Consider the following 128,834-nt stretch of genomic DNA (forward strand, 5'->3'; position numbering starts at 1 on the left):
TTTGCCCTTAGGAAAATCAGTTTGTTGTAGGTGGGAGGGAGATAAACAGGTAATTCCAATAAAATGTAGTCCATTTGTTGACTATAATTGTAGATGTGATTTGGATTGATCCAGGAAGGTTTCAGGAAGGAATTAGGACATGAGCTAGACCTTATGTTGGTAGCTAAGATTTGAACAGGAACATTCCATGTCAAAATAGGGTAAAGCCTTGAGCTGAGCTGACTTATCTCTGCAAAGCTGATGGTTCACATTTTCTCTGTGGTGAGAAAGTTAAATTATTCACTTAAATGAGCATCTTCACATACTGCTGGTCTTAAATAAAAATGCTAGGGGAAGTATCAGTAGAATTTTTTAAGCAAGTATTTACATGGTAAAGGAAGCAAGAAAACCCACAGCATGAACAATTCACCTGTAGATAATTGAGAACATGTTTTCTGTGCTCAGAGGAAATAAAAACATTCAAGAAAAGAAATGTACAGTCAGTCTAATGGTATAAGTTCAGAAAATTTATACCACAAGCCAACACTAGATAAGTTTCAAAACCACCTTTGCTAGATTTAACTGGAAAAAAAAATAAAGAAATGATTCTGGCATTTGACTATTTTTAAATTGCTGCTTCAAAATGCTAGTCAAAGCCTGCCAGAGCGATACACCATTTCAGGACAATTTGTTCACTTCACTCAGAAATTAGAAATGTGTTTGGCCAATAAATTTGAATTTATTTTGTAGTAGTCATTTTTCTTAATGGAAGTGTTTTCCAGCTGTTGCCTAAGTCTAGTCGTCTGGGCCCTCTTCCAATAAATGAGGAAAGTTTGATTTCATAGGTTGTCACTGTTGATTTTGTGTAACCTTTGGACTAACTGGTTCTTCCCAATATATTTGCACTGATATATAAGACTTCCAGGACATTGGAGAAACTCATCTATCCTTTTACTGGTAAGTGTCAAAGTTAACTTTTCTCAAGGAATTAAATGTGTTTCCAGTAAAGGTGTTGGAAAGGAGTTATAAGTATAGTAGTAGGAAAGTTTTGAGAAGGATCATATTTGTATAATACACCTGTTGAAAGCCTATAAATTTATATTGAGAGTTAAGGGAAAATTGGACAAATAACTCCACTATGTTTGTTAAATTTTACTGAAGCTGGGTTTTTTTTCCCCCCAAGATAGGATTTAAACTTTGCACTGTAACTACACGCTATACTTTGAAGAGAGTCTTAAGATGTCTATTTTCTATTTTGGAGATTTCTAAATTGTCAAAATGGTTGATAACATGACTGAGGGTGACTTGATTTGCTCTGCATAAGATTGAATCTAACGGTCAAATATTTTCTGTAGAATTAAAGCTGATTACTTAAAAAAGTCATGTTTCAAGAATGAGATGGTTTTGTCATTAAATTGCATTTTAAAGGTTATTGAAACATTGTGTGTAACACAAGCATAAATTAGGCATGAGATTAAAGAGCAGTTTTATGATATTTTAATTTTATTTTCAGCAAGGTGCATGCAGTACCTGAAAACAACCATGGAGTGGAAAATATTTTCCATGTACTTGTTGCTGCTGGTTTCTGTTTTCTTGATTCAGCAAGTTTCATCTCAAGGTAACTTAAACATAAAAAATACTTTTATTTAACAACTATCACTAATCAATCAATCTTGATTTTTATGACAGCAAAATAGATTTCTAAAAATTTATATTTGTTTCAGTTTAATGCATAGCACAACAATAAAATAATGAAAAACATCTGAAGTATATATGTAAGTGTTTTGGAATTCTCACCTTTTTCTCCTCTTTTATAAAATATTTTAAGAAGTTTTGAGCTTTCACATAGAATAATTTGGGTACTCATTATTCCTATGGTTCTCCCCAAAATTTAAAAAAAAAATGCAGACATGTGGTAAAACTATGCTGGAGCTATACAATATCATCAAAATAACTGAAAAGAACAGCATTTAAGTATAATTTTTGCCTATATATTGGCAAATAAACTTAACTAGTCTTTGACAGTAAATAAATTATTGATGCGATAACTCATTTTGGCATCATGTAGACATAGATATCATTATAATGAACATTTACAATGTTTCAAATGACATTTTATTAATCTTGAAAGTGTTCTCTCTTTCTTACAAGGACTATTCATCCACTTATAAAGATGTGAATGTCATTTTGTATTATAATGTTGAACTATTCACAGTCCTTCCAAAACCGAGTAAGTCCTGTAGGAACCGTTCTTGGTATTCACTTATAGAGAATGTTAAAGTGCATTAAATGTAATCACATTAGCCAAAGTCTCCAGCATGTACTCTAGGTACTAAGCTTAGGATTTTCCTTTTCTTTTCTTTTCCTTCTTTTTTCCTTTGATAAGCAGAATCTGAGAGAAGAAAAGTAAAGATTCACAATTGTTATGGTGAAATTACATTTCTAAAGTAGACATTTCTAGTAAAAGAACTAAAATTCTCATGAAGCCTGAACATGAGAGAAAACAGCCTGCACAGGCATAGTTGCAGAATTCCTTTGATAGGAAAAGATGGAAAAACACATGAAAGCAAAAATAAATATTTAATGAAGAATAATGACTCCTCTGGTGTCTCCAGCTTCTGAGGTTCACTCGTAATTGTATTTACAAGGTTCATAACACTGGGTGCATTTCCTAAACCACCTCTTCCTCTGTAACAAATCAGTTGTTCACTAAAACAGTTTTACTTTCCTTTAAATAAATGAAATTCAAACTAGTGGTTAAAATTAATAGCAATAAAAGTAGAAAAGACTTCTAATCTGTGAAGTTAAACTTTTCCTGAAAAGATCCTTGATTTCTGATTTCAGAAATCTGCCAGCTGTAAGAGAACAATCTCTTGATGTTGTCTTGTCTGCTTCTCTTGCCTTCTCAACCTGTTCTAGTTCTCTTTTTTCTTTATATATAATATATGTATTTATATACATACACTATATATGCAGTTTTGTATTGTGCACATATGTATGCAAAAAGTTCTGAAAGTCATCCTACTATTTACTGTTTCATTTGCATATCAAGACTTTAACTTTCCTAGACTCTTTTCTTTGGAGACTTTTTCAGGGTGTTTCAACATCTCTCTGGGTTTAGGACATTTCACCTACTAATTTCTCTTTCAGAGTTGGATTCCATTGTTACATTCCTATGGTTATCTCTCAGAGAGGATTGAAGGTGTTATTTTCCAAATGATTTTTTAAAAATATATTTAATGATAATTATGAATTTGTTATTGTTTGGTTTTTTTGCCCAAACTCTATTCATGACCTTTATATTTATGCCCAGATGCTATTTCAAGGGTTCTCTGTTTTGTACTCACTTTAGTGGTGGTTGTAAGCATATGACTACCCCAATATTTAAAGAATCCAGTTATCCCCACTAATAAAGGAAGAGAATGCTTTTTAAAGTTTGTTCTATAACAACTAGCTTGCTTTAAACTCATCATCAGGAATGAAAGGCAATATGATTGGGTGGAGAAAGCTTGGGCTTTAGAATCAGATGTCAGAGTTCAAATTCTGAACGGGCCGTTTATGTGAGATGACTGCATTATTTATTATCCAAATCAGGACACTGATAAGACGGAAAGAGGACAGTACAAATAATTAATAGGTGTCAATTGACCCATAATACATACATACTGGAACCATTAACTGGCTGTGTGCTGTTGAGCAAGTTATTAACATTTCTGTGTTTCAGTTTCCTTGTGTCTAAAAAGGGGCTACTAGTGCTGTCCTGGAAACACTTTCAGAAGCATTAGAGATAATGTGTGACTCAGGACCTGGCAAAGAGATGCTGAATAATGGCATCTAGTAATCATCACAGCAGCAGCAGCAGCAGAAGCTGTAGGTGCCACCTTCCTCCAGGAATATCACCATCTTTATGCAAAGCCATGACTTTGTCTGATTTTTTAAAGTGTATTTATCTTCACAGTCTAGTGAAGAATAAAGTGACATGATCAAGGTCACATAAGAGATCAGCCAAATATCATCTGGGCCAATTACTAACCATGGTTCCCAACATAGTCTGATCGATGAAATTCTCCCTCGCCAAGCAGCTGTGTTCTCCTCATTAGATCTCTCCCTTCCTACAAAGTGGTGTGGCCATGTTTACGCTAGTATTGTATAATTTTAGATTTATCAAGCTGTGCAGGGAGATGTGGGGAAGGGTATTCTAGAGATGCCCCCTGCAACTGTGATTATAACTGTCAACACTACATGGAGTGCTGCCCTGATTTCAAGAAAGTCTGCACTAAGGGTAAGTCCTGAGAACTGGCATCTCCTCTGTCAAGCACTGCTGTTCTCTGTCAAGCACCATGAGCCTCCCCTCGCACCCCCTTGCAGTGCTGTTTTCACTATTTCACTTCCTTTGCTTAAGTGCCTTTCCCTTCACTTGCATAAATGTCGCAGTGCGCTGTAGCTAAGAATGATGTCGAAGCTTGTGATCACTGGGGGAGGGAAAGGGGAGCCTGAACATCTATCTATCCCTTGCACAAGGTTATTGACCAGCTCCAAGCAAAATGTCTTGTTTTCAATACAGACAATACTGTGACTCAGGAGCCATTAAATAGATAGTAATGAGGAATTATTTACTAACAATCAAAGATGTAATTGTTTAATGATGGGGACTTTCAATAGTTTCAACAAAAAAAATCCATGGGCATAGAATAATCTTGTCTACTATGTGACTTTTTGATATTAACATGCTTCTAAATTACCTGAAAAAAGCACTTTAAAGATGAAGCACTAGTGTTTAGTGATGAGTTTCAGTTAAAACCCAAGGATTCTAAATTTTAAATTATGAGCAGTATTTCACTTCAACATATTTTGGGCCATTTTGTTATTAACACAGAAACACTTCATATTCAATTTACGAAAATTATAATTAAAATTTTAAAGCTATATTTGCTGTAAAATGTGTATGTGAAGCTGATAAATGCATTATATATGATGTTTAGAGCCTGACCAGTGACCCATTTATATTAAGCCAGCTCTTTGGAATGTACTGTTATAGGATTTGAACATTCAATTAATATAAATCTATTACAAAGCAGTGGTGTGAGGAGATGACAGAGGATTTCATATAAGGAATACTTTATTATTTAAACATTTCCCATTTTTCTATTGTTCATACATGTAAATGATTCAGGTAGCATTGGAGCGTCTCTAAGGACTTGAAGGACAGGGAAAGTTTCCCTAAGTCACCACATTTCTTTCTTAACTTGGACTGTCTCCATGTGAAACACTACCCATGGTTTACTGGATGATATATTCCAAATCCCAAATAAAAGACTTAGAAATGCACTTTCGGAACGCTAGTCAGCTGTAAGATGGGAAATGACTATCAAATACATGGGTATGGCTTCATATCAATAATCCATGTTTTCTTTTGCTCCGAGTAGAGCTTTCCTGTAAAGGCCGCTGCTTTGAGTCCTTTGCACGAGGAAGGGAGTGTGACTGTGACTCCCAATGTGACAAGTATGGCAAGTGTTGTTCGGATTATGGCAGATTCTGTGCAGAAGGTAAGCAACCCGCAGCCCAGCCGAGGTCTGGACTTTACTAATGTATAAGCTATTTCATAATACTTCTGTTTTACACAAATGAATTAAAGAAGAAAAGTGTCTTCCAACAGCAGCATCCCCCGGCTCAGCCAGTCTCCAGGATCGAAGGAGATTGCCGGTTGCGTAACAGAGAGCTGAGTGTACGTGCTTTTTTCTTCAGATATGATTTAATTTCAGGTTAAACCAAAAGTAATCAACACACTTGATTTCTCGTTTCAATCTAATGGTGCTGACTCCACAAAGACAACTGTCCTTTGAGCTATCTGTGGTTTTGTTTTAATGTTTGGGTGTATATTTAAGGATGAATCAATACTTTTAGCTTCTCTGAACAAGTAAATTTGTGAATTAGTTTAAGCCACTAAATTTACAGGCAAATCTACCAAGCAGTTGTTAACTGTCAGTTATATGTTTCTTCCCATCTCTATAGTCCCTTCAGTAGTCTCTGTACAAATGCCTGTGCAGATAGTCGATAAAAAGGGATAGTCGAGTTTAACAATCCTCTTCTCTCGTTATAGGTCCTGAAGGAGGACTCTGAGAGTATAACAAAATCCTCCGTACTGAAAAAAAAAAAAGAGAGATTAAAAAAATGTACTTAAATAATGGATTACTCTCTTTTACCAGATGTTTGCTCTTAAATCTTACTTTGTTAAAATGAGAATATTTATGGAGGTAAAAGTGAAAATAAGCATTGCCTGCATGATGTTATTTTATTTAAACAACCTTGCAACTCCTGCTTGTTTAGAACATTGGAGAAATAGAGTGGAAAACTGTTAATCAGCAGAGTTGAGGGATGTTTCTTAACTGTTCAATGTTATCTTTGGAAAGGACTCCAAAAATAATGGAGATAACACCCTTGTAACCAAAAACTTAGAGCTCAGCATTCCTGTAGCTTTCAGAAGGCCTGATGATTAGTGGTACACACTTACTGATTACCCTGATAATTGTTTTGGCTGTGAGACAAAAAAAAACTAAGGACTTATTTGGGGCAGAGGATGGGTAGGGAGGGAAGAGGATTGAGAGAAAAATTTAACAAGGGCATACTTTATGCTATGAAGTGTTGGGTCAGATTACCTGAGATTTAGTTAATCTAAAGACAATACTGGACAATTTCATTTACAGAATTAACAGAGGTAGTCAGGGTCCTATCTGAACATAAAGGAACCACTCAGAGTTTAAATACCTCATTTTACAAACAACCAACAAACTATCCTGAGCTCACCACTTAATTCGTTCAGGGTAGCTATAGACAGGCATCTATATCTAAAAATTATAACATTTAAAGAAGTGAAGGAATCACAGCAGTCCAAGTGCTTCCGAATATGGGTGAGAAAACTGAGCCCAAGAAGTTGACTGTCCTGCCCAAGATCACTAGCTGGCACGTGGCAGGACTGTTTCTCAAATTAAGTACTTGGCATTTTTGTTGTATGGGTGGAGAAAGAGGGAGAGGTTCAGTAGTCAGTTCACGGACACTCCAGTAGTAGAGTTGCGAGGAGATGTTTGGTGGGAGCAGCAGGATTTATCACAATTCTTCTCAGAGTCCTCATTGCTCTCTGTTTTCATATCTTTCAAAAGTCCCTCTTCTTTTCTTCTAATTCCTAATGATAAAAAAATGCACCCTGTCTTCTCTTCTAGACATGAAAAGGCAAGGGGGGAGGGAGATAAAAGTTTAAAAAGTTACACACCAAACCATTAACAGTTGTTTATCTTTGGGAAGGGCAACATGTTTGGAGCAAAAGCACAATGTGAAGGTGTGAAACTTTCACAAGAATAAATATTCAAAAAAAAAAAAAAAAGAATAAATATTCATGTAGAACTTTTGCAATTAAAGAAAATAAATAAAAGGTTAATTAGCATAATTTGATTTAAAGGATATGAATAGAAAAAAGGTAATTATTATATTCCTCTTCTCAAGAGCATGACTGACCTGTCGTCCACAAAAATAGTATTATTTTTATAATCAAGGAAGGGTGGCATGACAGATGAAGCTCATAGAATCAAGTGTTTTTTGGGTGGGCAGACATCTTCAGAAACCATCTTGATTAAACATCTTAGTTTGCAGATGACAAAACGAGGTTCAGGAGGAGTTAGATTATTTGTCCAGTGTCACAATGGAGATCTAGATTTGCAGGCCTAGGACTGGATTTCAGGTCTTTTGATTCCTGAGACTGCTCCCTGTCCTATTTACAACCATTTGAGAACTGATACTCATAGCACTGCATCCTCAGAATTAATGGGTTTAGTGTTGGGCTAGAGCCTGCCCGCACTGGCTTTAACCAGCACCTACTCTTGAAGCCAGATGCATCAGTGCTTTTCACAGAGTTGCTGATGAATATAAATAAGATGTTAACCAACATGTCTTGCTTGGCCTCAGTGCATAATCCCACAACTCCACCATCTTCAAAGACTGCACCTCTGCCTCCAAGAGCACCTCAAACCATCAAATCAACAACCAAACGTTCACCCAAATCACCAGATAAGAAGACGACTAAGAAAGTTATAGAATCAAAGGAAATAACAGAAGGTAGGAAGATGACAGATGGAACAGGAGGTTTCTTAGATGAAATTATCCTGTAGGTGGACTACTTACATGAGACTGTTCTCAGAGAACACGATGATCTCGTGAGTCATAAAAGGCTCGTTACACATTCTGTTTAAATCAGAGTTTAAGCCAAAGTATAAACTGTCAGGTATTCATAGTCTTTGCTTATTTACCAAACCCAGCATGTGTCTGGGTTAAAATAATCTGAAGAGAAAAAAATCTTACAATAAAAAATAAGAACAAAAACAAAACCCATTTTTTCTTTTCCTTTTTTTTTTTTTACAGAATAATTAGAATCTGTAAGCAATTTTGCAGATATGAACATTGAAAGTTATATTGCTAATATCTGTGATAAGTTCAGGTGCCTTGCTTTTAAGTGACAAATTAAAAGGGCAGTTTATCATATTACTGACAAAATAAAGGTACAACATAGATATTTGTAGATCAGTAAATAGCATTTCTTACTGTTATTTGGACTGGCAGTTCTTTTTTGCTTTAAATCACAGTTGGTGTGATCAACCTTTTTATTTGATTTATAGAACATTCTGTTTCTGAAAATCAAGAGTCCTCCTCCTCCTCTTCCTCTTCCTCTTCAACTATTCGGAAAATCAAGTCTTCCAAAAATTCAGCTGCTAATAGAGAATTACAGAAGAAACCCAAAGGTTTGAGCATTGATAAAGATCAAAGACTATATCAATGCCACGTTAACAATAATTATTTGAAAGTAATGCGTGTTGGTAGAATGATTTGAGGATATCTCAATATTTGGTGGGGGGGGGGGGGTGCATAACTTTACAATTAGTGCCAAGCAGCTAAGGAGCCACTCTTAAAAGGAAAGGATAAGAAGTTGTGGCAGCGACTGTGGAACCACAGGATGGCATCAGACATGATTACTTAGAGCTCTGTTATAATTCCTGTCTACCTGATATTGTTTTGCTTTTTTCCCTTTCCTCTATCTTCCTTGTGTCTTCATTTTACTTTCCCCAGCTTTCTTTTGTTAACCACCACTTATATAATGCTTTAAGTGTTTTACAAATACTAATCCATTAAATTCTCATAAACCTTTATGGAAAGGCAATATTATTATCCACAGATCCGCTTTTTTTCTTAATAACATGTATCATATCTGGCTGATTTTTCTCTAGTAGTGAATGTGCTAAAGGGTAGGCTATTACGTCCTCAAAAGAGAAGCCCTTTGTTCTACTCTGTTCTGTTTATTATTTCCTGAAATTCTAAAATATATTCTCTTTCTCCAGGGAACACTGAATTTTGGATAGTAGAGTTTTGAAGAACTCTGTCTCTTAGGTGGTTGTGATTTCCTCTGAAGCGTTCTCTCTAGCTGAATAGCCAGATATTTAATCTTAGAGTCTTCCACAGAATCTTGCACAAAATAGAAGTGCACTACATGTTTGCTAAACAAAATTCACCTCAGTGAAATGCCCTTGGGCTTCGTAGTTTACCTGTGGGGTAGCTGCTGTAAGAAATCCTGTTAAATAAAGTCTTTGCTGCCATGGCATCCTAATCTTCTCCCTCCATCCCCTAGGACTGTCAATTCTAGCTGGGCAGAGAAAAGACAGTGGCTAATAAACCTGTGTATAGAAAGAGGGCTTAGCAGGGATCTCGTGGGTGACTGCGGCAGATTCCTTAGAGGTAGCTGTAGAGGTCTCTGAGGTAACTGGTGCGGTGAAACCAGGAGGAAGAAAGGGGAACTGGGCAACGAGGAATAAGAAGACTGGACAAAGTGAAGAGTAAAGAAAATTCATATAAAGAGATAAACTAAGGGCCGGCCCGTGGCTCACTCAGGAGAGTGTGGTGCTGATAACACCAAGGCCGTGGGTTCAGATCCCTACATAGGGATGGCCGGTTTGCTCACTTGGTGAGCGTGGTGCTGACAACACCAAGTCAAGGGTTAAGATCCCCTTACCGGTCATCTTTAAAAAAAAAAAAGAGAGATAAACTAGTGTTATTTATCATATTGGTAATTTCAAAGTTGCCACTGGCTTCCATGTATTTGTATAAGGTTTCACTTGTCCTTTTCAATCCTTGTCTCATCCATTCCCTAAAACAGCCCAATAAGATAGGTTGAGTATTTACCATTTTACAATAAATTAATGGACATATTATTAGAAGTTGGTGATTTGCCTAGGGACACACAGCTAGTCAATGATAAGGATGGAATCTTTATGTCACTATTAAAAAGAAAAAACTAATCAAAAATAACAAGATGCATATTTTTTTCTCTAGTAAAAGATAACAAGAAGAAAAGAACTCCAAATAAGAAACCTGTCCCAGAACCACCAGATGTAGATGAAGCTGGAAGTGGACTGGACAAGGATGATTTCAGGCTCACCCCAACTCCTGACATTCCTACCACCCAACCCAATAAAGTTACCACAACTCTCAAGATTACAACAGCAAAACCAACAGATCCTAAACCCAGTCTTCTACCCAATTCTGATACATCCAAAGGGAAAAAGACAACAGTTGAAACAAAGGAGACAACTGTAACAAAACAAACTTCAACTAGTGTAAAAGAGAAAACTACTTCGGCTGAAGAGACACGAAATGCAGAGAAAACATCTACTCAAGATTTTGGAGCCACATCTGATGTTCCTGTTAAACCTACACTCAAAGCTGAAACTACAACCAAAGCCTCTGCTCTTACCACTTCCAAGAAGCCTGCACCCACCACCCCCAAAGAGCCTACACCCAGTACTACCAAGAAGCCTGCACCCACCACCCCCAAAGAGCCTACACCCACTACCACCGAGAAGCCTGCACCCACCACCCCCAAAGAGCCTACACCCACTACTACCGAGAAGCCTGCACCCACCACCCCCAAGGAACCTACACCCACTACCACCAAGGAACCTACACCCACTACCACCAAGGAACCTACACCCACTACCACCAAGGAACCTACACCCACTACCACCAAGAAGCCTGCTCCCATCATCCCCAAGGAGCCAGTACCTACTCCCACCAAGGAGCCCGCACCCACCACCCACAAGGAGCCCACTCCCACCACCCAACACCATGAAGTTACCACATCTCCCCAGATTATAACAGTAAAACCAACAGATCCTAAACCCAGTCTTCCACCTAATTCTGATACATCCAAGGAGACATCTTTGACAGCCAATAAAAAGACAACTGTTGAAACTAGAGAGACTACCATAACAAATATACAGACTTCAACTAGTGTAAAAGAGATAACTTCAGCTGAAGAGACACAAAATGCAGAGAAAACATCTACTCAAGATTTTGCGGCCACATCTGATGTTCCTGCTAAACCTATACCCAAAGTTGAAACTACAACCAAAACCCCTGCTTTCACCACCCCCAAGGAACCAGCTCCAACCACCCCCAAGGCACCAGCTCCAACCACTCCAACCACCCCCAAGGCACCAGCTCCCACCACCCCCAAGGCACCAGCTCCAACCACTCCAACCACCCCCAAGGCACCAGCTCCCACCACCCCCAAGGCACCGGCTCCAACCACTCCAACCACCCCAACCACCCCCACGGCACCAGCTCCCACCACCCCCAAGGCACCAGCTCCAACCACTCCAACCACCCCCAAGGAACCAGCTTCCACCACCAAGACACTGGCTCCCACTACCCCCAAGGATCTAGCACCCACCACCTCAAAGAAGCCCACTCCTACCACCCCCAAGGAGCCTACACCCACCACCCCCACAGAGCCTACTCCAACCACCTCCAAGCCCTCTGTTCCAACTACCACCATGGAGCCTCCCAATACCCCCGAGATGCCAGCAGAATTAACTCCTGAGTTTTCCGCAGGACCCACATCAAAGGCTCTTGAAAACAGTCCAAAGGAGCCTGTTGTACCTGCAACTAAGACTTCTGAAGTGACCAAGGTTGAAATGACTACAATAGTTAAAGACAAGACAACAGAAAAAGACATACGTACTACACTTGAAATTACAACTGCTGCACCTAAGATTACAACAAAAGAGACAGCAACTACAACAGAAGAAAAGACTACTGAATCCAAAATAACAAGTACAACCATGCAAGCAACATCTACCACAACTCAAGATACCACATCACTCAAAATTACTACTCTTAAAGCAACAACTCTTGCACCCACAGGAACGACTGCAACAAAAACGTCAACTACTACAACTAAAAAGATTATAAACAAACCCGAAGGAACAACAACTAGACCGAAAGATACAACTAATTCTAAAGCAACAACTCCTAAACTCCAAAAGCCAACCAAAGCACCCCAAAAGCCTACTTCTACAAAAAAGCCAAACATAACACGTAGAGTGAGAAAACCAAAGACTACACCACCTCCCCCAAAGATGACTTCAACAATGCCTGAATTAAACCCTACCACTTTAGCAGAAGCCACGCTCCAAACCACCACCAGCCCTAAACAAACTCCAAACTCAGAAATAGTTGAATTAAATCCAACGTACGAAGATGCAGATGGTGAAGGAGAAAAACTTCTTATGATTCCCATGCCACCTGTGTTAACTCCTATAGTTATTCCAGGCACTGATTACTTAGTGAGAGGACACATTCAAGGCCCTAGCACCAACCCCATGCTTTCAGGTAATAAGAATCAATTACTTTAATTTTTAAAACTACTAATGTTAACTTACACATCTATCTGAACCAGAATGTCTTGATTTAGGATCACTCTGCTAAGATGTATTACCTAGAACCCTGAACTGGTTAACTTGTGAAGTTTTATAGCTTACCTATAAAGGTAAGCAGAAGGGCAATCACAGTCCTTAGAAAATCAAGTAATAACCTAGGGTTAGGAATTTAGTGCATCTGTGTCTGTAAGAAGCAGAGACGGTATACACAATGTCAAAAAACCTTAGTTGAGTTCAAACATCCAATAAATGCCTAGTTTACACGAAGATCAAGGTAACCTTGATCAAGGCCCATTCCAATTCATAATGATTTATTTTATATAATACTTTCGAATAGTATCATCTTTAAGTAAAATGGAATTATAAAACATATCACTTCTCTTTCACCTTTGAAATGCAAGCACCTCAAACTGTGCCCTTCAAGAGCTTAGGAAAGGGTAAACAGGTCATGAAACTCCACGGGAAAATTTGAAAAAACAGATACTTCTCTCATTCTGCTCTGCATTGGCTTAATTTTTTGTTAATTTGTTTTAGGTGAGACCAATTTATGCAATGGTAAGCCGGTAGATGGACTGACTACTTTGCGCAACGGAACATTAGTTGCATTTCGAGGTGAGTGTACAAATTTCTGTTTCTTCCCATCATTTTGCTTTGGCATTTTTGAGAATCAAAGCCACGGGAGAGTGTTAGTTTGGGTTGAGCTTCCTAGAGAGGAAACTGATTTATGAACCTACCTCAAAAATGAGAACCTAAGAGGAATAACCAAAATATTGGATTAACAAAATCAACATGTTAAAGTAACAAACAAAAGACCTTGAACTGGTACTACTGAGATTTTTCTGACTGTTAGGATTTAAAACGTATTTCAATTTTTAATTTCATATCAAATGAAATAACGTCAGGATTTGTATTCTCCACTCTATTTTATTCGAAAATATCTCAATTGTGAAGTGTTACACTCTGTGGAAGAGAAACGGGAGGATAGCAGTTATTTCATGTTAAATCTCTGCTGTACTTGTCTTCTTAAAACGTATTTGGATTAAATCTGAAAAGAAACAAACCACACTTGCACAGTAGAGGCTACAGTGATTTTAGTAGTCATTAAGTTATAACTCCTTTATTCTAAAAGATGAAGAAATTGAGATCCAGAGAGTTAAGTGACTTTCTGTAAGTCACAAAGCCAAAAGCCTCTTTGTAGAGAAAATGGAAAACTAAAATTTTTCAAAGGTTATGCTAAATTTCAGACTTGAGAAATATCTACTCTCAGAAATGTTCAAATACTACCTTCTGTACCTCACTAAACTTATAGTCATAACACTTGTTAACACATTCTGTTTTTCTTTATAATAACCATTAATAAAATTTACATTTTGGTTTCTTTTGAGATAGGTTTTAGTATTCAGCCTGTAGGCTGAAGTGTCTCTTCAAATTTTAGGTCATTATTTCTGGATGCTAAATCCGTTCAGTCCACCATCTCCACCTCGCAGAATTACTGAAGTTTGGGGTATTCCTTCCCCCATTGACACTGTTTTTACTAGATGCAACTGTGATGGAAAAACTTTCTTCTTTAAGGTAACAAAAATATCTTTGTGAGAGAAATCAGCAAATAGTGATTCCACTGTTTATTACTGCAACATAAATCACCTAAACCTCCAATTCAGAAGTGTCCCCATATTTTAATGAACTATTCTACCATCAAAATTTAATCATAAATTAACACTTAACTTGATAACATTAATGGTCGACTTATTCAAATATTTAACTAAGTTAACACTTTTTCCCCATGCTTACCTCTGAGTTCCTAACTTTTTTTTTTTTTTTTTCCAAAGCTGTTAATATCATTTTCTCTTTATTAGGATTCTCAGTACTGGCGTTTCACCAATGATATAAAAGATGCCGGGTATCCCAAACAAATTGTAAAAGGATTTGGAGGACTAAATGGAAAAATAGTGGCAGCTCTTTCAATCGCTAAATACAAGGACAGGCCTGAATCTGTGTATTTTTTCAAGAGAGGTATGTATTACATAATTGACAAAATTATAAAACATGTTGAGAATTTTTATTCAGTATTTTCACTTATTACTGGGGTTACTGTCAAAAGATATCTTTAATGGCTAGAATCAAACACTTTCCACGACAAAATAAAAATTGTGGGCAATTAGTATTTAGATCTCTTCACACGTAAAGCACAGTTCACCTGAGTTTTCAGGTCACTGAAATAAAGAATGTCATATTTATTTTCAATTAAAGTTAAATATATGTAACTGTGCAATTTGTTGGATTTATTCATTCAACAAGTATTCAGGGTTTAGTAATTATTTTTATAATATCCTTGACTAATAGCCATGGTTAATATCTGGACATATTTTATGAAAAACAAGAAAAAAATTAATCATTTCCTCCATGCTCTTTTGCATTTTTTTCTGGGGGGATTAAAAATAACTTTCATATTCTGTGATTTTCTAATACATAATAGGTGGCAGTGTTCAGCAGTATACTTATAAACAGGAACCCATCAAAAAGTGCACTGGAAGAAGGCCTGCTATAAATTATTCAGTGTATGGCGAACCAACACAGGTTAGGAGACGTCGCTTTGAACGGGCTATAGTACCTTCTCACACCATCAGAATTCACTATTCACCAGTCAGAGTTGCTTATCAAGATAAAGGTAACATCTTTATTGTGCTAAAAATTCTTACACATGAAGTAGATGTAATACAGTTTCTTACAGAGCAAGGCTTATTAAATACTGACCAAATAGCCCTAATAATTTAAGCTTACATATCAAATATGTTTTAGTGAATATTCAAAGATCAGTACTTTCTTTGTGGGTAAGGAAAAGTTTATTCAGGCTTGTTAATTACAATAAATAGTATTAATCAAGTTCCTCTTAACCAACAACATTATATAGAAATCAGTAACCCTCAAAAAATTTTTTAATACTAAGTATTAGTGCCATGTCAGAGGGCAAAAACTGAGGGACTAAAATTAGATAACTCACCAAAGTAACAGAACTATTAAGTGAACAGAGTAAAACCCAGGTCTGTTTGGCTCTTTCCAAGATAGTATATTGCCTTTTAATCTGATACCTTTTATTAAAAATGTCATCTGCAGGTTTACTCCATAATGAAGTTAAAGTGAGTACACTGTGGAGAGGATTTCCAAGTGTGGTTACCTCTGCTATATCGCTGCCCAACATCAGAAAACCTGATGGCTATGATTACTACGCCTTTTCTAAGGGTAAGTTATTAAGTAAAAGGTTAATACTTCCCAAAGTGATCTCGCTTGCAAAAATTTGTGAAAATATAACGAAAGCAGAAACACCAAGTGTGCAATGGAGACTGAAGGTGAGAAGTTAAACTGTTAACAGTCATGTGCCACTTAATGACTGAGATAGGTTCTGAGAAATGGGTTGTTAGGCAATTCTGTTGTAGTGCAAACATGATAAGAATGCACTTAAACAAACCTAGATGGTATATAGCCTTCTGCTCCTACGTGAGTAATGCATTGCGCTACAACATTTCAATGGCTACCATGTTACTAGGGGATAGGAAGTTTTCAGCTCTGTTATAATCTCACGGGACCACTGTCATACATGTGGTCCATCATTGAAACGTCGTTATGCAGCACATGACTTTACTTAGTCTACTTGCTGTGAAAAAGATAGTTTAGATTTCTGATTTAATTTCAATTAAACTGAATGGGACTGCAATTCAATTTTGCTCTAACCTTCACGAGATGATAAAACATCCAACGACTTGAGTAAAACTACTACTGAAAATAGTATTTTATTTCTATCATCTGTATCATTAACAAGTGCCTTGTTTGCCACAAAGTTATTCTGATTTGCATCATTACAGAAAAAAGTTCCTGAGAAACTAATTTTATTGATTAAATTATATTACCCTAGGTACTTTTCTTTAAAAAGCCCAGAAATATAAGTTATTCTGCCTATGGATTCTATAACATGAATGACATCAGAATGTATTTTTAATAAAGGATAAAACCCAAGTGAATTATTTTTCATACTAACTTGGTTAATCTTAAATGCTTACTTCAAAAAGAAGAGTTGAAACTAATTTCACTGGAAGATGTTGAAAGGTCAATCTGTCAAGGCAATTGTTTTTCTTTTTGTCAGAAAGTTCAAATTAATTAATAAAAACATTTCTGATATTAAAGTAATAAATACTGTCTTTAAGTATAGTAATCAACACAAAATATTTTTATGTGTTTTATTTTTAATTAAAAAAATTATTTCTCTTCCATTTAGATCATTACTATAACATCGATGTGCCTAGAAGAACAGCAAGAGCAGTTACTACTCATTCTGGGCAGACCCTATCCAAAGTCTGGTACAACTGTCCTTAGAATGATGGGCAAAGGAGAGTCATCTAACTGAAATGAAGAAAAGAATGATAAATTCTGACACTGAAATACATTTTATTAATAAAGAATATTGAGATGAGCATACCAATTTAAATACAAAAATGTTTTTAAACTCGACAATCATTACACTAAAACAGATTTGACAATCTTATTCACAGTTTTTACAGTTTACGGACCTTTTAACTAATATTTCCTCTATTTATTCCTCCTCTCCCTCCCATTGCATGGCTCACACCTGTAAGAGAAAATAAAAAAAATCAAGTTGAATACATCTTTTAAAAAGACAGCTCAAAACTAGGGTATCCACTTACCCTAATTTATTTAAATATCTAGCATTGGGGATATAAAACTGTTACACATTCCACATCTTCAATGGAAATCATTACAACAACTAGATTAATATTTTTATGACACAAATGCAATCTAATAGTTACATTAGAAAACATGGAAATATTAAAATCTGACATTTTTTCACTAGCTAAAAACAAAGTCACGAGGCTTCATTCTATTGTGGAAGAAATACTTAATAATACAATGATAATAGGTAGATACGTAACAAATAAACATACAGCACTATAACCTAATATCTTCCAAATCTTACTTTAGATTTAAGGAAGAGACCAATAAATATAAACTATAAGCACATATTCATTATATACCTATGGTATACAAATATGTCTATAAGAACCTTACAAATTAGTCAATAGCACATGCTCATGCTCAAGGTGCAATTATTTAATCAATCCTTAGGACATTAAATAAAGGAAAGCTTAAGGATTAGAAAACTTGTTCTATTTATTACTATCCCACATTTTATCATGTAATCAGTATGTCAGAAATTTACCTCTCTGTCTGTTAAACTGACGACCACGGACACCTTGTCGCAATGTTGTCTGAAGTCTTACTCTTCTGAAAGGTTTTGGTTGACTACTGCTAGTATCTAAGAAAAATATTAAGATACAAGAAAAGCAATTTTAAAAAACAAGAAAGCAGTTATAATGGTAAAATCTAATTACTAAATGAAATGGATAAAATGCAGATGTGCCCATTTGTTTTCAATATTTAAATTCTTAACAATAAGATACATTTAACAAAAAAAGGGTAAACACAAAAATCCTTGTTTGGAAAAAAACAAAACAAAACTTTTTTCATTCATTCACTCAACTAACTGAATAAATATTTACTTGGTGACTACTCATGTATCAGACGCGGTGCTAGGTATTGGGGAATACAATGGAAACAAAATATCAGGTCCCTCAGCAAACAGCCCATTACGATACAACATGAATTGTATCGGACTCTTCTTTTTCAGACACCCCAAATCTAATCATTAGTGAATCCTGCCAGCTTGAATTTAAATATATATCTCAAACCCGACCACATCTTTTAACCTTAACTCTATCCTCTTGTCTAAGCCATCATTATCTTTATCTTGAACTATTCAATAATAGGCTCTGAACTTCCTCGTTTCTGTCCATTACTCATTTTTGATTGTTCAGCCTTTTAGTAATATCATGTTACTTCTCTGCTTGAAGCCCTCTGAGCGCTTCCTACGTCCATGAAAGCCAAGGCAACTACAATGATCTACTTGATGTGTTCCCCAGGCATATCTCCTGCTAGTCTCTGTCTTCACTTACTCTGCTCTAGCCACACTGGCCTCCTTGCTTACACTGAACACAAGAGACACACTGCTGCCTTATGAACTTCACATCTGATATTTCCTTCAACACGGAATACTCCTCCTCCAAATAACTGCACATCCTTGATCCCTTTCCTCTTTCAGGTCTTTACTTAAATGTTACCTTTTTAGTAACACTTTCTATGAAATTGCCTGGTATACAGTAGACACTCAAATATTTGTGGACCTAATGAGTAACTACTCAGATGGGGAGGTATAGTGCTTTATATTATCAAATAAATTTAAAGACATCCTAATTTCATATTATACTTTCAAAGGAAACAAACACCATATTTTCTTATACAAGCTTTTTTTTTTTTGGTGGCTGGCTGGTACGGGGATTAGAACCCTTGACCTTGGTGTGACAGGGTAGCACTCTAACCAGCTGAGCTAACTGGCCAGCCCTGACTGCAAAATTGTAATGAATATACATATTTCATAATGAAATGTGCAGAGATTTAAAGTTACTCACTGTTAAAAGGTGGATATGGGATCTGAACCTAGGGATGCTGGCAAGTAGGTTGATGTGTCACAGAAAAGAAGGTAAGAAGAATGGAAAGAGATCTTGGGATAACAAAGTTCTAGGACTGTCTATATTTAAACAATAATTCTTAAACAGAGTTTAAGAATTACTATTGTAAATAGTTAAAAAAGAAAATAATCAGAGTGGATGACAGAGTACTGTATTTCCTTAATAATAAAATTAATTTCCTACTTAAAAATTTTAAAATAGTGTATTGTTTAGGAGTGGAGTCTCTGGAGCCAAACTTCTCAAGTTTGCATCCTGGCTTGTCCATTTACTTATTAGCTATGTGAGCTTGGAGAAGTTATTTGACCTTTCTTTGCTTCAGTTTCTACATCTATAGGGATAAGTACCTACCATACTGGGTTAACATAAGAATCAAATGAGCAAATACATGTAAAGTGCTTAGAATACTGCCTGATACACAGTAAGTGCCTGATAAATGCTAATTATTATTATCTTAAAAAAATACTGCAGAAATAACTTTCATTATAACAAAGATACATAGTGTCTATTTTCTAAGTTAACTTAACTTGAACAGCCAAACTCTGAAACTATTTACATCAGAAATTTCAAACATTTTTTGAAGCAACAGAGTTTCCACCTCTCAACCCTCCTTATCAATAGCTTCGCTCCCAGGATACCCACCCCTACAACCCCTGTTGCGCCTCTGACAGACCTAAGAGCGCTATAGAACATAGGTTGACAACCATTTGTCTAGATGAAATGTGTGAACTATTCTTTTGGGATGGATCCACCATGTCCATATATCTGATTATCAATGCCAGAATATTCTTACAATAATTATTTTAATATAAACAAAGTGTTCTTTAAGAACAAAATAAAGTTTCCCTTTTAAAGAAAGCATTTTAAAATTCAGGAAAAAAAGATTTCTGATTTGTTGCTATTAAAACAGTATCTTCACAAACAAGGTTGATACATAAAAGTTGTATTACATACAGTCAAGAGCAACTTACCTACAGAAGAGCTGGAAGGGGGATCCTGGCTGGTGGAAGGGAGATCTGACTCATCAGATGCCTGAACAGGTTCTTCTTCCTGCTGGCTATCAATTTCTAGGCCTGCTTCTGAACTAATACTAAGGAAAGAAAACAAAAATTGGAAAATACAAAATCTATTCTAGAATGTATCCTAAATTTTGTATATTTTGTTACTTTTTTTTCCCTTTTGATGTTTATTCTCAACACTCACAAGAAATACATTACCCAGATTTTGATAAACCCAAAACAACCTTTTAGGCAAGCAGAGTACTAAAATAATTCACAATAGTCACAACTATTAAAATAGTACACCAGTAACTCACCATGGGCTCTAGTTCAGATGAGATAGGATGTGGGTATGTGAAATTCCTGGCCCAATGGCTATCCCTCCATCTTTCTCTCTCCCATTCAAGAAGTGTGTGAGGGAGATAGTACAAGAATAACTTGAATCTGTTCCAGGTTTTTAAATCATTTGCAAACTTAAGTATAGTTATTAGTAAGAATTTACCTGAGAGATATCTCTCAGGATTGTGTGAAGTTGAGAAGTGTTGATGAAGTATAAAGAGCGTGGGGCTAAGACAGGGTTTCAAAGACAGTGGGAGCTGGTTACTGATAGTATAACCTAAGCAAGTTATTTTAACATTCTCTGAGCCTGAGCTTTCTCATTTGTACAGTGGAGATTATACTTAGCAGGTGTATTATTTGGGTTAGAAATGACATATATAAAGTGATCTACAGACATGGTACAGAATTAATGGCAGCTAGTATTTTCAAGAGGGTCTGTAATCTCCCCCAAATTAAGTAGCACTGTGTTAGAGAATACCAACAGACGTGTTTTTTCCCTTGTATTAGAGTTGGTCTATAACATCTAAGAAAATGTTGCTAAATAAAACGAAGTCCTTGGGCTCTACCTAGGAAATTTGGGCTCTACTTCTAGCAATGCTTCTGACAATGAAGTATTCCAACTTTTTCATTTTATAAAGAATTAGATTCCACCTTGAAAGTTAAACAATTTCTAGGAGACCACTGTCCAATGGCTCTTGCAATCAAAATACTACCCTTCCTTTGGCTTAAAAAAAAAATTTCACAGGACTTGTCATGAAATACTTCTTTAACTGTTAAGCTTTCTTTATAACCGATGTGTTAAAAATGTAGTCATGTCTTGAAAACTACTAAGAAATCTCTAATTTTTATGAAGCCAGGAATTCAGGTACCAAAATCTAAATGAGCATACATAAAAAGTGAGGATCACTTGAAAGTCCACTACTAAATGGAAAGTGACTCATTTCCTAATATTCCTAATTTTCACAGAAAGACTTCTTTCTTGGGGAAAAGTTCAAGCAGCAATGTTAATGGAAGGGTACCAGCACTTTTAAAGAAATACTGTGTTCTAGAATAAATCATGCAATTTTCAGGGAGATAATGGTTTTTAAAATTATTCGTCTTCTATCTCTAAGTTCTAAGACATATTACTATTTGCAAAATAACCTTTCAAAATACAAGGTTTGGTATGTTCAGCTAAAGGAAAACAAATGTCTGGCGAGCAAAAACTACAAAATAAACTTTTACCCTTCAGATTCTGCTTCCACAAACACTTCATCTCCATCATCACCTGTTGCTGTTTCATTTGTTGTGGATAAAGTGCCAGTGGATGTTGTCACCATTGGAACAGACTGAGAGGCATGCTCTGAAGCATCAGAGGTGGTACTCTCAGTAAATACAGTCACTTTAAAAAGAAAAGACATGAAAAGAAATTAAAATTTAAACTTTGTGGTTCATTAATTTTTTAACCAGAAGATGTTTCCATTTTACCAATAAAACATAAAATCTACTAATCTGCCTCTGATACCGACCTGGGGCTGCTACTTGTAGAGGAGTAGTGGGAACACTTCGGCCACCCGACTCTTCTTCATGAGCTAGGAAGAGGGGTGTTTCATACATTCCTAAACCTAAAGACAATTCTGAATATTAATAAATGACTGAAAGAACATAAAATTGTCAAGATGCCAGGTATCCGAAAGAAAAAAATTAATTAGCAGAGACACACAAGTTTATTGAAGCCCACAATTTAATTATTCCATCAAGCAAAAATCAATCTCTCAAAATTTTAAATACAATTTAAACACACCTTTAAAATCCATACCCTAACATCCTAAACAACCAGGAAATAGGTTACATTATATGACTTTTACGAGGGCCGCAGATTAATCTTTTGTCTTGAGCTTATTATAATAGTATGCATTCCCTATTCACTTACAAAATGCTAGGCAGGTTCCCTGAAATATATTGGGTTGCACAAATTCCACTGAGGATTAGAAGGTAATCAATTATGCAAATACCATAATTACTATTACTTAATTCAGGGCTTGTTTTATTCCACATATTTTATTTACTTTTTAAAAAATAATGTTAACCGGAAAAAATCTAACAAGTCTTATACTTGTTAAACTAGGGAATTTTACAAGTGTCAAACTATAAAAAAAAAAAAGCATACTGCATTCCTCCTAACAACTTTAAAACACCTGGTAGTACCTATGTGTATTTATTGGTTCAATATGTGTTCCTGAATACTTGCTACATACATGATGCTATACTAGGAGCCAGAAGAGATACAAATGTAAAAGCCAGTCTTTATGCTCAAAGAAAATAGAACTTTGTGGGAAAGATAAGATTTATACATAAGGCAATGTTTAATAAGTAGTAAGTATATTACAGCTTTCTCCACAAATTAACAGGGATTATTTAAATATCAACTTTTAAAATATTTATATTTGCTCTATTTTTAAAAAAATCATATCACAATAGCTTATTACTGAATACACACAAATCCAGGAGATCTAAGGCTTTATTTAGCTATTTACCTCCTTGAGAAGCAAGCTGGCCAAGATCAGAGTGACTAGAACTTGTTTGTGGCATATCTTCAGGTGGCCCAAACCGGAATCTAGGAACACCTGCAACCTGTGGGGAACTAAATGAACAAAAATCTTAATTTAATATGAAATTTAAAATTACCTTGCTTAAATTACAATGGTGGAATGAATTGTAGGAAGAAGGAAGAATGAACATCAACAAACTAGAAAAATAGACTGAACATATAGTCAGGAAAGGGTTTCTTATAAAATACTCTTAAAATAACTTCAATGAATTTTAGTAATAATATGAATAACCTATGATTTATATATTAAATATATCCCCACATACATACATTGAAAGCAACACAAACTCAACATGAAACATAACATAAAGAGTTAGAATAAAGTCATGAGACAAAGTTTTATCTCAGTTTTCAGTGTTTAGTCAGAAAAGTCACATCACCTATCTGGACTATTAAGAATTCACTAGCTGGCTCCCAAGATTTAGAAAAATTCTAGTACTAGAGGGCTAGAAACGTGGTTTCCCCCTTATCCTAACAACACTATCATATATCCCCCTCCCATAATCCAGAATGTAACTTACAACATTGTTTCTTCCTTTGCTCACTCCTTACCTTATCTTTCTTAAGAAAGATAATGTACCTCTGTAATAATTCTTGAATCTATTTCCTTTTCCATCTCAAAACTACTGCTGTAATTGAGACCCTCTCCTTCAGGTGGATTTTTAAACTTATCTCCAGTTTTCCTCTTATGAAAGAACTTTGAGCTCTCCTGAGCTATGCCTCAAATTTCTTATCTGGCACAAATTCTCAAGTAGCTCCTTGCTATCTAAAAAATAAACTCCAACTGTCTTCACAAGACACTTATGGCTGTCTGTTGACAAGGTCTCATTTCACTTTTTCAGTCCTATCTTTGTCAGATAATCAGACTATAGCTCAGTGTCTGAAATAAAAAAGGCAAAGCTGAATTTATTACTCTCTGTAATAAGAGAAAGCTATGTTGGTCAAGTACATTCTTTCTAAGATGACTGCTATTCTTACATAGGGTTTTGGGGGAACAAGGAGTTCAGGGACTAGTGACTTGCAGAGGCTTAAGAGTTTGACATCTGTAGAAGGATGCTTATTGGAGTGAGTCTGTTCCTGATTGCTGACTTGCAGAAGGGAGAAGCTGACACTGATTGGCTGGCTTATGAAAGTGTCTTAGCTGAGATAAACTGTGGTTAATTGAGTTTAAAACTGGCTCTGATTGCCACGTGTTACCACATCTACAGAACAATCAACCTTTCCCCAAGTTTATAGAAACTTTTTAATTCTGATTTTCAAGTACATCCTGTTGTGTAACTAATACTTCAGCCACAATTGAACATGGCAGTTTCACATGGAAGGCCTTTTAATCCTTTAAGAGAGGTGGTATAGCACAACAGTTAACACAGGTTCTAGACCAGATTGGTTTGAAACAAAAAACTTCCTGGCTGTCTGACCTCTGGCAAATTAGCTAACATCTCTGTGCCTCAGTATCCTTACTGGTAAAATGGCAATAATAACAGTGTCTACCCTCACAGTTATGAGTATTAAATAAAATGAGGCATGGAAATGCCAATAAATGTTGGCTATTCTTTTGTACGACTCAATTCAATGTCTTCCCATTAAGTTTTCTCAGATTCTTTTCCCTTAACTGTTGGAATACATTACTTCTTCATTTGTATTAACAAAGTCTATAGTTTATGCCTCTATTCTCCTTCTGGATTATTTACTTAGCTCATATACTTTGCTTTTACAATACTACTATCCATTACGATCACTGTAATTACCAACACCTATCATTTATTATGTGTCAGGTAATATTCTAAACATGTTAACATAAATTGGTTCATTTAGTTCTCACTACTTATGAGGGAGGAACTATTATATTACACTCATTTTTAAAATGAGGGTACTCAGAAACAGAGATCCTAAGGAACTTGCTACTGCTAGTAAACAGTAGAGCTAAGTTTAAAACACAGGCATCTGACTTTAGAGATCATGTTTAAACCATTATACTATCTTTAAATTTAAATTTCTTTTTTTTTTCCCTTACAACTTTATGTCTTTTTCTTGTTTTGTTTTGGTGGCTGGTCAATACAGGGAGAACCCTTAACTTTGGTGTTATAACACCATGCTCTAACCAGCTGAGCTAACTGGCCAGCTGAAATTTAAAATTCTTGATAGAAGCAACTGTATATCATTCACAGTTATAATTTTCCCCAACACTACATCCTCAACTTTCTTACCACAAGTGCTTTTTAATTAACAGAGAAGGACTCAACAAATAATGAATCAATCAGATGATAAACAAATTAACAGGGAAACAGGAAAAATTTGATTGGTCACAAAATATGTTTCTCTTTCATTAACCTACTGAATTGCTTCAGCAAATCCATCAGTACGATGTGGCACTACAAGAGTTGGGGTACTTGGAACTGTTCTGTCTTCATCATCAAAAAAATGCTGCTGCTAAAACAAAAACAGAAAACAGGAGTTAACAGGCACAACAGCATGCATATGAACTATACAAATATTTGTTGAATGAATTAATCACTTATATGTGATGGATAGGTACTTACCATGCCACCTATTCCTGGAGTCAACTGAAGCCCACGTCCTACAGACTGCCTCCGGGTCATCTGAATTCTCTATGTGTCAAGAAAGGAATCACATTTGTTTTAAGAAATCAGGCAATGAAACAAACACCAAATATCAATAGATACAGCCTATTATGCAGGAAATAAAATAACTGAAATGCTAGCAGGTATGTAATCATCCCAAAATTTTCTCAGGAAAAAGATACTACTCTTATACTAAAGAAGTTAGTTTTAATCAGTGACATATTTTTAATTTACATAGACTGTAATATTAACCAATAGAAAAACATTTTACCAACCAAGAAAATATTAACCAATATTTAAGTTAAAACCAATAATATGATCCTATCTTATTTGTATGTAAACAAATTTAGTTCCTATCTCCTTAACTGAAAATGTTAGCAAGTTTGGACATTAAGGATTAATTTTTTTGGAGTACAAACTGACTTCTTATATATTGTTTCCCAGTTAAGACAATTCTAAATTGATAGGCTGGGAATATTTTGTAACATTCATAGATGATCCACTAAGACTTTACATTTTCACATAATGAAGTTATTTTCACCAGTGATATTTTAGTAGAATGTATTATTGACAGTGTTCAACACACTATGCTATAGGGTAAAACTCAAGCTATATTAAGAGAATCTTTGTACTTTTCCTATTTCTGCAAGAGATTCTGATTAAGAGATGCCTAACCGTACTACATGCTAAATATAAAAGGTCATGAACACCTTCGCTGATTTTAAAAGTGGAAATATGTGTGGTTACAAACGAAAAGAAAAAAGGTTTTGATAAGTAGAACAGAAATTCCCTTATTTTTTTTTTTTTAAATGTGCACCTTAGAGAAAGAAACCTTCAAAATAGATGGTGGTAAGCTGCTAAAATATTTTACTTTAATTAAAACCCAAGAAAAACTTTTCCCCCCTAACCCGCAGAAATAGCAATCAGAATTTTATTTGCTATAACTATAATCATTTTAATTTATACACAACTTTTAGTAAGCCTTGCCTTTCTAAAGTTCACTCTGTTTATGCAAGTAAGCTGCTGGCACATTTCAAGGAAAAGAAATCAAACATTAATTTCAGTTTAGAAATTTTAGGAAAATATGCCAAAACATTAAAAAGTTCATTTAATTTCTAAAAAAAAGAAAAAGAAATACCTAATGAAAAGAGGAAAAAGAGCCAAAATACTTTAAAGTTCATTTTTTAGAACGACCAGTACTTCTGCTACCTGAACTGGTGGTCCCAACTCTTGAGGTGGAGCATGAATGGTCAGTCGTGGGGGAAGTGGATGTGGTGGGCGTCTTGGTGACTGAGGTGCTCGAGGGGTCTGTCTTTCAGATGCTGATGATGGCTGTTGTTCTCTAGAAATCTCCTGGGAAAAAGAAGACTCTGCAGCTCCTGTATTTCCTTCACCTACAGGAAAATAGAAGCTTATTTTCGAACTATTAAATTTACCACTTGAAAAATCCCTAGAAGTATAAGTCTTGTCACTAGGAATGTTGTTCACCTCATTAATATATTCAGAAAAAAGTAGTGAGGTGCAGTGGAAATGGGCTTTTTGGACCCAGAGATAACGGGATCTGTACTTATCAGTTGTGTGGCCTTGGACAAGTCCATTAACCTCTTTGAGTCTATAGTTTTGGTTGGTTAATAGAGCAAATGTAAACTACAAGTAAGGTTTTTCGGAAGATTCAAATAATGGACATAAAGCACTTAGCCCAACACATGATAAAATAAACACTTAATAAATTTTTGCTAATATTATTAATAAGGTGGGTAAATAACCTAAAGGTCAGACCGCTAGAGAATCAGTAAAACAGTTAAACTGGGTGAAGGAGATTGGGGAAAGGCCTTACAACGGCACTTTTACATTTTGGTTTTCCAAAATTTTGAATTCAATGGTCCCTCAAATAACTGGATCTTCTACATATATTGTAGAAACAACAGAAGCTTTCTTCCACCAAGAAATGTTGAATAGGCTATCCCAGAATTAAGTAGTTTAAAAGTCTGAGGTCTAGAATCAGATCTTTGCTCTAGTACTTAGTATGTGATCCTAGTTAAGTCACTTTACTTCTCTGTGACTCAGTCTTCATTGATACCTAAATCTGGTAAGTTTATTCTAAGAATTAAATAATTCAATACAAGTAAAGCTGTTCAGAAAAGCATCCAGTAAAGTCTCCTACAAGTATTCAAAGAGCATTTATTATATGCCTTGTATCTGGGAAAAATGGCTGCCCTAAAAAGACTTTAACTTTTAGTGATAATACCTAAAGAGGCAAAAAAATTTCTCTCTATATCCTAGCTAAGTGATAGACAACAGAAATGCACACATGATATTTTCCTATAAGTCTAAATAGATAAGGTTTTACTATATCAGTACTGATTTTGGCTAAGTATTATTTGTAAAATCAGGAACATTGCACCAGATGATCACTAATTCTTTAAAACACATTTTAAAACAATATTACTAAAATAAAATTATTCTTCATAATTTCCATAATCCTGTAATGCCTACAACTTTTCACTGGACCTTGAGGGTTCATCCTTTCAAAGATTTAACAAAAGGCACGCTATACTGATCAAAAAATATTTTTTCCAGTGGAAAACCACACAACATTGCAAAGCTCTAATATCCACAAATCTTGAAACATGCAGCCTCATTAGAATGACCTCTTTTGGTTGTGAACTGCTATTACTGGTGTTAGAAGTCCCTGATTTAATTTTTCCATTTAATAAGAGCAGCAGCAGCATATGGCATTTATTATACTTTAGAGATTTCAAAATGTTTGAATCTTACGGTAGTCCAATGAGGTAGAAAAGACAATATAATGATAGCACCTACCAGTCATAAACATAGCAGATTTTATGAGCACATAATAGTGGTAAAGATAGAACAAGAGCCAATTCCCTGCTTGTCAATTTAATAAATAAGTTTTATTACTTACATGATAATTAAGTATAATCCTAGTCTAGAAAATATTACCAGAAGCATTTTTAAAAAGACTAATATTAAAAAGACTAATATTACTACATAAACATGTGCAATGAAAAAAATAAATCAAAATACAAAAAAAAAAAAGACTAATAAAAACTTCACCACTGTTTTGAGAATCAGCAGCTCTCTGATTGCTTTCACCTCCACCCATACTTTCTTCTGTTTCCGTACCAGGATCAGTCCCATCACCACCCTAAAACAAAATGCATCAAAATAAGTATCTTAAAAAATCAAACAATTAACCAAACCAAACCTCAGCAAAAATCAACCAACCAACCAAACCAAACCCGTTAGTGTCCTGATAAAACAGGCCTTTCTATGTCCTTAGAAAACTTAATGTTTTCTTAAAGGTCATTAAAGGTCTTAAAATGAATGGTCAAACTTCTAACCAGTTACCTCAGCATCATCAGCTTCATATCCATCATTACCATCTGCACTACCAGTTCCTTCATTACTATCTTCACCCTCATCTCCCATCCCTGTGTCATCTTCATCATCATCATCATCTTCCTCATCCTCTTCATAATCCTAGAAGAAAAATCCCCAAGTATAAATAAAGATGTAGAATAATGGCTCACATGTTCTGCACATCTGGATGCCACACTTAGAAATTTAAGCGACTCATCATTCATCACAACACAGGAGTTGTCCTGAGTTGCATGGGATTAGTTTAGCAGTACTAAATATCACAACTGCGACACTTACTGGAATCAGGACAATAACGATCAATTCCAAATTCTGTTTGCATGAGACTGTTCAAAGATGTCTGCAAAGTGTCAAATGCAGTTCACCTTAACTTTAAATCTAAATAGCTAGAGTTGAAAAAGAAAATGATGAATTACACTACACCAGGATCTTTTAAAAAAATGCTGCTTTTATTTACAAAATAATCTAAAATGAGAAACCGGTAATATAGGATTAAATCCCAATATAAAATCCAAAATTTCATTTAAAATATACTTCTATGATGGTGATAGCTCAATTACTTCTGAAATGAACTATGGGGCTCCAAGAAGAAAGAAAAAATCTTTTTTTTTTTTTTTTAAATCTCCAAAAACCATAGTGCTTTCAATTAAATTCATAGTCACTTATCAATAAGACTTAAGATTGAGAACAAATCCTAAATAGCTCAGCAATCATTATAACAAAACAAAACAGAATTTTAAAAAACTAGTACTTTCCATCACTGGCTTTACACCCCCATTCATTATTAAATGTTAATTTTTCAACTAATCAGGATAAAAGAAAAATAATATAATCTATTTAAACTGACTGGAAATCAGAATTTACTAGTCTATACATTATTAGTCCCAAGGATTTGAGTACTTTTATCCTATAGTTTAGAAACACTGGATAATTTCAAACTAAATCTACCTCATGTTCTCCATCATTTTCATCATCATCCTCTTCTTCATCATCACTGTCAATTACAATGACATCATCTCCTTTGCCTTGACCATCCTGGGATGAAGTTGTTGTTTGCTGATCTGATTGAAGTGGCCCAAGATCTATTTGTAGAGATTGAGAGGTTTCTTCACTGTCCTCCATAGGTGTATAATCTCCCTGAGTAACTCCCTTTAAAAATAAAAGTCAAAAATCTAAAAATTAAACTAAAAAATCAAATACACCTAAAACTATCAGTGAGGTATTTATAAGTCAAAGTAAAGACTAAAGAAAACTTATGAAATCTACTAGCATTTTTTAAAAAAATTACAGTTTCAAAAGCAGAATTAATTTTAAATACATGCTAGAGGAGATAAAAGTTTTTTTCTTTACTGTCTCCCTATAGAAAATTTATTATAAATCTTATTGGGAAATACTGCAATAAGAGAAAGAAAAAATACATGAGGGTACTTCAGTGCTGTCAGCTTACATATGTAATGTACAACTGTCTAGAAGCCACTTAAAAAACAGGTCAAATAAATTTTAATATACTTAACCAATATATCCAAAATATTACTTCAACATGTAATTAATGTAAAAATTTATCAGATCTTTTACATTGTAAAATTTTTAGCAAGTCTTCAAAATCTAATGCATACTTTGTGTCTCAATTTGGATTAGCCATATTTCAAGTGCTCAATAGCCAGTGTTGTTAGTTGACAGTGCAGTTGCAGACCAAATTCAGAAAAACAAACACTGATGGGCCTGCAACATTTTACTACAAAAAAATTTCCCCCCATACTAGAAATAATCCGGAAACACACTGAGTAAAATAAGCTTTTCTAATTGTCTTTTTTGTAAAGAAACCTCTTCCCTCCCCCAAACTCTGATTATCCTGACTTCAAACTACAATAAAGATAGAGGTTGACAATCCCTAACCTGAAAATCTGAAATCTGAAATGCTCCAAGATCCAAAGTTTTTTGAGCACTGACATGCCACAAGTGGAAAATTCCACACCTCACCTCATGTGATGGATTGCAGTTAGAATGCAGACACACATCACACGGTTTCTTCAGCCTGTCAGTGTTCATTGTTGCTGTTGTTTAAAGGCTAATACAGATGATAACTAATGTGCTAGGCTTAGTTAACCAAAACTTAATTATTGCTATGTACTTATGTGTGAATAAGTGAAAGAAAATGATTGCTTATTGGAAGCATATAAATTCAGAGTCAGAAATGATAGTGATGTCACATAACCACAAATTGTCCCCATGCGTTGCTGAGATGGTAACATCTTTGCTTTCTGATGGGTTAAATGTACATAAAAATATCGTATGAAATTATCTTCAGGATATGTGTATAGGTGTACATAAAATATAAATGAATTTTGTGTTTAGACTTGGGTCCTATCCCCAAGATATCTAATTAAGTATACGCAAATATCCCCCCCCCAAAAAAAATTGAAATCCAAAACAATTATGGGTCTAGGCAGTTTGGATAAGGAATACTCAACTTGTACCAGATATTAAAATAATTCTTGGCTAAATCTATTTCCACAATTCTATTTTGTTAGCTACTGAAATAAGCTATTATTTTAAGTTTATTTCTGATATTTACTATAAAAAGTTAAATGTCTAATTTTTGGCTTAAACACTCAGTAAAATCAGCAACAATGTCTTTTGAACTAAGACATTTATAAAAAGTTATGTATACCATAATGGAAAAAATGATTAAGTCGTGACATAATTAAAAATGTGCCTCAGAGTGACATACTTATTTCAGGAAAAGCAACACTTATAAAGAACATCTGCTTCATCATCAGAAAATCAGAAAAATAAACTGTTAAATATTCTGTAGGCAGTGCTAGAAGGGTGGAAGGGAAAGCCAAATGGTGCTTTTGAGTCACAGACAATTCTGCCAATCTTTTCACAGCAAATTTTACATAATTTAACCAATCTGCAATAAAACAGAAATTCATATCTTATTATTACAGATTGTTATGTTCTTCAGATACGACAGTTACTAAAAGATACATGAAACAAATGTCAGAATGTTTAGTTTTGTGTTTTTAGTCAAGAAAAACTGGTAAAATTAACTTACAAGATTAATGCATCCAAGAAACTAAAATTTACTTGAAATCTATGGTTACTTATGATAAGCTTGAGACAACTGCTTAATTTTACACAGATAAAAAAATTTCAGAATTAAATGATCCTGAAAGTTTATTCAGAGAGAAAGTGTTGTTTCAAGCATAAGAAGACAGTCAGAAACTACACAGCCTGGGTTCAAAGCCCAGCTCCAATGCTGTGTGAACTTAGGTACCTTAATTATCTGGGCACTGGTTTCTTCACCTTGTAAGTGGGGTTGTTATATGCGGAGCAGAGGAAAGGAAATTAATATTTTGAGAGTCTAATATATTTTAGGTACTTTACAACATTAAAAATTATATTTTTCTGATAAATGAGACAATTGAGAGAATTCATAACATGCTTACAGTCACACAGCTTCTAAGTGGTGGAGCTAGGAGCAGAACCCAATGCTTTGAAACTTTTGAGTCTGTGCTCTTTCCACTAATAAGGTTGCTCTTTAGAAGACTTAATGAGAGTTCAGAAAACGAAGAAGGGTACAAATGCATTTCCTTTCATGGATTATTTTAATTCTGTAAGGGAAACAACAGAGGAGGACCAATAGAGGACCACTAAATGGGGCACTATGGACTAACTCAAGACTCAACCAGCACTCTTGTCCTTCTAAATAGTCAAAACAGTAGACAATCTTTACTACAACAATGCTTCACTTTGAAAATCTGTGCTACATATGTATATGTAAAATATTTCTTTAATATAAGTTTAGAAGGCAGTATTCTCACAGGAGTAAAACAAAACAGAAATTATACTAATTCTAGTAATATTTCTTTAAATAGAGTCCAAATAATGTTTCAATTTGTCAAAGCTAATTTCACTCATTAAAAGCAACAACTTACTGCTTTAAGTACGTTTTTACTTACTTCTCCAATGGAATCTTGAGAATCCTGGTTGTATACCTGAGTCTCTACCTCTCCATCGGTACTTTCTTCTGCCATAACTTCATCCTGAATCATAATATACAAGAATATTAAACCGTATCAGTGCACTAGATAAAGTCACCTGTTCTGCCAGTTCTCCCAATACAACTCAAATCTGTAATTTTGAGGCTACATATCAGAAGTGCTCATTTATTTTTATTTATAAAATATTTTCAATCACATTCCTCTTCACTACATATGAAATAGGAGTATGAACATTAATTCACACATACTAATGAAATTAATTTAGTAGTCTTAAATGTTTGATATAAAACCTAATTCATTACAACTTAGCCTTAACAAAAAAATAAAAAATAAAGGAATATAATCTCGGTTAATCTTAGAAAAAGGTTTAAAATGTCCATGAGACTATAAACTTCCTTATTCTCTGAAATAAAAAAAACAAAACCATGAAATGAAATTCAACTTACATTTTTGTAACCGTGTTTCTAATTGAAATGGGCACAAATTTGATTAAAGATATACAAAGAATATAAGACATTACTGGCAACAGCAACAAAACTCTGGGATGTCAGTGGAAACTTTGTAGTCAAGTTCAACAAGAGAGTTTTCCAGATAATGCCTCTTTGCCTCAGAAGGTTAATTTGGATTAGGCTGTAACTGAAAAGACTATCCTAACTATCTTAAAAGTAAAAATAATCAGAAAGGACTTTACACACCTCAGTTCCTACTGGTGTAACACTCTTCAACTTCTTTGGAAGTGGCATTTCCACTGTATCATCAGAGACTTGGTCCGATGCTTCTATGGTGCTGTCCTCTTCCTCTTCACGTGTACGCTTCGGCAAAGAACTTGGGGTAGCTGAAACTTTGAAATTACCTAATTTAAATCTTGAATTAGAGCATGGTAATAACTTAATTTAGACAAAGATAATTTTAAAAACATTTTTAAAATTAGCCAATATGGTCTCTTACGGAAGGACGCAGTAAACATTTAATTGTACAGATGATTAGAATATGAGCGATCAAGTCCTAGATCAATGTTCATCAATATAATTTGGTCCTATGAATTTATGTGTAAACGAAGAGCTACTTATGCTCTGAATCAATGGTTTTACACTAACCTAAACTTTGCTTAATAAATCCAGCCAACATTTATAATACATCTGATTCACTGTTGATTGTACTGATGTATAACTGCTATTCACAAAGTTTACATAGGACCTTCTTTAAAACCCAGAACATCTTGGATAAAAAATTTACATCAAATTTACACCATATGTAAACTGGTAAATGGTCTTCTCTTAGGTGTCTTTTCGTTCTCTGTATTAAGTCAGAAATAATACGTTTTAGGTTATTTCACCTTTAAACTCAGTAAAAAATAACTGGAGGGAAAGAGAGATCTTTATTTAATGACAAAAACGACTGGCCTAAAATAGTCAAATTCAGTAGTAAATATGAAATAAAATGTTAGGAATACAGTCATTCATTCTACCGTTTGGTAGAAAGCAAGTATCTACAAAGGAAACTCAAGAAATTGTAAATGCACAGGTCTACTCTAAGTTCATTTTAAGATTAATCTCACCAGTGCCAAATACTGCTGTGGAAGTAGAAGGCCGCTCAACTGGAGAACTCTGAACAACCTCTATGATGTTTGGTGATAACTCTTGATTTGCAGGCTCAATCTGAGGATGACTCTGTTGAGTGGGCTGCACAAAAGCTGTTGCCTGTGTTTGCTGCTGAACAGTTAAAATGGGCTGAGAGAGGGAAGGCTGGACATTAGGACTAGTAGAACGAACAGATCCACTTGTGCTTCCAAAAACTGGAACATGTTCCACAGGTCCTTCTGACTGCATAGCTGAAAAATAATTATAATATTTAATATAGTAAGTCTTCAACTCTTACTAACACTGGAATTATCATTTCCTATTCTATGGTATGTATCACATTTTGCATAGGTATCTCTCAGCAATTACTGGACTAAAACATTGTGGGTACGGGTAATGTATTACGCATTTTTGCATTGACCATGTGACTAATACGATAGCGTGCAGTAAATTTTTCGCTGGATTAATTAAATAAATATCTGAAATGGTTTTTGAATCTATTATTCCATTTAAGTTATGGCCAAATAAAATTAATGAAATTAAGAAACTCTAAGTCAAATTAGAAGTTTTCAAGCACCATTTTGTTTTTAATTGACATCATAACACAAACATTAAGTTTAATAATCCGATAATTTATTGAATGTAGCTGAAATAAAGCATACACATACATCTTTCAGAGCATACACATACATCTTACTCGCATATTTCTAAATACTTGAATAATTTACTGAATTCTAACATTTGCCAAGAAACTAAGAAATATGTATGTAATAAAGTTTTACTGATATCTATTTTAAGTTGGGTAAAGGGATTAAACAATAATAAACAAGATTCTTGCCCCTGAGAAGCTCAATGTAGTGGAGCCAAAAGGGATGTATAAATTGCTGTAATTGCTGTAACTAGTAACAAAGTGCCATGGGAATAAACTGGAGAAAGCAATGAGAAGGTCAGAGAAGTTTCAGTGAAAAATGATGTTTGCACTGAATCAGTAATTAGCAGTGGATTTCATGTTGTCCTTCTTAGTCATTAAAAGCGAAAATTTTGGTCCTAGAGAAACATGCCATGTTCTTACAGAGATGTATTTTCCCTTTCTTTAGCTTAAAAAAAAAAAGCAAAGCAGAAAAAAAAATAAGGTAGGAAGGAGGAAATTTGCTGCATTAACAAATATCCTGAAAGGAATACACTTCAAATTATTAACCACTCGCTTTTACTGTGATGTCTGTTTTAAGCTTTAGAGGACAACTCATTTATTCTTGAAGTTATTGTCATCTTCCCATAATAAATCTATATAAGCAGTCACTCCAATCAGATCTGTACTCTTTTACTAACCTTCTTGTGACTCCACTTGTGTAGTGGGCATCACTGTAGCTGTTGGAGTAGTAGTAGGATTTGTAACAGTTGCAGGTGTAACCATTGGGCGGATACTAGCCCTGGGTGTTGACTTATTTCCAGCCATAGCTGCAGCTGTCACTTTACTTGGAGTAGACACAACAGGAGTTGGCTTAATATTGGCTGTTGGTGGGTCTGATGTGCTGGCACTTATAAAGGGGAAAATGGAACAACAATGATTCCAAAAATTATCACAAATATTCCTTATAAGATATATATACTATACCAAAAGCAAAACACAGATATTTCCTTAAGTGGGTGTTTGGCAAGTATGACTTGAATATGAATCAGACTTTATTAATTCTGTTTTTTTCTAATACGGCTATGGGTAGACTTTTGGCAGATTTAAAACAAGTATTTTTTTTTTAAGAAAACAGTGAGTACAGTTCTATATTTTTTGTTCACTAAACATTTCAAAGCTCTTTTGAAGAGCATTAAAAACTGTGCAGGAAGTGCTCCAGAGAGGTGTATCCTGACAACATAGAATGTATCCAACTGCTGAATCGCTAAACTCCAGTCTCAGCCCAGCCTTTTATATCTGTCATCATATAACATTACAGGGAAAATTAGTGGTAGCCTATCTTGGAAGTCAATTATAAACCAAGAGCTGAGATGTGTTTTCTGTCACAAAGCCCTACCAGATAGGACCGAATGTTTTGCACAGATAAACAGCTCCTTAAGATATACTTCTGTAAGAGTATGTAGATTTGTTTTCTCCCCAAAGATCACTAGATTATCTCTGAAACTTAAAAGAAAACACACTATAAAAAAACTAAAACTCACATTCCTCTTTCGCCAGAAGCTGGAGTTGTTTTCAACGTGATCTGTCTCTGCTGTTCTGGGACCTATAAGAAGAAAATAATTGATTTTTGTGCCTACCCCATAAAAGTCCATTATACAATGCCATCAAAATATTTTACTATTGTTAATTCTCTCTGTATACTTTGAATTTTAGCCAAAATTCACACTGACAAAGACTCCCAAATCACCAGACAACTAAGTAAAATGTACAAAGAAAAAATGATTTGTCATTTAAACTGAATTAGCTAATCACCTTATTAGTAGGTTCTTGAGGCTCATCTCTCTGCTCAAGGTGTCTCTCTTGATGCTCCCTGAGTTCTCTTTCCAAGCGACTAATTCGACCTTCATACTGGGACTTAAGAGCAGTCATACGAACATCCAATTCATCTTTCTGCTGATCTAAGGCTCCATTCCTTTGCTTAAGCTCCTCATTTTCTTTAGTTAACTGATCTTTTACACCTAAAGAAGTAACCATATAATTATATTAATTTTATATCAAACACTGAAAACATTTACACCCTTAATTGGCACACAAAGGTCACATCAAATTCTACTACTGTACTATAACATCTACATTAGTTCTGATATACTATTCATATCAATGAGCAAAGGTCTAAACACATCCATGTTTAATTTATTACTCCAATATAAAATATATTTACTCCAACATAAAAATATGTAACTTTTCCTAAAATCTCAAAAGCTGAAGAATACTAGTTAGACGAAGCTCTTTTATATGCCCTTTTACATTTCAACTTTTATATTATTTAATTCATTATTACTTATTACAAAATATTAATTTCAAATAATTTATAGCATACATTAAAAAATAATTCACTAAATTGCTGGGACACTGTCTTAGAGATCATCAAAAGTAATGCTTGCTCACAATAAAACCCAATTAATTTGACATTTTATTTAACTGTTCAGCGGACTGTCAGGCAAAGCTGACTAAAGCCCTTGGAGCACTGGGCTCCATATAAATCTGACATGGTACTCTCCCTAAAGGGCGAGAGGGCCCAATCAATGGAAAAACAGAAAAATCACTGAGCTATAAGATCTAGTGCTGTCTAGTTTACAGAAGGTATCTAGGTAGCACAGTCTGGGCTCAAAGAATCTCTATCACAAGATACAATTGTTACACGCTGAAGCAGAAGGATAGCACGATAGCACTATCCCCATATCTACTACGAGCCAACAATTAAGAAACACTTCATAAAATTATCAAGGACACCTTCATTACCTGAAAATTAAGATTGCCCTATGTTTGTGTCTAATTAAATAAACCTAATATTTAAAACACACACACAAAAATCACTTTATAGTATTTACATTTTTCTTTTCTCATTTAATTTTAAGTCTGAGTCACAAAAAAACCTTTCACTACCAAGTTCAAACCTTAAAGTATACAGAAAATTACCAGCTAAATGTGCAATTTTTGATTTTGCTGCTACAATAGCCTTTCTTGTTTTTTCTTCCTTTTCAGTTATCTGCTGTCGGAGCTGCTCCTCCTGTGTGGTTCTATCTTGAAGATCCTGACGAAGTCGTGAAAGTTCAGATTGAAGCTGCACAGTCTGTTCCTGGAGATTTCTTGCTTCTGTCTCTTTTTCAGATAATGCCTTTTAAAGGAAAACAAAGTATTCACCATGTAATTCAATTAAATCAATACAAACCATATGTCCTACAGACTTAAAATTTAACATTTATTAATTTGCTTTTTTAGATAAAATGAAAGTATATATAAATATAAAAATCAACCAACTAAGTGGATACTTGAAGACTATGAAACCAACTATGTAGACACTTGAAGATGATTAGATCCTATTTACACACGCAAGCCATTCAAAGTAAAAAGGATGAAATATATACATTTCCATATGACAAAAGGAAGTGTCAGTGTTTGACACATATACATGAATTAAGGACATACACTTTTCACTGCTTTCACACTCATACCTTCTGCAGGTTCTCTACTTGACTCTCAAGTGATTTTGACTTTGTTTCTGCTTGGTTGAGGGTTTCTTTGAGCTCCTGCATTTCCTGGATTGAGACATGATGTTCCTGATAGTCTCCAGAAGACTGAGCTGAAGATTCCATGACCTAAAGTGACAAACAGTAATATATTACACTTACATATTTATATTCCATAATGCCACTTCTGTAAGTTTATCTAAGGAAATAATCATAGCTATGCAAAGAATTTATCTTTGAGGATATTCAAAAACGAATTTTCTATGGAACAATTTTAATGTACAAAAATAGGGAATTAGTTATGGTTTTCCAAACAACTAGGTTTTAAACAGCTAGTCAAAATGATGATGTGTTGTAGATGAATTTTTTACACAGAAATATATTTTCATAATAATCAAGTGAAAAGGCAGACTACAAAAGAACATAAGCAAATAATATCATTTCTTTGGAAAAATGTATTACATGGAAAGAAAAGCATACTAAAATGCTAACACTGGTTAACACTGAGGGATAAGAATTTTGAATTTTTTCTTTATATATTTTCAAATTCAGCTTGTGATAAATACATAATTAAGTCGACATAATAGCTCCTTACCTCTGGGAATTAAAAATAAGATTTATATTCAAAATATAACAAAGATTTTAAAATTGTTTTTGCGGGATAGTTAATATAACCAACTTATTTAAAACTATCCAAAGCCTGATTAGTCATAAAGCACTATTATTTTTTGATATACACAATTTTAATTAGGAAGTAGTAATAAGAACATAGCTTTGCACAGGTACAGTATTTAAAATGTGAACAGTGAACTAAAATACCTAGCATTTACCAAAATTTCTTTGTGAGTTTATAATGCACTTCAAACATATTAAAGAACTAACCTGAAACCAAATAAGACATCATGTAAGCTTACGCATGTTTAGAATCTAAAAACAAATATTAAAAATTACAAAGAAATAAGATTTTTATAAGATTCATTCTTATTATTTTTTTTAAAAAGAAAAGCACCTCAAAAATACCTTATCCTGTTGTGCTTTAAGTTCTTCATATTGAGTCTTGTATCTACGTCCGATTTTCTTGACTTGAGTAATAGTTTTGACTTTTTCTTGGATATCAATTATTTTGGCATCCAAGTCCTTCTGAATAGTTTCCTTTTCAGTTCTTACTTTACTTAAATCATCTTTTAGACTCTGAATTAAATTCTGGTTGTTAGTCAAAGATGCATTTGATCTTTAAAAAATGGGGGAAAGGAGAAAGGCTAAATATATGAGATGTTTAAACATTTCAAAATATTTCGTTTTAAGATCATATTGTGTTGTTTTAATAACAGTTTTTAATTTAAAAACTCTAAAGCTTTTCTGTGCTAACAGTGCTCAATGTTCCTAAAACCCACCGGACTTTCGAAGTGTGGCAGGCATAAACCCCATTAAGGTGACACAGTACAAGAAGGGCAAGGATTCTCTGTATGTCCAAGGAAAGCAAAGTTATGATGGAGAGCAGAGTTGCTATGGCGGGCAGAGTAAGCTGATTTTTCCAGAAAAAGCTAAAACTACAAAGAAAACTGCTGAGGCTAGAGTGTGTTAAGCCCAACTGCAGATCTAAGAAAATGCTGGCTATTAAGAGATGCAAGCATTTTGAACTAAGAGGAGAGAAGAAGAGAAAGGGCCAACTGATCAAGCTCTAAGTTTCATCTTTTGTATTATGAAAACAATAAAATCTTCAGGTTATGTTCAAAAACACACACACACACACACAACACACACAATTTAAAAGATAATTACTTATGAGTTTACAGTCCTTTAGAAGTTAATACACAGGCTTACACACTCATTTTGGAGGCAAGAAAAACTGAGTTACAATGGTCACAGACATGCACAGTTTTACAAAGTAATCAAGTGATAGTACCCAGATTTTAATTCAGTTTTGCTTGATAACAAAACCTATTCTTTCTACTGTATCGGGTGTTGTCAAACTTTTTCTGTAAAGGGCCAGACAGAGTAAATATGCCAGGCTTTGCAGACCACATACAGTCTTCATCTCATGTTCTTATCATATTTTTTCAATGCCTTAAAAATGTAAACATCATTTTTAGCTTATACGCCACAGAAAAAAGACATGGGAAAGATATGGCCTATGGGCTATAGTTTGCCAACCTCTGTTCTCTGTCATGAACTAAACTTGAAATCAGATGACCTAAGAGTATGGGTTTAATAATTAGCTCTGTGCCCTTAGGTAGTCAAGTTTTTTGAATTGTAGCTTCCTCATCTTTAAGAAATCATCTCTCTCCTACTTAGTATGCCAGAATACTGCTATGAATAAAAAAAATATATATGACAAAATTTGTAAGTTGTAAGGCATTATATAAATAGGAGCTATGATACAGACAAATGACACTAAAGCTTAAAAAAGGTAAACTGGAAACTAAAACTTAATTTCTTATCTTTAAAGGAGCAATACTTCACTATAAGTCCATTTAAAAAAAATTTTAAGTTAGAAACTTCCCTTGTAAAGATTCACAAATGTAAGCTAACCTAAAGAAAAATAAAAGAAAAACCTAGCAAAAGTTATTTTGACTGTAGTTTATAAAATAAATTAATTTAGGTTTAGACTTATACCAAGTAGCTTTTTAAAAATAAAATATAGAGAAATAATTCATATATGAATGCACAATCTTAAATCACTGCTTGCTTGACTCCACAGAGAAAGAGGGAAAGAGGGAAAAACACATGTGAGAGCTCTAGCACTTTACATTCTTTCCAAAACCAGGAAGTAATTGGAGAGTCATATAAAGAGTTGAAATAAATATCTTTAAGATTTCATGTTATATGTGAATTAAGGCTTCTTTCCACATACCTTGCAATTTCGGCTTTAAGTCTCCCAATTTCTTCAGTCAACTGTTGAATACGTTTAGTATGAACTTCCTTTTCAGAAAGGAGCTTCCGATATTCTTCTGTATCTGGATCTTTCTGTTGGCTTACTAGATGCTAGAATATCAAAAATGCGTACTTTGGTTTTTTAAAGTTTCATGAAATGAATGTGCTATAATAAAATGGCAGAACATTTAGTTATGTTTACACTAGGTGTCCTGCATGAAGTGACCAAGGACCAAGCTATGAGATATTAAGACAGAAGATTTAGTTTGTTTGTTTAGCTAAGAAGTCTAGCCAAAATGAAAGCAGAAAAAGCCAAATGCCATTAACTTTTCATTATTTTTTCATAACTGTGAATGAATGTTTCAGGTTTGTTACAATGAGGCCAACTAAAGGGATCCAAAGAATCGTAAAACTTTTAACATTAAATACCTAATTTCATTAAATTGAAATTAATGAGGAAATAAAGATATACAGTGTGTTAGAATCTAAATAAACAGTTCTGTCTGTAGCTGTCTGAGGAACTTCCATACTGTATTCCACTATAGCTGCACTACTTACAGTCCCACCAACAGAGTAGGAGGGTTCCCTTTTCTCTGCATCCTTGCCAGCATTTGTTATTCTCTGTCCTTTGAAAATGACGAGTATAACTGGTTTGAAATGATATCTCAAAGTGGTTTTAATTTGCATTTTCCTGATGCTCAGTGATATTGAGCATTTCTTCGTCTGTTGGCCATCTGTGTATCCAGCAATCCCACTACTGGGTATATACCCAAAGGAATGGAAATCACCATGTCAAAGGGATACCTACACTCTCACGTTTATTGTAGCTCTATTTACAATAGCCACAAGCTGGAACCAACTGAAATGTCCATTGACAGACAACTGGATAAGGAAAATGTGGTACATATACATAATGGAATACTGTTCTTCCATAAAAAAGAATGAAACTCTGACATTCACAGCAACAGGGAGAAGCTTGGAGAACATTATGTTAAGTGAAATAAATTTGGAACAGAAAGAGAAATACTAAATGTTCTCACTCGTAAGTGGGAGCTAAAAAAATAAACAAAGCACTCAAGCAAGCAAGATAAAGCAATCACAATAATTCGTTGAACTTTCAAAAGGAGAGAGTGGAACTGAGGTTAACCGAGGTGGGAAGGAGATGGGGGTTAACAAAAAATTGGTAAAGGGCCACAGAATATGATTACATTGTGTAATATTAAATATACTAATTATCCTGAATTGAGTATCATATATTGCACACAGGTATTGATATTGTATTCTGTACCTCAAAGATATGTACAATCGTTTCAATACAAAAATAAATCTAAACATAAAAAAAATTTTAAATGCAAATGATTCCATTAATCAGAAAAGAAGGCAGCAAAATGTAAGAAAAATATATCTAGATTTCAGTAGATCACTCTTCTTGATTTTTTAGAATGCTTGTGTAATAAAAACAGGAATAAATGGGCTCAAAAATTATACAGTCCTATTCAGATAATAATGGTTACCATTCTAATACATTTTCTAGGTGCCAGGTGCTTGGTGAACAGCTTTACATATAATATTTAATTTCTGCCACATAACAAGTGGTACTATATCCTCATTTTACAAATGAGGAAAACTGTAGCTGGGAGGTTATGAAACTCTCAAAGGTCATATAACCAGTATGTGCAAGGCATATTTCCAACCTTCTATTTGAATACAGAGCTGGAGTTTCTAACCATGCTATGCTATGTGGTTTCATCCCCCCAAAAAGGCCCCAGTGAACAAGTCTTCTCAAAATGCTTCAATAAACTATATAAATTCCTATTTTCATACATAAAAGTATTTTGGAGATGAAATGAAAGCCTAAAACTTTGGGATTAGGGCAAATAAATGAACCCTTTGAAAAATATACAAAATGTATCCAAAATTTCAAAAAAAATTTAGTTACAAGTTTAACATCTGTCACATATAGACATTAGACTTTCACGATAAACACGCAATAGTTTTCACTAGTTCTTCGAATATTTTTATTACCTAAATATACCCTAAATATTACCCTATTATTTCAAATCAAGATGTTTCCATGTTTTGGAACGGAATTAACTGTGTTTACCTGGCTCCGTGTCTTCCAGCGTTTGACATCCTCTTCTAATAACTTCTTCTCTGCTTGTAACATACCACTTTTCTCACTCAGCTCAGCATTTGCTTCTTGTAAGGGTAAAATATCTAACTCCAGTTTTCTCACCTGAAAATAGTGCCAATATTTTTTTTTAACAAATGTAAAAATTCATTTATGACATCATTAAAAATAATAACATGCTTCTACTTTTGATTACTAAGCTATAAACCTTTGCTTGCATCTGCTGTAGATCCTGTTCAAGCCTCTCCTTTTCTTCTCTTAGCATCTTATTTGTCTCCATAACTACATTCATTGTTTCAGTTTTCTTCATCAGTTCTTCATGCTGAGCCATTGTTTTTGCAGTTACCTAAAGATTTCAAACATATATATACATCAACATCTAACAATAGTTGAAGAGCTACCTTTGTCTACCTATTCTAATCTTCCCTACAACAAAGTAGAGAGGATTTAAATTCCAACTTTTAAAACTTAAATATTTGTAAGTTTACATGTTTATTTTTTTGTGATGCATGCTAACTGCAGAGTTCAAAAAAATGCAAGAAATTACAAAGATGAAGGTAAAAAGACACTACAAATCCTACCAACGGATAAGGAGAATTAACATTAAAACATCAATCTACATCTCTATTTATCTTTCTGTATCTACTTTTTTCTTGCTGCGCTGAATTTATTAAGTTCTAAAATGATGTTATTTTGACTGTTTTTTCTCTCCAGTTCAGAAATGCCTCATTTTGTACTGTTGTTTCATCATGTTTTAAGCAATTTTACTGAATATTTGTTTAACTATGGAGAATTTTTTATCTTCTCATTGGGTCTAATTATCCTTCTTTTTGCACATGACATTACTTTCTTCCCCCACCATTTTGAAAGCTATAGCATATTTCATGGTTTTCATGCTATACTGTTCATGCTTGGGCAGATATTATTTTTGATATGTGTGTTACTTCTTCACTCTTTTCCTTCTGTAGCTAAGACTTGGTTTTCCTTTCCAAATTTGTTTGTGGGCTGGGCATTTTCTAGTACAGTATTTGCATTTCCATAGCCCAAAGAAATCTCAAAAGGAGAAAAGACTGTAACAATATGCAATCTTTGTTAGAAATGCTGATTTTGCCCTTTTTCCTCCAAGTGTTAACATCAATGAACTGGAAGATCTGTTTATTATTTCCATGGTAAGATACATTTGAATTTGGATTGTTTTCTCAACAGGACATAATTCTAGAAATGTCAATTTCTGTTGAAAACATAAATCCCATAAATTTAATTATTCACTTTGTCCAGGTTCAATGGTTTCTCACTACCAGTCATTTGACTTAGTTAAAATAAGGTAAATGTTTTAAGGTCTTAATTTCTTTCCTTCTAGATGTGTGTGTATATGACTGTATCTCTTCAGAATGAGATAACTCATAAATAAACTTTTTGGTGATAGTATGGGTTAAAGAGTCAAACTTGTATTATAACCACCCATTTTACTACAGCACCTTCTTTTCCTTTCTTTGGTTGTTAGTTTTGACTATTTTCTACTCCTTTACTGAGAAAGAAATTTTTGCAGCAGTTTCAATTTATTATTTTATCCTAGAATGACTATACAGATGTATATACAATGACAACTATAATAAATTAAGAAAGCTGAAATTTATTATATTAAGCATACACTACATACCACATATAGTTATAAATGCTTCATGTGCACTAACTCACTTAATCCTATAATCATCCAAATATTATAAATGAGGAAACTAAGAGCAAGGAAGTTAAAATACACCCAAGGGTACACAGCTAATCTATCAAGCTAAACTTGAAACCAGGCAGTCTGGTTACAGAGCCTTCACTCTTAACCACTATACTGTATCAGTGTTTAAGAAATATTTAATGAACTTACAAGTTTAGATAGAATGCTATTTCAAGTTAAATTTTATGTTATGTTAAACAGTAGAAATATAAATGAACTTCCCTCTTTTAACACGTACCTGGACTTTCTCTCTTTCAGCATTTAGACTATCCTGCAGTTCCTGCAGCTCTCTTTCTAAAAGTTCAACCCTTTGTCGATAACGCAGACTCTCAACCTGAGCCACCTCAAACCTAGTTTCAGCAATTTCTTTTTCTCGTCGTATGAATCTACAAGAATACATATGTTAAGGTTCTATTCTAATTTTTAAAAAGCCAATAGCATAACATCTCAAAATTTGTAATTTTTTTTTTTTTTTTTTGGTGGTTAGCCACTACAGGGATCTGAACTCTTGACTTTGGTATCATAACACTGTACTCTAACCAACTGAGCTAAACAGCCTGCCTTTCATAACTCTAATTTTACAGATGACAAAAATCACTCACTTTAATAACAATTTTCATGCTTTCATTAATAATACATAACAATAGGAGATAAATTTTATTTTTCATTACACTCAGCTTAAGAAATGTATTCCTTTAAAAATGACCTGAAGGGCATTTAGTTTTTTAAGTGGAACCTGCTCAAGTTCTCACTATCAGATTCAACTTTAAAGCCATTTATTTAATATGTCTAAAATGTTGAAAGTGACCACTAATTGAGTGGTAGGGGGTTTGTTGGCCAATAAAACAGAATGAGCTTTATATCTAAATTGTATATAACACCCTTCACTAATTTATGCATTTGCATTTTCATTTCATAGTTGTTACACCATGAAATAAAACATTAAGAATGTATTTGATTTACCTGAGAATTTCTAAAATCTGTTCTTGAGATTTTCCTTCTTCACTGAGAGATACATTCAATGGACCTTGTATACCTTCCTTCACTGAAGCAACTACCTTGTCACTTAATTTTTCAATCTGATCATGAAGTAATCTGTTTTGTTTCTCTAGATCTTCACAGCGAGACACACACTTGGAAACTTCATCCTGTAAGTCAAAAGTCTATCATAATAGCAGACTTTTCAATGTATATTAAAAAACCCCACTCTTTCAATTCTCCAGAACATTCTATTATGATCTACAATAATACCTTTAACATTCTCTCTCTTTCCTCCCAAGATGCTTTACACTCTAACAGCTGTGATTCTGCTTTCTGAGTTGTTTCTTCCAAATGCTGGCGGACTAATGCCATTTTTGAAACCTGTTCCTTGGCAGCTTGCAGAGCTTCAACATCAGCAGCATGTAGCATCAACTCTCTCTCATACTTATTCTGAGCTTCCACAGCTATTTTAGCCTGCAAGAAATTATTCCCCGATTGACACAAAAGATTAAAAATCCATAAATCTAGTCAGCACTTTTGAAAAAGATACACATTGAATTTTTAGAATAAAAAGTAAATGTACCACAATAGATGAATAATTAAAAGTTATGTTATATTTACTTTTTGAAATATTAAATAGCTGTTAAAAATGAAACTTAGAAGAAGGTGTATCAATTTGGAACCAACTTTATCAAATGAAAAGCTAAATGTAACTCAGCTATGTAAAACACACCCACACACATACAAAAACTTAAAAGAGAACAAAAAGAAATGAAAATCATTTATTTGGATACTGAATTGCAGATACAGTATTTGGCTTTAGTTTAGAATGTTATAATGTTTGGCAATAAGCCAAGGATAATTCATTTTTATCTGATTTACTTTTGAAGCCTTTCTTCCCTGCATTCCATTTTTTAAGTAACACTGACATATATAAATGATACATGTATGTAAGCAATAAAGAATACTAACCAAATATACACTCAACTTAAAAATGAGAACAATATCAATATCCTTACATGTATTCCTTTCCCATCCTACCATTTTAATAACTCCTACTCTCTTGTTTACTCATTTCTTATTCATAGAAAATTATAAAAAGCTTTATTATCACATGTGTGTGCATATATATATACATACTTAAAATAATAAAGTTTTATTTTTTAAAAGTTCTGTGAAAAGTGTTGTATAGAAATCTGTGCAAACTCAGCAATGCAATAAAAATGTTATCACGAGGACCTTGTTTTGTCAAGGGAAGGTATCTCTTAACTATTTTGTCTATTAATACAGTTAGTTTTCAACCGGATCTAGTTAAGGGCTGCAATAGTAAAAAAATGTTCACAGATGACAGCAAGTACACAATCATTCACCTACTCTTATTTTTATAATTTTTATATTTTTTCCTGTTTGTCAAGATGGCTTTGTTAACAAATATTGTACTATTTACTTTTAGCCTTGATCTATACCTTTCAGCTGAGTCCGAGGTTCCACAAAAGTAGAAATAATCTTGCATTTTTGTGAGATCCACCAGTCCCCAAATGCATGAATATACTCTAAGAGTCAATCTCTAGGATCAAAGCTCTTTTCTCAATATCCAGCTAGGAGAGCAATACTTACTTGTTCCTGACAGTCACGTCTGGCTTGTTGTTCATTACTTAAAGCTGTGCTTGCTCTCTGAAGAGCTTCCTGTACTTCACTCTGAACACTAGAAAGTGTTTTCTTCAACTCAGATAACTAAATAGAAAGAGTAAGATTAAAACCAGACTTAACTACAAACTTACTTGGAAATATTTAAAGTCAGATTTTTAAGGATCCAATCAGCCCAAAGGACTGTTGCTAAATTTAAAACAGCAATGACCTGATATAATCCACTGTATAAGTTTTATAACTAGATATCCACTCCCTACAAATGCTTGCAAAAGTCAAGTCTCAGACTTCGAAAAAATAGCACTAATACCTACTTCTCTATATAGTCTAAACTTTCAAAAGGAAATGTATACAGATATAAAAAAAACATAACACTAAAACTGTTGGCTTTGTGTTCAAGAAATTTCTGTCTAGATGATCTGAATGATGACTAATGAGCAAGATAAAAGAATTCAAATCCTTATACAAAAAAAGACTAATATAGTTAATAACCTAATTTACCTGTTGTTCCATGCTCTCTATGGCTTTTCTTTTGTCATCCTGAAGTTCTTGTTTTTCCTTCTCTACTTCCATCAACTTCTTTTCCAGCTGTGTCTGAAACTCAGCTGACTCTTTTAAACGAACTTCAATATTCTTACGTACTTCTTCTGTCACCTTCACCATATTAAAAACAGTAGGATATAAAAATTATATGCATTTAAAATTATGCAATTACTTTCTCCAAATCTAAAATAAATTTGAGAAATACTAAAATTAATGTTTGCCTTACTCTAAAAAAAGAATCCATCAAATGCTGATTAAAAGATTAAAAAATGGGCTGGCTAGTTAGCTAGGTTGGTTAGAGCATGGCCTTATAACACCAAAGCCATGGATTCAGACTATACCAGCTAGCCACCAACCCCGCCCCCCCCCAAAAAAAACCCAGATTAAAAAAACATCATGCAAATGTACCAGCATATAGAGGGTTAGAAATTATGATTCTCATTTGATTATTAGACAGGGTTCTTTAGCTAAAAATCCTTATGGGACAAAAGTCCTCAGCCAGGAAGCAAGATAGAGGGCAAGAGCCAATGGAATCAACTCTAATCACTGTTTAGGTAAGGGATTGTATACACTGATTGTTAACTAGTTGTTCATGTATTGATTTCATTAAGAGATTTGAAAAGAATTGCTGTAGGAAAATATGTGAGATATGTTTGCTGTAAGGAAAACTTTTTGTTAATGGAAACCTAAGGTACAATCACATATAGATCTAATCATAGGAATGCAATGATTGTTTTAGCTGTTATAAAAATAGTCATATCTTAAGTTAAAGATAATGATCACAGTGTAACTAGCTTAACATTTCACTAATTGTACTTTGTTATGTCATGCTGTTAGTTTTAATGATGTTACTATGTTCCATTGTTTAAGATATACTTAGCCATGGATAACAACTGTCACATAGCTGATGTCTGACAACTGATTTTTCTTGTGAAACTTCCCTGTCTTTACAATAAAAACAGAAGCTAACTTTGAGTTGGGTCTGTACCCAGTTTCTCCTTCTAACAGAGGAGTTGCTGAGGTGCAGTCCGTTCGAACTTCTCATTACATTCATGTTGCTTTGAGTAACCTCTGTTGTGTCTCCATTACACAGCAAGAAGTGTAACACCAGCATAATTTACCTCTGTTTGTCAACTTGGCTATTAGCCATTTTTCTCTTTTTGAAATAAAATTTCCAATCTCTCAATTCTCCTTCAATTCTCATATCCATTTCCCAAATCCATGTGTGCTACCACTGAAAGGCATTTTCCTCACACATTTTTGAGTTCCACAGATGCAAACCACAAAAGGATCTTTTAAAATTGTGGCCCTAGACTTCTATAACCTACAAAATGAACTTTATATTCTCCAATCTACCACATTAATCTTTCTGATTAAAAAAACCTTCTGGTTACAACATGTTAAAGAAATCAATGGCTCTTAATAAACCTACAGAATACAACATGACATTTAAAACATTCCATATTTGGTTCTCAACTAATTGTATCCCTCACTATTTCACTTCATAAATTCAGTATGCTAGCCAAACTGTCATCACCTGAAGCCTTTCTAGCCTGGCTGGGGGCTCCTATGACATGGAATACCTTTGACTATCCAGTTGATACCTTCATTCAAGGCTCTGCAAATGTCATCTCTCTTGTGAAGCCACGCATACCCAAGAGACAAATAACCTTCTTTACCTCTCATTCTCCTCAACATCTGATCTGTATCTTTCCTACAGCAATGATACCCTCCCCCTTGCTTTATGGATTTTGCATGATTTTGTTTTATCTGGCTTATTAGATTCGAGCACTTTCAAGAGGTAAGGGCAATGACGTCAGTCCAATTCACACCACTGTGCCTTACACATAGCAGACTCCTAATTAAAAAAGAAAAAGTTAATAAATATGTTCAAATAGAATTCAGAACCAGACATACCTGTTTTTCCTTGTTCAGTGATTCTTCTAAACTAGTAACCATTGCTCGATACTGTTCCACATTACTGGCACTTGTTTTGAGTCTCTCCTTCAAGTCATTTACCTGCTCTTCTGCCTGCCTTAGCTGACTCAGAAGATCATCCACAGCTTCTTTGTCACTAAGCTGACCTAAAAGATGGATCAGCTCTATTAAAACTAACACTTTAAATTAACATTTTAAATGGTTTTAGAGATAATCATTATCAAGGAGTTTGTAAAATTAGGATTAAGGGTCAAATATAGAAGTACTTAACTATCTAGAAAGTATATTTTAATCCATGCTGAATACCAAGATAAAAAGTAATAGCTGCTTTGTCATTATGCTACTTCTTCAAAAAAATTCAAATATTTGAAATCTAATGTTATAGAAATTAAAAAATATTTAAAAGAACATCAAATACAATCATGCACAGCATAATGTCGTTTCAGTCAATGACAGACCATAAACATGACAGTGGTCCCATAAGATTATAATGGATCTGAAAAATTTGTATTGCCTAGTGACATCACAGCCTTCTTAACTTCATAAGTGCAAGGAATTATCACATAGGAGCAACGGCTATACTGTATAGTCTAGGTGTTTAGTAGGTTATATGATATAGGTTTGTGTGAATACATTTCTTAGAACATGATCTCAGTGGTTAAATAACAGATGGCTATATTTCCACTAAACTGATGGTAGCTCCTTGAAGACATGGGCTGAATTCTTAATCTGTTATTTAAACATTACTTACTCTAAAACATTAAATCTTACATCATTTAGCCCAATTTTTGTTTTATCTAAAACGCATGGAAAAGAAATAAACTGCAGGTTGAAAAGAATTTTTCTTATCGTATGATATCAACAAGAAAAGACTATTACGTAACTATAATATATGCATCAGGTCTATATACATGCACGTATGCATACATATACTTCCTATGTTATTTATTTGTTTCCCTTCTACTAAGAACTAAAACAATTTGAAATGGTATATTCACCAAGGGAAACAAAACCTAATGAAACAAATCTTTTATCTGAGGTTACCAATAAGCAAAAATTAGAAAGAAGTCTTTAAAAATCAAATGAATTATTTCTTTAAGTAAACCTTATCAATAAAGGTTTAGTAAATAACTTCATCTCAAAAGGGAGGGAGTTAAAAATTCAAATATTAACTCTTTCCAAAAAGAACAATTTTTAAAGTACCAACAAATGGTTTCAAGAATTGGAAAACTCAGATCATACCTTGGGTCAGGTGCCACAAGGAACTACTTCACATATAGGACCGTCAATTTATTAATTTAAGCCACAAACTTAGCTTTATTATACAAAAAGTGGTTTTTTTTTACCCCCTTTATTGGCATCCACAAAAAACCCCCTATTTATTTACAGGAAATATTATGAACCTAAAAAAGTATTTGTTTTATTTAATATTTTATCAGTCTACTTTATTTATTTACCTTTACCCGTTCTCTGTGAGGACTGAGAAGTAAGTTGTACTTCCATATTACTGAGATGCTGTTTCAGTGTAATGATTTCCTTTTGAGCATTTTTTAATAGTTCCTTTGTGTTATGATGAAGATTTGTCTCGGTATCAAGCTGTCTCTTTGTATCTAAAAGTTGAACCTATAAGAAAAAATACATTAACCCCATAAACACTATTTTTAGGTTCCTAAGTAACTAGAGACCTAAGTTATCTTTTTACAGACCCTCAGAACTCTGGCCAGGATACAGTAACAGAAAACAGATTCACCTTCTCACCTGAAACAACTAAAGAAACCAGACAAAACAACCATGATCAATGAGATGGGAAACAAAAGAGGTGGACCCTGTGATTGCCCTGCTTTACTGACTTAAAAGTTCCTAGGCTATGACAGAGGGGAGGAGAAAAGAGGCAGAGGCTAGCAGACTCCCTGAATTGAGAACACAGATCTGAGAGTCCAGGGTAACTAAAGCAACTCGACTTCATAAGACAATATCAGAGAGAAGAAAGCTTCACAGAGTACCCTGGACATCTGCAGAGGGTCCTCCTTGAACAATTCAGCAGAGTAGCAATCAGTTCATGTATGTGAGGAGATTACACCAGACAGGAGAAAGAAGGATCCAAAGGGATTAGAGGGAAGAGTGCTTGGCACTCACAGGAAGTCAGGAATAATGCCTGTTCCCAGCAGCCAGACTGAAAAAAACTCATAATTTAATGGACACTGAAACTAATACTCAGGAAGGTCTTGCCTCAGTAATGGAGAATAATTAGTACTAGACTGAGCACTCCTCTGAGCCCACCTAATACATCATAAAAAGCAATACACAGAAGAATCAAACCATTTTTAATCAGCTTTACTACACCCTAGAACAAAGCTCAAGAACATTTAAAGGAATGCAAAGATATCTAGAGCACCCAAAAAGGTAAAACTCACATCGTATGGCACCCGACCAGAAATTACTAAGCATACAAAGAGGCAAAAAAAACCTTTAGAGTCCATAGTACGTTTTTTCAAAATCAAGCTTGAATTTGGATGGCAGTGTGTCCACACACCAGATTAATTACTAAACAGAACAGAAACTCAGAACACTGACAGACTCACATCTAGATTTCTAGTAAGCGTATGCCTTTGTTCCACCTCATTTTCCAACTTCTTCTTTAGATGAGAGATCTCATGTTCCAGTTTCTCTATCTGGTTACTAAGCCTTTGTTTGGTTTCTGTCTCAGATCGCTCCAGTATTCCCTAGGACAATGAAAAGTTTTTTGGTTATACTTAAGAAAAAAGTCAAAACAAAAAAGCAATACAAAGAAAATTAAAGGCTACAGAGAATTATGGAATTACAATCTATTTCTGCATGTAGAGGTTAAGATCTAGAATGTTTACCAAGAAAGTATTTTTCATATTAAACATCTACTTAATAGGAAAAAAAGTTACAATAGTCACTCAGATTTCCTAAAGTTTTAAGGAAAAATAAAAGCTAAAGAATTAATCTTGTAAAGAGCTAAGCTGTATAGGACCCAGTAAATGTACACCTGAGGATCAAACTTGCCAATTGCATGATTTCAATCAATTCTTTCAATGTTTTATTTAAAATATTTAAATGTCTTAATAAACTCCCAAATTCAATGATCATCATAATGGATGACAAGTGACAGATAAATTTTTTAATTAAGAAAAAAGAATACAAGAGTAAAACTAATTTAAACTTAACTTTTATAAATTTTTTTCTACACGTGCTTTTTGTTGGTTACCTGAATTGTTTGCAAATTAGTTAGCAGCAAGTTCTGCCCCCTTTGTTCAGCTAACAAGGACTCTCGTTGCTGAGAAAGGCGAACTTCTGATAATTTTAGCATTTCCTTTTCCTTCTTCAAATTTTCTGCTCTTACCTTGAGGCAAATACAAGTGAAAGAAAAAACATTGGAAAGCCATGTCAAATGTAATAAAACAATTATAAAGTTAAAATGATTCTTTCATCACTATTTCTTAATGCTATTTACAGACTATACCTTCTTATTATATAAGGATATATAACTCAATTTCATGTATAGAAATATAAAGCAAAAATTTATGGAAATACTAATAGATCAAAGGAAAAATCTTTCAATTACCACAAATACTCACGATTTCTTTGCTCTAACAAACCAGACTTTAAAAAAATAGCAACAAAAATCTAAAATGCCAGAGTAAAACACCAAAATGATATAACTATGCTATAGTCACACCTGCATACTACTGAATGATTCAAGTTTCAGAATCCAAATTGTTTTCTGAGTATCTACTTGAAAGTGATGACTGATCTATTTAAATTTTTTTGCCCCCATAAGAGTACACTCTGAATCTCAGGGAATTTGAGAGAGTGCTATAAAAATCAATATTCTCAAAGTATTCATATTTACACACAATGAGTCCTATAAATTATCAATCATAAAACTCACTCCACCAGTTTAAAAAAGGGAGTGGACGTACAATAAAAATAATAGACCAGAATTAGAAAACCTGGGATCAAGTCCCAACCAACCCATATCTCATGACAGTCCAAAAATAGGCAAACTACCTATTAGCTCTTAAGTCTGTTTCTCACAGGTAAGATGGGGGACAATTGTACCTAGCTTACAAGTAATGATCAAAAAAAGTTGAGAGAGATAATTTTATAATATAAAACACTATAGAAAAAATTTTATCATTCCAGAACTCAGTACATGGTTTAAGGCATTATTAATTTCAGACATTTATATTCCAGTTAAAACTCAGAAATATAATTCAATATGATGAAATTTTTAGTTCTTTATTAGAGATGAGCAAGAATGGATAAAATACATTAATTTAGACAAACAATTACCTACAAATTTATTTTGAAATGGAAGTCTAATAAGGAAATCTCAGTCCAGGACAAAAATGAAAAATGAACCTCTTTCCTTCTTCAATCTTAATAGAAACAATCACACTACTAATGCACAATTGGCTATCTGGAAGCTAGGTAATAAAGACTCATAATCCACAAACCTTTCAAATATCTAAATCATATCAATCAGTAAAATAAAAGTAATAACTAAAGAAATGTCAAAGGCATTTATAATGCAAGTAAGATGGGGGATACTGGTCTTACTTCCGCAACAGCTAGCTTTTCATTTGCTCCTCTCAAATCTTGAGTCATTGTATTGATGATCTGTTCCTGCTTTTGAGTAGTTGCAGTGAGTTTCTGATTTCTCTCGTGTAGGGATGTTATTTCTCGACGATATCCTTCAACATTATCTTGCAGCATTTCATAACTTATATGAAAGAAAAATAATTCTGTAAGCACCTGAAATACTACATCCTATTTTAGCTCCTTGAGGAATTTCACAACAGCTTAATTTTACATAATTAAGAATATGAAAAAGTGGCTTATTTAATAATGTAAAACCATTCTTTTTTCCAAACTCCAAATTTAGCGGTTGATTCAAGTTCTAAGCAAGCACAGTATTTTATGCTGAATAACTTTTTAATCTTACTCATTTTTAAAAAACAATTAGTATATTCAAAACAATGCTAATACAATGTATACTCCGGACACCCACCACATGCAATATGCGATTTAAGATATTTATGCATGGTTAGTGATGGATTTTTGACAGTCCTTTTTCCTTTATAATCCTTCATTGTATTTGGCTGTCTAGAGGTATCAACATAATAAAAAGGTGCTCCAATTGGAGATGGTGAACTATTAGATGTATAGGAGTAACTGCCTGCTATTTCCATACAAAACCAGTTTTTATCATGTATTATATAAAAACAAATTTTGTCCTAACGTGAATCATTCAATGAATCTAATAACACATAACCACATTAAGAAAATTTATTATTATTCATTTATAGGTGACCAAGGAAGTGAATTTCCCTAAAATTACCTAGCACTTGCTTCTCTTCTACTTAGAAAAGGCTGAATAAAATTTGTTCCCATTTCTCTCACGCTCTGGTGCATTTGTAAAAGAATTAAAATGCCTAAGAACAACAGGTCCTACATGAACAGGTCTTCAATTTCAAGAAGGGAAACAAAGCAACATTCCTTAATGGACTTCAACTTATTTAAACAAATTTAACCCCTTAGTGCTGCCCAGGAGAATTATTAACCACTATTAAAAAACAAACCACCACAGCTTCTCATCCTGGAACATGATCTACAAAAAAGCACACTATTACAAATTAACCCTTGAATTTGACTGATTTGAATACTTAAATATAACACTTAGACTATTAATTTTTGAACAAAAAAATATTTACCGTTTAGAAGCAAAATCTAATTGGGTAGACATTTTAGTGTTTTGTGATCGCAAATCTGTAACTTGCTCCTGAAGTTTCTCAAGCTGCTCATTCTGTATTTTTTCGTTATCCGCTTTTTCTTTTTTATAGTTCTCAAAAATTTCCTGCAACTAAATATTGGAGATTATTAGAAAACAACACTGTGTTCTCTAAAAACCGAACCCAAAGACAAAGGTGTGATCTGTACCTGTTTAAGGGCAGCTTTAGCTTCTATAGCCTCTGTTGATTCAATAACAGGTACTGGAGCAGGAGTGGAAACTGTTTGTGATGTACTTGAACGTTTTGGAGTTGACACAAGTGAAATATCATCTAAGCTTGAAGCTTCAGAAAAGTAAAAAGACTGATAAAACACTCTGTTGGTTTTTATAAATCTGCTTTAATCTAGAATTTCTTTGCAAATACATCATTACCAAACCAATAAGCTAGACTTCTTTAAATGAAATCGTAAGATTACAGGCGTTTTGAAACAAGGAATCTACTAAACAATGTATAAACATTGTTTTTGGTTTCTGATTACAAACAAATTAATATTTATAGAAATGCTAAAAACATAACCAAAATAAATATTCGAATTCACTGATTCTAAGATGCACACTTTTCAACGATAGTCAGCATTTCTTCTCTCTCATTAATATATAAAATAGTGGCATGTTTCAGAATTGATATGTTATAATCAATCATATACGGTATTTAAATTTGAAGCTACTATCATTATAGTGGCTACTGCTCATGCTGCAAAAGCCACTCCCTAATATACATTTCTAAAATATTTCCTTACGATAACCTACCTTGTAAGGGAATGACAACCCCTGTTGTTTGTGACAATAAAATACGGTACATATCACGCTGACGAACTATGGAATCAACAAGCTGCATCTGATGTTGTCGTGACTCACGGAGTTGTTCCAGTTCAGTGAGAGAGCTCTCGAGTTTGTGCTGAAGTTCAGTGATCCTACAGAGTGAGAAATTAGTCTATTTCACAGACAGAACAGAGTCAGGCAATTATATTTTCTACTGAAAAGTACCCAAGCATCTCAGTCTACCATTTAGGCACAGGGTAGATTTTTAATCACTCTTATCACTTCTTTTTTCTTCTGCTGATATATTAAGGGCCATTTAAAAAATCTCCCCTATACAGAACTCAGGTACTCAAACTGACCAATGCAATACAATTTGTTTGCAAAAATGAAATCCATTCCACTCAGTCCAAAAATCAGTCTCCTTGCTTTCACAGCCATTCCTCCTCCTTCCTCTAGCACCATACATTTTTTTTTTGGAATAAAAACTCTTTATCCTTCTTGAGTAATTCCTACATATATTCTCCATGAAGCCTGCTGGTCTGTTCCCTGAAACCTAGGCTAGGTCCTCCATCTCTTTGCTTCCACAGACAGGCTTTTATCTATTACAGCACTAATCTCATTGACCTGAAATTACCTACTTATTTATCTATTTTATTATCATTATTATCTATCCTTTCTGCCTCATGCATAAACTGAGGTCCCTGGTAGTAAGGTATTTGTGAGGGGGAGGGCTGGGAGTACTATTGCTGAAATTTTTTTTCCTAACTCACTATATCCCCAGTTTCAAACACCGTTAGGGGCACACGAGAGATTTCAATAAATGTCTGCTGAACAAACTGAGGTAAATTACATACTTGGATGAAGTTGTTTCTTGTTCTTCTCTTTCTCTGGTTTCCCCAAGTTCTCTAAGAGCCACTAAGAGACGCTGATTTTGCTGCTGAAGCTCCTCAATATTTCTGTAAGATACTAGATGCTGTGATATTACTTCAGATGAACTACTTATATCAGCAGAGCTTACTTCCTCATCTCGAATTACATGGTTACCCCTTGCTTCTTCAAGTTCCATCAAAAGCACTCTAATCTAAAAATGAAGTTTTAAAGTGTTATCAAATAGTATTAACTTTGATTCTAGAAATGTTTACAAGAATATGAAAATATTCTTTCTTTTTTTTTGATGGCTGGCCAGTACAGGGATTGAACCCTGGACCTTGTTATTAGAACCACATTCTAACCAACTGAGCTAACTAGTCAGTCCTAAAATTTTCAAATGAAAACATCACTAATGAAAACCCTCAACTTGTACTAACTTAAATTATCTTAAAAAACAAAGCATTCAGCCTTATCATTTTAGGTATTAAAATCTAAATTAAAAAATTTTAATGAAAAAAATTAAGTACATAATAAAAGAATTTATTTAAAAGTAGCCAAATCACAATTCTAGAAAAATGACCCCACTTTTGGAAAACAATGATCAAATAAAACTCACACAGATACATACATATCCATTTTGTGTGTGTGCTTACGTATGTAATGTATGGTAGGGCAGAGGGAGAGATGGAAATTAGGTTTTTAAACGAAAAGCCATATAATTTAATGCCATTCATGTGAAATTTTTGTGTGTCTTATGTGTGTGTACACACATAAAAATCAGGGAAAAATATATAAGAGATATACATTTACTGACTTGCTCATTAAAAAAGAAAAAAGTGGCAGAGTAATAAATACACTTTTATTTCAGTAAAAACAAACAACTCTTACATATGCTTATATATGCTCATGTGTTTGTACATTTAAGGAGAAGTAAGTGAAAGAAGAGACACCAATCTGTTAACTGGTTATACTCTAGGATTTGCAGAGTAATGGAATAAGAGTTGGAGAAAACTTTTACCTTTTAATTGTTCACTTATTATAACCAGTATCTACAATTTGAGAATTTATAAAAAAACAAAAAAGGGAGGGGAGTGTGAAAAAACAATGACTTAGTTAAAACTCTGCAGACTAGTATTCCTAACTGATCAGAATTTCATACGTGGTAGTTCTATCTTAGATACCTTCAAATTGATTTAAATATTACTGAGCAGCCAGTATAAAAAAAAAAAAAACAGGAAAACCCCCCCAAAATTCTAACCTGCTGTGAAAGATCTTTTATTTGTATTTCCATTCTTTGATTCTCTCTTTCAAGTACAGATGAATGTTTGTTAGCTTTATCAGTGTCCTCTTGTAATCGCTGAATCTCCTTTAAAATGTAAATTCAAGTGAAAATTCTGTAATTCCTTCTAGGACTTACTTTAGAAATGAAACAGGTATATGAATAATAAAAATATATACTCAAATACCATAATAATCTTTTAAACTAAAAATATTCTTTCAAATATAGCAGCCTCTAAAAAACAGAAATTCTGTATAAACATGAACACACTACTTCTTAGTGAATACCTCCCATCATTATAATGCTTGTCACTGTTTGAAAATGACTGGAAATCTGCCATCCCCTACCAAACTCGTTCTGAACTACAATCTTATAGCCATATCAAATTCACAGCATATTACCAAATGATGTCACAGAAATGCTCTCAAAGGCTTTGTTACTAAGACAAAACCACAGGACTACAGTACGGCGACAATCAATATTAAATTGGTCATATATTAATAAATGTTAAAAGTAAAATACATTGGGTAAGATGCAAAAAAAGACTTATTTTTTTAAAAAAAAACCTGCTATAGGCACAAAAACCTTACAGCTTTGAAATTTTGTTTTATCTCATACTCATACAAATTTTGTTTCTTAAATGTGTTGTTTTCACCTAGGTGTTTTAAATATTATTCATATTAAAGATGATTCATGTTTATCCCAGCCTTTCAAATACCTCTAAGCACACTTCCCTAAAGGTATGCATAAATCAATTTCAGAAGGAACAAATGTGACAAAATGAAATAGGCAAAGGTGCACAAACGATAGCAATGACACAAATCTGAGTTGGAAACAGGATTAATTAAGATGACAAAGAAGAAAGTAATCTGGTCATAAAATCATTAGAACCTTACAAATCAGCATTACAAAATCTAGACAGAAGTATATGTGGTATATGTTATAAACAGAAAATTCAGCTATAAAAAGACACAGAAATTATAAATTCTTCAGCAGTTATGAAAAAGCATTTAAAGGATTTTTATCACTGTTATTGTACATTAATGAAATAGATTATTTTCCGTAATAAACAGATGCTGTTATCTAATTCTTAAGCCCCTTACCTCACTACCCCTCCTCCTCCTTCAGAAAAAAAGAAGCTTCAGGCAGAACCCCCACCCTCAACAGAGAGAAACTCAAGAAGATCCAATTAAATTCAAGGGACTTCTGTGCAAACCAAGCTTCAAGGGTGATGAGTGGGGATGGGGGTGTGTATATCAAAAAGCCATATTCCCAATCAGAGCAAGACTGTTAGACTGCATTTGATTCAGAATAAAAACAGTATAAGATGTAGTATACCTGGATTTATGCTGACTTGTAAATTGCAATAGAAGCAAAGATTTCATTTTGAATTAAGGATATAATTTATTTATATTTTTCTCCAAAAAAAGAAAAACAAATTTATCAGTTTAGAATAGGAGATATAAATTCATTTAGCTAAATTTCCTCAATAAAACTTTCCCTCAGTAATATTAACAGTTGTACCCTAAACCCAAAATATTTTTAATCAACATCTATTAAAAAGTAATAGAGGTAAAGGTTATTTGAATTTCTTTGACACTTTTAAATGAAAAGGAACAATAACAAAATAATGTATACAAAGATACACCAAACAGTGAAATAGCATTAAAAAGGAGTTCTAACCTATGGTCAAACCTATGGTCAATTTTATAGTTTCTAGACAGAATATCATAACCATTTCACAAAGAATGATAATGCTAGATTTAGGAGAGTTCTATTAAAAAGAGAGATTATAACTTTAATTTGAAGAGTGGTCCAAGGAGATTTGGCTATTACCTTCCACTAGAGAATCCTAAAGAAAACACACCATATGCCTTAAAAAAACGTAAAAGGCTCTCTCGATTTTAGCTGAATACAGGTAGAATATTTTGCGTTTAGAGGTATTTAATAATGTAATGAGAAGCTTCAAAATGTATAATTACCATATCTCTGACAAGTGTATTTAGCTTTTTCTGACTGAAACACTTAAAGAAAGAACCACTTAGTAAATGACTTATCAAAAGAAAGAACCACTTAGTAAATGACTTCTCATTTGTATTTTTCTGCTTAAATTTAGAAATGGAACCAACCTTCATAGCTTGTTCAAGTTTAACAGATAAACTTGCCACAGCTTTCTGTGCACGTTCATACTCCTCACGCTGGCGTTTTAAAATCGGTGCTTTTGCTTCAACTTCTTTCACTATTTCATCTAGATATTTATTAATTCTTTTGTTCTCTAGTTTCTCCAAAAGCAACTGATCCTGAGTTTCCACATAAGCATTATACAGCTGAAAGTAGAAGAGGGATTGTTTCACATCTAAGCATAACAACAGAAGTATGTAGTCTATCTAGCTTCATTAACATTCTTTAGAACTTACACAAGATGAAAATATTTACTATATGTCACACAGAACTGAGAACTAAAGAAAGCCTTTCCTAGAATGACGCATTAATCATCAGACGATTTTAAAAATAATTTTTTGGTGGAATTAAGTTTCAAAGAGATCTGAACACCTTTGCTGAAGGAAAATAATTAACTTAACAAGATTTAATAGCATTCTTACCTCAGTTAATTTCATGCCAGGTTTCACTATCTTAGCTACGGCGGCTGCAGTAGGAGACATGGCTGCAAGCTCTTCTTCGGATAATATAGCTCCTGTGCCAACACATAAAAATCTAATATATTTTTGTAAAATCTCAAACTAAATTAAACCATTAATAATTTTTTCAAGACAGGTAAAAGTGACACATACTGTTTGTTACACAGTGACACATACTATATATTACATATTAATTCCTATAAAGATTTTAAAAATATGATGTCAAAAAGTAATGCAACACAGCCCGATTGTAAAACTCATGCAATAATTTTAACTAACACTATCCTCGGAACTGACATACAATTATGTGTGATCAAATGATACTTACATCTGACAATTTTGTAAAGGCACAGATAGAATAACTTTGAAATAAAAATAAATTCTAATGATATAACTTGATGGAGTTTCCTACATCACAGCATGACAGAGATACTATTAGTGAAATTAAATGACTATTATGTTGGTAAGTTCTAGCATTTCAAGTCATTAATGAGCATCTATTAGCCATACCTTTACGTTTTGTGGCAGAAAGCAGGTCATTTGCATTCTCTAATTCCTTCTCCAACTTCCCTATTTTCTCGAACATTTCTTTTTCCATCTGATCTTTGGACTCCTCTACCTCTAGAAGATGATCCTGTATTGCTTTGTTGGCTAAAAACATTTTTAAAGACATAATATTCAAACATACAATTAAAATCTTGCCGTTTATAAAAATCTTGCCATTTATAAAATGTCCCTTCAGCAGACATTAAATTGTAGATAGACTGGACCTGGCAATTATTATCTACTAAAAGCTCGTGCTCTACTCTACTTATAACTCCTGAAATGTGCTGGCCTGGTGATTCTGTTTCTCTTTTGATGTCTCTTATCCACAGGAAAATAAGGGAACTCAAATGGTAAAAAAGTGTTTCTAGGAATATCTTTGGTTTCTGTTTTGATCTTTAGTCTGGAAAATAAGAAACTGGAAAAGACCATAAAGGAAAACATTTAAGAAAGCATGAATTTAAGGAAATAAAATATGCTATTGATAACTTAAAAAGGAAGGCTTATTTATGGAGTAAAAGAGTACCCAAATTACAAATCCATATGTACTTATCAGAGTAAATATTTCGAAAATAGAAAAGTTTCTCATTAGAAATCAGAAAATTACATATGATTATTAGATGAAAGAAACTACCTATATTTTCAAATATACTACTTGCTTAAAATATAGCTGTTTTTCTTAAATCAAGGATCTTTCTCCTATACCAAATTTTGTCCCTAATAAAATTAAGTCTAAATTCTAAGCCCATCAATCTACGCAAAGATTAAGAAAAAACAAAATGATCTTCCCATAACTGAAAATGCTTACCTTCTCCAGCTTCTTTCAAAAGTTTGTGTAGTTCATCCACTGCCCGGGTTAGTTCATTGCTCTTTGCCTCTGAATCATCAGCAGCACTCTAAAAGTTAATCTTAAAAAGTTACCAAACAGCCAATAATGCAACATTGGGACACTAACATGTGTGGTGGAATATTTACCTTGTACAGGTTAGAGAGTTTTATGTGAGCATTTAATTCATTATGGAATTTCTCTTCCATACTGGCCTGTTGTTCCTTGGCCTGAAAAAAATAACGCAACTATAGAAGTCTAGTTTGAACTAAAAATAGAATGTTTATCAAATGCCAGGTTAAAAAAAAAATCCATTTTTGTAAAGTAATAAAGATAAAAACACTAAAATTAAAATCAGTTTTTGGGACAAAAATGAATTATTTTAAGGATAAAATATTATAGATATTTTTAAACTTAAAGTAGAATAGTGAAAAGATATTAAAATTAACTAATACTCATTTTTACACAGTATTTTGGATAAAAGACATAACTGCTATTTCTAATTCTATTTTATCCTAGCTACATTCTGGTTGTTTTACAGTGCCAGGGACAGATTAAAACATATCACTTTGTAAAATAACTGCTTCATAAGTGCTTCAACGTTTTTGTAAAAAAAGCTTATTTAAAGTGATCATCTATACCTCTTTTAACTTGTTCAACAGATCCTCTACATGCTTTTGAAGATGCTCATTTGATGTTTTTAAGCCATTCATCTGTTCTTCCAGTCTAGAAACCTAGAAACAAAAAAGTGGGATAGGAATGATGTCATATTAACTAAAATTAATTTGACATGAGGTTTACACTGCCAAGCCAAAGAAAAATAACCCCCACCCAAAAAAGCAATTCACAAAAAATTCACATATTTAAGAAAATGAAAAATAATAGCTCATGAAATAACATGTTTGTATTTTGCTCACAAAAACATACCACCACTACTTAAACATGCATCTGAAGAAAGGTACATTGTAAGACAATAGATATCGAGATTCATAGAAGAATACCTTAAATTTTTTATTTACATGCAACTGGGTTGATTCCCTAGGCCAAATGTTAATAAGTTATGTCCTCCACATTTGACTCCTAATTTTATAATACAACTAATTAGGCACATAACTGAATACATATCTAATAAACTGACACACAAAGTTATACCCAACATGAAGAAAGATATAATTTTACTAACTTACCTCCTCTTTTTTGTTTTCAAGACTACATTTAAGCTCTAGAATCTCATTTCCTTTTTCTCTGCCAAGAGCCAGAAGTTCATCAGTTTTGGTTTTCAACTCTGTATTCAGCCATGTATTCTGACTATGTAGCAATTCCTTTTCTTGCTCCAAGCGTTTTTCTCGAAACTAAAGAAATCCAAAAAAATTGTTTACAGTTAAAATATATGGTTATTCAAAAGATTTTGTTTGTAGCTAAGAAAGACAAGCAGAATTTTACTTTAAAACAGAAATAAGCATTTGCATGGTTTCTTAACAGAAAACATTTAGTAAAATCTACAACACACTTAAATTTCAAATAAGCAAAACAGTTCAATTAAAATTGTCCTAATGATTAATTCACTGACAATAAAAACAAAACACAGCCTTTATTACTGTATGAATACTTGCCTATATTTAAAATTTAGTTTTGATGAGTTTTAAGCAAAAATTGAACTTTGTGCATTAGGAATTATTTGTTACTTGCCTTAACAGAAACATCAGAAGCTTGAAGTTCATCCAGTTTTAACTGAAGTTCGCCCTTTGTTGCATTGCTTTCTTTAAGTTTTTCATTTAGACGTTTAACATCCTCTACAAAGGTCAAGAGAATTCAAAAATAGTGACTAATCAACACCCAGAAGAGCCAGACAACAAAAATATATCTCTAAGAACATAAACCTTTACTACAAATAAGTAGTACTCAACTCCCCTATTTCAAAAATAGTGACTAATCAACACCCAGAAGAGCCAGACAACAAAAATATATCTCTAAGAACATAAACCTTTACTACAAATAAGTAGTACTCAACTCCCCTATTTTAATTTGTTTCTGACATACATACTTACAAATGTAATTTTAACCAATATATAAAGAAATCAAAATTTGTGCATTCAATCAAATATGTGAATTATGAGTTACTTTAAATACAGTATCTTAAGCTAAATATTCAACATTAACCTTAACTTTCCTTATATTGAAAGATATATTAAAATTTTACAAATAACCATTCAAATTTAAAAAAATGATAAATATAAAAACCTTCTACTCAAAAGTCAAAATGTCTATTTATTTATATTCCTTAACATTCAAATTTCTATAAATATTATTCCTTTAAAAACCACCACTAGCTGATCAACATAATCAACAAACACTTTGAAGTAAAAACTCTTTTCTGAGACTGAAAAATTATAGTTACCTAACTGAATATTATTGTATAGTAACACAAATCTCTGAAAATTCTTCCCTTTATTTTATTGAGATAATTTTAAAAAACCTTAGAAACAGGAACCAAAGGGAACTTGATAACGATTAAGTGGTAAAGAGTCATGTTCACCTGAATACATCAGCTGTATTATATCCTTTATTTATATATTTTATATTCCTGCCTCCTAAACTCCCTTCAGCCTGTTTTTGAATACGGGCTCTCCTTTTAGGTTCTTACATTGAACACTTACAAATAGCAAGGATGTCCACATAACATGAAGAATAGCTCAGCCTTTACAACTGAACATTTGAACTTCTTTCAATTTCATATTATAAATAGCTTTGTAATAAAAATCTGCATAAACCTCGGTCAAATTACTACTTCTTTGAGATATTTTTCATTTGTGCACTTTCCAGATACTTCTTTAAACCCGATTAACATTTTAAATGAGTAGGAGAAACAATAGAATATTACACTAAACTGATCCATAACAAAGAAACATCAACAACAGAAATAGAATGAGGATTAACTTGTAGCACTATCAAAAGAAAAATGAAAGAATGAAGTTAAAGGCTAAAGCACTTCTTCATACCTGTTAAATATTCAAGTTCTTGAGATAGTCTCTCATTGGTTCTAATTAAGTCTCTTTTCTCAGCTTCTAATTCTTCCTTTGTTCTTGTAAATTGGCTCTGTAATTAAAGGAGTAAGTAATAAATTTAAATTAAAAATTAAGTTAAGCAATCAATATAGGAACTTGAACATAGAATTGTCACTTTAACACTAGCTACAGTTTTGTTTTTTTTTTTTAATTGAAACATAATTGATTATAAATTCTTGTAGGGTACAGAGTTGACTATCAGTATTTGTGCATAGTATGTGATGATTAAATCAGGATAGTTGGCATATTCGTCATTACAAAACATACTCATTCTTTGTGTTCATTAACCAATTTCTCCCTAACTTCCCTGCCCCACTTTCCCCTCCTCTAATAACCACAGTTCTAGCTGCAGTTTTAAAATGGCTGTTTTAGGGCCGGCCCGTGGCTCACTTGGGAGAGTGTGGTGCTGACAACACCAAGTCAAGGGTTAAGATCCCCTTACTGGTCATCTTTAAAAAATAAATAAATAAATAAAATGGTTGTATTTCTCTCACATTTATGTATCAAAAAGCTTAAAAATTACCGATAATTCAAACACTTCACATTTTGGATTTTTAAAACATTTTTCCTAGGCTCATTAAAATTTTTCCCATGTCTCTTTTTGTAACATGGAAATATCCTAATTACTTAAACACAACTTTGTAGGACCCTGCATGTGCTTCTAATTTTTTGCCTTCATAAAATAAAAGTTTCTAGGAATATCACTGTATTTATACCTTAGTTCAAATGACTTTTCAAGATTCCTAGAAATGAAATTACTTGAAACCCTTAATATATTTTGTCAAATTGCTCTGCAGCAAGACAATGGCAATTTAAATGCTTTTCTTTAAGTTATAAGTACCAATCTCAAGTCACACATGCCAGAACTGATTATGGTAAGAAAAACAAGAAAAAAAAAGAGAGACAGAAATCAATCCTATCATGGGGAGGTTAAAAATAATTACCTTACTGTTGTTTTATCTGCATTTTTCTGATTACAAGTAGAGAAACATTTCATATTGCCATTTGCCCATGGTATATATAGATTCCTCTTTGTTAAATTTTTTTTTTTTGCCAATATCTCCTTTGAATGATTTATAATTTGTAAGTGATCATGTATTAAGGATATAAACAGTCATATCTGTACTGAAAAAAGCATTTTAATAGTTTATTTATGTTTTAGATTTTTTATGTAGAGAATTTTAAATTCTACTGGATTGAGTTTATCACTCTTTTCCATTATAAGTTCTAACAGTTCTTATACCTACGAATTTTTTAAAATAAATCTTATTTTTTATATTTGAAGTTTACAACATGATGCTATAGGATACACATAGACAGTAAAATGATTTCTATAGTGAAGCAGATTAATCATCTCAGTTACTTTTTTATTACTAGAGCAGCTACAATCTACTTATTTAACAAATATCCCAAATACAATTTTACTACCTATAGTCCTCTGTTGTAATTTGATCTCTAGACTTAATCACCTCCAGATCTCCTATTTTGTATCCTCTGACCTATACCTCTCCTTTTCCCCCTCCCCCAAACCACTGTCTTATTGTCTTATCTTTGGTATCTGACCTTTTTATTTCAGATTTTTGTTTCACATATATGTGAGATCATGCAAAATTTTTCTTTATGTGTTTGGCTTATGTTACTTAGCTTAATGTCTTCCAGGTCATTCCATGTTGTGGCACACAGCAGGATCTCATTTTTTAAGGCTGAATAATACTCCACTGTATATATACAACATTTAAAAAAATCTATTTGTCTGTCCACAAACACTTAGGGTGTTTTCATATCTTGGCTATTGTGAATAATGATGCAATGAACATGACAGTGCAGATATCTTTATAAGGTGGTAATTTCATCTCCTTTGAGTAGATAACCAGAAGAGGGATTGCTGGACAGATAGTAGTTCTACTTTTAACTTCTTTAAGAACCTCTATACTGTTTTCCATAATGGCTGCACCAATCTACAATCCCTGTATTCCCTTTTCTCCACACCTTCCCCAAAGTTTATCTGCCTTTTGATTACAGCCATCCTAATGGGTGTAAAGAGACATCTCATAGTGGTTTTAATTTGAATTTCCTTGATAATTAGGAATGTTGAGAAAAGTTGTTCCCTTAGAAAATAATATAATTTATTCCACTGCCTCTGGCTGAAAAAATGATTTCTAAATGCTTCATAGTTTCTTTTTTTGGGGCAGGATTTTATGTGTGCATGCTGTTTTCTTGGGCTGCAGAACTCCACACTTTGTGACAGTTCCCCTCCCTAGAAGGTTAAGATCCTTTATACTGGGTTTTACTTCAGGATTATCTGTTTATTGTTCTCTATGTTGATTCTTATACCAGTATTATGTTTTAATAGCCACAGCTTTATATACCATTTTAATATATGGCTAAGCAAGCATTTTTAAATTGATACTTCTTTTTCAGGATTATCCTAGCTACTACCCCAATCATCTTTAGTTTCAATTATCAAGTTTCAATGTCTCATTTGGATTTCAGAGTCAAAATGCATTAAGTTAACACATATTAATTTGGAAAGTCTTTCTATCTAAGACCATGTTATATCTCCACTTATAAAGGTGTATCCTTAAAGTTTTCAGTAAAGTATTTCAGTTTTCATGTATTGAGTTTTTTTAATATAAGCACATTTCTTACAAAGTTATTTTTTAGGTATGTTATGTTCCTATATCAAAATATTCTTGCTCAGATCCTGGGAAAATCTTTTGTTCTTTTAGAAATTTGAAGAAATTATTATTTTTTAACCTTAAATCAAACGTAACTTTTAAAAAAGCAATGACATGAGCCTAAAATTTTATCTAGTTAGAAAATCACTGTGTATGACCACTCTATTAAACAAATTGGTTCAGTAATACTTGTTATCATATTTAATCTGTTATTCTTAACACTGCTCTAAAGAAACAGTTACCAATGTGGATTTACCAAATCCCCAACTGTATCACAACATTTGGAGTAATGCCTGGTCTATGGTAAGTATTCAATATATAATTTCTATTGAGTAAAAGGAATGTTCAATCTATCAATAAAACATATAAAAATCCAATTTAAGAATTTATATAAACACATTTTTGTTGGTAGCTTTTCCTTATAGGATATCTGTTTTATCTTCCCATTGACTAATAACTGATAAACACTATCAGAATAAAAAAATTCCTCAAGTATCATGTTTATACTAGCTACATTCATAAGAATAACTTTACCTGAATGGCACTATTGCGATCCTGAGTAATTTCAAGTTCTTTGTTTTTCTCAGTTATTGCCTTCAGTTGATTGTCTGGATAAAAAGAATTTTATGAATATATACACACTAGCTTAAAACCTGCAATGAGTGTTCTTATCCAAAAGCCACCCTTACACATTTCAAAAATGAGAAGACAAGCTCAGAAAGACTAAGTTGTACATCACATTCCAAATACATGAATATGTCACAAATTTACTGTATTCTAGATCAAAATTTTAAAAATGCTATCCTGTTTCCAAAATCAGATGTGTAATAATTCTAGCCAACATTTATTGGAGAAAGCATATGCAATTAAGCAGTTACCTTATTTTTCAATGACGTCTTCTAAATCAACATATATCATAAAAAACAATGAATTATGAGGGGAGTATCATGGGACTGAAATCACATCCCACTCCTTCCTCTTTCTCCCATCCTATTTGCTTACCTCTTCCCCTCTCCCCCTCCTCCCAACTGTTCCACAACATCTTAGACTGTAAAAAATAATAACATAAATAAAAAAACTTTTAAAAAAATGAATTGTATTTAGAAATAGGAATATTAAGAGACAAGATTGTGAAAGAGGAAATAACATTAAAGCTACATAAAATATATGCACAGCGAGTAACAACAATAGATATTTCCAATTCCACTCCTGTTTATCACTCCAAAGAAAGCCTTTCACCTGAAGAAAAAAAATTATGTTTGACACTCAATTATCAATCCCTCAGTCTCCACTCATAATGCGCTATCTTCCTTCACAGTTTCTCTTCTAAACCCATGCAGATATTTAGGAAGAATATACTTTTTTGAAAACTTTCTTCCACTAAAACACATCTATATGAAGGTACTTCAAAAAGCTTGTGGAAAAATAGAATTAAAAGATAATACGAATCCTTCCATGAACTTTTTGAAGTATCCTCATATTATGTGCTGATAATTTAATGAGCAAATACATTACTTATTCTAATCTTAACTTCTATTCAAACAATAGGATCATTAAAAGAAAGCCCCCCTGCTAAATTAGTCTAGACTTCCTATTTTGCTTTAATGTTATTAACTACTTTCCAAACTTACAGATCCAGAAAAATACACAAAAAAACTTACCAACATAATTCTACAACCCAGAAAGGCATCTGATATTTGTGTAGGTTTATCCCTATCATCTTCACCCTCTCCCACATCTCATTAAAAAAAGCTGTTATCATAGGCATTTTTCTGAAATTCTTCAGCACTACTGCTAAGTGGCCTTTTTTATTATGCACAGATGATGAATAAGATCCAGCTATTTATGCTCCATCACACATATACATATCATCATACATATATGTAATGTTTTATAATGGAGTGTGCCAAAAACAGCTGAAAAATGTTATAACCCAAACAAATAGCTGATGGGCATGGAACTGTTAACAAAAAGTTGAAATTTTAATCATTCCCTTGGTTATGAGATTCCTGTGTTCCTTCTCCATCAATCAAATATAAAGCTATATTGAATGGCAATTAATTATGCCCATACTCTATAAAGATCTTTCCTGACATATGCTTTCTTCAATCATGAGGAAAACATAAGACATATCATCCTCCTAAGAAATATAAGGATCTTTATAACTAAGATCTTGTGTACCGTCTGGGCCTTAATGATGTAAGAAAACTAAGAAAGAAATTAGCTACCCATCTTTCATGGGAATTAGGCCTTAAAGAGGAAATATGCTGAGGTTCATAGATATTTGTAAAAATGATAACAGAATAAAGAGGATTAAAACATAAATATACTGGAATCAGGAGGCTTTAATTTTTCAACATAAAAATAATGAAATCACTCTAATTACTTCTTCAGTTGCATAATGCTTTAGGCTTTTCAAAAAGTTTCCAAAAAATATCATTTCATTTGATATGCAAAGCTGTGTAAGTAGATGGACATATGCGTCTAGCCATCTTATAAACAAGAGACACTATGATTCACATACAGCAAAACTGCTTTTAATAGCAAAGTCAGAATTAGAACTCAGGCTTCTTAACCATTAAGCCCTGTATTCTTACAAAGTCTTCACCACTGTGTGAAAAATCAAAATATAAACATAAACAAAAACAATGATGCTTAGTAAGTATTTTCATATACAGTAACAAAATGTTTCCAAAGCATACATAGAAGTGTCTGAAGATCTTATTACTCTAAGAATATTTAAAAAGAAGCAATAAAATACTTACTGAGCTTCTCTAGCTCAAGCCGTAAGCTTTGGCACTCTCGAGTTTCATTCACAAGTCTCTCCTGACTGTGAGATAGCCTCTTCTCTATCTCGAAGTACTGCTGTTCTACAGAATACAAGAGAAAAAAAAAAAAAATCAAACACACATGCAAACACATTGTCAATACTGCTACTTATTTCTAACAGTGTTGATTTTAAAATTAAAGACACAGTATTGGAATTGCACTCCAAATAAGAGAATCTGAGTAAAGACAGATCAAGCTAAAGATAGATCGAGCACTGAAAAGGACTTATCTAACATTTCCAACCAATTTTATGCCAAAAGAAAATAAGTACTAGAAGAGGTTTTACAAATGAACTTCTTCAAGGCAGGCAACATGTCTCATTTATCTTAGTATTTTCCCCAGACGTCACTAGACTGCTTAGCATAAAGTATTTATTGAATGGAGAAAAAAAATATTTAAATTAAAAACTGCTTTGCAGGGCCGGCCCAGCTCACTCGGGAGAGTGCGGCCCTGGTAGCGCGCCGAGGCCGCGGGTTCAGATCCTATATAGGGATGACTGGTGCGCTCACTGGTTGAGTGTGGTGCGGACCACACTGTGCCGAGGGTTGAGATCCCCTTACCGGTCAAACAAAACAAAACAACCCCTCCCCCCCCCCAAAAAAAACTGCTTCGTACTAAAAGGCTTGTTTTAAAAGTCAAAATGGTACCTGGAAATATAAAATTACTAAATTTATGTAAAAATAAATGTGTAAACTTCCCAAAGGAGGGGACTGAGTCTATCTTGCTCAGCACTGACCAGGCACATAGAAGACAGTTAATATTTACTGTGCAAATTAATGAATAGAATGCAGTGCACTACATTCAGTTCTAGGATTCAGAGCACAGCCTAATTTTCAAGATCAATTCCACTTGACAATTATACTTTTTTTAAGTGAAAATTTATTCAGGATTTCTAGTGAACTTAGCAAAAAAAATTACCAATTCCCCCAAAACAAATGGTAAACCAAAACACACAACAAAAATTTGTGTTTTATTAACGGCAATTACTATATTCTTAATCTTTTTTCAAGGATGTTCAATCCACTATTGTCGATGACTTTCTTATTTAAGCCCTACTATAAGTAATTATAAGCAGGTGTTAATATATTTTCAATCAAGTTCCAACTCTTAGAGAGAAGTCCAACATACTAAACTCACTACACATTCACTGTCTTTCCAGCGCTCAAGTCATTTCTGTGAACATCTATTTCGCTAGTCATTGTGTGCACATGGAGACACATACACCTCGGAACAAGTGCACGAAGTGGTCAGTTAGGCAGACGTCCATGAATACACGTGAGAGAGGAAATTACTACCATTTAAAGTGCAAAAAAACTGATAAGGCACTCCAGGCTTAGAAAGACAGGGGGTGTAGACTCTCCGAAGTCTGGTATAAATAGAAACAAACTTCCCAATTTCCATTTGTTGGACCAAGTGAAGCGTCCCTATATAAGACCATCAAAGAATAAGAAACTAATGTGATGCAGATTTTAAAAAGATAAAAAGGCTTCTCCTTAACAAATTGTGAGAGGAACAGGAAAATGAAGGCCTAGGGTGCCCAAGAAGCCCGGGAAGTGATGCTACCAATCAGCGTCGTAGACAGAGTGCGAGCCTGCAAGGGTGGAGATCAGCTACAGCCAAGAAGTTGGGCCCAGACCCGAGGGCGGGAACAGCGTCTCCCTTACCGCTCTCCACCTTAAATTTCTCGTGCCGCCCCTTCAGGCCATCGATCTCGGATTGCTGATCAGCAAGAAACTTTTCAAGTTTGTTCTGGACGGACTTAGGCAGCTTGTTCAGCTCGGTGCGCTCCAGGACTTGCTGCAACACCGCCGCCATGTCGGTGGGGCAGGGGGCCGCGGCGGTAGCAGCCGACCGGGTAGAAGCGGAAAAGAAAGGCGAAGACCAGGAGAACGCTAACTCAGCAGCCTCGCTCGGTGGCTCGCGCGAGCCTGCCCGCCGGAGACTCCCGCGGCGGGACCCTGGGAAATCGAGTACAGTGTTAACCTCAGCACCAGACACAACCCAGCGCCCGTGCCCGAATGCGCGCGCAGCCGCCGGAAGCTGTGCACCCTGGGAATCCGAGTTCAGAGGAGGCCCTTGACCCTTAGTGCACGCCAACTTCCGGCTTCTGGCTCCACCCGCTTCAGGCCTCGCGGGCCTCTGGGAAACGTAGTGTTTTTCTCCTTCCTTCTGTGAGCTCAGTCCTGCACCACCCATTCCGCTTCTTCCTTTCTCCCCGCCCTCCAGCTCTCCTCAGTCCGCCGCGTGAACACTGTCCACGCGGTGGCGCTACATATGTACCCGTCAACCCACGTCCCTCCCAGAAGAGCAGGGCGACCTTACCGTCAAAGCCCCGCGATGCCATGGGTCGTCCTTTTTGGCGGCTTCTAGTCACTGAGCCACTAGAGGGCATTGGTCCTGGCAGTGCCGGACAGCAGGCTCCTAGCTACTGCCACACTCTCTACGGCGCCCGGAAGGGGGCGGGGTGGCGACCGCAGTGGCTTTGGCTGAGGCGCTACGGTTAAGGGAGGGGAGCAGCGTGCGTCATTAGTCTGCGCCACTGAGGTCTCGAGACCCTGGGTTTAGAGTGGGAAGCGAGGTGTGGGGATTTGGTCGCTTTCTGATGAATACATTGGCGTGGCATTGGGACCCGAGAAGAATCTGGCCCCTAGAGGCTGGTTCTTGCACCCTAAATCCCCTTCTCTGGTGGACTGACCGTTCGACGGATTTATCTGCTACGTGTGCACGTTCTGAGAATAGGTGAGTCAGCGTAAGGGTGTAAAATGTGTGTGCGTCTGGTTTTGTGTGTGCGCAGTCGGGCCCAGAGAGCTCCTTTTTCAAGGGTAGGAAACATGGACAGTCAGGTCGTTACACACTCCAGTTATGTGAAACGGTGCACCTAGATGCCTTTTGAGAAGGAGGTACTGAATGGTTCAACAGGAATTTAAGAAGCCCGGTTAATTTTTCAGGAAAGGATTAAAAGAAACCAGGAATTGTTTGAGAGTTAACCTATGGTTTTAGGAAACGTTGCAGAAATGTTACCTTGTGCTGATGTTTTTAAATCCGAAAACCGTTGTAACACAAGTTTTTAAACACATTTTTAAAAATCACTTCTCACTCTGCCTCCATAACAGAACTACTTGTTTGTTTCCGTAATCTCAATCTGTAGATTGTTTCATATTTGATTACTCTTCTGAAAAAAAATTATTTAATTATTTATTGAAAATAAGGCATCCCCAAAGTCCTCCCTGCAGTTCCCATAGTCTGTGAATTGGTGATTTAGTTCTCATGTGAAATTTATTCTTTTTCTTTAGTTCCTACTTGTGAAACTGTTGTTGTGAAGGTATCTAAGAGGCATAAACAGAAGCATTTCACTTATAGTTTCTGGTAACTAAGGGAAAATAAATCAGTAAGGAGTTTAAGGCTGATATTTTTCCCCCAAGATATTTTATATATAAGCCTTTAATTAAGGTTAAGGTTGCTGGTATGTGAAGTACTTTACCATGATCTAGGCCCACTGTATTATCATACTGTTGATTTACTATTTGGGGAATGTTGATATTATGTTCTTAAATTTACAGAATCCTAAAATTGAATAGGCCTTCAGAACTGCTAGGATCCAAACTCTTTATTTTGTAGATTAGGAAACCAGAGACCAGGGATGTTGAGTTGTCTCAAGTCACAGTGGTTGGACTATGAAAGCTTCAGGCGATACACCACATTTCAGAAAATTTATAACCGTAAAAGGCACCAAAGCGCTTTACAAAATATGGTTGGCTGCATTTAAAAGTTTTGAAAGAGCATTGAAGAAAAAAGTTATTGGACATTCAAGCAGATTTCATAATCCAATAGATTTTCATCTTCCTGTTACATTCAGTTTCTTATATATTAGTATGGCTATGTAGTGGATTGAATTACATCCCACCAAAACTCCCTGAAGCTTGAATTGTGTCCCTCAAGTTTTATGTATTAGAAACTTAGCCCCCACTGTGACTGTTAAGAGGGTGGGAAATCCTATTATGGTAATTGAAAGGTGGAGGCTTGAAGAGGTGATTGGATTGTAGGACCCGTGCAGTAATGAATGGATTAAAAATGGTGGTCAGGGGTGTGGTTCTGAGGGCTTTAAAAGAAGAGGAGAGTCTATCTTGCTCGCTCTCTCTGATCTCTGCTCCCACTATCTTGCAATGTGAGACCCCTGGGTCACTGTCACCACCACCAGATGGACTTTGGACTTCCCAGCCTCAGAAACTGTAAGCAGTAAATTTTGTTTTCTTATGAATTACCCAGTTCTGTGTATTTTGTTATAGTAACACAAAAAGGACAAATACAAACTAGTAGGTGACACCCTAGAAAAAGTGTTAGCCTAAATATCATAACTTTGGAGTCATTTGTTATTTCTTGCAAGCATTAGGAATTATGAGGGTACTTCAAAAACTTCATGGGAAAATAGAATTAAAAGATAATACAAATCTTTTCATGAACTTTTTGAAGACCCCTCATATTAGGGCAGAAGGAAAAGAAGTAGAATAACATGATGTAGAGGAAAGAGGTACAGAAATGCATACCTTAAGGCATTACTAAAAGCTGAAAACCCTTAGCTTTTTAGAAACATTAATAATTTAGACAGTAAATTCTAGACTTAGTCTTAAAAAAATGGTATGCAGACCTGATTCTCTTGTACTGTTGTCAGAAAAGAGCCAGGAAGAAATTCAGTGCATTTTGAAACAGTAGAGCAACAGCATCCAACAGGCCATTTCACACTTAAGCCTATTCTTTGGGACTGGCAGTTTACATGACTGGTATCAGATATACCACTCTGGCATATCCATAGTAGCCTTCACTTTGTGGTACTGAATAAGGTTCAAATTTTTTATAAAACCCAAATGATTATTACCTCTAAACTGCAGTATTCAGAATACTATATCTATGTTCCTGTAATCTCTCTATTTTATAGCTTTTAAAAAATATCATCTCTTTACGTTTTTATCTTTTACACTGAATTGAGTTCCTCATTATTATTCATTATTGCCTAGCTCTTTTTATTCAGTATCTTCGGTTTTAAGCTACAGAAACTCACATCAAAGGAGTAGAAGACAGTAGGGGGCATGTACTGGTTTCCATCCACAAACCAGAGAGATTGCAGAATAGGAGCTACCCTTAGTAATTATTTATTTGAGGTACTGGGTACAATTCCTCAATATGAGTGTAGTATTGAAGAGCATGGATTCTAGATTCAGATTGCCTGAGTTTAAATCCTACCTGTGCCACTTGGGTAAGTTATTTAATCAGCCTTTCTTTGTTTCAGTTTCCTCATCTATAAAATGAGGATTATAATAATAGTACCTACCTCATGGGGTTTTTGTGAACATTAAACATTACTACAGGTAAAGTATACTTAGAATAATGCCCTGTACAAGATAGAAGTTATATAAATGTTTCTAATAATTGCATTGCTATTTATCTACTTACATAACTCTTACTGAATTATGAGTTTCTCAAGGGCAGAGATTAAGTGTTACTCATCTTTGAGCCATTCCCACCTGGCACAGTTTTTAGCAAATAATAGTTCTTTAATATATATTTATTGAGTAAGTGAGTTTGATTCAGAAATTCATGTTTCCTGTTTTAGAAATGAGAATACTGAGGGTCAGCAATAGATTATTAAAGATAATACAACTAAAGAGTAAATCTAAAATGTGAAATTAAGTGTGTTGACTACTAGTTTAGTGTCCTCTCCCTTATCCCAGATATATGAGAAATAGGTTTGATCTCTCATGTCCACTCTGGTTGATTGGTAGTTGTTTCCTGAAGCAACTGTGTTGAGAAGATTTCTGAAGCTACACTTGAACTTTACAAGAAAAAATACCCTGTTTAATAAGCAATCACTGCAAGGCATGGGGTATGTCAGGATAATACCACTTCTCTCACTATACTACCCCTGTGATAAAAAACATTGCAAATTATATATATTCTTTTTTTTGGCAGCTGGCCAGTACAGGGATCCAAATTCTTGCCCTTGGTATTATGACACCGGCAAGTTATATATATATATATATATATATATATATATATATATATATATATTTTTTTTTTTTAAGAAAGATGACCGGTAAGGGGATCTCAACCCTTGGCTTGGTGTTGTCAGCACCACACTCAGCCAGTGAGCAAACCGGCCATCCCTATATAGGATCCGAACCTGTGGCCTTGGTGTTATCAGCACCGCACTCTACCGAGTGAGCCACGGGCCGGCCTGGCAAATTATATTTTTACGTAAAAAATGCTACATATGTTTTTTTTTTCCTTGTAATTTAGGAGATTGAATTAGCTCTCAATAATGGGAAGAACCTACATTGTAGAGGAGACTGTTGGCCAGTATCTTTCAAACATCAATCTCCAAGGAAAGGCTTTTATCTGTGGCCTTTTAATAGGGCAGGTATGTATCTTTTACTCAATGTTTATTGATAAAACAAATGACCTGTTTAATTAAAGTTTAAAGCTGCTATTTAACAATAAACTCAAGGTTGGGGGTTGGAAGGATGGGATGTAGAAGAAGTAAATTTAAAGTGGATCTTTGAGGAAATGTGGAGAAGTAGGACAGATCTAGCCCAGATTTGCTCAAGTCAGAACACATTCCCTTTGACAACGTAAAAGTTGATTTAGAATGTAGAAATTCCAGAATTAGAATTTTTATTGACCAGTTTATTCACATTTTGTCTTTCCAAAGTTTTTTGTACTCCTTTCTAATCTTTATTAAAAATTCCTTATTGTCCAATCTTTATGAAAGAAGCTTTTGACAATTTTATTCCCATTCTAGTTTGTCTTATCTCATATTTGTAGCAAAAGTGGTCATATTTTTGTTACATGCTGTAGGACTCACTTTATTAATTTTTTTTTTTAATGTTGTTGGTTCAATAAAGAGGTAGGGAAAAGGATTGAAGGAAATTTGGAAATTAAGCAAATTCTATTTTCCTCATAGAGTTAAACCTTAAAATTCAACACAAAATTAGACAGAGATTTGGATACGTACTTTAGAAAGAATAAGCAGCCACTTTTTTATTATAATTGTAGGAAGAGTCTTTTAATCCCTAGGAAGGACTGGTCAACAGTACAAAGCAAAAAGAAGAGTCACATAGGCAAACTGGCTATATCCATCCAGACACGAAGGGGAGCGTGCACTGTGGCCCAGGACTTGATTTTGAGGCCTATTAGCAAGTTAAACTTTTATTATGACTTTTTCTTCCTGGGTTTCTTAACCTGGTGACTTAGAAGCTTGAAATTGCACAATTGATTTTCCATGTTCTAATTCTATCCACATTCCCAAGCTACTTTCTCTTATCTTTTTTTTTTTTTCCTGCTAAGTACCTTTTACTTCATTTAAATGTCACCTTTCATAGTTAAATCCCAGAAGAAGGAATTTTAGGAGCATGTTTAACTAAAAAAGCTCATATTTCCATTTAAGTTTAGGCAATTATTCTTGACAGAGTGTAAGCAAACTAATGTTGCATGATAAAGCCCGCAGCAAGTATCTCATACTTAAGCAAAGACCCCAAATCATAGTTTGTAGCTTTATTGCAGCTTTCATTCAAAATATGTTTTATATCATCTGTGACCTAGGAAATCCCTGATATCTTCCTGTTAGGCTAAAGAAACAGGAAACACAAAAGCATACTTTTAAGTATGAGGGAATATACTATTTACCCCGGATATTCTGTATGCAGCCTACTAATGTTTAGTTTTTTTAGTAGGACTGTGGTTCAAAGGCTCACATTTTTATGGAAGCTACAGTTTTTTAGTTCCAGGACCAGTTAAAGACAGGCAGTCCTGTGATCTATAAAATCAAAGGGTAATGGCTCAGGATTTGGATCATTTCTTGGTTACAATGAGATGATTGAGCCAATCTATAACAAATCTACGTAGGGGAACTTGGAAGTGTTGGCTGACTTCATGGCCTCAAAGGCTTCCATGCTGTGCCTTACTCCTCCTGCTCTGCCAGTAGTTGTTCTTCACCTTGATGTCCAAGCATGCAAAGACATGGTCCGCTGCTGCTGGTGCTTCCTGATCCACTGCCTGCCAGGAATTAGACTGCGATGGAAGATGGTGGTCAGGAGTGTATTGCCTGCAGCCATGCTCCTCAGGAGTGCCTCTTTTATAATTTGATGCACCATGTTACCTACTTTATAAAGAATTCACTGCCCAGAGGACTCATGTGTTCAGATCCCATTAGGCATTCTAGTTTTCTTCATCATTCTGAATGAACGTAGTTAATGCCAGTCTAGCCCTGAGAGACAGGGTTCATTCTCAGAGTTTTCACAAATCAGATTTCTTAGTTTGTAAGACTAAGGCAGGCCTACACTGTTCACCGAGCTAGTTCTACCCTATGAGGCCTCTCTTGGCAAGGATCTGAACTTCTTTTGTTTCAGTTGCTTAACATCTGATGTGGGGTTCTTTTTGTTAGGAACTTTTTATTTAACATTTTTTCCTTCCTTTTATTTAAAAGATGTAAGGAAGAAGAGCCCTAGAGAAATATGTGGTTAGTATAGATGAAAGGTCAGATAGACCTTCTTCTAAACTTGCTTTACTGGATTGAAGCTGTTTCTAGAGCTCAGCAAAACTGCCATCTTACAAAACCACTCTCATCCTTTCAATTAAAGTAAGATGCTCAAGGGCATTTGTTGCTTTATTTTACTGAGATTTTATATTTGCTAAACATCCAGTCTATTCAAACTATTTAGAAAATAAATGTAACTAGAAAATTGACTAAGCATATTACCTTTCAGTTAATGTGGTTCATTGACTTGTCCAGTAAACCATTTTTAAGGACCACTGTATGATTCACATTTGGAATGTCCAAATAAATAAGAAGCTGGTATTAAATACATTCTAAGACAAACAACATTTCAGAGAAATGTTGTATGGCTGTCCATGAAAATTAGTTTCCTTGCAGATTTTATTATAATTTAGGTATTAATTTATCCTACAAATATTACTCCATTTTGCATGTTGTAAGCACTGAGATATCTGATTCCCCAACCAGATAACACTCTAATACGCTTTTATAATTTGTTTTTGAAGTGTTCTTCACAAAAGGATTATGTGATTCTTGCCACTAGAACGCCACCCAAAGAGGAACAAAAGGAGAACCTCAAGCATCCCAAACCTAATTTGGATAGCTTGGATGAAGAATGGGCTGCAGAACATGCCAGCCAGGTCATTTATTTGTCTCTTTACATAGTTAAGTTTGTGTTTGACTAACAAAGCACTTTGTGCTCTGGTTACTAGACTAGGATTTTAGAGCACTCATTCTTAAGTTTTCAAAACTTGTAGAGTATGTCAAAAATAGAAGTATTTTCTCCTCTGTTTTATCCATGGTTTATTTTCTATTTGTTGATTTACCTGAGTCTCATTTTTTAAAATACATTTTTTTAACTTGAAGTTAAGTAACCCACCCAAGAGTAATCATTGGTAAAAAAGAGTAACTAGTAAGTGGTAGAACTGGAATTTGAACCTTGTCAGTGTAACTTGAAAGCCTTTGCTCTTAAATGCTATGCTTTTCCATTGTTAACATTTGTCCATTGTGTTAATTTATGTAATCTTTTAACCTGTCTCTAGTTATTGGTCATTTAGCTTATTTCCAATTTTTCTTTATTTTAAAATAGCACTAATTATTGATAATATAACTGATGATCAGATTGTTTTAAGGGCTTAATGCTAGGCACTGGGAGAATACAAAAATGGTTAATTTCTTTTTTAAATATCCTCAGAGAATTTATATTTTAACCAAAGAGAAAGACATTATTACCAAAACCAACTACAGGAGAAATGAGATAAAGGTAGAAACGTGCTATAAGAATATGGAGTGTGGAGTGATTAAATAACTGCCAGCAGTTAGATTCAAAACAGCTACACAGAAGGCTCTGAACATGAAGGATAAGTAGGTCTTTGCGAGTTGAAGTAGTCAGGGAACACATTGAGTACACCAAGGACAGTATAAGTAAATGACGAAAAGGCATGAAGGTAAAGATGTGTTAGGAGAATAGCAAGCAATTGGGTATAGTTGAAACCCAGCGTATGTCAAAGAATGTAACTAGACATAAGACTGGGAGGGACCAGTTTATGGACGGTTTTTGAGTGCGTTCCTACGGAGTGAGAAGTATGGTAGACAGCAGCTCCGTGTAGACTTTCAGAGCTCCTTATTTTGAGATTGGTTTAATGTAATTGTTTTGCCAGTAACTTAGAAAATAACTTTGATATTTTGGTACATTGTAAATGTTGATTAGAGAGACTGGAGACAACAGAAAATGTAATTTTCTGTTCTATGATAGTCTAAAAAAAAGATGATGTGAGCCTAAACTAGACAGCTTCATGAAGGCAAGAGTCATTACTGTTTTGTTTATTCATATATCCTGAGTGCCTAGCACAATATTTCCATGGTTTAAAATGGGAGCTTCAAAGTATTTGATAAATAAATGCATGAATAAGCGTATTAATACAAAAGTTCATTGCTAAATCATTTCAGAGAAAAAACTAGAATCGAGAAGGTTTAGTGACCAAGTATATTGGGAATGAAGAGATACAGGGAAAGATGAGCTAAAGATGACTGAGATTTTTAACTTGGGTTGTTGTTATATGAGGAAGAAACAGATTTAGGGGTGGGTGAGAAGTAATGACAAATAAATTCAGTCACTTAAAATTGTTCATTGAATGAATTATATCATCTAATAAAGAATATTAGAGTAAGGTAAAAGTAGAATTATTTCCTTCTCTAATCAACTTTAAATCCTTTGTACACAAACATGTGTTTCTCTGTGTGTTATGTGTTTGTGATGGGGGGACAGTGTGTAGCTATAAAAAACAAATCTGAGAAATATTTAATACCATCTTCTAAAGAAAATACTAAATATTTTAAAATCACATTCCCAATGGCTAAATAATTTTCTACCCTACTTTTGCTTTTGGTCTCCTACAAAATTTTAATGTGGTATGCACACACACAATTTTATATAGAGAATTTATATAGCAAATTAGATGAACATTTTTACCTCTAGAAAGAAATAGTTAATTTTATGTGTTGATGATTTTGAAAAGATATTCGCATTCCCCATGCTAAATATGAAAACTGTCAAATTTATGTTACTATAGTAATATATATTTCATAAATAGAATTTATGAAATCAGAGGGAACCACCAGCAGACATAATGCAAATATATTAGAGATTAGACTATGATATCTAATTTTTTAAAACTTAACTTTGTGATCATTAGCTTATACATTAAGTACACAAAAGCTAACCAAAGCATTCTGATATCTGAGTACAGATGGTAGAAATAAATCTATGTGGCATTCAAAACTAGCCACAATCATGTGAAGGGAGATACAGATATTATGGAGGACAAACTGGCAGTATGTATCAAAAATCTTTAAAATATGCATAACTTCTTAACCTAGTTATTCACCTGAAGGGTTTTGTCCTAAGCAAAACATCCTATGAACACAGAAAGACTTACTAGAGATTCTTAATCAGTATTATTTTAATGTAAAGAAAAATTGGAGGTAACATAAATGCCCAATACCAGTAAGTATGTATAAAATTTTGAAGTAAACCTAAACAGTTGAAAACAATGGATTTTCAAGTCACACTCCCTGTGTTCAAATTCCAGGACCTATTATGCTGCTAAATAGGGATTCAAAGGTAGTTAAGAATTACTAACTAGGGATTCAAAAGTAGTTAAGAATTACTTCTTTCCTGACCAATTAGTAAGGTTCACAAAAAAACTGTAATACAGGATTGTGTGATAAGGTCCATGGCAAAACTACACTGAAATCCTATAGGAGTTCAGAAATCAAAGGATGGGGAAGGCAGCTTTTTCCTCAAGCCAACTTGGAGAGAAAGTCATAGTTAGAAAGCCTATGGAGAACAGTGAGTAGTTTTTGATTGATACTTGAATATTTCAGGGAAAGTATATTAGAAGAGGCTCTGAATATCCGGTTGGCCAGATTCCGGAAAGTCTGAATACCAGTCTGAGATAAAACTTTAATTTTATTTAGCTGATAGTGAGAAGTCATTGAAAAAATATTAGAAGATATCCTAGTCTTTGATCTTATGAGAAAGGGGTTTATTGATATAGCTAAAAGATGTTGTTATCAAATGTTTTTATTTATAAAGTAGTTTTATTGTAAAAAGTTAAGGGCACTCTAGGGAGATTGTGTACATGGTACCCCATTCATCTTTGTTATCAAGTTTCTCAGTATTTTAACCAGTTTTTCAAAGTCCCTACTTTAATGCTGTGCATACAGTTGGTACTCATTAGGTATTTGCTGATTTAATATTTAGTTTCTCAGACAGAATGGATTGTATGTAATGCCAAATGCTTACGTTAGCTCATACTATATTTCTGTTTTTAGGTATCCAGAATGCTACCAGGAGGACTTCTCATTCTTGGAGTATTCATTATTACAACTTTAGAGCTGCCAAATGATTTTCAAAATACCCTGCGCAGAGTAAGTCTGATATATGAGAAATTTTTAATAAGATCAGAGTTACATATTATTTTAATTGATTTTATGTATATACAATGATCTTAGGCATGTTTAGATTAGATTAGTGTTGCATGGGTAGACTTTAGCTCATGTGATTACTTCCTCATGCCAGACTTCTCCTTCTTGATTAGTATTCCATAATTCTTTATGCTGGAATTATGTTGAAACAGCTTTGTCCACTCAATTTCTTGGATATCCTGACTATGATAAATGTAAATATTTGTATTTTCAATCAAAGCTACACATTTTATGTAAAGTAGTCTTTATTTTAAAGACAAACAGTTTTTCTTGTGCAATAGCAGTATTCTGGTAGACTTTCCATTTATTAACAAGTGGTTACTATAATCTGAAATTAGTAGGTGCTTAGTGAGATTCTTGTCCTTTTTTCAGTTCTCTCAAGATCCTGAGAGTAAAACATAAAGCAATCAAATACTTATTCTTTAATCCTGGATAGAGTATCTATCCTGAATCTCCTATGTTTTTTGATCTATTTCTATATCAGAGAATTGGGTAACGCAGTGTAAAAGTAAATATGAAGGTTCACAAGCTGTTTTCCCATAAACCCAAACCTAAAGCAATCTTTGTGCAGCCTGCTTTCATCTCTTTAGCACTTGAGATCCGTATAAGCTTTCAAAGAGCTGTTTCACACCCCAAGAGAGAAGGGATGTTTTCTCAATAGCACAAAACCTCCCCAAATCCCTTAAAAACTTTTTTTAGTTAAAAGAGAATGCAGCTATGAACCCCAGGTGCTACAGATTCTTCCAGTTTTGTACCTGTCCATTTAGATGTTCCACTCTCAAGCCTGTGATACTTGCACCTAAGGGAGTAAGGGAAGAAAATGGAGATATTCCCCTTCCTGGAAAGTTATTTAACCTTCTGCCAGTTTTTTCATTTTGAATAAATTTACCTCTTTCGCAATTGTTCATACTCTTTGGCATTTTGAAATGAAATCTAAATCTGTGGTAATATTAACCACATTGGTTGTGCATCCTTTTGTGGTGGGTGCTGAAATGAATGCAGTTGAATGTAGGCTCAGTGCTAGAGAGATACAGTTAGGTTCTCCTTCCTTTCACTTTCGTAACTGGTTCCTAAGAAGCCTGTAAGACATTAGAAATGGTATGTCTCAGAAGTTGGGTTTCAGTAATCTGTTTTCGTTGGCCTACAATGAGAGATACTATAAGGAATAACTTTATAAAACTTGTCAATGTCACCCATCAAGTTTATTAAGAACTTCATTCATTATATTATATAATATTGTGTTTCTAGAAGAAATTTCTTTTGATACCATCATCAAGAAAGTTGTGCCTCTTTTAATCAATTATTTGTTTTCAGCTATGGATCACGTGAATTAGGTAACAGATTAGATTTCTCTCTGCGCATAATAATAGCTAGAAAACTTAGAACCAAATTTATGACTCCCTTCTTTTATGTCAAGTATGCATTTTTTAATTCTTGTTTCTGACAAATTTATGTCACTATTCTGATTTTTCTCACTTTTACTTTTTTATAACTATATTTTATATGTCCTTTTATATTGTCTTGAGTGTTTTGTGATATTCAAATAAGAAATGCTAAATGGGTGACATGCTCCATTCTTGTAGTTAAAATCACTTCTCATTTCTCATTCTAATTCAAGCAAAGTCTCTATTCTATATTTCATGTAAAATGCTAGTTGCCCCAAATTAATTTTTCATGTCCAGGTAATCATTAATGATGGTGAATTATATTTTTATTTAAAACTCAATTTTATGTAAATACCTAAAAATGAAATTCAAAATGGTTAATAATCAGTTCTACTCTTTATTTTTAAGAAGTTGGTAATAGGATCATGGAATTTTAAAACTAGATGGGAGCTTAGGGATATTATAACTGCCTTTTTTTAATATTTACTTTTTTTTCATTTTTCATTCCATTGATGTATGTTTTTCTCTGTTTCAGCTGATGTTTGCTGTGGAAAAGTCTGTGAGTAGAAAGAGACTATGGAATTTCACAGAAGAGGAGGTCTCAGAACGTGTGACACTCCACATTTGCTCTTCTACAAAAAAGTATCTTTTATTTAGGTGTTTATGATTAAAAGTAGATGGTACCAAAAACAATGTTCGTGTAAGTTTTTTCCCCTAAACTTTATTTAAATCATCATCATTTTTAAAAATAGGTATAGTTTTTAAGTTTTTCTGTAAATAACATACAATTAGAGCTGCCAATTAAAATAATACTTAACAATGGTTGCTAATCATGTCCCGGGGTTATAAAGAGTTTGAGAGAGAGAGTAAGGACTGGGAATTCGGGATTCTTTACCAACTATCTAGCCCTATACATCCAAGCACAATAGGTCCCCTAGAGAAAGGTAAATGCCCAACTGACAGCTTAGGCTAAGTAATGTTTTCATTATGTTTAAGTTTTTACCTTCAGTTCATATAGATAAAATGTGTAATTCAAAGCACAAGTATGCTGAGCTGGACAGTGTAGGACATCTAAGAAATTCTTAGTCTCTGGCCAAGATCAAGTGATACTAAAAGCCAGTTACAGGAACCCCTCAACTTCTCTCCTCTACATCTTGCTAGGATGTGGGTACCTCCCAAGCAAGAGGCAGCCTTAGCAAAGAAGTGACACAATTCAAGGGCCCAATAACTTCCCAAGGACAAAATTCAAAAAGTAACCTTCCCTACAGAAGCTGGGCTTTTAGTTTTTGTAGTATTTAACTGGAAGTTTTCATATATGAGTCCTTTGACCTGACAAATATTTTCAGGCTTGACACCATCCAAAACAACACTTTTTTTAATGGGTGGTGTGCATTTGAGGAAAATTTCACAAGTGATTCTATTTTATTCATTGTGATTGGCAGGATTTATAAACAGTAGGAAATAGTTTTTAAGCACCACAGGTACTATAGTCAGAGCAATTTATAAGTGTATGTGTTTCTTCTACACACACATATATATTCGTGTATATACATATGTATACATATATGTGTGCTTAAGAGTATAAATGTTATGAATTTATTAGAACCCTTGGATGCAAGGACTTTTTTATTTTTATTTTTTGTGGTTTGTATTCTTTTGATTATCAAGAATTGCTTATTTTTGTGTCTTTTGGTCATTTTTGTCCTTAATTACTAAAGAATAGTTTGTCGAACTTATGATATTCGTGATCCAAAGGTAAGAAAAATTACTCTTTAAAGATTTTTCTGTGTTGCAAGCTATTTTTAAGTTCAAATTCAACTTTATATTTAGTTTTAATAATTTTCATTGCCATCACTTCCTTTTGATGTACATAGCCAACTGTAGTTTTTGTTTCGAAATATGATTAATTTCATTACAGGCAAAGAGAACTTATTTTTTTAATTGTTAAAATGTTTCTGTGAAGCTCCTCCCACTTTATGTGTTTGATTTTATATTTGAGAGGCTGATAGTAAAAGTGACTGAGGACTTTTGTTGGCTGCAATGCCTAGTAAACAAACTACCTGTATTCAGCAGAACTCAGGTAAGTATTTTGTTAAGGTGTATAAAAGTGATGTGAAAAAGTAACTTTGCAGTTTTATAAGCAAGGATGAGACAGAAAAGAGAATGTCTGTCAGCCAGTAGTCACTCAGTGATTATTTATTTGGTCCGTGTCAGAATCTTCAGAATTGACACTATTGAGGGCCGGCCCGTGGCTCACTCGGTAGAGTGCGGTGCTGATAACACCAAGGCCACGGGTTCGGATCCTATATAGGGATGGCTGGTTTGCTCACTGGCTGAGCTTGGTGCTGACAACACCAAGCCAAGGGTTAAGATCCCCTTACCAGTCATCTTTAAAAAAAAAAAAAAAAAAAAAAAAAAAGAATTGACACTATTGAAGCTACAGGTGAAAGCTAGAGGACCAGATGACTTTTCTGAGTTTTAAACATGGAACTTTCTGATCCTTTTTCTGTTACCGCTGATGGGGGGAGGGCCTACGATGTGTTGAATAGTACTGAACTTAATGCTTATTTTTTATTTAGTTTTAATCTATAGCCCTTTCATCAAGGGATTTGGCAAAATATGTTGGAAATCAGCTTGTATGAGTTAATTAAATTGTATACTTTATGATGTTATATTGATCCATGTATTTTACCTAAGCTACGTAATATTTTGTTTTTCTTCTTTCTCCACTCTAAAGAGTTCAGCAAGACCAGCAGATTGGAAGTATCAAAGTGGACTGTCAGCCTCATGGCTTTCTTTAGAGTGCACAGTTCACATTAATATTCACATCCCACTTTCTACTACTTCTGTCAGCTATACTCTGGAGAAAAATACAAAGGTATCAGAGTAAAACGAATTTTTAGTGATTACTGAGTGGACAATCTGCTGTTATTCTGGTTGTGTCATTCATTTTATGATCCACAAAAACCACGTTCTATTTATAATGATGTTGTTATATGAGTAATTTATTACCCCAGCCAGATTAGAAATTTTTGTAGAGTTGTAACAATGTCATAATATTAGTATATACGGTGTAATAGGCACTTAATAAATATTTGTTAATTAACTTAAGTAAAATGTATGTAGGAAGCTATACTGTTTGATCTTTTAGCTTTCTCCTGTCCTTAGTTTAGTATTTCCTTTTCTAGTCTTTTTTTGTATTTCTATACCATGTTTTTGTTTATGTCTCCTTTATTCACATTGAAGAAGGCAGATGGGGCATGCTTATTTTTTCCTCTATAATACTGCTTTATATTATTTTTTTCAGATAATGGGTTTATTGTATTTTATTTGACTGTGTTCACATAGTTAATAAGCCTTCTGCATCTGTGATCTAAATGTTTATTTTGAGATAAAGATCAGAAAAAACAGTTATTAAATATGAATAAGATGCCAAAAATTGGGAGTGGGGAAAATTTTTTTTTTAAATTTATGATACTGGATTTAAATATTGCATGACTGATATTTAGGGATTTTTAATATCTCAGTTTATTGGGTGGAAGAAAGTAGAGTCTAGGGAGTTTAATTGAGATGGCATTATATCTGAAAGATTTTTGGGTTGTGTTTCTTTTAAGAATGGACTTACACGCTGGGCCAAGCAAATAGAAAATGGTGTTTATTTGATTAATGGGCAAGTTAAAAATGAAGATTGTGACCTATTAGAAGGACAGGTGAGTTAATAGGAAATCGTCTTATTTACAAAACTACTTGTGCTCAAGGAAAAATCAAAGATGACTTTTCTTTATTCCTTGCCTTAATGAAAACAGGTTTCATCTACTTCCCATTTTTAAGGTCTTTTAAAGTAAGGAGTTTATTTCTGATATAATTAGAATCCCAAAACCTGAAGTAAGGAGTATCATCTAGATTCCATCTGATCTCCAAATTGTAAACTGCTTACATAAAACGAAAGTCCGCATGTTCTGCCCTGATAGCAATTTAAAGGCTAACTATGGCCAGTTTATAGGAGGGACCTATAAGGGCTTTTAAAAAAGCTTTGACCTGAAGGAAGAGGAACTTTGGTGATCTCTCCCTTTACAGCAGGGGTCAACAAATTTTATATAAAGAGTGAAATAATAAATAATTTAGACTTTGCAGGCCATATTGTCTCTGTTACAACTATTCATCTCTGCTATTGTAACATGAAAGCAGCCACAGATGATATGTAAATGTGTGATTGTGGTTGTGTTCCAGTAAAACTGTTTACAAAGACAGTGGCAGTGTGGCCCTGGCTCACAGGCAACAGTTTGCCACTTCTAAGTTACCTAATATATGTAGGCTAGTTTGTGAATTATCTCTTACGTTCCACTTATAAACTTAACAGTCTGGCTTTTTAACTTTTACATTTTTTTTCAGAAAAAATCTTCCAGAGGAAACACTCAAGCAAGTAGTCATTCTTTTGATGTCAGAGTGCTAACAAAATTGGTAAATATTTTTAAATGCCACTTATTTAAAATTTATTTAAATACTACTTATTTAAAACTTTTAAAGTATTTAAAATACGTTATTTTTTAGAATATCGATAATGAAAGTGTTTCTGGTTTTTTTGTCTATAATTAGAGAATAAAAGAATTTTAGAGATGTAAGACTCTACACAATGTCCAGTTATAGGACAGTTACTCCCAGGAAACATTTTTTTTTAAAACCTATTTGGCTCTTTTACCTCAAGGCTATTGAAATTTTAACATCAAATAGATAACAATTTAAAAAATGCGAGGGGTCTTTAAATAGTTCATGGAAAGATTTATGTTATCTTTTAATTCCATTTTTCCATGACCTTTTTGAAGTACCCTTGTATATACATATACATGCATATGTGTGTGTGCACATATGTATGTATGTAAATATTTTGGGTTGTAGGTTTTATAAGTAAAGTTGCAATTCTCAGCAACCTAAAAGATGTGTTTACAGATGTGCCCGGAGTTATCATGTACTTAATTTGAAGTAGATTTATACGTCTTCTGATTTGATAAAAATCAACAAAATATTAATTAGCAAATTTCATTTTTTTGTGTGATTGTTTTAAATTATACACCTCTTCAGAAATTTGAAGTTAGATATCCTGAAGAATAAAAAGTTAAAACCACACAGTTATTCCTAAAAGTATACATACCTTTGATTTTAATCTGCTTGAAATTATCCTGGAGAACAGATAAGGGTATAAAATAGTATGTTCATGTTTGTAGGAATCCTTTAATTTTATTGTTATATTGCACTTTGAAACAGGGAAATACTACCAGGACATTTCTTAACTGAATAAAATATAATTAAAAGCAATTTGGCATATGGGGATGATTTAATTTCTTCTCTTTTTTTCCTGAATTTAGCAATAAAGCATTACTAAATTGTCACTGGAATTATGCTGTTCAATATGAGTTCTGTTTCTTTTCTCAGTACCTTAAAAGTATTTTTAGTCTCTTATTTTCTACCTTGGTTCTGATTTTATAAGTATCTTTTGTTTAAGGCTGTTTATTCTACCTACATGTTCTTTACTAGTTAGGCTTACCTCTTGGTTTATTGAACAATTTGGTTAAAATCATTTGAATGATCCAATTGCTGTTGGGAGATGTATAGAGTATGGGAATATATAGAGAACGGTGGAAGATAATTTCATAAAAGATAATTTGTTACAATAATATTTAATACTGTATAGTGTAATATATTGTCAGTCATTTCGCTAGTCACCCAACTTGAAATTTTGAACTGACCAATGTATAATAAGTAGTCAATAAGTACTTATTGCCACTTTTCTTCCCCTCGAGTCTCATTCTTTCTTTGCAGTGTTAAGTTTATCTTTTGTTTTTCTTACAGTCCTACTGTCATTAGCCTTACAAAAGTACTATTAGTGCAGGTAACTCTTAACTGGTTTCTCTACGCATTCTTTCCCAGTGATTGTTTGTCTGAAATCCTGATACCTTTGTCTGCGTATCTCTTGGAATATCTTCCATTTTTCTACTCTGCCCAATATGTATATCCTCGGATTATCCTCTCTGAATCACAGTTTGCATTCATTTACTTATTAATTTTTTTTAGAATGTATTTATCGAGTGTGTCCAAGGGTCAGACACTGATTGTGTTACTCTCCTTGCTCAAAATTTCTTAGTTGCTCTTTATAGACTAGTTAGAAAAGTCTAATTCAAGGCCCTTCATAGTTTCAGCATACTTTTTCACTCTTACTTTCTGACTCACTATTCTAGATTCATGCTTGCTGTGCATTTTATATTCTATGTATGTCCAGAACCAGGCATCTTACCAGTGCCATCTTTTCTCTATCATCCAAACTGTCAAAATACGGAGCTGGCTAGTTAGCGCAGTTGGTTAGAGCACAACCTTGTAAACACCAAGGTCAAGGGTTCGGATCCCCATACTGGCTAGCTGCCAAAACAAACAAAAAAAAAACTGTCAAAATCTTGTCTGTACACTAAGATCTAGCCCAAATGCAATTACTTCTGTAAGATTCATTTGGTCATGATAGCCTGAGGGATTTTTTCTTTTCCAAAGTACCATATCAGTGTTACAGAAGTTCCTTCACTTACGGACTGGTTAGATTCCCAAAGGCTGTTTGTAAGCCAGTTTATTTCTAAGTCCTGGTAACTAAAAGGAGTTTACATTCATGGAACCCAGCTACAGTTCCACTAAAAGTGAACGAGTCAGTCCTTATATCCTTTAAAACACTTTTTCTTGATATAGGTGTGATGTGGGTATGCATGTATGTAGTCTTTTATATGTAGTCTACCCTATTTTGGAAAACAATGCCCTAATTAATACATATACTATGTACATTACATATATATAACTACATATATGTAATATATATAACATATTTATTATAAATGTGTTATATGTTATAAAAAATAAAATATGCTAAATATGTAAAATGGCATTATTTTTCAAAATGAAGTAGTTTTGTCTACAGTCAAGTTTTGTGGATTGGGTGAGAGAAGTCCATTATTTCTCCTTTACCCCTACCTCACTGATGTATCAGTAAAATCTACAAGTGTCATTGTCACCCTGCTGCTTGATTTAATGATAGACATTTTTGAATGGACTAGACCCTTGGAACTGTTTGGTTTGTAACACACTTTTTTACTAACAAGACCTTGACTATTTTTAAGTTGAAAAACTAGCCTTTGCCTGAATTACATTAGACATTGACTGTTCATGCTCTTTCAGTAGCTATATATTCAGGTCCTTTTTTTTGTCTTTCTTCACCATTTTTTCTCATTTCTTCCTGATTGCATAGGCACATAGTTAGCACTTTTCACAAGTTGTATGATTTGTTTTTTGTCCTTCCGAACTGACCCTGTTGTTGAATGATTTATTCCAAGTGTACTTAGAACATAAATTGCTTTCTTACCACATCCAGTTTTTTTTTGTTTTTTATCACAATTTTGCTCCCATTGTGATTATAGGCCTCTAGTAGTACTTTCAATCTTTCCATGCTTTCCTCGTTCTGACACTTATTAAGATGATGAGTTTAAAATTGTCCATGAAACACCTGAAAACCAAGCAGAAGTTAACACTCTTTAGACTAAAGAAGATGGGACTACGTGTAAAGGCTTAACATATGTTCTGCTAAGAGGATGGCCATAACCTCCGGGATGTCTTCCTGTAGACATCCCGGGCTACTCCACAGTTACCTATGTTCCTTACTGGAATGAATGAATGTATGTCAGACACGTCCTTTACCTCTTTGGAAGGTCAGTCCCTGTTCTGTGGAGTATAGTTGCTTACACGGGGCACCACTTGTCACTGTCCTTTCAATGACAGAGATGTGAGGATTACTCAAAGCCCAAATACTTGAAAGCAAAGAGAGGCCCAGAGGGAGTACATCAAGCTAACTCCCATAAGAAAGGAAAATGTCAGTGCAGCCTGAGAAAATAAAAGAAGCTCCTAGTCTGAAAAAGAATGTGTTAAATCTCGCCAAGGGAAGTGGATTAAAATTCCCAATGCCCCATAATATGGGAAGATGCGTCTCTTATCCTGAAAAGGCTTAAGGAGGTTTCTTACCGTTGTGTGGATGGCCTGTAGAAAGAGTCACATCGGGGTCACCAAAATGTGGCAAATGTTGAAGCAGAAACAGTAATAAACTACTCAGAGACAATGGCAATTTGCAACCAAGGGACTAGGAGCAACCGTTCACTAAGCTAGTGAAGGCCTAGAGTCAAAGTCCAATGGATATTTATTATGAAAGCTCTGAGAAAGGTATGCAAACAGAGATACAGGAGGGGGATCCCCCAAAGCAGAACTCCTGAAATCTTATTTGAATAGACAATACTGTGTACTCACTTGAGTTCAAGGATGCAGCAGTTTTTAACAGCTGGTGTTATCATCTTGAGAAATACTGTGTGCAGCACGTTACACGTGGGTACTGGCGCCATGTGTCTCTTCTGCCTGTGGCCAGAGGTCATGTCCATCCTCTTAGCAGAATACATCACAAGATGTTAACCCTATACAACTATGAGATGAAAGTGACTGCTTACAACCACTGATACCATTTTCTGGTGACAGGCATAGTTGACTTGATTTTGTTTTCCTCTGGAGCATAGCATTGCTTTTAGTCTATGAAAGTTATGAGTTGAAAGTATATAAATAAATGGTCTATGCATTGCTTATAATTTTACCATATTTATCACATCCCGCTTTGTATTCTAGTTACTTTTGTTCCTATCTAGTATTACACACCTTATATCGCCTACGTCATGTCTTTATACATCTTTTCATCTTCATTGTACTTATGTGAGTAATCTGCAAATCATATTATTTTTAGTGAGTATATTTATGATGGTTATGCTAGGAAGAAAAAAATTACATATAGTTGTGTTTAATTTCAGTCTACATTCACAATGTTCAGAAAAATAATGTATAACTTAGAAATATGAAGGCCTTTTAATAATTCATGGAGAATATTTTCAAACACTTGACTCATTTAAAAATTCCTTCTCTCTCCATAAAATGGCTTATATAATGTTTAAATGTTTCCTATAGTTAATTGTTGGCTGTTAGAATTTAAACAAATTTTATCTTTCAGCTCCTGAATCCAGACCACAGATCCACAGCCACAGTACAGATCTGCAGTGGTTCTGTAAACCTTAAGGGTGCTGTGAAATGCAGAGCTTATGTTCACAGCAATAAACCCAAGGTTAAAGATGCTGTGCAGGTACAAAAAAGTAATAACTGATATATGAAAAATGGAAGCATGTTAACATAAGTATTCAAAAATCCTAAAATTTCATCATTTTCTGTTCTCAGATTTTATAATTATTAACTTGATTTTAACTGGTGAAGGCTCAATCTGTTGGGCAGTCCAAAAATATACCATGAAATTTGTTCCAGGATTTTCATATGTGAATATCTATGTTACGCCTTTTTTGAAGTCATGATTATACAGATTTAGTAAGCGTTCCACAGTTGTGACACATTAGATTTGAAATCATTTCTCCTGAGGGAAATTAAATTTTTTAAATAACAGGAAGAGTATTCATTGGGAGAATTATTAGTTAGTACTCTATAATTTGTATAATTCAGAAATTTAAAAAAGGATGCCTGGCATTTATGTCATAGTTATACATTTCCTAATTTGGAACACTGGCATTATTTGTTTAGATGCAAAATTTCATTCATTTATTTATTTTTAATTTACTATTTAGGTGAGGTCTAGGCAAATTTGCTATGTTAAATAAATGGAAATAAAAGATGGAATGATGTATCAGTTATTTAGTGGAGAAACAAATTATGTGGTTTTTTTCGGGTAACTAAATAATGTAAATCTAGAGTATTTTATTTCTTATTGTGTTTTTGCTTTTTTTTTGTTCCCCCATAGGCAGTGAAGAGAGATATATTGAATACAGTTGCTGATCGTTGTGAAATACTATTTGAGGATATGCTTTTGAATGGAATTCCAGAAAAAAAAGTTATGAGTATAACATAAGTACTTTTATTTGCATGTGTTTGATTGATACAGTAATAGGATATCAAGTATAATAGATATATCATCTTTTATAGATAGATACCTGTCTACCTTTTATAATAATATGTCATCTTTTACTTTTACTGAATGAAAATTTTTCAGTTGCTACCCCCCAAAATTTCATAATAATTTATAATAGCAAATCTGTCAACATTTAACAATTTTAGGAAAGATTTTTTTAAAATTAAATTCTGAGTAAACTTCTACAAGAATGAGTAAATTGTGTTGTTATAATTTTAAAATTAATATTTTTTGTTAGTATCTATGAGTTCTTTCAAGAATTTAGTCATAATCAAAATATTTATTTATTAGTGTTGAGTATTATGTAATAGATTCTTTAATAGATAGTTTTATATAAAGTATATTAGTTTGTTTAATAGTTTATTAGTAATAATAGCTTATTAGCTATTACCCTAATAGATTTTTAAAAGGCCGAGACATGGTGTCTCACCCTTTAGTATCTATTACATCTTTTGGGAAACATAAACAATTTATACCATCTCAGTAATTTGTATTAAAAATAATTATTTTACTCAAAAAGAAAATTTTAATATTGAGCATGCTTTTTGAAGCTACACCCTCATCTCCTCATTCCTACTATTCAGATGTGTGTGGATTTGTAGTTGGATATGTACATAATTGAAACATACTTATTAGCTTGCTAAAGGAAAATTTTTATGTTTATAGGAAAAAAGCATACCTCCTCTATGTAATTAAATTAGTACTACAGATAGCCAGTATGTAAGGTTGGATAGATTCTTCACATTGCCAGATTTAACATTTATCCTTCCCATAATTCACAAATACCCTGAAGTTCCATTTACTAATAGTGTGTAATTTTGGTCAGACATGAATTGGTATCTTACATGCAGCAGTTGGATTGAGATTTTGGGGGAGAAGCATATGGGACCTGTTTATGTATCCATTCAGCCTAGCAGTCTCATCTTGGTGTGGCTTTGTTTTTACTACTTTACTCTGAGTGTGTGGTAACTCTTGTGGTGTTAATCGTTACTTCACTTTCTGAGCAACAGTATGTGTTATTTCTGAATTGTGAATTTTAGAACTTTTCAGGGGCATGGGGATGTATCCACCATTAATGGCAAAGATCTCCCTTGTCACATTAGTACACTCTTTTCCATTTAAAAATTCTTTACAAAAATGGTGTTATATGACTATTATTTTATATCGAGTTAGCATTTTGAAATTTTTGCTGATTTCCATTTAGTAAAATTAATGGCTTTTAATGGCAGTTGTACTATTTGTATATTAAACTTGATATATTTAGAAGTTAATGTTATCATCTAATCCTAAATTTTTAAAAAGTGAAAAAGTTTTCTCTGGACCTGCGTGAAGAGAATAGACTGTTTAGTTTGGCGAAAGACTTAGACTTTGAAGTTCTTGGATTTTATGTCTATTCCACCACTAGCAGAGTGACCTCAGGCAAATAATTCGACTTAACAGGCATCTATTTTCTCATGTGTAAAATAGAGATTATAATAGATGTGTTTTGAGTCTGTGAGATTAAATGAGATGATGTTTGTAAAGCCCCTAATATAAGTTGGTATAAGCTAAGACCTTGGTAAGTGGTAATTGCTATAATGTTAGACATGATGAAGGAAGAGAATTACTTATGTTAATTGTCTTTAAAATTCCTCAACTTTAATTTTTGGGAAATGTAGTATTGCATTTCAAAAAGAAATAAAACTTAAATAATAATTAGGGTAATTATTCTAGCAACGTGTTAGTTGATCTTAGATATCAAGATAAAAGAATAAATTACAAGTGTAATAATACAAATAAATGTAAATTCTGAACTTGAGTATATGTTCATGGAAAGATTCATATTATCTTTCAATTCTATTTTTCCACGAACTTTTTGAAGTACCTTCATATTCACCAAATTGTTAATTTTAGCTTTTCTCTCATTTTACTTAGCTTATCTTTCTTAAATACAGGTAAGATCTTGTAGATATTGTAACATCGTAAAATGTAGAATGTATACCATAAAATTATCTGAATTAGAATATTTTTGCATGTATCAGAATTCTGCAAAGGGCATATTAACTTTACATTTCTAAGTTTTGAAAGTAAACATAATCTTTGAATTCTGGCTATCCAGATGGAAGAACTTAATACCTCAATGACAGTAAGAAAAACATAAAAGTTCCAATCAATTCTTTTACGTGCTGTGTTTCTTCCCTTCTCTGATTCCCCTTGAGACATATTCCAGACTTTCTTCATTATTCTCTGTAAGTCTTCATTCAAACCTGCCCAACTTACTCTCAGTAGATGAGCTACTTGTTGCGAAAACTGGGGTCACCAGTTGTGAAATCTAACCTCCTTCCATCCCTACATCAGTATTCATTCATACCCCTGTCCTCTCAGAACATTTGTAATCCTCTTTGCCTGTACTCATGATTCCTCTCTCTGGATAGCACCTCTGCTCTTCCCTTTATGCAGATGTCTGCTTGTCCTTAAGATTCCGCTAAGGTGTCACCTATTTTACAAATTGTTCTATAATATTCCTTTATGAGCTAGCATTCTATTTTTAAACTACAGAAACCTAATTCTTATCATATTGGCTTAAATTTAAGATTTTCTTTCTCCGTTTTGAACTTATTCAAGTAATATTGAACTAGATATTCTGCCGTTGGGAGATATTCCTGAAGAATTCCTCTATGGAATACTTTTTGAGATGTGTTTTTTCCAAAAGATCCCTCTTCCCATTTTTAACCTAAAGCCAACTGGAAAACTTGGTCTTACTTAGATACTAAATTGCTAATTTAACTTTTTAGTTTGAAAGCTATACAGGCTTTTTCTCTTTTAATGAGTTTTAAATTTATTGTGACCAATTTTTTAACATTTGATTGTATAACATGTTATTCCTTTTTTTAAGGCAAACCTAGAATTAATGAAGTTTGAGATGGTTTTATAATTTTGCATGCCAATTTCACATGCACATTATAGCCATCTTTGAAAGTTTTTAACTTAATGTTTCAAGTAACTGTGGCCCAGAATAAAGCAATACAGTCCTAATTTCAATGTGTGGAAAATTTATGTGCAAAGCACAAATCACAGTAAAGTAATTCTGCAGCTAGGAGGCAATCTGGTCAAAGAGTAAAACTGTTCTGCCGGTACTCATAAGCAAACAAAATAATACCCAGAATCTGAAAGGAACACAGTTTAAGTCATGGCATTTCCCATGACACTTAAGGCATTGTTCATCATCTTCTGTTTGTAATTATATAAAGCCGTTATGAGTTTCTTGACAAGGAAATCTAGGTTACTATTAAATTGAGCCCCAGTTTTCTACTTGGTAGCTTTTTAATTATGTCTGTTGTTGAAAGAGGTTGTTCTTTACACAAAACCTACCTTTGTGAAAATTCATTAGAATCAAAGTGTTGAACTAAACAGTAATTACATGTTTATGTGGACCAGTGATACTTTATGTTAGAAACTGGGAGAAATTTTATATTTCCAGTTTCTAAGTATTCAAAGAAGAATGAAACAGTTATTTGTTATTTATTTAGATTCAGATTCTTTTTTTCTAAAAATCACTTAAGGCTGTTTACAAAGAGGCATTACAAGTAAACAGGAGAAAAATAAATTAAATATTAGTAATAATAGTGAGGCAAAGGGAAGATGAAAAAGAAAGCAAGATGGGGTTGGTAGTGAGATTAGTACAGAAAACATATGTTTTGATGTCCTCAACCTGCTTGGTACATATAGGGAAGGGGCTACACATAGTAAAATGAAGTCAGTAGCGAAATTACTACAAAAATGTATGCTGTCATATTTTGTACAATTGATTAGTTGGCCACTAATTTGGCTCCAAACTTTCATGAAGAAGGGAAAAATCAGCTATAAAATTCACAGTGCTGGTAAGGTTAAAACAAATAAGAAGGACAACAATGTCTGAAACCAGGGACAAAAGTCTCTCTTGAGTGTTACTTCATGGGACTGGGGCGGAGGGGGGAGTTATAAAAGCATGTGTAATCAGCATCCTTACATTGAAGGCAGTGATAAGCTTATAAGTCTTATGGTAGTATCATTTACATTTGTTGCAGAGGCCAGGGGTACTGAAGTAAAGCAGAATTTAGTAAGGGCAATTTTGTGTGAGATCAATTAGAAAATGAAAAAGCATTCATTTATTCCTGTTAGATGTTTTTATATAATTGTACTTCTAAAATATGTATCACTGATACCAGTGACAGACCTATCTAAATACTGATAATGTTCCTTCTTCTTTTAGATTCTGAAAAAGAGTTCTACATACTCCCTCACCGAATTTTTGTCCCCATTCCTGGATCTGCTGTAATGTTATGTGATTATAAATTTGGCGATGAGTCAGCTAAAGAAATCAGAGACCATTTTATAGAGATGGTAGATCATATGATTCAAATAGAAAATTTGGAAATTGCAGAGGAAATAAACACAGGTAATCATATGATGTTATTTAAGAACTCCATTAGACTACAGCTAGGATTACCTATGAGACGTCTAGTTTAAATATCATGTCTTCATATTTCCTTAAAGCTAGTTCTGTTTGACACTTCAGAATATTAACTGAGGCATTAAAAATATGTATCTATTTAATTTCTACATTTATAAACATGCAGTGAGTATTTTCCTGGGAAATTGTACCTAAATAGATACATTAGGTTTTCTTTAAGCCTAGCAAGTCGATCTTCATAAAACAAGTTGGGTCTTAAATAGGTAGAAATATATAGCTTTACGATATTTCTTTTAATACAAAGTTTTTTCAGAACCCATTATCTTAATTATTTAATTAAATATCATGTCATAAAATTTTTGAACCCTTTGTTTATTAAACATTTTCGTCACATTATTTGCCTTTCTTTTCATATCCCCTTTATATAATTGGGACACTAAGCTAAAATATGGACAGTTCCAAAAATTAGATCAAGATTTTGTTTTTTTTTTTGATGGCTGGCTAATACAAAAGATTATTTTTATAGAGCGTACTTTCACATTTGACCTTACTTACATTTTGGAAGGCTGTTTTTTTGTTTGTTTGTTTTGCTTTGCTTTGTTTTTGTTTTTGTTTCTACTGATTATAGGATATGAATACATGCCTGTAAGTCAATATATAAGTGTATAACAGTCTTTCTAAAACATTTAAATATATGTACTTATTTATAATATCAATAAATATTGAGTAAATAGCTATTACTCGTGAAACATAATACCTTGTAGAAAATCTTTAGGTTATTTTTGAATATGGGTGTTTATGAAATTTGAATAGCATTTTTTTAAAGTATTTTTTCTAATTTCTTAGTTATTCCTCTTTGTGTATCTAATTCCCCCCCCCCCCCCCCGCAAGAGTTAGAGTGTATAATTTACAGTACGCATGTGATTATGGTGCGTCAAGTAAGTATTTGATGTGGGAATTTCAGTCTGTCAGTAAAGCCTCAAGTTAGTTGAAGACCACCATATTTTAGTTTTTCAAGAACTGCAGATTAGTATTGATCATGATATAGAACAGTAAGTTTGTTTTAAAGGGGAAAAAAAACTATTCTAAATTGCTCAATACCTAATGTTAAAGAAGCAGCTATGTTTTAATCCTTTGAAAACCAACTGTAGCATATTCACTAGCAGATAGAAAATATTTATATTTCAAAGTAGACTGATAAAAATGTTTACTGCTTTCCAAAAAGTGTTTTTCCCAGATTAGTGACTGCATTATCTTTGCTAATCAAATTTGGAATCATGAGGGTAGGGATTTTTGTTTGTTTATTCACTTCTATGTCACTAGTGTCTAACAATAGTTCTTGAGCGATTTTATTGTTGATTACCTGAATGAATTTTATAATGGTGGCATGGGATGAATAGAATTGACCTATTTCAACCTCTTTTTTATAATATTAAAATCTATATTCCTAACTGATGGGTATTCAGATTCTATTCTTCCTTATTCTGAGTATCAGTCTGCCTCCCTATGACCTACTCTTTTTTCAATAATACAGAGCAGTAAAGCATGAGTACTACTTCCTCACTGAGGCCGTGCTTTAAATTTGAGGGCAGCTATCATGTTCTAAATATTTCAGAGCCATACAGTCCACATACGTCTTCATTATAGTTTCAAGACCACATTTCTTCTTATCACCTTATTTGTCTTCCTTTAGCTTAGGAATTTTTAACCTATGATATCCAAAACCCTTGGGGTCAGAGCTGGCTTTTAGAAGGTCCACAAACCTTCAAGTAAACTTGAAAGTAATCATATAATTTTTCCTTAAAAATACGTCTATGGTTTTCAAAGTGTTGGTGACCTAAGAAAAATTAAAATTTCTTCCTTAAATATACTCTGGTTTGCCTTTCTTGAAATATGTTACCCTGAATTGAACATAATACTCTAATAATATTAGCCATTATTCATCTAGAACCTAATATGTGCCAGACACTATTTTCAGAGTCCTATAAATACTAAATCATCTAGTCCTTATAACAACCCTGTGATATAGACAGTATTATTAAGCCTGTTTTCCAAATGAGAGTATAAAGGCTCAGAAAGTTTAACTTTTCCAGGGTTACACTGCTAATAATGGTGGAGGTGGAATTTAAACTTAGGCGGTTTGGTTCTGGCATCTGTGCTTTTTTTCTAACAATTTTGTTTTACTGCCTTTTTGTGGGACCTAACCAACGCAGACTATAGGAACTACTGCTTTGTGTAATCTAGATAATTATTTTAACCTGGCATCCTTCATTCCATCATTGTAAATATATTTAAACATAAGTGAATGATGTTACATTATCCTGGTTTAACTTCATCTTATGTCAGTACAATTTCTCACTTGTTGGCTGGAATCTTGGATCTGTTATCATATATGGTTTTTGTATTTTTCAAATTGTCAAACTCTTAGTGCATATCATATTTCTAAACTAAGAATGAGTAAGGGTAGCACCGTAGGCAGAACTTGCCTCATTTGCAAATTACAGTAAACATCAGATATGAAAGAGATTTCATTTAGACTTTTTTTAAGACTATCATCTATTGTCTTAAATATTTTTAAATCATTGTTTAATTTCAGGTTTATTTTGTAAATACGAGTGTATAGACTGGTATATATTTTATTCAGAGCTTTTAAGTTATACTTTAAAAAACAGTTCATAACACTTATTGACCTCAGTTAGTAACAGGTTAATATTCATTCTTTACACTGCCAAGACATTTAAAAAAAAATTCAAGTAGCTTCTACCACTGTAATTCATTCTTAAGAAGGTAACTATGACAATGTCCCCCAAACAAAACTAAAACCCAATAAATTCAAACACTTATGAAACCATTATATGTGCATTTGAACAAACATTTACTGCTTTTTCCCTGAGATTCACAAGGGAAGGGTCTTTGCCACTGTTGCTCAATGTTGTGTTTCCAGCATAGTCTTAGCACTTCATAGGTACTCAGTAAATATTTGTTGACAACAAATTATTGGTTTTGTCAGTCCTAGGGATTGGGTTCAAAAAGCAATAAAATGCTGATTCTGTCTACAAGGAACTAAATAGATTTTTTAAAAAAATCTGTGTAGATACTAACTTGTCACTAACTTTTAGGTGCTCAGAATAGGTCAACTCCTTCAGTGAACTTTCTCATAATTCCCTGTTCTGTGCTATTCTTTTATATTACTTGTGTACTTGTAATAATTTAAGCCATCGGTTGCATATTTAATGTTGATCTTTCACATTAGGCTGTAAGAAATTTGAGAGTTAAGTAGTAGAATATTTCTTTAGCTATCCGAGTTTCATGCCTAAAACATGATAGGTTATTCATAAATATTTTATTACTGATTTATATATGCTGAATAAGTAATTTTTAGAAAACCACAGTACATCATTTTTTCATGCTTATAAGCATATGCCTAGCCAAACATAAGATTTTTAAGGTTTGTGTAGTGCACTGTACTGAACATGATAAGGGTTTAAAAAAAGATATAATAGTCATAACTGTATGGCTCAATGGTTCAGAATATTTTAAGGGATATAGAGCATTTAAAAGACGTGAAAATATGTAGCAGTAATTGTTGTCCTAGAAATATTAATTCCAGTTTACAGCATTTGCTATTTTATCTATTTATCAGATATTTATTAAGCATTTGCTCTGTTTAAGTCAATGTGATATATAAAAATCAATAAATGGATTCCTTTCCTCAAAAAGCCTATAATCTGATTTTGAAGATAGAATGTGTATGCATTACTAATTATTTGGAGAATGTAGTAAGGTCCTAAAGAGTACTTAAGAACTTAATCAAGGCTTTTTTCAAGATGGCGGCGGCTGCGGCGGCTGGCGCGGAGTAGCTGAGGTGGAAAAGGTGGCCACTGGGCCTCAGGCAGCCGGGAAACCTGTGGACCTTCCTCTCGCCATCTCCTAAGGGAGGACTGCTGCTGCTGACCGATCGTGGGGGGTGACCGCCACTTTGCCCCTGGCAGGAGAGGCTGCCTCATTTACAGGCAACAGCTTTGAAGTGTGGAGCAGGAAAAGAACTGTGCAAAAGCGATTCTCGAAACAGGGAACACGGCGCCAGGGCTGCTGTGGATGCAGCCAGGATCCCGGAGGCCGGGGCCGCGCTGAAGGCGGCCAGCTGCCCTACTCAGGATTCGAGGTTTCAGGCTGGCATTAAAGAAGATTCCTGGGAGCGCCCGAGCCGCGCCGCGACTGAACAGCCTGAGGCGGCAGCGGCCGAGAACTGGGAAAGGCGGCAAACCTGAGACAGAGAGCAAGCACCCGACCTGGCACAGCACTGTGAGTGATCCCTGGCACAGCTCTGTTCGGGGGGGTGGATGCCCACGCGGCTCCCGCCTGCACCACCAGGCCACTCACCGCCCGGTGCTGCCTCCATTTTCCCAGGTGCGGGCAGCTCCGCCCTGCTCGGCCATCACTGAGCCCTCCCACTTGCTTGGCCTGGCGCCGGGCTTTCCGGAGCCTGCGACCGGCCTCCGCTCCCACTCCCTCCGCAGTTCTCTGGCGGGGCTGGTGGCGGGGGGTGTCCCGGGCCAGTGTCGGGAGGGCAAGGAAGTACGGGCGGGCCGACTGTCACTCCACCATACCCTGGACTCCGGCCCCAGGTAAACTCCCTGTTACTGGGAGGCAGATACCATCTCTGCGGCCACCAGTTTGGAAAAAAGCCTAACGAATTTCTGGTTGGGAATAGTGTGGTAGGAGAGTTCCCAGGTCTGCTTGAACCTGCCGGAGACCAGGCTGCAGGTGGGCGCTAGACTCGGTTTATACTGGGGGGATACAAAGGTGAACAAGACCCGAGAAAGATCTACATAGTGCTACAAAGGCACTCAGAGAGACCGGTCGTCTGTGCCCAGCAGAAACCTGGTAGACTTCCTGGGCGAGGCGGTGCCGAGCAGGGTCTTGAAGGCCCAGCTGAGAGACGAGGGGTGCAGAAGACACGCCCCAGCCCAGCACAGTGCGCACAGAGTGGGGAGACGTGCGGCCAGGGAGGCGGAGACTCGACAGAAACCACACACCCGGTGGGGTCGCCACTGCACGATCTAACAGCCTGGGCCAGAGCACACGGACAGGGAGAAGTCCTGCACAGGAAGTGAAAGCTCAACAGAGATCACACACCCTGTGGTACGTGATCCACCAGCCCAGCAGAGTCCAAGTTGACCAGAAAGGTGGTTCCCCGGAGAAGCCCAAGACCCGAGGCAACCACACACACAAGGCACTAGAGGCCAACTGAACAGTCACGGAGGGAGCCATATGAAATTGGCAACCACAGCAACATCCTAGTTAGTCATTAGTCTCAAACTGGTGAACTGTGAAACCCCCGGCCACAATGAATAAACACCAAAAAAAAGATACCAGAAATACAAAAAATCAAGAAAGTACACCACCAAAAGTTAATAAATCTCAAACTCTAGATCCTATAGAACAAGAAGCCCTTGAAATGACTGACAAGGAATTTCGAGTGATAATTCTAAGGAAACTGAATGAGATACAAGAAAACTCAGCTAGACATCATGATGAAATGAGGAAAAGTATACAGGATCTGAAAGAGGAAATGTACAAGGAAATCAATGTCCTGAAAAAAAATGTAGCAGAACTTGCTGAACTGATGAAGTTATTCAACGAAATAAAAAGCACAACGGAGAGTTTAACCAGCAGGCTTGTCGAAGTTGAAGAGAGAACCTCTGAACTTGAAGATGGGCTGTTTGAAATAACACAAGCAGACAAAAAGAAAGAAAAAAGAATCAAGGACATTGAAGAAAATCTGAGAGAGATATCAGACAACCATAAGCAATCAAATATCCGAGTCATGGGTATTCCAGAAGGGGAGGAAAATGGAGATTCCATTAAAAACATATTCAACAAAATAGTAGCAGAAAACTTCCCAGGTATAGGAAAAATCACAGATCTTCAGATCCAGGAAGCTCAACGGTCTCCAAATGTATTCAACCCAAAAAGACCTTCTCCAAGACATGTCATAGTCAAATTGGCAAAACTCAGAGATAAAGAGAGAATCTTAAAAGCTGCAAGAGAGAAGCGTCAAATCACCTATAAGGGAGCCCCAATCAGGTTAACATCAGGCTTTTCATCACAAACCCTAAAAGCTAGAAAGGAATGGGATGATATTTTCAAAATACTAAAAGACAAAGATTGCCAGCCAAGAATACTCTACCCTGCAAGGCTATCCTTCCGAAATGAGGGCCAAATAGTATATTTCTCAGACAAATAAAAACTGCGGGAGTTCACTACCACAAGACCACCCTTACAAGAAATCCTCAAGGGAGTACTGGGTTTGGTTCCTGAAAAATAACTACCACTGCCATAAAAACCCAAGAAAAATCTAAACCCGCTAGTATAATAAAAGTGGCATTCATGAAGAGAAAACAAGCTAACAAAAAGTATCTACAACCTAAGGAACCAACAAACACAGAAAGCAAACAGTAAATCAGAAAGCAAGGAACAAAAGACACCTAAGACAACCAAATAACCAGTAAAATGCTAGGAATAAATCAACACCTTTCAATAACAACTCTTAATGTAAAAGGCTTAAATTCCCCAATTAAAAGACACAGACTGGCTGACTGGATCAAAAAGCAGGACCCAACTATATGCTGCCTACAAGAGACCCACCTCACCCATAAAGATTCACACAGACTAAGAGTGAAAGGATGGAAAAAGATTTACCATGCAAACAGAAAAGAAAAACGAGCTGGAGTAGCTATTCTTATATCTGACAAAATAGACTTTAAACTAAAAACCATAAAAAGAGACAATGAGGGACACTACTTAATGATAAAAGGACTGATCCATCAAGAAGACATAACAATCATAAATCTGTATGCACCCAATGTTGGAGCAGCCAGATTTATAAAACAAACTCTATTAGACCTAAAGAAGGAAATAGACACTAATACCATAATAGCAGGGGACCTGAACACCCCACTGTCAATATTAGACAGATCATCTAGGCAAAGAATCAGTAGAGAAACACAAGATCTAAACAAGACTCTAGACCAATTGGAATTGGCAGATATCTACAGAACATTCCACCCAACAACCTCAGAATATTCATTCTTCTCAGCAGCACATGGATCATTCTCCAGGATAGATCACATATTAGGTCACAAATCAAGTCTCAATAAATTCAAAAAAATTGCAATTATCCCATGTATCTTCTCAGACCACAATGGATTAAAACTAGAAATTAATAACAAACGAAACTCTGGAAACTATACAAACACATGGAAATTAAACAGCATTCTACTTAATGACATATGGGTCCAAGAAGAAATCAAGCAGGAAATCAAAAAATTTATTGAAACTAATGAAAACAATGATACATCATACCAAAACCTGTGGGATACTGCAAAAGCAGTATTGAGGGGGAAATTTATTGCATTAAACGCTCACTTCAGAAGAATAGAAAGATGGCAAGTGAACAACCTAACACTTCACCTTAAAGAACTAGAAAAACAAGAACAATCCAAACCTAAAGTTAGCAGACGGAAAGAAATCATTAAGATCAGAGCAGAACTGAATGAAATTGAAAACCAAAAAACAATTCAAAAGATCAACGAATCAAAAAGTTGGTTTTTTGAAAAGATAAATAAAATTGACAAACCATTAGCATGGCTAACAAAAAAAAGAAGAGAGAAGACTCAAATAACAAAAATTAGAAATGAAAAAGGCGATATTACAACTGATGCATCTGAAATACAAGGAATCATTCGAGACTACTATAAACAACTATACGCCAACAAATTTGAAAATCTGGAGGAAATGGATAAATTTCTGGACACACACAAGCTCCCAAAACTGAACCGTGAAGACGTAGAAAATTTGAACAGACCAATAACAATAAAGGAGATTGAAGCTGTTATCAGAAGGCTCCCAACAAAGAAAAGCCCAGGACCAGATGGATTCACAGCAGAATTTTACCAAACATTCAAACAGGAATTGACACCGATTCTTTACAAACTATTCCAAAAGATTGAAACGGACGCAAATCTCCCAAACTCATTCTATGAAGCAAACATCATCCTGATACCAAAACCAGGTAAAGATATAACCAAAAAAGAAAACTACAGGCCGATATCCTTGATGAATATAGATGCAAAAATCCTCACTAAATTACTAGCAAACAGAATACAGCAACACATACGTAAAATTATTCATCACGATCAAGTGGGATTCATCCCAGGGATGCAAGGTTGGTTCAACATACGCAAATCAATAAATGTGATACACCATATTAATAAACTCAAACACAAGGACCGTATGATCATCTCTATAGATGCTGAAAAAGCATTTGATAAAGTTCAGCACTCATTCATGACAAAGACCCTCTATAAGTTAGGTATAGAGGGAAAGTATCTCAACATAATTAAAGCCATATATGCCAAACCCACAGCCAATATCATCCTGAATGGGGAAAAGCTGAAAGCTTTTCCTTTAAGAACAGGAACTAGACAAGGATGCCCACTCTCACCACTCCTATTCAACATAGTGTTGGAAGTACTAGCCAGAGCAATCAGAGAAGAGAAGGAAATAAAGGGCATTCAGATTGGAAAAGATGAAGTCAAACTGTCCCTGTTTGCAGATGACATGATCCTATATATCGAACAGCCTAAAACCTCTACAAAAAAACTGCTGGAATTGATAAATGATTTCAGCACAGTAGCAGGATACAAAATCAACACACAAAAATCAGTAGCATTTCTTTTCTCCAATAGTGAACATGCAGAAAGAGAAATCAAGAAAGCCTGCCCATTTACAATAGCCACCAAAAAATAAAATACTTAGGAATTGAGTTAACCAAGGAGGTGAAAAATCTCTATAATGAGAACTACAAACCACTGCTGAGAGAAATTAGAGAGGATACAAGAAGATGGAAAGATATCCCATGCTCTTGGATTGGAAGAATCAACATAGTGAAAATGTCCATACTACCTAAAGTGATATACAAATTCAATGCAATCCCCATCAAAATTCCAAAGACATTTTTCTCAGAAATGGAAAAAACTATCCAGACATTTATATGGAACAATAAAAGACCACGCATAGCCAAAGCAATGCTGAGCAAAAAAAATAAAGCTGGAGGCATAACACTACCTGACTTTAAGCTATACTACAAAGCTGTAATAACCAAAACAGTATGGTACTGGCATAAAAACAGACACACTGACCAATGGAATAGAATAGAGAATCCAGAAATCAACCCACACAGTTACTGTCAGCTGATCTTTGACAAAGGTACCAAGCCTATTCACTGGCGAAGGGACTGCCTCTTCAGCAAATGGTGCTGGGATAACTGGATATCCATATGCAGGAGAATGAAACTAGATTCATACCTCTCGCCGTATACTAAAATCAACTCAAAATGGATTAAGGATTTAAATATACACCCTGAGACAATAAAACTTCTTAAAGAAAACATAGGAGAAACACTTCAGGAAATAGGACTGGGCACAGACTTCATGAATACGACCCCAAAAGCATGGGCAACCAAAGGAAAAATAAACAAATGGGATTATATCAAACTAAAAAGCTTCTGCACAGCAAAAGAAACAATTAAAAGAGTTAAAAGACAACCAACAGAGTGGGAGAAAATATTTGCAAAATATATATCTGACAAAGGATTAATATCCAGAATATATAAGGAACTCAAACAACTGTACAAGAAGAAAACAAGCAACTCAATTAAAAAATGGGCAAAAGAGCTAAGTAGGCATTTCTCTAAGGAAGATATACAAATGGCCAACAGACATATGAAAAAATGCTCAACATCACTCAGCATCCGGGAAATGCAAATCAAAACCACATTGAGATACCATCTAACCACAGTTAGGATGGCTAAAATCCAAAAGACTATGAACGATAAATGCTGGCGAGGCTGCGGAGAAAAAGGAACTCTCATACATTGTTGGTGGGACTGCAAAATGGTGCAGCCTCTATGGAAAATGGTATGGAGGTTCCTCAAACAATTGCAGATAGATCTACCATACGACCCAGCTATCCCACTGTTGGGAATATACCCAGAGAAATGGAAATCATCAAGTCGAAGGTATACCTGTTTCCCAACGTTTATCGCAGCACTCTTTACAATAGCCAAGAGTTGGAACCAGCCCAAATGCCCATCATCGGATGAATGGATACGGAAAATGTGGTACATCTACACAATGGAATACTACTCAGCTATAAAAACGAATGAAATACTGCCATTTGCAACAACATGGATGGACCTTGAGAGAATTATATTAAGTGAAACAAGTCAGGCACAGAAAGAGAAATACCACATGTTCTCACTTATTGGTGGGAGCTAAAAAATTAATATATAAATTCACACACACACACACACACAAACCGGGGGGGGGGGGGGGAGAAGATATAACAACCACAATTATTTGAAGTTGATACGACAAGCAAACAGAAAGGACATTGTTGGGGGGGGAGGGGCGGAGGGAGAAGGGAGGGAGGTTTTGGTGATGGGGAGCAATAATCAGCCACAATGTATATCGACAAAATAAAATTAAAAATAAAATAAAATAAAATATAAACCTATGCTAAAAAAAAAAAAGAACTTAATCAAGATAATAATCAGAATTTTAGGTCTCTGGTGTTTTGGTTAATAATTCAATCAGAAAAAATATTTCAATTATAAGTATTAGCAACCTATAATCTACAATAACGAAGATTTTTGGCATTAGTTTAGTATTTTAAAATTTTAGTAAATTATATTAAAAGTCCCATAGTTTTGAATGATACTCATTTTTTCAAATAAATGAAAGATTTATGTTTAGCCTCAACACAGTATACTTACTCATTATTTTCAGAATGAAATGCTATTCCCTAATGAATTGTTTTTATCATTAATATGTATACTAAATGTATTTCAATCCTGTTTCTAGGCTTTCCCTCAGTAAGCTTTATCATTAGCATTGTTTGTAACATGTTAAATATTAGCATGAACCAGTAAATATAAAGTATTTTAAAATAATTTTTAAATCTTAGATGATATAAATATTAATCTATATGTCTGTTTTTGTGGATTTTAATTTTTATAAGCTTTTAATATTGGAACTTAGTATATGATTTACACTGTATTTTAAAAGTATTTACTGTCTATTTTTCTCTTTTTATGTGGGCAGTCTAGTATAGAGGTGGGTTAACTGAGTAGGAAGCATTTAATATTACAAAAACAAAGGAAACAAAACAGCATTTTGGAAAATTGAGGTGTATATGCTTATATGTACGCTGTTATCAAACTCATCGTTTGTAGATGGTCGTACATACTTTTCTAATACAGAAAATTTAGATGGTTGTACATATTTTTCTAATATAGTACAATGGGAAATACAAAGAAATGGGTTATTCTGAAACAAGGTAATTTGCTCTATAATAGAAGAATGAACAAGAAATTATCAGAACACTTAGCAGAGGCACTGTCTCTGTAAGAGATCCAGGGAAAGCTTATCAGAGCAGATGACATTTGAGTTGATTTTGGAGGATGAATGCAAGTAAAAGTAAATAGGCTTTTTAGGAATTGAACACTGCTCTGAGATGTATTATAGCCAAGAATATGATTTGTCTAAAAATTATATTAGTTTTGCGTAATCAAGTATTTGTTTAATTAGAAGGAATAATTTAGTAATTCTGTGTATTTTTAATAGAGAACACATTCCCAAATTAAGGAATAGGGTAAAAACAAATTTTAAGAGAAAAATTAAGAATTTTTGCATAAACATTTCATTGATTTTGAATTATATTCACTTACTCATTCACTCTTTTACTCATTCATTCATCTATTCATTTACTCAAAGATATTAGATGCCGTAATTTTACCAAGATAGTGTTTTAGCTTGAGTCCAGGTCTGCTACTTACAGTTATGTAAGCATACACAAGTCCCCTCTGTGCCTAAGTTCTCTTGGGGTTGATGTGAGAATTTGGTTAAAATGTTTGGGAAGATACTTTCTAAACAGAACGAAATGCATAAATGGAGGATGATTTTAATGCATTATTAAACTTTGAAATAATCAATCTTCTAAATTATAATGAAAAACATTAATATTAAAGTGTAAAAGTAATGTTTATCATATGGATGGATTTTTCTAATATTTGAAATTAAAGTGGAGTTCAAATGTTCAGATTTAAAAATTGAAATCAATTACTACACATTGAAGAGCATTAAACTTGTTGTAAGTATCTGGCTTTATTTTCTAAATATTTGATATTATTATTCACTTGATTATTATTTAACTATTTTTGTTTTATAATATGGTTGCCAAGTAGTTGCTATATTTAAAATATATTTTGCCAAGTAAGTGTCTTAAAATAACATACTTTTAAATGACTTAAGGGGTGAAGAAAAATTTGTTTGTCAAAATGACTCACTTAAGATGAGGGATAACTATGGCTTTAAAATTTCTTAGATTTGTTAGTCATCTCCTAGTAGACATTAACTTAATAATTCAGATATACTTTATCCATCATATCAGCTAAAAAATATTTGGAAACACATCTTTAAAATCTGGTGAAACTCATCTTTGTCAATTCGGTTTTGATAACAGAGCTGAAATTAATTTTTGTTGTTTGGCTAAACATTGATAATTTAATTATAAAGGAAAAATGAGTAATATGCTGACTATAGTGATATACATCATTAATTTAGGATTCAGAGATAGGGAAGAAGACAGCCAGCTAAGGAGTTCAAATCCTCACATTTAATTTTAAGCTTCTAAGTAGTCCTGCCTACCTACCATCAGCTTGGAATGACATCTGCAACTTTACATGCACTCACGATGGCTCTTGTTTTCTCTTTTCTTGACAGTTGCTCAAGGTTACTTTTTCGCGTGATTAATTTGGGATTAGTCTGAATTTAAAGTCACTTGGTTTTAGGAACTGGTTAAGATCCAACTTCTTATTGAATCATCATGTTACTAGCATTTAAATTTCAGATAATATATTGAAATATTGTTGAAATGACAGTATCTGAGATTAATGTTAAGATCTTACAAGCCCCCACCAAAATCACAGACAAATAAATTATTGTGACAAGACCTTATTCATCCTTGAAAAACCTTCAGCTTCAGTAAAATTATCTCAAATTTGTATCAAATCACATGATTTTGTGTGACAGATTTAAAAATGCAAATAGCAGAGCTGTGGAATGTTGTTTATAAAAGTAAATTATTTGTGCAGAGGACTTGACCTACTAAAGTATGATCTTCATATATAATAACTCAATATTACATGTATAAGTAATATGACAAAATAATTTTTGTGCTGTTAAGTATTCAAGTAAAAAATTCTTGTAGTTAATAGGTATAATTCATGTTTATCCATTATTTTTGTTTATTTTAACACGAATAAAATGATATTATTCTTTCAACTTTTAGACCTGCGGACTGAAGTTGGAAGAAATGTATGGTCAGTAGGCTAATGCAGCCTTTGGGAAAACTAGAAATACTAGAAATATAGAAGACTAGATAGTTCTAGAGACAGTTCATAATAAGAATTTGTTGCTCTTTGTGACTGATTTGATGTGAGAGTAGAAAAAAAGTGGAGGGTTTTATGTCTGTTTTTAAAGTACTTTAGTTATATGGTTGAAGACGAAAAAAACAGTAGTGTTGCCCTCAATTGTAATGAGATAGTTACAAGGATTATTTCTAAAAATCACACTAAACTTTTCTGCATGAGAAATTAATGAATAATAGGTAATTGTTTTCTTTTTCTTTCATCTATTTTGGTACCACAGATATCTGTTCCTGTGGTTCGTTTATGTGTAATATGTACCTTGTGAGCCTGTCCTAGTTTATTGGAATATAGAGATGTCTATAAGGACATTTTAAATTCAAACAATAGGCTATTTTACTTTAAATTTAAACAGTAGTATTTACTATCTCTCACTCTGTGGTTCTCTTTTCTTTTTTCTTTTTGTAAATAAAGGGATTAATCTGAAGTAGTTCCCTAGAGTTCTACAGAGCAGCTCTCCACTACCACCTCTAGGGGAGTGGGGGCAGGGGGAAGAAAGGAACTGGTCTGGCTCCAGGAGCCCTCCATCCCTGCTTCAACCTGAGTAGTACTACTTTCATCTATTTTACCAACTGAGATTTTCTGTTAGATTTTATTTGTTTTCATAGGATTCTTCAGCACTGGAAAAAAATCGAAAATCACTGGCCTATGTGACTTCTAAGGATGTTATCAAACACTTTTAAAAAGTGTTAAGTAAATTCAGATAGGCCAACCTTCATAAATTGCTGGCAGCATAATGAAGTAGAATGAGAACCTGTGTTTGAATCCTTAGTCAACTGTTCATGACCCTCCCAAGTTTTGCACTTAACCTCCTAAGTTTTGTTTTCCATCTGTAAAATGGGGTGATGTGCTTGCCTTGCTTATTAACATTCAGAGTTGTTTTAAGGTCAAATTTCTGATCATATTTTGATTATATATTTCAAATGTCAGATTAGATCGAGTCAGCAAACTTTTTCTGTATAAGGCCAGATAGTAAATATTTTAGGCTTTGTGTGCCACATGAGGCCTCTTTCACATATTTTCTTATAGCCCTTTAAAAATGTAAAAATCCATTCTTAGCTTGAGAGCTGTAAAAAAACGGATTTGGCCCTTGGGCTGCAGTTTGCTGATCCCTGGTTTTATTATTAATATCTAATATTTGAAAATATTAATTGCTAAAACCACCAATAAGAATGATATAAATTATTCTCAAGTAAGACTGAAATTTACCCTGTTACTGTCTGGTTTGATTTTTGATATCTATTTATCTGTACTAGTATGTGGCCCTCTGGTTTAGGTCATTGATAAAGCTATATTAAGTGTTTTGAAAACTGTAAATTTGACATATATTCCATGAAATTTAATTCACTATAATTTTGGTAATGAGCAAATTCATTATGTTATAAAAAAGACAAATGGAAAGAAAATGTATGTCTATTATATGTATGTTCTTTATAATGTTCTTTAAGACTCAGTTTAAAATGGTAATTCTCGTTTTATGTAGGATTTCTTATTATTCTCTTGCAGCTTGTGTAAAGTCCTCTATGAATATCGAAGCTTCATTTGACAGCACAGATGATGAACAACCAATTAAAACAATAGTATTGAAAATTCAGCAAAACATAGGTATTTTGCTTCTTTTATAACATTGAAAAGATAATATTTTGGATTTGAGTTTTTTGTTACTTTAAAATTATTTTTATTTCATTTTGCTTCTTTAAAAGTCCTAGATTAAGTTAGTATTTATTGAGTATTATGGGAATTACCAGGCCCGGGAGGTAGAAAGATTGATAATGTATTATCATCTAACTGCCCTCAAAGATGTCACATCTTATTAATATTTTTGGTGTTTCTTAGGAGAAAAACTTGTAGAGTTTGAGAAACAATTAGTATAGGAGGGCCAATGTTTTCCAAACTGGTATTCCTAGAATTTACTATTGCAGGCTTTGATATGTGTTCTATGAAAAAAAAGTCACATTCAAGGGAGGCTGGCCGGTTAGTTGCTTGGTTAGAGCATTGCTGATAACACCAAGGTCAAGGGTTCGTATCCCTGTACTGGCCAGCCACCAAAAATAAAATAAGAAATAAAGGTGCCAAGAAGTGCGGCAGACATTTTAACATTTTTCAGACTTTTTGAGCAAAGATCATGTAGCTGTTGTTTAGTGGAATAACAATTTGAGATATGGTAAGCATCAAGACTTGACAGAGAGGGAGAGTTAGGAGCCCGAAGATTTAGTTGTAGTTGTTGTCACTCATTAGATAAACTTAATTACCTAAATTCTTTAAACCTGTGTGTATGTGTTCATCTCTGTGGAATACTACGGTGAGTTTCTTTTTTATAATTTCCTGTAATCAGGAAAAAAAATTACCAACCCAGACTTACTAATTCTCAGATTTTATAATGGCAGAACCTGGGCTTCTGCAGTTTTCAGTTGCTACACAAATGACTTTGCATTATGGTTGAGAACCACTGCCCAATGGAACTGTCTTTTTGGTTTAAGCTAATCAGCATGACACAGCTGGTTTGCCAATATAAATATTCATAGAAGCATTTTAAAGTATTTGTTAATCTCTCTCTTATATATGGCTGAGTGCACACGTGTGTAAACCACTTTGTCCAACATTTGCAATCTAATTTTTCAACTTATTTTATATTTTTCTCTAAGACTTTTCTGGGTTTGCATGCGTGTGTGTGTGTGTGTGTGTGTGTGTGTGTGTGTGTGTGTGTGTATGTGTGTGATAGAGTGTGTATGTGTATGAATGGTTTCTTTTAGACTCATCAGTTACCCACGTTTCTGAGCCTAGGATCAGTTAAGCCTTTTTTTTTCTCATTCCATTTCCATTTGTGTTTGTTTTACTTTTAGGTGTGATTGCAGCATTTGCAGTTGCAGTCCTTGCTGCGGGTATTTCCTTTCATTACTTCAGTGACTAGAGTGAAACACAGAGCTTCCTGGTTATCCAGAGAACACTGACCAACAAATATGAATAATAAAGATATAAACAATCCATCTGCATTGATGACAAGTAGAAGCCAGATCTGCTGCTATAATGCCTATTAGGTGTGTTTCTAACTAAAAATGAAATCACCAGCTACCTTGTTTAGCTCTGCTTCTATTGTATAGGTTGTCCATGTTTCCAAAAATAAAGTTCTACATCCAGATGGAAGTTGCATGTAACAAATCATTATTATTGAAGGTTCAAAATGATGGGAAATTATCATATATTTTAGTCATGTTGATCTGGATCACACATTGATCAGGATATTAAAAATTTGAGCGGTAAGTGTTGACTCAATATCTTAGTAATAGAACATCCTAAGAAATTTCTACCAAGTGGGGCAACAATTTATGGAGTATGTTCATCCTCTTGGGCTTTTCTTTTTTTTTTTTTTTTTTTAAAAAGATGACCAGTAAGGGGATCTTAACCCTTGACTTGGTGTTGTCAGCACCACGCTCAGCCAGTGAGCGAACCAGCCATCCCTATATGGGATCCGAACCCGGGGCCTTGGTGTTATCAGCACCGCATTCTCCCGAGTGAGCCACGGGCCGGCCCTAGGGCTTTTCTAATATACGCTTAGTTCCAATATTCTGTGTATTTTGTTCTAATCAAGGAGTAGGAAGACTTTTTCCAGAGAGGTTCGAATTAGTTAGAAATAATATAAATCACATGTTTTTTCAGGTTAATGTTAGGTTAGTGTATCGTAACTTTTAACATATTAAATAAGGCTTTTGCTTACAGCAGTTTGTTAGACTAGGTATTGTAAAACAACTGGATTCTGGATAAAATCTACTTTTGAATAGGCTCAAAGGAAGTAGGAGAAATCTCCAAGAACCATACCTCTATTCTTCCTTCCCCACAAAAAATTAACACATTTTAAGTTGGGAATCATGAATACTATATTAAGCATGCAAGTGGACTATGGTTGCCCAATGGCAAATAACAATGGTAGCACTGCCATATGCAGTTTGCTTTGAACCTGAAATTAGGAAAGAGATCTGAATCAGAGATGCTGCTCTAGGCAGGACAGTTGAAGAAGGTTAAGTGGCCTTCGGTTTGTAGTACTCTGGCTCCTGGCAGAAACAAGGGGGAAACATTCCTAATTTAGGCCCAAGGCTTTCATTGATTATGATCAAGTAATATTATTTCATGACTAGAGATCACCAGGTACAAATTAAAACTAGCTACCATGAGAAAGAACCTATAAAGTAAACATGGAATTCAGTTCTCCAAGGACTCATCACCAACATAAGATATGAAGGATGAAACCACAAGCAGGTCTGAAAAAGAACTAAATGGAACTCCTAGAAATGAGAAATATATTTATTGAAATAAGAAAAAAGAAACCCTCAGACATACTGAATATCATTAGATCAGTTGAAGAGACAAGTGAACGAGAAGCTAGATCTAAATAAATTACCCATGGAGCAGCAAGGAGAAACAAAGAGCTAGAAAATATTAGAAAGTTACGAGATATGGAGGGAAGAACTATAATGACTATGTGTACTAAGAGGAGAGAATACAAAGAATGGAGGAAAGGCAATATTTGAGAGAGAACAGTTTTTTACATTTGTTAGAAAAACATGAATTCATAAATTAAGAAAGCACAATATATCCCAAACACATATTTAAATAAAATCCACTGCTAGACCAAAAGTGGTGAACTGCATAGTACCAAACACAAGATTTAAAAAGCAACCAAAGGGGGAGAAAAGATTACCAATGAAGGGAAGACTACAAATAACTTAGTTGGTTTCCCAATAGCAACAATGTGCCCAAAAGATAGTAGAATAATACCTTCAGAATTCTGAGAAAAAAAAATTATTAGTCTTAGAATTTGCACCAAGCAAAACCAAAACAAAGATACGTTCAGATGAAAAATAGATTTTATTATCTACAGACCTATTAAACTACAAAAGGATGATCTTCAAGAAAGAAAATGATTTGAAAAGAGTGATCTGAAATTGAAGAACTAGGGAGCAAATAAAATGACCAAAATGTAAATTTAAAGTGTTTGCATAAAACATGATGAAAGAAGTGTTTATAAAAAATTGTAAACAAACTAAATAACATTGTTATGCAACGTTAATAATGTGGAATTTTAAAATGAAAATTGAAAAACTGGACAGTAGCTTATAAGATGGGAGGAGGGTGGTTAGAATTAAAGTTTTCCGAGTTACTTTTATTGTTCAGAAAACTAGTTAAGATACTGGTTAATTTTAAATTGATTATGTTAAGTATGTAGAGTCAAACTTCAAGGGCAACTGCTAAAAGAATAGGTAGGGGATGAATCATTCCAAAGGAAAAGAAATTTAAAATACAGAATAGGAATGCACTAACAGTACAAATAAAGGACAAAACTGGGGGGGGAGGGAGGCAAAATTAGAAATTAAGATGAAGTCTAATACTAATAATTAAAATATAGGAATAGACATTCCGCAATTGAGTGACATTGATCATATTTTTTAAAAACCCAATTATTGTCTGTTTAAAGGAAAAACACCTAAAATATAAGACATGGGGAGGTTGAAAATTAAAATGATGAAAGAAGTTAGGCAAATACCAAAATAAAACTCGTGTAGCTTTAGTGATATTAAATCACAATTATACTTTATGATGTTATTAAAGATGGAGAAGGCCATTAAAAAATAATAAAAGGATCAATTCACTAGGAATATTTAACAATTTTATATTTGTAAATACCTTACGAAGTGACCTCAAAATGTATGAATTATAGGACTAAAGCAACAAATTGAACAATGGGAGATTTCAACAAGCTGAGAAATCAAGCAGACAATGAGTGAAAACATTTTAATAATGTTGTCAACAGTATTAATTCAATGGATGTATTTAGAATAACATTCAACAATTAGAGAATATTTTTCTTAAGCAGTATATATTAGCAAAAACTGACCATGTAGTAAGCATGAAGTAAATCAATAAATTTCAAATAATTGGTATTGAATGGATAATCAGAAACAAGTAGAAGTCAGTAATAAAGGTTAAAATTTTTAAAATCATACATTTGCAAGTTATAAAAAAAACCTTTATAGATGAAAGAAAGCAAATATGTAGAACCTAATTATAAGTAGTGTATTTTAAAATTTGAGGGAGCAGAAGCCACTTTGAGGGAAATGGCTTTAAATGTTTAAGTTAAGCATAAGGGAAAATGCTTAAATTAAGGGAAAAGACTAAAATTGTAACGAGTTTGGAAAAGAACAACAGAATAGACAAGAAGCAAGGAAATAAGATACAAGGAAGTGAAAAAATCAATTAGAAAAAGATATAGAATTACAACTTCAAAGTTGTTTGCAACAAAACAAACTGACAATTGAATGCATAATGAGTGCATTATGTGCCCGTTGGGCACAAGTAAACAATATAAAGATTGAAAAAGGGGTCCTAGCCCATAGATACGGCAGAGATGAAAAAGATAAGAGGCTACCAGGAGCATCTTAATGCTAATATATTTGAAAACTTGGACAAAATAGGCCAAACTCTAAAAATTGCAATTACATCAACTCGAAGAAACAAAAGCTTATTTTAATAGTAATGAATAGTAATAATTAAACATTTTTTGACAACACTTGGCCCAGGTTTACAGGTAAGCTTTACCCCCTCTTTCAAGAAACTTACTATTTCAACATTTTACACAAACTTTTAAAGAATACATATTGAGAGAATACTTTCCAGCTTATTGTATGAGGCCAGTATAACTTACTGATACTAAAATCAAACACATTCAGTAGGAGAAAGGAGGTTAATAGCACCTACTGACACATGGAAAAGTCAAAAGCACTATTAAACAGAATTCAACATATATAAAGGGATAATACATGATGACTAAGTTGTATATATTAAAAATCAAGAATGTAAGTGTGTTATTTTCACCATCGCTGTTCATCGTTGTTCTGTAGAGAAATGAGCAAAAGACAGAAACGAGGTATTTCAAGAGGATATAACGGGACACGTGAAAAGATTTTTAACCTCATAAGTGTTTGACTAAGAGCATAATAAATACCATTTGACATTCAATGAATTGAAACATTATAAAATATGACAATACTGATGAAGATATGTGCATCAAGAAGACATTTTTCACACTGCAGGTGGGATTTTAAACTGATATACTCTACAGAAGATAATTTGGTATTATCTTGTAGAGTTAAGCACTCACATACCCTAATCATTCTACATCTACTTATACACCATAGAAAAATTCTTACATACATGCACCACAGGATAACAGGTGGAAGAATGCTCATTGGCAGCCCTGTTTGTATCACACAATGTTCATTGATGAAAGAATAAAAGTAAATTATGGGTTTTGTAATTTTACTTAGGAGGGAGAATGATCTCCATGCAACAACATAAAGGAATCTTAGAAATATAAAAATAAAGCAACTCTCAGACTATAGTATAGTATGATAGTTTTTATAAAGCTAAAAAACAAGCAAATCTAAACTATATTATGAAGGAATACATATATTTGTAATAAAACTTTTTTTTAAGTAAAGGAGTGAAAGAGAAATTTAGGACAGTGATTACCATCACAGTAGAAATGCTGGCAGGACAGAGAGGCAAGGTGTAACACATGAGTACATGAAAGAGTATTGATGATGTTTTAGTTCTTGAGCTAAGTAATGGGTTTCTTGATGTTCGTTTTACTTACTTAATGACATTAACATGTATATTTTTCTGGTTGTCTATGACTAACAAACCACCTCCAAACTTAATTGGCTTAAAACAACCATTTTTCTCGCAGTTCACAGGATTCAACTGGATGATTCTGCTCCATGTGATGGTGGCTAGAGATGCAATTATCTAAGGGCTTGAAACATCCAAAATAGCTATTCACATGGTTGGCAATTGATGGGGCTGTCAGCTGGGGGAACTCGGCTATTACACCTCAGTTCTCCTCTGTGTGGCCTCTCCATGTGGCTTGGAGTCCTTCCATTATGTTGGCTGGGCTTCTTGCTATCACGATGGCTGGGATCCAAGAAGTAGCATCCTGAGTGAGTATTCTAGGAAGAGGAAAATCGAAGCTGAGTCCTCTAAGGGCCCTGGCTTGGGAGTCCCAGAACATCATTTTCACTACATTGTATTGATCAAAGTAACCTACAGGTCCAGCCTAGACTGGAGAAGGAAAACAAAACAAAATCCCTTTACCTCTTGAGGGGAAGGGGCATCCATAAACAAGAAGGGAGGAGATTTATGACAGCCATCTTTGGTGATCAGTTGTCATAATGCACCCTCTGGCCATAGCAATTCATTTTTCTGATATGTGGAAAATGCTGTCACCACCTCCCAAGAAACCTTAAAGTTTCATCTCAATATGGCATCAGGTTCAAGCTCAAGGCCCAGAATCCTGTCTAAATCAGTTTCAGGTACATATGAGGCACCTCTACTGTAGTTCCTCTCAATCTGAAGATGCACGAAAATAAAGAGAAGTTTTCTTCCCTATGTTCACCCAGCATACGATGGTGAGTCAGGCAATAGACACTCTTGTATAAAAAGAGGAAAAATGAAAGGTACATAGCAGTGAATTTTCTGTAGCAATTCTGAACTCCAATTGGGCACATTTTTCTAATTCCTCATGATTTGGGGAGCAGAGAATATATATGTATTAAGGCCTACTTCTCCCTAGGAGTGATTCTCAGCTTTCGGTTCTTCCCTGTGAGATCTTGACTCTTTACTTTGAGTCTTCCTTTCCCATGAGAAATGGCTTATGTTTGAAGCTGAATAGCTTTCTCAATCTGCTCCCTGATTTTTGGAGTTTGGAGGCCCAGAAGTCTCTTCATTTTGAATTATCTCTGTCCCTTTCACTATAAACTGATGTAGTTCCTTTAAAAACATCTTGCATTTCCTTTTAATTGAATTATAGTCCATACCATTAGACAAAAGGCATTCCCATAAATCTCTTCAAGAAAACTCTCTCTACTTTGAGGAGATTCAGGGTGTATAGGGACAATACCCTTAAGAATCTCAGGTACTCATTGTCTAGCTGAGTGGTCTACATAGCAAGTCCATAAGATTCTTAGAAACTTGTTTGTCTGTCTAGGAGGCCTATGAGGTCCAGATTCTATGGGAGGGAAAAAAGAAACCTGTCTCTCAATGGGAGGGTGGGGTAGTGGCACATGTATAGAGAGAGAGAGGAAAAGAACTAATGGCAGACATCACTGGAGATTTGTAACTACCCATATGTTTTGTTTTTTAGTATATGTCAAATAAAAGATCAAACATACAGGAGAGAGAAGAGACAAAGGATTCCCTAAGGAAATAGTTACTATTATTACTCTAAAAAAATAATCCCCATATTACCTTTATCACAGTCTGCATTTTACCAAAGTACCTCCTTTCTGCTGTTACATTTCTGTGGACAAATAAAATGTCTTTTCCTTTTACCTACTCGTACAATGCTCAGCAGTCAATAGATTCATAACTATTCTTAACAGAGTTGGGACTAATCAAGCTCCATTACAAGCTCATTATGTTTGTTGACTCTTACTTAAAGGATTTGTCTAAATATAAATTAGCCAAAGCACAATAAATATCTAGTAAATTGTTCTTGATTTTCTGACTTTAATAAATGATTATGTTGAGAATATCAAGTATGTCAATGAATATTCATCAGAGGTAGTTAATGAGTTCTCATAAAATTCATAACCTATTAAAAAATAATTTAATAGGCGAATAGGTTTTGATTTATTAGTTGTTAGGGACAAAGGATAAAAGTGGACTTAGAAGTGACAGTTATTTGTCTCTGCTTTTGCCATTTTGAAAGTGTTTTCACATTCATTATCTCGTTGAATCAACTCTTGTGTTGTAAGCAGAACAAAGATTTGTTGAATAGATCCAAATTTGGTGGATACAATTGAAATACACATTGAGTAAGGATTTCCCCAAGAACAAATAGGAAGAGTAGATATTTGGATAAATAACTATTATCTTTGTCTCAATAATAAATAGATTATTTCTTCTTTCTTCAGCTTTGTAAAAATGTTTTATAAATATTTTACATACTTGGCACCATCAAATCAAGTTATACTTTATACTGTGCTGTGGAACTTCTGAAATTCTGATCTTAAAAGAGACCTGTACAAAAAAATCTTAATTAAAAAACAATATTTTAAGAAAATATCCTTCACTCAAATCAGTTTTTAAGTTTACGAAGGATATCTTTTGTTTACAGAATTGTGAAGAAGAACTTAATGATAGAGATGAAAGTATTTTAATCAGGCTTAGATTCTATTTTAGTCAAATCCAATTTACTTGTAGATACATCAGACGCCTAACCCTGTGATTGAAATTCTGAATGACAATAAGCTAAGATGCTAGACTGAAATATCTGTCTAAATGGCTCAGTCCACGCCATGGCAGAGTCCTGAAAAGAATAGCTTGGGCTGCCCACTCCGAGTTGGCAAGGTCGCCGGAGGGAGAGCTGCTGGCAGGACCATGGCTACAAGCACTTGCTTTCGCTGTAAAGATCTCTGCCTCGGCATAGTGGTACTGCTTTTACTCTCTCTTTTGATGTTTTGGTCAGTGTGGCAGTTTCCTGAGTTTCTAAAAGACACAGAAAATGACACACGAACAGTTGTTGTCATAAAATTAGATAGTCCCACCAAAGATCTGGGAAGATTGAACAATTCCAAATTGTCCCTTTTGAGTCAATTAATTATGCCAATGGATGTTTCAAAAACATCCGTTACGATTAATCATGAGCAATTGCCTTTACCAGAGAAATTAATAAATAAAAGAAGTCCCCATCTTCTTCCCACCATCTGGGTAAATGGTTACATGGGATATAAAATGGGGAAAGGAAAAATTTGGTATCCCCCTAGGGGATGTCTAAAGTATGATCTAAGTTGGCAAATGTCATTTATTGGAGATTGTATTAATGGCAAGAGAACGGTTGGTATTAATGAGAAATTATATGATTGGGATAAATTACGTATATGGGAATGAAACCATAGAATTCCCTTTACTTGGTGGTGTCCAGTTTTAAATAAATCATTAAGAATCAGGTGTTGGGATAAAAATATATGCTGTAAAATTATTAAACCTGCAAAATTAGATCTTAGAAAAATAAGAGAGTGCAACTGGTTTTGTGAGGGATGGTGCTGTGCACAATGACACTTTGACATTTAGATCAAGATTACAGGGCCACAGAAATGTTAACATTTTTCCTTTTAGCAAAGTTGTATTTACATTTAAGAACAGATATAGGTTTGTAACCAAAATAGCTGCCACCCTGTTAATAGGGTGGATATTAACCACAGCTTGCTAACAGAAAAAGGTCACAAGATAACTTCAAGACAATGAAGGGATAGTTCCATCTGATAACCTGATTCCAGGAAAAAGAAGCACGAGTTGATCACCTGAGACATGCTGACAAAAGGAAAGGACTGGCTGACTTGTAAAAAAGTTTCCTCCCTGCTTTTTGGACTATTGATTTAAGCTTGCTGATACAATAAAAATAGTACCCAAAACTCCCCTGCAGAGAAAAATCTAAATAAAAGGCATTGTCTCATGCTCTCCTGGGCTCCAGCTGCAACACGCTGACAGCCCGCAGAGAGAGAACGTGCATACTGATGCATTGAGGTCTCCGTCTGTGTTTGTTATTTTCGCTGACTCTCCTCATCCCTTTTTCAAGGGCCCCCAACTCGACTGGAGCTGGTCTTCGGCATCTAAATAAAATTAACATTTTTTAACGGATTTCTTCCTAAGATTTCAAGTTAGCACTATTGAAAATATTTTCTAGTTTTTAATTATAGATAGCTAATGATTATGGAGAATTGAGTTGTACCCCTAGATCTGACAAATAAGAAACAATGAAACCTTGTGAACTTATTTTCTCTTTTCTATAGGTCGAAACAAATTCTAACATTAAACTAACCCTCACTAAATAGTGCTTTATAATTTACAAATTATTTCCATTTCTATCATGCCCCTTTTAACTATTCAGAAACTGAGGTTCAGGGAAGTTACTTGCTAAACCTCATGGTTAGTGGGGCATATACATATTAAGGGGGAAGATACCGATGAAAAGAAATGATTGAATATGTAGAAGCAAGATGGGATGGCTGTATAGAACTAAGAAAACATGAATGTAAGATTCCTGAAAAGGTGGGAGAGGATAGACTCTAAAGCATAGGCAGCTATTGGCCTTTGGAAAAGGATTGCCTCATCCAATAAAATACCTCAGAGGCAGAAGAAAATTGGCGCAAATGTATATGGGCCTGTAGGTTTGGCGGTGAAAAGTTGAAGGTTGGCAATGTCATCTTCTGAGAGTGAAGGAAGAGGAAAATAAAAAGATTTGAAAGAATTGTTGCAAAGAATGAGAGATCAAGTTGACCAAAGAAACATAATGAGATTTCTGGACAGTGTAAAAGCTCTTTTTAAGGTTAGTAATCATAAATGAACTAATTGTGTGATTGTTTTCCCCCCCAGCAGTCTTTGTTTTCTAAGATTCAAGAGTAGGAAAAACGAATAGCAGTATCTGAGGGTCTTGTCTGACAGATGAGTTTAAAGCAAGGAAGGGCTAGAAAATTTAGGGTAATGATGGACTATGAAGTTTTAAGCTGAATAAGAGAGGAAGGGAAGAGGGAGCAGAGAGAGAAAGATACAGAGAGAGAGGGTACACTTTGATTAATTGTAAATGTAATATAAAGGAATCAATGCAGTGAAGGTCTAGAAGAAGTCAAGGAACCAAAATTTTTGTAGTAGTATAAATGCGGAAAACCCCCCACACTCACGTACACACTATGGAACTTTGTTTTCCCTTTGTAGCTAGCCCTTAACAATTTACTAAGATTACATGTAAGCAGGTGACTTTCATGCTTGAAGACCTTGCATCCTGTCTCTGTGGATACATCTGCCTATACAGACCCCAGCCCTCAGTGGATCAGGAAGACAGTTGGGACTTCTCCCTCTGTCTCCCGGTTGATGTTTTCCAAAATAAAAAGGCTTTCCTTTAAGTTCTGTTTGGTCAGTGTGATTGGCAATCCTGTAGTGGAGAGCACTCAGACCCACACAGGCCAGGGATTCCCCCAACTAAGTCGATTTCTCACATGTTGCTTGATGGTAAAGGGAAATCCTACAGGACTTACTAGTTACAAGTAGTCACAAGTCCATAAGGATGCTTGAAGTAGTAATGTGGGAAGAAAGAACACATGCATAACATATACCTGATAGCAAAGAGGAGGAGAAGCAGAAGGCTATTGGAGGTCAAGAGACCAGGGGGTCTAGCATCAGAGTCCAGATTATGGATGGGTTGTTTGCTAGAGAAATGATGAATACCCAACATGATGATAGGACTTAGGCATAAAGGAAGACTGTATGAGTTAAGTGTCCAATTTTTGATAAGTAGGGGAGAGTAATAGGAAGGCCACTACTTGACAGTTCCAAGGATGGGGGAAAAATGCCAAGCACAAATAACATCAGCCTGAAAGTTAACATAATATTTTTACAGAAGCCAAGGAATTTATATTTCATTAATTTCTACTCATTTATTTCCTCATTTTTCTACTTTGTGTTTACTTTATTTTCTTAACATTAAGTTGAATACTCGGATAATTTATTTTGTCTTCTTTTACAATTTATGCTTTTAACAATAAGAAAATTTCCTAATATTCCTGTTTTTCTCTATCCAGAAGTTTTTATATAAAGTACTCTTATTGTTTCTCGGCTTTAAGAATTTTAAATTTCCAGTACAATTTATTCCTTGACACATGTATTATTTAGGGGTGTGTGTGTGTGTGTGTGTGTGTGTGTGTGTGTGTGTGTGTGTGTGTGTGTGTGTGTGTGTATTTGTTATTAATAACAAACATATATTTGTTGTTAATTTCTACTCAATTGCATTGTGGTCCGAAAATGTGATTTGTTTCATAGTGTCCTACTTTATCATTAACTTTTGAAAATGTTCCTTGCGTGTGGAAGGAAAAAGGTATTACTTCGCTAATTATTGATTGCAGTGTTTTATATTTCTCCCTTAGATCAAGCTTGTTACATGATTAATATATACATAGGTGCTATTTTTTTGTTACTTGGTCTACCAAAGATTGAAAGAACTATACTGAAATCTCTGGCAGTGAATTGTCACTTGGTATTCTATCAATTTTTACCGTGTATACTTTACGACATTTTTTTTTAGGTGTATACGAGTACAAGTTTATAATTGTTAGATCCTCCTGGTGAATGTACCATTTTATCATTATATGATGACCATTTCTATATCTAATCATGCTTTTGTCTTTAAACTTAATGTTAATTTAGTGATACTTGCTTTTTTAAAAAAACTGTATTTGCTAAATATCGTTTTTGGGTTTTTTTTTTTTTTTTTTTTTAATCATTTTACGTCCTGATTGTGTCCTTGTGCTTTAACTGTTTATCTCTTTTGGATGGCAAGTACCTAGGTTTTTTAAAAGTCTAATTAGACAATATGTGCCTTTTAACTATTAAATTTAAATCATTTATGTTTTTGTTACTATTACTATGTTTAAAATTATTTCTACTTTAAATTTTCACTCTGGAACTGGGAAGAAAAATACAATAACTCTGGTTTCAAATAGATGACAACTCACTGCTGCTGCTTCAGGAAAAGCCAAATGGAAGTTTTAAAGTCCTCCCCATCCCCCCACCAAAATAAAAGCAATGACAAAATAAATTCCATTCTCCTGAAATGCTTGAAGGGAATAAATGAATTGGAAGAAAAATGATTGACAAAAAAGGCATCTGTATTTATTTTTAATAAATTTAAATGTAATGTAGAGTCATAGCCTTATTCTTCT

General features: G+C 34.1%; 3 protein-coding genes across 8 annotated transcripts; 2 read left to right on the top strand and 1 right to left on the bottom strand.

The window, feature by feature from the left end:
• The first annotated feature begins 917 nt into the window (after positions 1–917).
• PRG4 (proteoglycan 4) lies at positions 918–17,283 on the top strand. Of its 4 annotated transcripts, XM_063106713.1 has the most exons (12): positions 918–936; positions 1,493–1,597; positions 4,139–4,261; positions 5,406–5,525; positions 7,936–8,085; positions 10,348–12,687; positions 13,269–13,346; positions 14,170–14,306; positions 14,591–14,747; positions 15,211–15,402; positions 15,849–15,974; positions 17,005–17,283. In XM_063106713.1, the coding sequence occupies exons 2-12, from the start codon at positions 1,501–1,503 to the stop codon at positions 17,100–17,102; spliced, it is 3,618 nt and encodes a 1,205-aa protein (XP_062962783.1). In that variant the 5' UTR covers positions 918–936; positions 1,493–1,500; the 3' UTR covers positions 17,103–17,283. The 4 variants fall into 4 exon arrangements, with proteins under 4 accessions (XP_062962783.1, XP_062962786.1, XP_062962785.1 ...); XM_063106716.1 differs by lacking the exon at positions 7,936–8,085 and having other exon boundaries at positions 17,005–17,282; XM_063106715.1 differs by lacking the exon at positions 4,139–4,261 and having other exon boundaries at positions 17,005–17,282.
• TPR (translocated promoter region, nuclear basket protein) lies at positions 15,446–74,140 on the bottom strand. Of its 3 annotated transcripts, XM_063106710.1 has the most exons (52): positions 73,803–74,047; positions 72,075–72,179; positions 69,844–69,917; positions 66,566–66,662; positions 65,256–65,359; positions 64,754–64,918; positions 64,208–64,300; positions 63,716–63,796; positions 63,549–63,636; positions 62,708–62,848; positions 62,162–62,253; positions 61,688–61,885; positions 59,538–59,645; positions 58,264–58,490; positions 57,398–57,561; positions 56,797–56,930; positions 56,571–56,719; positions 55,417–55,579; positions 54,062–54,196; positions 53,412–53,552; positions 52,287–52,452; positions 50,809–50,975; positions 48,850–49,002; positions 48,319–48,435; positions 46,972–47,175; positions 46,684–46,868; positions 45,959–46,106; positions 44,200–44,337; positions 43,965–44,096; positions 41,841–41,971; positions 40,007–40,217; positions 38,972–39,115; positions 38,436–38,634; positions 37,269–37,474; positions 36,998–37,059; positions 36,155–36,363; positions 34,804–35,076; positions 33,941–34,086; positions 33,204–33,287; positions 30,187–30,387; positions 29,209–29,340; positions 28,915–29,005; positions 27,046–27,230; positions 25,795–25,863; positions 25,590–25,684; positions 23,181–23,287; positions 22,173–22,268; positions 21,889–22,045; positions 20,299–20,417; positions 17,965–18,060; positions 17,297–17,355; positions 15,446–17,129 (listed from the first exon to the last, which is right to left on the bottom strand). In XM_063106710.1, exons 1-51 carry the CDS (start codon positions 73,951–73,953, stop codon positions 17,300–17,302), a joined length of 7,089 nt encoding a protein of 2,362 aa, XP_062962780.1. In that variant the 5' UTR covers positions 73,954–74,047; the 3' UTR covers positions 15,446–17,129; positions 17,297–17,299. The 3 variants fall into 3 exon arrangements, with proteins under 3 accessions (XP_062962780.1, XP_062962782.1, XP_062962781.1); XM_063106712.1 differs by having other exon boundaries at positions 15,446–17,355; positions 73,803–74,140; XM_063106711.1 differs by having other exon boundaries at positions 15,446–17,355; positions 25,590–25,681.
• Positions 74,141–74,667: 527 nt separating this feature from the next.
• Positions 74,668–117,208, top strand: ODR4 (odr-4 GPCR localization factor homolog). The gene is made up of 14 exons (XM_063105433.1): positions 74,668–74,877; positions 78,430–78,550; positions 81,190–81,324; positions 84,521–84,616; positions 86,594–86,700; positions 87,777–87,813; positions 88,796–88,936; positions 89,673–89,768; positions 90,451–90,519; positions 95,126–95,254; positions 95,918–96,006; positions 100,315–100,502; positions 115,576–115,674; positions 116,913–117,208. Exons 2-14 carry the CDS (start codon positions 78,452–78,454, stop codon positions 116,978–116,980), a joined length of 1,353 nt encoding a protein of 450 aa, XP_062961503.1. The 5' UTR covers positions 74,668–74,877; positions 78,430–78,451; the 3' UTR covers positions 116,981–117,208.
• Positions 117,209–128,834: the final 11,626 nt, after the last annotated feature.

This window comes from Cynocephalus volans, chromosome 8 (assembly GCF_027409185.1).
Source record: "Cynocephalus volans isolate mCynVol1 chromosome 8, mCynVol1.pri, whole genome shotgun sequence".
NCBI lineage: Eukaryota > Metazoa > Chordata > Mammalia > Dermoptera > Cynocephalidae > Cynocephalus > Cynocephalus volans.

Bases quoted from the DNA above. Each gene is read 5' to 3' on its own strand.
- ODR4 (XM_063105433.1), top strand. From the start codon at position 78,452: ATGGGAAGAACCTACATTGTAGAGGAGACTGTTGGCCAGTATCTTTCA. The intron at 81,325-84,520 runs GTCATTTATTTG...TTCTGTTTTTAG, and splicing joins CTGCAGAACATGCCAGCCAG to GTATCCAGAATGCTACCAGG. The intron at 95,255-95,917 runs GTACAAAAAAGT...GTTCCCCCATAG, and splicing joins AGGTTAAAGATGCTGTGCAG to GCAGTGAAGAGAGATATATT.
- TPR (XM_063106712.1), bottom strand. From the start codon at position 73,953: ATGGCGGCGGTGTTGCAGCAAGTCCTGGAGCGCACCGAGCTGAACAAG. The intron at 46,869-46,971 runs GTATTATTGTAG...TTTGACTTACAG, and splicing joins AAAGAGAGAGAATGTTAAAG to GATGAAGTTTCCAAGTGTGT. The intron at 33,288-33,940 runs GTGTGTAAAGTC...ATTATGATTCAG, and splicing joins TTACACCAGTAGGAACTGAG to GATGAAGTTATGGCAGAAGA.
- PRG4 (XM_063106713.1), top strand. From the start codon at position 1,501: ATGCAGTACCTGAAAACAACCATGGAGTGGAAAATATTTTCCATGTAC. The intron at 1,598-4,138 runs GTAACTTAAACA...GTATAATTTTAG, and splicing joins TCAGCAAGTTTCATCTCAAG to ATTTATCAAGCTGTGCAGGG. The intron at 5,526-7,935 runs GTAAGCAACCCG...GCTTGGCCTCAG, and splicing joins TGGCAGATTCTGTGCAGAAG to TGCATAATCCCACAACTCCA.